Genomic DNA, 144,179 nt, shown 5'->3' on the forward strand with positions numbered 1-144,179 from the left:
TCATTTTTTGTAATTTTTTAAAAGTTGAAGTATGGTTGATTTAGTGTCATGTTAGTTTCAGGTGTACAGCACAGTGATTCAGTTTTATGTATATATATTTCTTTTTCAGATTCCTTTCCCTTATAGGTTACTACAAAATATAGTTCCCTGTGCTATACAGTAGATCCTTGGTGGTTATCTATTTTATTTATAGTATTGCGTATATGTTAATCTCAAACCTCCCAATTTATCTCTCCTCCCCTTTCCCCTTTGGTAACCATAAGTTTGTTTCCTGTGTCTATGGGTCTATCTTTGTTTTGTAAATAAGTTCATTTGTATCTTTTTTTTTAAGATTCCACATATAAGCAATATCATATGATATTAGTCTTTCTCTGGCTTACTTCACGTAGTATGATAATCCATGTTGCTGCAAATGGCATTATTTCATTCTTTTTTATGGCTGACGCCACTAAGTTTTGGGATAGTTTCACAGCAATACATACATAACAGGAAAAACAGCATATGGGGAAAATACCAGCTTTGGAGTCAGTTATAGATAAGTTCAAATGCCAACTCCTACTCAGCTGGCTCTGTGACCTTGGATAGGGTCTGATACAGCCTTAAAGTGGGGAGAATATCACCTATATTTCAGGCTGATGTGAATGAGGATTAAAGGAGGTAATACATATACAAGGGTTATCATGTGTTTTTGAAAAAAAAAATCTTAGTTTCCCTCTTCTTCCCTTCCCTTCCCTTCCCCCCGGGGAAGAAGAAGACAATGTAACCTACGTGAGTTTATCCAAGGCATACTCTGACCCCAGGGTGGGTTACTCTGCATCAGAGCTGTCAGCTCACTTGTCCCACCGCCCCGCCTGCCTCCCCCAGCTCCTTTAGGCAGGGCCTGCTTCTATAAACTTGAGCTCAACCCAGGGCCTGGCTTAAGATACTCGCTCCATAAATGTTGTCAGATAAGTGTGTTGAAGAAATGTTTGCAGGCAGAAAACAGAACCTGTTTATATGGCTTCATGGTGGGATAGGAGTGTATGAGGAATTAAATCTCTAAGAATTAAAACTGACTTTTAAAAGTCAGACTCTAGCACTTGACTGCCAGGGATCAAATCCTGGCTCTGTTCTTTATTGGCTGTGTGACCTTGGCCAAGTTGCAAAACCTCCCTGTGCGTACATCTCTCCATCTACAAAATGGTACCTACCCAAGAGGTTTGTTTTGATGAGTACACACTATGCAGTAAAGCATCTGTAACAGGGCCTGGCTCATGGTAACAACGTAACTTTTCTCCTGGAAGTGTGGTTCATGGACCAGGCGAATTCACAACATCTATGAATTTGTTAGAAATGCAGGAATCTCAGACCTCAAATCAGGATCTGCATTTTCACAAGATCTCCAGGTGATTCATGTACCCATTAAAACTTGACAAAGACTGCTTTGGTAAGCCTTAGCTCTTACGGTGTGGAGAAAAATTGTCATGCGTGGGGAAAACATCTTCCTTTTTGTACTGCCCCAACATGCAGGGTCTTACAGAATGAGGGGGCCTTGGGGGTTAGGCCAAATGAAGGACAGTGCCCAGGGCCGCCACACACTTGTCCAGCACAATCCCCCCAACCCCACCCCCCATACTTCATCCTTCAGCCTTGCCTCTCTTCTCAATTTTAGGCTAATGCATGCCTTGCCAGGTGGCTCCTGGTTTATTTCTGGGCCTGATTCCTCTCTGCAGTTCAAGTGCAGCTTGTTGTCCAGTGCTTGTTTCAGATAAAGGGAAGTGGTATCATCTGCCGTATCCCACGCCAATGAAATTTACTTTACGTTGTCAGAGGCATCCTCCTTTGTTGCCACTGTAAGTGCACCTGTAATTTTATCTCAAACCAGCAGCCCATTTAAAAGTGTATTCCTTTGTGTAAAGCCTTAGACAGCCTCACAGTTAACGCTTCACCACTCTTGTGCAAAAATATGATCGTGGCTTATTTGTGGACTGGTTCTTTTTTCTTTTAATTTTTATTAGAGTATAGTTGATTTACAATATTGTGTTAGTTTTTAGGTGTACAGCAGAGTGAATCAGTTATACATATGCCTATATCCACTCTTTTTTAGGTTCTTTTCCCATATAGGTCATTACAGAGTATTGAGCAGAGTTCTCTCTGGTATACAGTAGTGGACTGGCTCTTTCAGTAAGATGTACCTTCCTAACTCCCTGCATCGCTGTGGAGACAGTTATTCACAGGGTTTTTTGGAATGAAGATAATCATTGCTTGTAAAATTACTGTAAGCTGACTTCTCATTAAAACTTCATTAATGCCTTTCTTGAGTGTGTTAAATCGGATACTTTTGAAAGGCTATCACTCTGTTATATTTCCAATAATATTGTCCACTATTTTAGTAGCCCTGGAATGTTTCTTTTTAATAAATTTATTTATTGATTTCCTTATTTATTGGCTGCGTTGGGTCTTTGTTGCTGACACAGGCTTTCTCTAGTTGTGGCGAGCAGGGGCTACTCTTCCTTGTGGTGCGTGGGCTCCTTATTGCAGTGGCTTCTCTTGTTGTGGAGCACGGGCCCTAGGCATGTGCGCTTCAGTAGTTGCGGCACACAGGCTCAATAGTTGTGGCTCACAGGCTCTAAAGCGCAGGATCAGTACTTGTGGAGCATGGGCTTCGTTGCTCTGCGGCATGTGGGATCTTCCTGGAGCAGGGATCAAACCCGTGTCCCCTGCATTGGCAGGCGGATTCTTAACCACTGCGCCACCAGGGAAGTCCCAGCCCTGGAATGTTTTAATACCTTTGCACAGTGACTGTAAGAAGCAGCAGTGTAGAACGGCTGAAGAAGAGTAAACATCCTTGTATTGCGCAGTATTTTGCACCGCCCTGTCCCTCTCCCATGCTTCACTAACTCTATGGAACTGGGCAATCAAAGCAGGATAGCCTTAGAGACAATGCTGGGAAAATAGGAAATCAGTGGATTCTGTATTAGGGGTCCTTGGGCCCTTGTCCTTGTCATTTGACTGACAAGGGCCACCCAGGGCTGGGAATGCAGGTTTTTCGGTGGCCTGGTGGTGGCGGAGCCTTCCCCAGAAGCAGCAGGCAGGCTATAGCCACCGCACAGCTCTCTGGACTCGTGACCAGGTTGGGAGCCGGGGGCATTGTTCAGTCCCCTGTGGAGGTACTCCAACCTCCCCCTGCCCTGGACTCCCCCTCGGCTCCTCTGCTCACAGCCATAGCCTCTTAAGACGCTGCAGACGCCAGATGTGAAGTGGTTTGGAACAAAAAGGGAGGAAGGAGTGACAGCCTCATCTAGGCCCCTGTACTCTACCACCTCCTCCTCCTGCTGTGGTTTAATGATTCAGTTGTAGGCAAAGAAAGCTGCATGTCTTTATGTCCCCAAAGGGAGTCGTTCAAATTTGCAAAGCCTCCATCCCAGCCCGCAGGAGTCCGAAGGTTTTCTGGACCAAATGATCTCCCCCAGTACAGATGTTATTGTTTTAATATAATGAAAAATGCAGTGACATCAAGGGCTCACAATAGCCCCCATCATTCATCCTTTCAAGCCCTGCAAGTGTATATAGTAAAGGAATAGAGTAACCAGGGAGCACAAGGCAGGCTGCTCCATTATTCAGGTTATTATGGAATCGGCAATGTTTACTTTCTTATTATAGTTTTCCAATTAGTGGGAAAGCAATGGCAATAGCCCAGCTTGGGGTCTCCAGGGAGATGCCTGAAATTTTACATGTGACTTGAAGGGATAATAGGAAGTATCAGGGCTGTGGACTTGTGCTAATCTTCCCTTTTCACCAAGGGATTAGGTGGAGAGTTGTGGATTTGCAGTTTTAATCAGTGGAGCTGCTGGAACGTTCATCACGGCCTCTGAATTATGCCCGAGGCTCCTTCCCTCTTTGATGGAACAGGTCACTGGATCCTTTGCGCGCAGTATCTAGGATTCTCAGGGCTTTCTGGAATTGGCAGTCTTGTGGGCACTTGTTTCCCGCTCTGCGTCTGACAAACCTTTCCTTCACTCCAGGCTCTGTGCCCCTGTGTCCCTCCGTGAGTGTGGCCGAGGACACCATACTTAGCCAGGCACCTCCCCTGCTCCAGCCAGCCTGGCCACCTCCACAGCCTATGTCCATCGCGTTCCCTGGAATGATGTGTCTCCTTCCTCTCAGGCCTCTACTAATCTGTAAATAGATCCTTGCTTCTTAGAAAAATAGGGTACGCTGAAATCTTGATTATAAGAGCAATTCATTTTAGAAAATGTTGAGAATACAGAATACAGAATACACACCATACATCCCACTTCCCCCAACGGTAATCGTTTTTAGCTCTTTAATGATGGTTTTTATACAGAGATATTCAGTTACTTTCCTCACTTGACAGTGTGCCGTGAGCTTTTCCACATGTCATTCACAATTTTTCTACAGGATTGTTTTAAATGGCAGAGTAGTATTTTATTATATAGATATCTTGTTATTGTTTTAAAATCAATTCCATATTTTGGGCCATTTGAGAGGCTTCTAAGAGTTCTCTCATATAAACTATGCTGTGATGAATGTCTTTGCACATATCTGTTATTATTTCCTTAAGATAACTTCTTAGAAACAGAATTGCTGAGTTAAAGTGCATGTGTATTTTGAAGGGTTTTGAGTAATATTGACATTTTATCCTCCAAAAATGTTGCTCCAACTTCCTTTGGCCCAGCAAGCAGTTGTATTGTTATGACTGCTCCCAAGTTTCACCAGGATAAACCTGTAAGTTCCTGAAGGGTGGGAACCACACCTCCTCCTTTTGTCCCTACACCAAATGTGGGGGACTAGGTCTCTTGTCCATGCCCAGCTAATCAAGGCTGGACCGGGTGAGGGACTCACTCTCAGGGTTATGTAAAGTGCAGGGTCACATCTTGTCTTTATTTATACTACTGATGTTTTTTTCAGCATGGAATTTTGGGGCATCAATTTTGATTTTTAAAAAATATTGCATTAAAATATTATTGATCTCAATGACAAGTTGGCACTCTCTTAAATTTTGCTCCCGAAGTGAATACCTCACTCTCCTCACCCTATTCCTGCTCTGTGCCAGCTTTTGAGGTCTTCTCTCATCCGCTGCCACCTGCAATACAGGGCCCGGACCGTGCCGTCCCGGCTGAGCTGACCAGCGGCTGAGCAGTCAGCCGTGACTCTTTGGTCCTCTTTCTGCAACTGTAAATGTGTCCTATCCCTTGTAAATGCAGATAATGAAAATGATGGCTCTAAGGTTGAGATCATCTTTGCCCCATATGTCACTTCCCTCCTGGGTGTCTGATGCTTCACGAGGAGGAATGACTGATTCAGGGCAAGAGAATGAGAGCCACGCTTTTTGGTTCCGGGCTTTCCATGATCAGAGGTTTAATTCTGACCAGGAGGTTCAGGAGACTCTCAGTGATTCTCCCTTCCTCCCCCTGCTTTCTAAATCCACAGGTATTCTGCCCCAGGGTCTCAATAATTTAATAATAATAATATTAATTTGTCAAGCACTTACTGGATGCTCAGGAGCACAGAGCCAGTAGGAGATGGAGTCCTCGTTTAAATTCAAGTCACCTGGCCACGGCAAAGTGATTACAGACTATAGTGGTTACTGCTCTGGGCTCAGCCCTGCAGTATGCAAAATCTAATTTGGCCATTTTCAAGCTGGGTGACTTTGGTTAAATAACTTAAGCCTCCCTAAGTAAGCCTCAGGTTCCTCAGCTATAAAATGGGAATAACAAGAGAGTCTATCTTTTTTTTTTTAATTGAAATATAATTGATTTTCAATGTTGTGTTAATTTCTGGTGTACAGCAAAGTGATTCAGTTTGATATATTTTTCAGCTTCTTTTCCATTATAGTTTAATTACAAGATATTGAGTATAGTTCCCTATGCTATACAGTAGGGTCTGGTTATCAATTTTATATATAGCAGTTTGTATCTGCTAATCCCAAACTCCTAATTTATCTCCCCTGTACTTCCCCCTTTAGTAACCATAAGTTTGTTTTCTATGTCTGTGAGTCTGTTTCTGTTATGTAAATAAGTTCATTTGTATCAAATTTTAGATTCCACATATAAATGATATCATATAATATTTGTCTATTTCTGTCTGACATTTCAATTAGTATGATAATCTCTAAGTCCATCCATGTTGCTACAAATGGCATTATTTCATTCTTTTTTATGGCTCAGTAGTATTCCATTGATGTGTACCACATCTTCTTTATCCATCCATCTGTTGATAGGCATTTATCTTGGTTATTGTAAATAGTGCTTCTGTGAATATTGGGGTGCATGTACCTTTTCAAATTAGAGTTTTCTCTGGATATATACCCAGGAGTAGGATTGCTGGATCATATGGTAATTATATTTTAACGTTTTAAAGGAACCTCCTTACTATTTTCCATAGTGGCCATACCAATTTATATTCTCACCAACAGTGTAGGAGGGTTTCCTTTCTTCCACACCCTTCCCAGCATTTATTATTAGTAGACTATTTAATGATGGCCATTCTGACTGATGTGAGGTGATACCACATTGTAGTTTTGATTTGCATTTCTCTAATAATTAGTGATTTTGAGCACCTTTTCTTGTGCCTGTTGGCCATCTGCATGTCTTCTTTGAAATGTCTGTTTAGATCTTCTCCCCTTTTTTGATTGGGTTTTTTGTTTTTGTTTTTATTTTTTATTTTTTTGATATTGAGTTGTATGAGCTGTTTGTGTTGATATATTTTGGAAATTAAGCCCTTGTCTGTTGCATCGTTTGCATCTTGTCCCAGTTTGTAGGTTGTCTTTTCATTCTGTTGGTGGTTTCCCTTGCTGTGCAAAGGAAAGTTTGATTAGGTCCCATTTGTTTATTTTTGTTTTTATTTCTATTGCTTTGGGAGACTGATCTAAGAAATATTGCTACGATTTATGTCAGAGAACGTTTTGCCTGTGTTTTCTTCTAGGATTTTTATGGTATCACGTCTTGTATTTAAGTCTTTAAGCCATTTTGAGTTTATTTTTGTGTATGGTGTGAGGGAGTGTTCTAACTTCATTGATTTACATGCAGCTGTCCAGCTTTCCCAACACCACTTGCTGAAGAGACTGTCTTTTCTCCATTGTGTGTTCTTGCCTCCTTTGTTGAAGATTAATTGACCATAGGTGTGTGGGTTTATTTTTGGGCTCCAAGAGTGTCTGTCTTATAGGTCATGCTTTGCCAATAAAGTACCACGCCCAATGCTCAGCACACAATAAGTGGTGATTCAATGTCAGTATGGCAGAAGCAGTAGTGATCCTCCGAAATCTGTTCTCTCCTTGCATAGTACTAGAATCTCCCGTTTTTACTAGGCATATGGTCACACTGAATGGAGATGCCTCTTCCCAGCCCCCACCAGTGAGTGTGGTCACCCTAATTCCAACCCTTCAGAGAGTTATAGGCTCAATCCCAGCACAGAAGGGGCCTGAAGAAGTCATCTCAGTCTTTATTACACAGTGTGTGTGGTCTGAGGCCCAGGAGTGTAGCCATCACCCATGGGCTTGTCAGAAAAGCAGAATCTGAGATGCTACACAGCCCTGTGGAATGAGAACCTGCATTTTTACAAGACCCCCAAGTGATTCCTGGGTACCCTAAAGCTTGAGAAGCACTAATCTAGTCTAATCCTTGGCTCTGCTTCGCCCTCCCCCATTCACCACCCCTCCCGTCTCTCCATTGCGCCCCTACCTGCTTTGAGTGTTAACAGTGGGTACTCTTTCCCCCTCTCTTTCCCCTCTGATGGCCCTTCTCCCACATGGGGCAGAGAAACAGGACAATTTGATGCCATGATCTTGAGAAGTTTCTTGCCCACTAATCTAGGCTCTCAAGATGCTTCCACCTTGTCGCACATTCTGGATGTCCCCAGACTGCCAGGCCTGGCTCTGACTTATAGAGGAATGGTGGTTGCTTGTGTGGAAGCAGAGTCACCAGCTTCTGTAGGGACCGTAGCATCCCCAAACCTGCATGAGTAGAGAACATGTCCCTGGTGGGCCCCAGAGGACATATTGTCAACATAGGCGGTGGCCCTGGGGATAGGCATGGAGACGGAGGGGCAGTGAACCAAAGCTCTGGAATAGCTGAGCGACAACAGAACTGATGTCACAGCAGCTAATCCTCGAATCTGCAGACAGGGACCCTGTAGATACTTTCAGAAAGACCAAGAGGTGTGGAATTATTTTTTCAGAGTTTGCAAAAGTCAACTTGCTCTGTACTTCACCTCTTGCACACTAGCCTTCAAATTCAGCTTTTTCAAAGATAGCAGATGTTAACTGAGCTCTCACTATATGCTGGGCTGTGTGCAGGGTTGAGGAAGTGATGGTCCCTGCCCTCCTGTTCACAAATGGAGACAGAGACATTTGTGAGTAACTGGAATCAAAGAGGTGGAGCTGTGATACAGACACAGAGAGGACAGGAGAGATGAGGCCGGCGTGGTGGAAGGCGGCCCACACCCTGGCTGTCAACCCTTAGGCCATCGGGCTTGCTTCTTCCCCACTAACGTCACCCTAATGTTGTGCAGGTATTGGGTGATCATGGCCTTCAAGGGAGTTGGAACTTATGTAGCTTTGACAACCTGAACAAGTTAATAGAGAAAGGGAGGATTTTAACTTTTTTGTGCACATCACTGTTGGAAGTAATCATATTCCTTTTTCATCTCTTTATGTCTTTTTTAAAATCTGTCTCCTCCCATTGCAGTGTGAGACCCTTGCCAACAGAGATGCTGCCTGCCTTGCTCAGGGCTGTTCTGCGACAATTTGGGAACAATGTTTGGCACGTGATAGATGTTCCCACGAAATCTGCAGACCCACGCAGTCAGGCAGCTCATTTCAGTTCAGCAAATAGTTATTGATGGGCTACTGTGTGCCAGACCCTGTGTTGGGCCCTGGGAATACTCTGGTGAACAGACGCACAAGAAGACAGACACCAAACAAAGCACTACAAGTGCAGTGAGTGTTGCAGAGCAACAGAACTGCAGGCGCTCTAGCTGAGGATTTTAATGTAGCGTGAGCCTTTCATTAAATCAGAGGTGCCAGGAAAGGCCTCCCTGAGGCTCGAGGAGGAGTGAGAATTATCCAGATAACTGGAGATGAGTGGGCAGGAAAGAGAGCATTCCAGGCAGAGGCACCAGCATGAAGACTCAGAAGATAGGGGGCACCGTGCAGGATGGTCAGAGTTGCAGGAGGACGGAGTGAGGGGAAGATGGGTGGCATGAGGAGAAGGCAGAGGGGGCCAGGTGGACAGAGCTGACAGAGACAGAAGGGAGAGCAGACGGGAGAAGGATCCAGACAAGGGTTGGGTGACCATGGAGGCCCGTGCCGGGGTACATGGCAGAGATACGTGCGGGACACTGCAGATGTGTGTACCGCAGCATTGTTTAGGCTTGACCGCACGGAGTGTTTCCTGCCTCAGCCCAAAGTTCATCGCTGAGTGAGGAGCCTAGATCCCACACTTGGCCAGAAGAGCAATGAGGGGAGGGTCACCCCGACTCCAACCAGGAGGGCTTCCGGGGCAGAGATGGTGATGCTGGTGGGTTGCTATGAAGCAGAGCTCTGGAGGTCGAGCTGGACTGGCAGTATGGCCTTTTAAGAAAATGCTGTATTAAAAAAATTTTTTTTATTTATTTTATTTATTATTTATTTTGGCTGCACTGGATCTTAGTTGCAGCAGGCAGGATCTTCATTGAGGTATGTGGGATCTTTAGTTGTGGCATGAGGGCTTCTTAGTTGTGGCATGCGAACTCTTAGTTGTGGCATGCACGTGGTACCTAGTTCCCAGACCAGGAATTGAACCCTGGCCCCATGCATTAGGAGTGCAGAGTCCTACCCAGTGGACCACCAGGAGGTTCCAAGAAAATACTGCACTTATTCCTTATTATTTTATTGACATGTGTCTTTAATTTCAGTTAAAATATCAGGATGGAAATGTCTGAGGCTTTTCCTGGGGGGGCTTTAAGCCCTGCATTTAGCCTTGTTAATAGGGCTGTGGACAACTTTCCTCCCCTGGGTCTCACCTAATTGATGATCTTTGTCCAGAAATGCTTTGAGCTCTGGCAGGACTTGCTATTTCAACTGAACTCAAGAAGTATTTCTCTAGCACATACTATGTCAAAGGGGCTACAGAGGTAAATGAGACGGTCCTGGCTCAGGGGACTACACCTCAGGGGAGAGGTACGTAATCACCTGAACCATGGTGCAGGGCTGAACTGGGTGCTCTGATGGGTTTAAGCAAAGTGCTTAGGGGAGTGCGGGACCTGAAGGCAGGGAAGGTTTCACTGAGGGGTGACTCTTGTACTGATGCTTGCAGGAGGGTTAGGCAGTTCAAGCGGAGGGAACAGCATATGCAAAGGACCAGAGGAGTAAACACACCCCAGTGTCTGAAGCACACAATGTGTGGAGAGACTCAGGCTGAGAGGTGGCAGTGTCCCCCTTGTGATAGCTTTACACACCGTGCTCAAGAGTTAGAATTGTCTCTGAAGACAGTGGGGAGGCATGGAAAGAGGGTAATGACATAGTCTGATGTGTACTATATAACAGTCACTTTTCTGATCAGAGTGAGGATTGGAGAGGCAAGAAGCTGGAGGTACAATAGGATAGGAGACGGATGAAAACTTTAGTATCTAGCTAAGCAATTGGAAGCAGCAGTGGGCCTGGAAAGGAAAGATTAAATACTAGCTCTACAAGAGAGCAGTGTTTATCAACCTCACCTGAAATGAAGCTTATAAATAATCTAACCAACCTACTCTCAAAATTTCGGAAATTGTAATACACTAAGTGCAGTATAAAGGAGAAACACCAAGAAAGCCATTTATAATCAAATAACATGCATTTCTATATAAAGTCGTTGGATATTCTCACCCACACTAAAATCACTGTGGAGATGACAACCGCAGATACAACATGATGTAAAGTGGAGCTCTTCACGTGTGATTTGACTACCTTGAGGGGTTTTCTGAGGTGCAGGACAATTCTTGGAGAGCCAATGATGTGGGGAAGAATCAAGTGGATACCAAGGTGGAATGGAAAAGCCAGGGGAGGGAAAGGGAATGTGTTACGATGCCTCTGGGTTTCTAGTCCAGGTGACCTAGAGGAGAGCGCTTCCTTGCCAGAGGCTGGGAACGCAAGGATGGAAGGTTCGATGGGGATACTCCTGTGCAGGTCGAGGAAGCAGGTCGAGGAAGCAGGTCAGCGGTGACTTTGGGAAAAAGCTGGGTGTGGGGTGTGCAGTAGACCTCTCTGGGTAGGGCTCAGGAATTTCCTGGAAATCCATGAGCACCCAGGACACCAACTGTGGCAGAGAGTTTGAGTAAAACAAGAGGCCACTGAATTTGGCAATGAAGCTGTAGTTTGTGATGTGAGAGAGACGAGGTAGTACAGTAGTGAGGATGAAGGATGACAGTGGCAGTTAAGGAAGTAAAAGCAGCATGTTTTAAGAATTGTTGCAAGGTGTAGGTAATGGGAAACTAGTTTGGATGCAGAATGTGTGTGTGTGTGTGTGTGTTGTTTAGGGGTGGATGGGGAAAAAGAGGTAGCGAGAGATAAAGTGACTTGCTATTGACATGTGTTCTGTTTAACATTTGGAGAATTATACCCTAACCAACATTTTATAAAATGTGTTGAATTAATAAAAAACTATATCAAGGCTTTTCTTCCCCCTTAAGAAATTTCAAAGGCATCTGGCCCGGTGTTCCCGGTACACATCCTTACCACTGTGTCATTGTCAGTTGAATCTAGGCAGTGACTGGCCTTCCAGTAAAACGGAGGTAACCTAGTTGAAGGATGTGTTGGCAATTTAATTATTGTTTTCTAATGACCAGGCCAAAGGATCTCCTGGGATTGGTAGGAGATTCTATTGGGCTAAGGCTCCTTGAGGAGGCAGTGGGCAGATCACAGGTATTTTTCTATTTGGACATGGACAGAAAATGTGATTTTTTTTTAGAAGGTCACCTGCCTGGTACCAGGAGAGAAGCCCACGCAGGTCTTAGTCATGAGATTAGAATACCTAGAGGCTGATTTCTGAGCTCCTTCAGAGGCAACACAGCCCCCCAGCCCCTCCCTCTGAGCCCTCGGTAGAAAAATTCTTCTAATCCCACGTTACTTCTCTGACCTGCTGGGCTTTTAGCTTGCTTTTCTTCTATTCACCCAATTGTTTACTCCAGCTGAATCAAGCTGACGTTTCGATAATAAACTCCAGGACGAGGCGAGTTTTCAAATTTAGTGTCCTTTCCCCTAATGTGGTTTCCATTGATTCCGAGAGTTGTTGGAACAGCGGTGGCTGCCTTACAATTCCCAGGCAGGGACTGAGACGGTCTTCGGAGCCGGTGCGCGAGAGCACTGTCTCCCTTTGTACAAAGATGGCTTAGATTTCTTCACAGCTTCCCCTCCTGCAACAGCTCAGGAAGCATAAAAGGGTTGGGGGATGGGGCATGTGTCGAATGGAAAGGTTTTGTAATTTCAGAGCAACCAAACAAAATAGATCCTTCAGAATGATTTCACTTTCTGCAATGACCTAGTCCTGGGCACAAAAATCTCCTCCTCTTCCTTAACCTGCATCTGTAGCCTTTTGCCTTAACCTCGTCACTAGCAGAAAATAGGATTTCTCACCTACAGATGGTGAAGAGAGAAGAGCCTGGCCAAGACATTAGGTAGAAATTACTTGTCAAGTTTGATCAGTTCAGAGAAAATCCAAATCCCCTTTGAAAAGGCACAGTTGATATTCGAAGATTAGTGGGGATGTCCTTATAGATCCATTGTTTGGCTAAATTGTCTGCATATGCAGCGTGTCTGCTAAAAGAATGATATATTTGCATCTAAATGGTCCATAAATAATTTGATTCTGCTCCAGACGGGGTAATGAACAAGCCCCCTCCTCACTGTTGGACTTTGTGAGCTGGCTGTGAGCCTGGACGCCTCTCTTATTGCCTGGACTGTGCTCTTATTTGACAAGGCACTGGGGAAGGAGTACATGAATCTATTAAGGAGAACCAGTCTCCATTATGCACTGAGATTTGAGGGAGCTGGCAGAAAAATCTTTCATAATGTACAGCTTTTAGCCTCCGGCTCTCTGGGCAAAAATTTAAAAAAAAGAAATCAGAAATCAGAGTGGCTGCTACTGTAGCAAATCTGCTTTGCGCGTTGGGGACAGTGTGAGGCGTTAATTACCACCTGCGTGCTGCTTTTTATGAGAACATTAAGTACCTCCCATCCAGCACCTGAGTGAGTATTTATAACACACATGTGAACGTGGGACCCAGGCTCTGCGACTGAGTTGATACTCTGAGGACTTTAGCTACTAAGTGGACCCAGCCAGGTATTAGAATCACACAGCTCTTTCCCTCCGTGTCCAAGCTGATGAGTTCCAGCTCTTAATTTGGAAAGCAGGGGGCTTAACCGCGGCACTGCCAGTTGCCAGTTTCCATTTTGCAGTTATGTCATGCCTGTTATGTCAAAACTGTGATGCTTTATGGCCTCCTTTCATGAAATTTGTGACGTTCCGTTCTTTTAAGGGCTCCAAGGGGATAGTATAGCTTGATTTAAGAAAGCTCAATACATTAAATCTAGCTTCACGTGAGAGAAATATAGAAGGATGGTTATTCACTTTGCAGAAGGATTCACAATGGGATTCTTTTAAGTAGTAAATATTATATGTGGCACTTAGCATGTGATTTAGTTCCTTGTTTCAGGAATAGGTCTATTGGCAAAACGCGGTCTACGTCAAGGATGTTGGTGCTTATTGCTTTAGGTTATCCATCTCCTGTTTCCCAGCCCACACCAGCATCGGGACCAGCCAGAACTCAGGTGATCATCCCAGTGGTAGCTGCTTCGAATCCTCTGTTTTGTTCCTGGAACTCTAGGCCTCTCATTCTTTACTGTGACGGGTAGTATAAGTTGGCTCGTGTAGCACAGATTTTCATCCCTTTCAGTTTGCTTTCCGGAGACAGAGAGCCTGAAAGCTCAGACCTGTTCTGCCCAGTTTCCCTGGCATTTAGGACTCCTCATATGATTTAGGGATTTGATCTCCTGGTACGCAGAGTGGCAGGGATATCTGGCCCTTGTAGGGGAGGAAATACTTTCCCTCTACCCTTCTGACTTCTTAGCTGAGACCCCTGTAAAGAAAATCCACAGATGGACAAGAGAAAAACAAACAGCAGTTTATTAACACGTATGCCTCATGTATACGTGGCAGACACCCAGGAAAAATGAGTAACTCAAAGAGGTGGCTTAGAATTCAGGCTTAAATACCATCTTTTTTTTTTTTTTTTTTAAATAACTTCATTTATTTATTTATTTATTGGCTGCATTGGGTCTTTGTTGCTGCACACGGGTTTTCTCTAGTTGCGATGAGTGGGGGCTACCCTTCGCTGTGGTGCGCGGGCTTCTCATTGCAGTGGCTTCTCTTGTTGCAGAGCATGAGCTCTAGGCACGCGGGCTTCAGTAGTTGTGGCACATGGGCTCAATACTTGTGGCTCTTGGGCTCTAGAGCACAGGCTCAGTAGTTGTGGCGCACGGGCTTAGTTGCTCTGCGGCATGTGGGATTTTCCTAGCCCAGGGATCGAACCCGTGTCCCCTGCATTGGCAGGCAGATTCTTAACCACTGCGCCACCAGGGAAGCCCTTAAATACCATCTTAATAGGGACAGGGAGAGGGGAGTGTAGGTCTCAGGGTTGGGGGAGGGGGGAGAAATTGACTTTCAGGAAAGATGAATGGACCCTTAGAAGAACAGATGGGAGGTATGATAGTTTGTGATGAAGTTTGTCTGAGTGTGGTGCCGACTTCTAATCCTCTCTCCAGTGATGAGTCCATCTTCCCTGGTTGATGAAACTCCCAGGAAGGGGATTTATGACAATTGAGTTCCTTCTGGAGGATCTGTTTTTAGGCAGATAAGGGGAGTTCAGAGAAAGCCTCTCCTTGTACAATATTTGCTATTTTCCAAGTGCCTGGGCTCAAAATAATCGATATACCAAAGTGGCATATTTGGGGTGGTGTGTCCTGAACTCCTATAGGCACATTTTGGGGTGCCCTATTCTGCTTTGGGATGTCTTCACTCTTCTGAAGCAACTGTGGCAGGATTTCTGACCCTAGCATTTGGTCTTGTAGCATCAAAGTATCAAGAAGCAGAAGTCAACACAGTGTTATTTCTGCTGGAATAATTCTGTGCTGTAGCTGGGTGTTTTCTCTGGCTATTCTGTCCCTGACTATGTGACTCTCTGGCCCTCCTGTGAACTACCTCATATTATTTCCTGCTTAAACTAGCTGCAGTAGATTTTATTGTCCACAACTAAAAATTGTGACTGATATACTCCCCCATTCCCGTGTGTCCTGGGTGGTTCACACTCAGGGCTATGGTGTACAGCTGTGCAGGTGGTGCACTGCACAACTCCAAAGGGCACATTCACATAGGCCGAACACCTTTTCCTTATGAACTGCTGTTCCCTTGCAAGGCTGTTGTCAGTCTCTGAGTTCTGCTGCTCCCACTGCCTTAGTTTGGGCCTTGCTCCACAGCTTGTACTGTAACCACTGGAGTGTGAAGGGAGAATTTTCTACAAAGATGACAACTCTTTCAGCTCACATGACATTCTCCAAGGGATTAAAACTCTTTTAGGCTATAGTTTCTTCTGTCCAGACACTTAGGACAGAATTTTCCAGGGGTTGGGTATATTAACCTTGTGTTTTATTTTCTATTTTTTTATGATATTTTGATGTCTTGGCACCTTGAGGACCCAGTAGAGGGACAGTCCCTCCAAAGGTTAGATGGATAATCCCTAGAGAGAGCAAACAACTTGCTTGAGAACAGGTCTTTGATATACAAACCCACCAATCCTGATTGGTTCATGGAGGAAGAAGAACTTGACATTGTCTTTGAAGAACTTGTAAATAATGTCCAGGACTCCAGCCCATTCTATCTGCTAAAACAGGGGCTGGCCACATAATAAATATTTTAGGTTTTGCAGACTACATGCCCTCTATGGCAACTACTTAATTCTGCCATTGTGGTGTGAAAGCAGCCTTAGACAACATGGGAGTGAATGAGCATGGCTGTGCCCAACCCTCTTCCTTTTACCAGACCCCTGCCCTAAATCACCCCAGGGGCCAAGTGTCCAACAAATAAGAGGCCATCCTTGCAGCTCAGAGACCACTGAGATTCAAATACCCAATCCTAAACCTGCTCAGGGCTTCCTCTGCCTCACCCACTGCTTCTCAGGAGAAGCACAAACGATGGCTTTTGCCCATGGGGCTTTCCCCTCACCCCTGCCTCCTGATCAAACCTGGTGCTTCCTTGTGTGGCCCTGTGTGCTATGGTAGATCCCCCTCCTCTTGGGAGTTATAAGTAATAAACGTTACTTTCAAAGGTGGTTGTCTCGTGTCTATCATCCTATCTGATTAGAACAAATCCTGGGTGTCTTAAAACACTGGGAAGGAAAGTATTTGAGCGGCACTGCATAGTGTTTTATTCCAAAGTCTTTATGTCTATGACGAACTGGATTTCCCAAGACAGAAGCCTTGTATTTTGATTGTCTTCTGCCTCAGGGAAGTTACTTGAAGATCTCCCCATCAGTGCATTCCCCTTCCTTGCTATAATAAAGCTGTAATTCTGGTGTTTTAGACAGGTCACTGACCATCAGACTCAAAGTCCCATTTATCATTTATTCCAGAGAACCTGGGAGCTATCGTGAGTAAGACTTTCAGTGGCCTTCTAGAATCTCTAGCTCTTCTAGAATTTTGGAGGTGAATATGTAGATTAAGATTCTAATAGGAATCTTCATTCTTGTCTGGAAGAAAACTCAAATCACCTGTAGAGTTTATAATTACTCTACCAAGTCCCTAAACAATTATGGAATTTCAGAATGATAAAGGACCCTAGGAATTACCTAATCTAGATATTTCCTGTATTACTCTTCTCATTATTCAGTGCCTCTGCATCCAGCTCTCTTCCCGTTGAATGAATCCCTTCTGCCTTTTCCAACATTTGATCATCCTGTTGCATCTGTGTTAAAGTTCCTTGGTGTTCATTCTAGTGCAGGAGTTGACAAGCTATGGCCCGTAGGACAAACCAATCTACTTCCTGCTTTTGTAAATAACGTTTTATTGGAGCACAGCCATGCTCATTCATTCATGTGTTGTCTAAGGCTGCTTTCACACCACAATGGCAGAATTAAATAGTTGCCATAGAGGGCATGTAATCTGCAAAAGCTATAATTATTTATTATGTGGCCAGCCCTGTCTTAGCAGATAGAATGGGCTGGAGTCCTGGGTATTATTTACAAGTTTCTTATTATTCTTCAGGGACAACGTCAAGTTCTTCTTCCTCCATGAAGCATTTTTTATGGAGGAAACCATGCCAGTTAAAGTCTTAATCATTTCGTTAACTCTTTACTATCTAAAGCTGTGTGTTGCTGTCGGGAGACCATTGTCTGTGAATCACTCATGTTTCTATTCATCTAGGCGTGAAGAGCCAGTTTGCTCTTGAACTATCATTTTAGGAATATCAATGTAAGCATGGAGACAGTGACTCCTTCTAGAACAAATTTATTTACATTCCTGAATGGTAAAAATAGAGGTATTCCCTCTCCAGAGAGATTTGCTTATATTCCAGGATAATAAAAATAATCTCTCGACTTCCCTGGCGGTCCAGTGGTTAAGACTCTGCGCTTCCACTGCAGGGGGCATGGGGTTCGATCCCTGGTCAGGGAATTTCTGCATGCTGAGTGATGTGACAAAAAAATAATAATAATGATAGTAATAATCTTAATAATAATCTCTCTCCCCAGCAAGGAGGATGTGCAGGTTTGCTAGCAACCCCGCGTAAGATCAGTCTCATCTCAGGGTTCTTCTTCCTAATGCACCCCCACTCTGTGCACAGGCAACACCTGTTCATCGTCCTGTTGGAATTGGGGCTCAGGGAACCTGGACTACAATGTTCTTCTTGCTGTAAATGATAAATTGTCTAAATCCATTTGGGTTCATTGTCTCCTTCTGGCCAAATCTATGAATGTGTGTAACCCAACCCAACCACAGCGGCTGGGCTGCTGCTTAGGAACTGCTGGACCATTTGGCAGTGGCTTGGTGCACCCTTGAATGCATTTGTTTTGCCTCCTTGAGTCCACTATGAAGTGCCTGAGGGCGAGGACCAGACCTTCTCTTCCCTATGTATCCTCCAGCAAGCCCAGCATATGTAGGCACGCGGTAATATTTTGTCGCTCAGGCTGAAGGCACTCATACATCCTGTCCTGAAATACTCTTCTAATGGCACATGAAGACTTGGGACTATTTCCAAATTTCCACGGCTTCCCTGTGCCCAAGTGCCCTGAGACTCTGGGATCTCAAGCCATCCTGGGCTTATTAAGAAGGGGAGGCAAGTTCCAGCCCTCCAGTGCCCACCCAGAGAACAGCCCATGGTGGATGTGGCAGCAGAGCCTAAGGAAAACAGCCCCACCAGCCCTGTGGCCAGAGGGAACAGGCCGTACACTTGGCTCCCCAGATGAGAGGCAGAATTATGAAGATGGGAACACTGCCCCTGAGGGCCTGTGGCGGGTAGTAACCTGCACCCACAGTTTAAAAAAAAAAAAAGCACTTTATGGACTCTTTCCTCCTAGGTTTGCCAGATTTAGCAACTAAAAGTACTTTTCATTTTACTAAGCAGGGCTGTTCTCCGCCCTCTCCCTTCTAGAGCCCATTCCCCAACTGAGACCCACCCTCAGGATGTGGCCACATCACCAAACCAGGCCCAGTGACAATGGTTTTCCTGATTCTTTTTTTACAGAGCACCTTTCCTGGGTGGTGAAGATGCAGATCTGAATGTTTAGGGGATGGACCCAGACTTTCAGGAGACCTTCCTTGAGTTTTGCTGACTGGCCTCGACCTTCTGTCATCGTTTGCAGGAAGCAGGACCACAAGGTAGGTGGTGGGCTCACCTTTTGAATGATCTGGAAGCATTTCTGTTGCAGGAAGGGGGAACCTCTTCCAGGGCCTGAGAGTGGGCTCTTGTCAAACACTTGGAAATGAATTGTCCAAGGGGACACACGTGCTGAGAAAGCAAAAGACTTTATTAGGAAGGGGCGCGCGGGCAGAGAGCTGCCGGGTAAGGGAACCCAGGAGAACTGCTCTGCCGCGTGGCTCGCAGGCTCAGGTTTTGTGGCAGTGGAGTTAGTTTCCGGGTTGCCTCTGGCCAGTCATCTTGCCTGTTGCCCTTGTGTGCTCTGACTCGGGTCCTTCCTGGTGGCGCGCGCATCTCCCCGCCAAGATGGATTCCAGCGTGAGGGTTTCTGGGAGGTTGGCAGGACACGTCGTCTTCTCCCTCCTCCTTTTGGCTCCTCCCAAATTCTTTCAGGTTAGTTTTTGGTGGCAGCACGGCGTCCTTCATCGGGACCTCCTGTTATGAGACAACTCAGGCAAGTGGTTATCATCACGCCTGGCCAAGGCGGTTTCCGTCAGCGGTTCCCTAACATTTTGATGTATCGGGGCACTTGATTTCCTGTTTGACTGTGTGTTGTTTTTTAAATCTGTCATTGCCAGAATTATGTATCAAGTGGGATGTAAAACTCAAGAAATGTCTATCTCCGTGTATTAACGACAGTGGATTTGGAACCTAGGAAGGGGCAGAGAGAAGGCGAGATTGAATTACCTCCTGGGTGGGTGGTGATCCATGCCCCCAACTTTGATCCTTAATAGATGCTTTTCCCATCGGCCCCCTTACAGAGGGTGTACAGAGTCTGCCTTGTCTACGTCTAGGCTAGTAAGAAACTAGTTCAGTGATTTCCTTTCTCTCGCCCCACAGGCAAGGCTTACATGGGGCTTAGCTCTGAGCCGCTGCTGAAAGTGGCCTGATAATTCGCATCCCCCACGGAGGGCCCTGAAACGGTGACCCCTGCTCAGGCATCCTGGGGAGATTTGCAAGATAAATAAATGCCTCCCTGGGGATTTGCGAGGTAACTCCCTGTCAGGGCTGGGAGCAGAGATTTAAATATGAATTACCGTCCCAGCCTGGCAGGGATTTACAGGATGAGCCCCTTCTGCGCGTGGGGAAGATTTACACAGTCTCTTTGTCAGCACCAGCCTGCCGGGATTGTGACACTCAACACTGGGGACCCTTCCACACTGGCTTCCGTCCGCCAGCCCTTGGTCCACGGTATCGTGGCTGGTGACCTCGGGCATCCTGCCTGCCCAGCCTTCTTCTCTCACTCCTCTGTGCCTGTCACCCACCACCTCTGCCCCCGAATGACTGGAGAATGGAGTTCCCTCTGTCACTTGGTTATAGGGAACCCCTACCTAATTTCCCTCTGCTCTCCTTTCGGGACTCCATTTAAGTGTTTCCTGCTTCTCCATCCAAATGTAACTGTGATCACTTCCCATCGATTCCTTTCCTGCCTTCGTTCCTCCCGCAGAAGGACCGGCTCTCTTCTTCAGGTGGCTTTACCTGCTCCTTTGTTTTCTGTGGCCCCTGTTAGCACCACTGTGCTCAGCTCTGGATGGGAGAATCTCATCATCAGCCACATTCCCCCAGCAGAATCCCATGGGGGAGAGTGTTAAAAATCAGACTCCTGGGTTCCACTCTGGACCTCCTGCATGAGAATCTCTAGTTTCTGGGGCCCAGAAATCAGGTTCTGTTGATCATTCTTAAGCACACTGAAGTTTGGAAACTAAAACCCTTCATCCCAGAGAGGGTTCCAGGCTGGGCCTCCCTCCCCGGCTAAGTTTCCGATGGGTGAGTTTCCCCCTGCTTTCAGTGGAGTCTGTGTCTGGCACTCAGCAACCTTACTGTGCATCTCTGAGGGTATTTTTAGGGTGAGGGAAAGCATTTGGACACCGTGGGGTGCAGAACTGCCCCAAGAGAGGCCATGGCCTGAAAAGTAACCCGGCTCATGAATGTTCATGCTGGCCCTGTGGTCAGTTTTGATCACTCAGATAGATTCAAGGCGCTCTCTATAAGCCTTTGTGAGAGCAGGAAACAGGTTCTGGGAATGAGGATGCAGGGAAGAAGATAGAGGTTAAGATGAATTGGCAGGCAATAGGATTAAAACTCTTGCTCAATCCTGATCTTGTGAGTAACTAACGCTGGCCTGAAATGAAAGAATTAAACCATGGAGGCTCTCTTGACAGCTGATCTGATTGGCCCAGAAGTAAATTTCAGGGACACCGTTGTCAGGTGGAGGCAGGGGAGGGCTGAGATAAGGGGCGCTGGGAGGAAGGGGGTGGGCGGTGAAGGCCGACGAGGGAGGCTTTGGTCCCTCTTCTCAGGGCAGGACCAGATGCTGAAACAGTACTGAGGGCAAATTAGTGGCCAGGGCTCTTATTCACCTGCAGCAGTACTTTCTCCCTTACATCCAATTATGACTTTAAAACAGAGGCAAAAATGAAAAGCGGAGGAAGATAATGAAACATAAGTCAAATGTGGCAGCCGGTGAATTTCTGATAATTGCACTTTCCTGTATAGCGTTTTGTTTCTATTCCCTCACGTTGCACAGTAGCCTGTGGGGAGAAGAAATTCCCAACAACAACAACAAACAACTCCAAAGGGTTCAAGGAAACAATATCAAATGCAATTTAATGACATTTTTCATGGGAGACAGGGTAGAGGTAAAGTAGCATTCTGAGTCTGCTTCTTCTTGAAGAAAGCCTAGAAAATTATATATACAGCAATTCAGGTCAAGTAAAGTGATTCTCTGTTTCCTGTCTCTCTCTCAACACCCTTAAAAAAGTTAAAAAGGGGAGGGAAGTGTTTATAGGAGAGTACTCAAGGTAAAATATTTTCATACAATATTGGAAAACACAAACCCTAATCCATGTAGACAACCCATTTGATAATCTGATTTGGGGGCGGGGAATCAATGCTTACCTAAGACAAATTTCTTGGATCTCTTTTCAGTGAAGTTTTTCTTGGCTGGCCATCCTTCAGGTTAACACAATAGAGAGCTCACCAATTCTTAGGAAATCTTCAGAACAAATAATCTGAAGGTCTAACAATCTGCTAGGAGACTACTCTTGATGCTATTTGTAGCTGAACTTAAAGCGTAATTCTTTGCTGTCCAGTCCACAACCCCTTCCCCTTCCACCAGAAATTGCATCCAAGTGGAAGTCTCAACAAGCCTTACTTCTTTCCCTTATGTTGAAGCCACTAGGATCAGAGTAACTGATTCAGTATTGACCTTGGAGATCCTGCCTGCCTCCAGGCTCTCAGCCTGGAGTTTCTTGTGACTTTTATCCTAGCAGGAACCGTGCCCTTAATTTGGAAAGAGCGTTGGTCTGGGTAGGCTGTGGATTGTGAACAGGGTCCTTATTGGTCCTTGTTGTGAAGTAGCCAGATTAGTGCTGGACTCTGTTCTTCATGTAACATTCCCCGATCTATTTCATTTTCTGTCCTCCGGCTTTGTGGATGTGAGGGTCCTGTTTTTGTGGTCATATATTTTATGTGATCTTTGTAATTACTGCCCACTGTGTCATTCTCAGATGTGGGATGTTTCCAGTCTCTAATTGCAAGGTAAAATATTTCTTTAGGTTTTGGTCCACATGTAGAGGTGAGAAAGATGACATATAAGAACAAGCAATGGGAGATTCTAATTTTGTAGAGTTTGGTGTTACTTTGGGGATGGGGATTGCAACAGGCTGGTTTTGTGGAGCCATAATGTTTCCATGAAAGTCATCAGAACTTCCCACACTAACAGCACTAGGGAAGGATCTGGAATAGGGCAGGGAATGCCCTTGAAGTTGCTTAGAAGCCTCAGATCCCCTTCTCTGGAACAGTTTGCATTTCCCTGATAGTTTGCTATTTGGCTAGCTTGACTGTCATCTCTGTCCCTGTCAGTGTGGCCACCAGGATCTTGTTTCTCTTTCCAAAGTCCCCTCTCCCCACCCTGCCCTGTGCATCAGAACTGTGCAGGCAGTGGTGTGTTGGTAAATGTTTAATGACTAGTTCTCCAAGTGGGAAACACCCTGGCTTATAACATTGACAGTTTCCATGGTGTAAACACTGCCACCACGGCCAGTTTTAAGCTGTTACCATGATGTCACCAAACATGGGGTTGGTAGCGCGTTATTATATAGTATGTTCACCATGGACATATGACCAAGGTAAATAATCTCAAGAGCACAGAAAGTAAAAGAGTAGTGAAATAATTAGGAAGTGATGAGTTTTGAGTACTTATTACCTTTGTTTTTGTTAGAACTTATTTAATTGTAAATTCATTTTTTAATTTAATTTTTAAGAGTGGCTGTGCCTAACAGTTTGTAATATTCCTAAAAAATTTAACAACTGTTACACAAGCCAGCTCTAGCACACCACTCTGTCTTGGTCTGGGAAAAGAGGGAGTAAAGGGAGAAATGAAGGGGCACATTTAATACTAAAGTACTAAAAGGCCTCTATGCCATGCAGACTTTATGACTGGTCCTTCTGAGCCTTGGGTCCATGAATTACTAGAAACGACATAGTTGGTTTTGGTCTGAGGCCTGGACTTTGGAGCAAGACACACTGAATTCCAGACCAAGCTGTACCATTTGTTAGCTGTGCGACCTTAAACAGTGTCTAACCCCTCTTAGCTTAGATTTCTCATGGATGAAATAATAGTACCTGCTTCATGAGGTTGTTTTAGGGATTAAATGAGATAATACGCTCAAAGTACTTAGCTCAGAAGGTCACATAGTCAATCCTCAATAAGTGGCAGCCATGTGTACTGTTATTATTATTAACCTGATGCATTTCTAAAAGGTCCACAATAGCCACAGGTAGTGATGGGATCTATCCCAGATGCAAGTTCATGCAGAGAAGGATAATTAAAGGCAATCGTCTTTGCATGGCCTGACCTCCACTCTGCACTGACCACTTATGCAGACTCAGCCTTGAGGGCAGGCATGTCCTTCTCGCCACACTTCCTGCCTGAAGTTCAAATGCTGGTAAACTCATTTCTTGCTATTAAGGGCTGCTGTCTCCCTAGGCCTACCTACTTTTTTTTTTTTTTTTAATAATTTTTATTGGAGTATAGTTGATTTACAATGTTGTGTAAGTTTCGGGTGTACAGCAAAGTGAGTCTGTTATACATATACATATATCCACTCTTTTTTTTAGATTCTTTTCCCATATATCCCTAGATCTGCTTTTTAAATGCAAATACAATTGGCCCTCCCACATCCGTGGGTTCTGACTGTACAACGGCATTTTATATAAGGAACTTGAGCATCCGTGGATTTTGGAATGGGGCAGGGGGTGGGCAGGGCATATCCTGGACCCAATCCTGTGCAGATATAGAGAGCTGACTGTACTTCTTAGAGGGTGAGTATTAAGTTAGCACCCAGGTGTGCAGGAGGCAGTCAGATCCCTCTGCATTGAGTGGACTCCTGGGAATCTAAAAACGAGGAACCTGCAGTGCACGATGGGATACAGAAAGGGACCTGAGGCCCCTGAAGACCCCACTCCTTGGTTCCCCCTCCCCTACATCCCTTCCCCTGCTTCCAGGTTGACTAGTTCTTCCAGCTGAGATGCCTTTAAAAACAAAACCACTTCAGACTCTCTCTCCCTGCTCCCCCAGGTGTCCCCGAACCAAGACCCAGTGGACCCTCGGGCCCTCAGTCCCCTGATGAGGTGGGAACATGCTGACTATTTTGGATTTGTCTCCCTATTGCAAGAACACGAAGTTTGCAGTCCGTGGGTCAGGTTCAAGTCATGGTCCCAACCACTTGGTGTGTGACTTTGGGAAGGTCATTTCATGTCTCTGAACTTCTGTTTTTTTAGTAAATTGAGGACTCTGCTGAGACTCAAATGAGGGAGCCCTTTGTGGCTGTAAAGCTCAACACAGCACACTTTGTTGGTACCACTTTCTAATTCCTGTTCATTGTTTTTAGTTTGCTCCTTTTTCTTCAATTCTTCACATGTGGCTATAGAGAGGAAAGCCTTCTTGGGAGCACCATAGGTGGATGAAAATAACACATCTCTACCCTTTAATCTAAAGGTTCTTAGGAATCAAACATATCAGTTCCTACCTGGGATCACTTATTCATAATACAGTCTTATGTGCGTTAATAATAACCTGAAGTTATTCTCAGTTTGGCTCGTGTAACTTGGCACCACAGGAAGGCAGAGGTGATGTTTGCATGAGCCCTAAGGCCCTGTGGATGGTAATTATACCCTTAATGAGGTTTGGTTTGTTTACCTGGGAGCACCTGTGATGCTAAACAAATATTTTCAAAGTGGTGGAGTATCAGGAAGCAGGGAAGGAATGAGGCTTCCAGAGATATCAGACTCAGCCAAGGGGGTCTTAGGTTCTGGGGAAGCGCATGGGGTAAAGTAGGAAGCCAGTGAGCTAGTCTCTTCTCACGTGGACCAACCAGCCTCAGCTTGTTCCCAGGCTGGCGGTGCTGAGCTAGGCAGGGGAGGCTGGTGCCCTGTGCGGTGTTCTGACAGTGCTAAGAGACAGAAGCTTACAGTTTTCTCCTTGGGACTGCGGACCTGGCGTTTGCCTCAATCAGCGACATGATGTTTATTGGTCTCCTTAGGGTTCTTAGAGAACGAATGCTCAGTTCCCAGGCCCCAGAGCTTACTGTGTAACTAGTAGGGGCACCGCCCTTCCAGAGCGGGAGCTGGTGGTTGACAGCACAGGTGGCTGCGGGATTACCCAGTTGTTGGAGGAAGGGTGTTGTGTTTCAGGATCAGTTATTTTTGGCAGAGGAAAGGTTGCCGATGGCCAACCAGGGCAGGCTGCCTGAAACTAAGTCCTCACTGGGAGGCCTGCCAGGACCCAGCCGAGATGGCCCAGGTGAGGGAACAGGGCTGAAAACAACATCTGATCGGCGAAAGGCCCACTGGTGAGCGTCGTGTGGGGTTTGGGGGCCCCATGCCGGTGCTGCGACTGGGAAGTAGCCAAGGGGAGAACAAAAATGACAAAAAGAAGGGGGAAGAGGGCCTGCTGGGAAGGCTTACAGGTATTCAGTTTCCATCAGAAGAGACAAAGTCGACTAAACGTGCTTCCTTTCTTCAAAAACACGAGAGACTTCCACAAGGAGAGGTTGGCAGACTGTTCTGACAGCCGAATAAGAGAAGGCTGTCTACCTGGAGGCAGTATGGATTTTCGTGGCCTCTTTGTTCACACTGCAACAGGGTGCTGGACACATCCTGACCAGTGATAGCGTCTGTGTGCCGCATGCAGCCCTCAGAGCGTTTTAGAAGTAAGAGAAGGAAAGAGGACCCTCCTAGGCATCTAAGTGATGGGGCCAGGCCTCCAGGTCATCGGTGCACCCACCAAGTTCCTGGAGTTTGATACTGCGTCGTGGTTCCGGTTCTGAATAGTCAAGAGCCCAGAGAGCTCTTTTCCTGATACAAAAGTGCTCCACCCCAGGGAAAAGATTGATGGATTTTATAACTTGATAATAAAGCTCTCTCAGAATGCCCTCCCAGAGGTGGGAGATTAATTTTATCCTTTGCTTTTTTAGCTGCTTCTCTCCCCCTAAATCTGGCCCATCCTTTTCTATGACTTGCTCAACAGAGGGCAAAGAGGTTTTCAAGAAAGCACCAAACCCTTGAGACCTTTGATTTCAGAGCAGGAAGAGATGGCCTGGGCTGAGAGCAAGCTCATAGCAACCTGCCGAAAGAGGGTTCAGCCTCTGCCCGCTCCCCCCGAGCCCTGGGATCAACCCAGAGGACACACGGCGTGATGGTGCCTCCAGCCCGGTTCCCTGGCCTTCAGAGGAGATGCCATCTCCTCGTGTCCAGGCAGCGTGGCCCCTGAGGTTCCTGGGAAGGTGGCAGAGTTGTGTCTAGTTGGTCTGAAATACACATCTCTGAGCTGGCCAGGTCCCCTTCCCTAACCTGCTGTCTGCACACATTTCAGAGTTAGCTCACTCTGAAATAGATTGAAAAGAGAAGGAAGAAATTATTTGGACAATACGTCTCCTTTCAACCCCAAGAGTCTGCTTCGTGACCTTGGTGACTTTTGCTCATTTTAGAAGCAGCAGAGAAGGGAACGGGTGTGTGGCGAGAAATCACCATTCTGATTGAGTCCGATTAAAAGTGTCCTATAAAACTATACCGACAAATCAGGACAAACATCACACCAAGGTCTTGAATCACAGGATGTTTACATAATATAATGCCCATGGCAGACAAATACCAAAAACCACAAAGTACCTGAGACAAAAAAAAGAAAGGAAGGAAGGAGGGGAGGAGGGAGAAGAATAGAAAGGAGCCTGGAGTCCTGGCGTTCGGAGATCCGAGGGCCCAGGCCGCGTGTTCGGTGGAGGGGTGGCCACGCATGAGCATCCGGAGGCCTCTGCCTCACGTCTCAGCTTCCGAGGAGCGGACCTCCGTCGCCGCGGCGATGGCGATGCCGATGGCTAGGCTGCCATTGTCGGAGAAGAGCTGGGCCAGTGAGGTGCTGAGGACGAGGCAGTCCCCGTCCGTGATCACCGAGTCCACGCACTCCAGGACAGACCGGGGAGTGGCCTCCCACTTGAGACGCCGGTGGTTTCTGTTGAGCTCCAGGCGATAGGTGAAGCCGTCGGCCTGGGTGGGGGTCCCGACCAGCATCATGGTGGCGAAGAACTGGGGGTGCCCTGCGTGCCTCTCCTGTTTCCTCAGCACCAGCAGAAAGTGGTGGCCGAGGCAGGCGTGCATGATGATCCAGTCGGCCGGTGCCGGGAGGTGCGTGTCCGTGGCCAGGAAGACGATCTCGGCTCCCTGGAGGATGTCCACCCTGTGCATCTGCCGCAGGTGGGGCACCACCACCTCCAGGTGGCCTTCCCACTGGCAGGAGAACAAGGGGCACATGCAGGGCGTCACCTGGGTGGCGTGCAGCCCTGCCTCCTGGGGGTGGAGGGGATGGGGGCGGGCGTGGTGGCGGACGTGGTGGTGGGGGCGGTGATGGCGGTGATGGTGGGGGAGGTGGTGAGGGGGGAAGCTGCCGGGCTCCGGGGCGCTCTGGGTGACGGCCCGTCGGCTGGACACATACTGTAGGAGAAAGAGAAGAGCGTCAGTGGCTGTGAGGTCAGTCTCTCGGCCTGGCGGAGACGCCCCTGGTGTTCAGAGTGTGGAGAGCAGACTCTCCAGTAAAGGTAGAGAAAGCGTTATTTCCTAACAAAATGAGACCTGCCGGACTGGTTTCCAAAATAGCAGCACCATTTTACATTCCCATCAGCCATGTAAGAGGGTCCTGATTTCTCCATGTCCTTGCCAACACTTGTTATTATCTGTTTTGACAGATATTTTTATGAGACAAAATTCATTATTTTGAATGTTTTGCCAGGTTTAGGTTCTAAAACATTGTAAGTCTTCTCCATGTCATTTCATTTCAGTGTAGAATATAAATTTACCCAATGGAAAATAGAAGCTCCTTCAAAGATGCCTCCTGCAAGAAGAGATTTTCCAAATGTATTAGTATATTAAAAAAAAAAAAAACCCCACGACTTTGAAACAATAAGGGACATGGTGGATGCCTTGGGTGGTTGAGATTCTGAAAACTGTCCAAGAAAATGCAATATTTATGCCTTTCTGTTTCTTTAATAAGATACTCAAACTAATAGGCAATTTTCCCTTTCGAATAACATGCATTATGGTGGTCATTAGTCATAAAGAACAAAGAAATCAATTGTTTGTGCTTTTTTTTGATACTGTTGATATTTTTGTGCAGGACCTGGAGGTCAATGGATTTTTCCCTCTGTTCTATCATTACTAGTATTTTTAGAACAAAATTTCGGTAAATAACCCATTTGTCCTTCCAGTGCTGCCGGGGTCGCACTTCTGGGTCCTAAGGCAACCATGGGACATAGAGCTGATCGTGTGCAGCTGGACCGTACGTAGTCCCCTGGGAGGGAGTCTCAGCTGTGACTCCTGGGACTTTGCCCCACCAGGCACACTTCTGTCCTGCTTTAGACTCACTGTTCCAGAACAACTTGCCAGGGGCTCACCGCCAGGCAGCTTCCACCCTGAGACCCCCTTGACCTTTTGTTCTTCACAACAGTGTGCCCACAAATGCCCTCAACACACCAGGAGCTGTGACCACACTTTCTGATCAGGTATCGATAAGCACTTACTGAGCACCTGCCATGACCAGACCTTAGAGATACAGCTGGGAGCAAAACAAGCCCTGCGTTTCTCAGTGTGGTACAGACATTACTACGTGTCTCATCGATTATGGTTTTGACAAGGCTCCTCCCTGTGCCACGAGGACCATGGTTCCTATTTTTCAGTTGAAGAAACAGGCTTCAGTAGTAACATGCCCAAGGTTACAAAGCTGGGAAGTGAAAGACTGGGATTCACTTTCACGCCTCGTGACTCTGCACGCAGCAGCCCCCTCCCGCCAGCCCTCTACCCAGCAAGGATCCTTCCTCCAGCGCCCTCCTCCATTCCTTGAGTTCTTTATCTTTAATGAGCCTGTGGGATCTGGGCTGTGCAGGGCGCTCCAGGCATGAGGTGCTCACGTGGCAGCCTTCTCCGGGCTGCCCTCAGGTTCGCTCTCCAAGCCCCTTCTGGACTGTGGGTGCCTTTGTGCATGTGCTCCTCACTTGGTTCCTTCCCAGTGTGCGAAGGACCAGGGTGATGGGTGATGGTCTGTCTTTCACACTCACCACTGTTGCGGCCAGAGTCTTTCTCTCTCCCCGGGGGCTCGGAATGTGGCTAAGAGTGGCGGCCTGGTGAGCTTCCCTTTCTTTAGGGCACCCAGGGACACATACACACACACTGGGGGCACGTGGGGGCCCGACTAGGTCTCTTCTGGAGGTGTTCTCCGCCTGTCTGCCCCCGGGAACCCAGCCGATCTGGAGGGTGAGCTACAGGGCTCTCCTAGTAGCTCCTGTGCTGCTCCTGCGTGGCGGCTACTGGGCAGCCTGTCGTCACCCATCCTGCACGTCCACCAAGCCACCTGTCCCAAGGGGGACAGTGTCTTCCCTTTGAAGGAACAGGCTATGTTCCAGAATCCTGCTAGTGGTGAGTCTCAGCCTGTCGTGTTACATACAGGGAGGGGAGTTAACTAGTATGGAGCAGCTACTAAGTGTTAGGCACTGTGGAAAGCAGGTATTTTTTGCATCATTATTTAACTTTTCACAGAAAAGATCAACTTTCTTATTTAAGAAAAAAGTTAAACCTGGCTTAGTTCCTGGGTGCTTACTGGTGGCTGATATCATTTAGTCAATGGGTGAAGGAGGGGGCCTAGTCCTCCCATCCCTTGGGATTGTACAAGAAGCCCAGGCTCACACACTTCATCAGCCAGGTGCAAGGGCCCCTCGCAGGTCCTCCCAACAATCTCAGGCCCCGGCCGAAGGTCAGCCTCTTCTGTTTTGCTCAAGAGAACCTGGTGTTGGCTTCTCATGGAAAGCCCCAAGCGTTGTCCCCTCTCCCAGCCTCTGAGAAGCACCTCCCCCCCCCGCCCCCCCATTTAGGTCACAACAGTCATGAGAGAAACTTGTCATGTGTGTCTTATAGGTGAAGAAACTGACACAGAGAGGTTGAGTCAGTTGCCCAGGGTCACACAGCTCATAAGGGGTGCAGCTGGGAATGGAGCCCAGACCAGTTAAAGGTTATATAGCTCATAGCCTGGGAAGATCACAGGCTGGATGTCGGCCAACTTTGCTCTGTTCCACTGTTTACTTGTCCAGCAGCCTTGATTCAGTCAGTTTCCCCGTCAGCAAAATATTTATTTCAAAGGATTGTTAGGGGATCAAATGGAACAGTGCCGGTCAAACAGCTTTAATAACCACTTCAAGATTACATCAATATGGCATTTCCATTTAGATATGATTTGGGGTGAAGCGTTTCTGCCTGTCTCTGTCCTGGCCAGCTGACCTTCCCACCTGGACAGAACTCTGGACTAAGCACAGGCCACCATAAGGGTCTGGACCCCGGCATAGCACTTGGCTAGGGGCCTCCTGTCCAGTGAAGATGCACGATGATGGAATATCCTGAAATTCCCATCTCAGAAATGGCCCCTGGGCTAGTGATTCCCCACCTGCCCTTCTCCAGATCCGCTTTCCATCGTCTCCACCCCGTTCTGTGCAGCTAGTATCAGAAACATGAAATCAAAGTAAGGAGGGAGTGAGGAAGAAACACCTTTATCTCCCTTTCTTTGCTCCCTCCAATCTTCTGCCAGTGCCTCCCATTGGCTAAAAGCAATCAGAGACATACCGTAAGGAAGCCCAGGAGGTGCACTCGTGAGGGTCAGCTCCCTTTGGAAATGGTGTTTCACCAGGGAGGTTGCGCATGTGAAGAGGGAATGTCCACCTGTATGCAAATGTCTCAGTTCCCTCCTTTGTGATGTTCACTGATCCGACCAGCCTGGGCCTCCTAGGCTGAGCTTTGATGAGGCTGATGGGAGGGAGGTGGGGAGGGCTAATATATGCCCACAGTCATTAAGCCATTCAACGAAAACGTATACAGCGGCTGACATGTGCACTGCCTCAGCGCATGCTGAGAATACTGAACAGACGACAATCCCTGTTCCTCGCAGTAGCTCACTGTGATTAGTATAATACAACACAGTGCAAAAATGCAAGATGCTGGAGGGGCTCTGAGCATGCAGAGTGGGGGCGGTAGCTCTTCTAGTCAGTGCAAAGTGCTGTTTACCTTGGGCGAAGCAGGAAGGGTGATGCTCTAACAAAATAGGCAAAAGGTTTGCTGATGGGGTGAATAACAGGTTCCGAGGAGCCAGATCTGAAAGACCATGGGATGTTTAAGAAATGAGAAGTTCTAAGTGGCTGTCGCTAGAGGATCTGGCAACAAGGAGGACTGGCGAGCAGTCGGACCTTATTGCCAAAGTCTTGGCACGAAGGTGACACCCAGCACTCAGGGACCACCCGTCGGAGGGCCCAAGGAATGCAGCTTCATGCTTTAGGGAGCCCCTGCTGGCAGCACAATGCCCCCGGCATAGCTGGTTCCAGCTGTCACTCAGGATGGGGCTACAGTGAGTCCCGGCACTTGTCCAACCCCTGGACCCTGGTCATTCCAGCCAGACTCTCCCCTTGCTTCCTTCTGGCCTCATCTTCCACTGGCCTTTCCACTGTTAAATTGCAGTGGGGTAATAAAGCAGCCAGCAGTGTAATCCAAAGTGACTGAAGTAAATGACTATGCAAATAAAGCAAGACATTATAAACTCACGGAGACCCCTGCTCTTGCTGTGCCCTGAGAAGGCGCTAAGAAGCACAGCCTTAATTCTTCCTTCCTTTCTGCTCCATCTTCTGATGCAAAATGTGTTTCATTTAAATGATCTTCAGGTGAGCGAGGTCACAGGGCTGCTGGCAGGGAGAAGGGGTTCTTTTAATTAGCAAAATGCTAATTGTTTTGGAAAATGAATCCTAATCTTCCCATCTGATACAGTGAATGTGTGAGTAATTACTTTCCTTCACTAAACTGTTAATGCAACATTAGTGATTACACTAATTAAAACTAATGAACTCTTGCAGGCTGATAAACCCCTCCGTCAGTCAGAGGATGCCTTCCTTCCATTGGCTGTATTAAACTTCCCATCTGGAAGAGAGATCTTGAATTAACCTTTAGAATAATTCGCAAAATTGGGTTTAGAAATGTAAGGCTTTATGGACTGGGTATAATTCTCTCCCCAAGCATTAGTGAGACTATTTCCACGGAGGGTGAGTTTAAAAACCCGCCTTCCTTAACTTCATCAGCCACACTCCCATGGTTGGTAACAGCTATCCCTCCAAATCCTGGCATCCAGAGAGGAAACCTGCCCCTGGAAAATCACGTGACCCTTTCTGCAGCATCTGCTCCCTCTGGTTAGCGAGCTCACTTGGAGGACTTCTCTGTCCTCCCACGTGAGCCCATGCAGGGTGCCATGCTAATGAATGCATTTCCGCTGAAGGCAGGTTCTGCCCCCAATTTCAAATGACAGGCATGTGCTTTGAGTTTGCTCATGACCCTTATCTGTGAGAGTTAATGAAGTGAAGCTGTCAGTGCGGGGTGAAGGTGGAAAGGCAGTGATGCTATCGATGTATCTCACACACAGGAGAGAAGAGGGGGGAGGAGTCACATTCCAGGGCAGGTATCAGAACGTTGGGATAAAGTCAAGGCCAGAACCTAGTTGGGCATCAGGTCTGCCAAGAAGGGGGAGTATTTGTACCTGCTCCAGGTCCCACTCCGTAGTCTTTAAAAATTCCCTCTGTTTCTGGGAAGGACGGTCAAGGCTGAAGGTTTTGTGTTGCCCATTCTGTTTTCTAGGGGTGCCCTGGCTCTTGACCCCTCTCGTGCAAAACCTAACATGACTGTGTATGTGCACACGAAACCCAGGAGAGCTCCGGAAAGCTCCCACCAACCAGTTAAGAAATAAGTCACACTGAGATAGAAGACAAGACAGAGCTTTTATCGCCTGGGATAGAACATCTTCGTTAGGAAATGTCGTTCACGCTCCTTTCCCCCAAGGCTGTCATACTTAGAACACAGAATGAATGAGATCTTCATGTGGGCAGCTTGATAATAAGGTCTGTAATTTTCTTTAAAATGCTTTCATAGAGAGAATGTGATTTAAAAATGTGTACATTTTTAACCTACACTCCAGGGGCTGTCAATTCCCTAATCAGGAATTCGCACTTCGAGGAGATCACCTAACATTTCATCCGACAGGCCACACTCCAGTGATAACGGCTACCATTGCCTCAATTAGTATCCATGTTTAGGATCCACACCAGATGCTGCTAATTAACATTTCCACAGAGGTTTCCATTGGTGAAATGAGTAGTTGTTGATCAGCATAATAGATGCTAGAAATGGACTCTCCTTGATGAAATTCGTGGTTTTCAAGGTACGAAGAGTTTTTGAAACATTTTAGAGGAATTTTGCGCTTTACGGACGAGCCCGGGAGCTTGTTCCCTAACTATTCCTGACTCTGGCCACTGAGTCAGAGACTTCCTGTGGTCTGATGCCATCTCTACGAGTATCAGAATCTTGCTCCTGTTGGATCACTGCATACAAACTTTCCTCACTGGCAATCAAAATTATGTAAATCGAGCAAGGAGACATGGATTAGCAGACACACAGAAGCCTTGAGTCCTGAGCTATATATGCCATAACTAATTAGAAAAGAGGGATGTGTTATTACTGTGAAAAGAGGAAGGTACAAATCTGGGTGGATCACATTTTTAGAAACCAAGGTCCATGGGTGAAAATAACGAAAGGGGTTCATACAGACGTCTACACAGACACGGGTCCTATGGTCTCAAAAGTCTCGTGACCGAGCTTATAAATTCAGAGCCTGGCGGTGTGAGAGGCTGGGAAGAAATATGTGGACAATGTTGTGAAAACAAAAAATATGACTCAGTCCCCAGGCCCTTCTTTAGTTCCTAGATCCTGGTCCATGGTCGCCCAGTGTGTGTCAATCATGGTCCCAACTGGTGTTGTCTCTTTGAGACCATCAGCCCCTGTAAAACAGGGATGCTGCCTCCCTCCCTGACCTGTGACGTTAAGCGGTGGTTAAGATCTGTCCATACGATTCATACAAGTTGAATTATTTATTTCAACTCATTTTGAAAACCACTAGTGCATGGCTTTCTCTCCTTAGCTAGGTTGGATGTCAAAGAGGGCAGGAACGGGGTAGAGTTTGCCCAGTGCCTAGTTCCGCGATGGACAAAGCCAGCACTGCGCAGTGTCTGGCATCTAGTAGACTCTCAATATTTATTGTTTGAATGAATGAATGAACGATTCATAAATGGAACCGTGTCGTGGACCATATCCATGGAAAGGCTGCTTGTCTTCAGTCATAGGCTCTGTCCTCCGCCCTTCCTTCCTGTAGAAGTATGTGTGGTGTGGTGTGGGTGTGTGCACGTGAGTCCATAGCTGTGGGCTCATCAAGGAGGTCTCCTGGTGGCTCCTTACCCAGAACTCAACAGTGATGGGACACGGGGACCTGACCAGGAGCAGGATACTGCTATGTGCACGGCTGCCATCATGGGAGGTAAAATAACAGCTTTGAAGAAGGAACTTCTCATGCCAGTGAAGTACTTTCTTTGCTTTTACTGTTTTATAGAGATTACTCGGAGTCTCAGGCATTCTCTTTATCAATAGCAGATTGTTTCTTAAAATTTGTTTGGGAAGGACAGTCTGCTAGCTCAACCCCGGATCAATAGGTCCACCTCTTAGAATGATCTAGACCCACCTTCCCCTCTGGCACTTCAGCAGGACCAGTGACCTAACTACAGTTTGGATGGCCGCATACTTCCAGTTTCCGCTAACCATCACCAGGAGGTAACTTCAATCCAAGCAAAGATTATAGGCCCTCCCCCAGCTTTCACCGTCCCCATAAGATGAGGGGGCTAATGGGTTGTGCCCACCCAGTGCCCTGAACTGGCCTTTCCAGACCACACTCCCGATGACTGGGATCCTAGAATTCCCTACCCAATGGCTCTGAGTCAGCTTCCAGGAGCCTGTGCTATTTCTGAGATCCATTATCCAGAAGGCGGACCATTAGACATGAGATGTGGCCAGTGGGGGACTATTTGGAGCCTGGATGTGTGGGCTGGGGGGTTCACTTGCCTTTGCCCAGGACTCATTACAGCGCAGGATGAAGCCTCATTAGGAAGCAAGTGAGACAGGTTGCTGGCTGGGGGCTGCGGCCATCGAGATCGTTATGAAGGGATACTTATTAAGCTAGGAGGGTATGCCGTAAAGAGTCTCTTACCTTGATCTTTACTTTTAAGTATTTAGACATGCTGTGTGTGGGCTCCGCCTGCACTTTTGCCTTGAGCCCCACAAATATTAGGGATGGGCCTGCAGTCAAACCACACAGCAGAGGAATCCTACTCCACCTCCACTTATTCTGAGTCTGCATTTTATCTGCGAGGTTTTGAGCACGCTGATGAGTTTTATGAATCTTGCAGATGAAAGGCCTTTTCTTAAAAGCAACGTTTTGAGTGGTTAGACTTTTATATCTGCAACTGGCAAGTGAAACGCAGGGCCTGGGTGAGCAGTTTAAAGGTTAAGATTTAATTACTTGAAGACCCATTAACTGCAAGCATCTCTGTAGGATGACTTCAGGACCCCAGGGGTGACTCAAGGGTGGTGTGCTGATTTAGCATGAGGGGAGCGCAGGCTCAGCCAATCTGGACCGCCTCAAGTTTGGGGCAACAGTGTTGCTCATGTACTTGGTGTTGCTATGGTAGGATCCAGGGCTGTGATTTTAGGGAGGGGATGGGTTGCTAAAAATGCTTACACATGCAAAGGCAAACTTCAGAAGCAGATGTGTTGTCCTGCTACAAGTGGGCAGTGGTGTGTCCTGGGTGGTCTGAGATATTCTGATGGCCAGGCTGCCCCAAGGCCACACACCACCCTTGTGGGTCTGGTTCTTCAAAGACGTCGTGACCAGGAACTCCACAAATTCAGCTCTCTCCACCAGGGCTTTGCACCCTCCCCATCCCCCACTCCCAGGGCAACCTTTGGCCTGGCTAGGTTGTGTTCCTCCTTCCGGTATTCCGTGCTGACTAGAGCAGGTCTGTGTGCTGCTTGTTCCTTTATGACACATAACACACTTACTCAACGTCCAGTTTTGCTGCTGGACTGTGGTGTAAGTTCAGGTGGTGCATGTTGCATCTGTTTCTTCCCTGGTGTATCCCCAGGGCCATCAGTGCTTGGAACATGGTAGGAACCCCAGAAATATTTGTGGAGATGATAACTGAGTGACTCCTCTCCACTGAGCTGTCACCCTAATACAATCCAACCACTTCTCACCATCTGGCCGCCACCACTCTAAGGCAAGTCACCCTCACTGCTTTTCTGGGCTACTGTGATAGCCTCCTAATTAGTTGTAGTGGGTTGAAAGATGACCCCTGAAAGATATGTGCACCGCCTAACCCCTGGAACTGTGAATGTGACTGTATTTGAGAAAAGGGTCTCTGTAGATCTAAATAAATCAAGGATTTCAAGATGAGATCACCCTGGGTTATCCAGGCAGGCCCCAAATCCAATGACAAGTGTTCTTAGAAGAGACAGAAGAGGAGAAGACACAGACACAGAAGAGAAGGCCGTGTGAAGATGGAAGTGAGGGTTGGAATAATGCTTCCACAAGCCAAGGAATGCCTGGAGCCAGAAGAAGGAGAAACAAGGAAGGATTCTCTCCTCGAGCTTTCAGAGGGAGCATGACCCTGCCAACAACTTGATTTTAGCATTTTGGCTTCTAGAGCTGTGTGAAAGTGAATTTCTGTTATTTTGAGCCACCAAGTTTGTGGAAATATGTATGGCAGTCCTAGGAAATGAATGTACAAGTCTTCCTGCATCCATTCTTGGCCTCATACTGACTGTAACTTTTTTCATGAAATACTTTAATGGTTTTCCATCAGTATTAGAATGAAACACAAACTCCCTATCCATGCCATCAAGAACTAACATACTCTAGAAGACATACAGATGGCCAACAGACACGTGAAAAGATGCTCAACATAACTAATTATTAGAGAAATGCAAATCAAAGCTACAGTGAAGTGTGACCTCACATCCATCAGAATGGCCATCATCAAAAAGTCAACAAATAATAAGTGCTGGAGAGGGTGTGGAGAAAAGGGAACCCTCCTACACTGTTGGTAGGAATGTAAGTTGGTGCAGCTGTTATGGAAAACAGTATGGAGTTTCCTTAAAAAACTAAAAATAGAGCTACCATATGATCCAGCAATCCCACTCCTGGGCACATATCCAGAAAAGAAAAAAACTCTAATTCAAAAAGATACATGCACCGCAATGTTTACTGTCTACAATAGTCAAGACATAGAAGCAACCTAAATGTCTATCAACAGATGAATGAATAGAGAAGATTTGGTATATATATACAATGGAATACTACTCAGTCATAAAAAAGAATGAAATAATGCCATTTGCAGCAACATAGATGGACCTAGAGATTATCCTACAAAGTGAAGTAAGTCAGACAGAGAAAGATAAGTATCATATGATATCACATACACGTGGAATCCAAAAAAGTGATACAAAGGAACTTATTTTCAGAACAGAAATAGACTCATAGACATAGAAAACAAATTTATGGTTACCGAAGGGGAAAGAGTGGAGAAGGGATAAATTAAGAGTTTGGGATTAACAGATTCACACTACTATATATAAAATAGATAAACAGCAAGGACCCGCTGCATAGCACAGGGAACTATAGTCAATACTTGTAATAACTATAACAGAAAAGAATCTGAAAAAGAATATATATATATATATATATAGTTATATGTATAACTGAATCGTTTTACTGTATATGTGAAACTAACATAACATTGCAAATCAACTATACTTCAATGATTAAAAAAAAAAAAGAACCAATATCCTCTGACCCCCAGCTTACTCTCTGACTCATCTTTTTTTCCTCTGTATCACCTTTGCTACTCTGCTCTGAGCACACTGGCCTCTTGCTGTTCTCTGAACATGCTGTCTACACACTTGCCACAGGGCCTTTGCATTGCCCGTTCCCTTTACTTGGAACAATACCAGATCCCCACATGGCTCACTCTCACACTTCATTCACATCTCTGCTCCACAACTAACCTCCACTCTGAGGCTTTCCTTCACTTATCTATTAAAGAAACCCTCTCAATCCCCTTACTCTGCTTTATTTCACTTCCTAGTATTTATCAGTTCCATACAATTATAACATATAGTATATATAGTGTAGGTCATATATTTATTTGTGTACTGTCTGTCTTCCCTACCACAGTGTAGACTTCTTGGGACTAGGAATTTGGTTGTGTTCACTGTCATATCTCTAGAACATTATGTGGTACCTAAAAGAGCTCAGTAGGTTTTTTTGTTTGTTTTTTGTTTTTGAATGAATAGATAAATTCCTTTGGGTCTTAAATGTTTTCATCTTAGAGAATCTGGGTAAAGTGCACATGTCACTGGGATATTGATATGACAGTGACTCTCCCCATTCCCTCCTTCCTGCCCCCAGGTCTCCCCATCAGAGTTTTGCCCAACTCTGGCCTGGCCAATTTCTCATGGCCTGTGGCTACTAAGACCACAAACTGCTGGTGTCTGTAGGGAACTAGGGCAGCACTGGAAAGCAGTGTTCACCCATGTGTGTCCCTGATCCTGGCTGTAACTTTGACCTGCTTATTTGCAGCTTCAAAGTAAAATGCAGCAAAAACAATCCTGAGCTCACTCTAACCAGACTTTGACCCTGGACCAGTGCTTGCGATCAGGCCTAGCTTCTGTGTAAATATTAGGCCTGGCCTCTAGGACTTTCAAGCTGTCCCATCCTGGCTCCCAGTCCGTCTCTAAATCTCCCAGCACTGACAAATTCATACCTACACACCTGTATTCCTCTAAATCTTCTAGGCCCAAGACGGCAAGGCCGTGAAAGAAGCAGGGGGTCCCTCTCTGTCTGCCTAGGACCTCTGCTGAGAATTCTGGTTTCCTCCCTGAGGACCTGCCTGAGGATGACTGGGACCAGGAATGGCCTCACTGTCAGGAAACACCGTGTCTACACCCAGGCCTGGATGTAGCCCAGTCTTTCCCTGGATGATTGTCAACTCAGTATCTATGTGCTGATACCAGAGCAGCACAAATCTAGAGCAGAGAACCAGGTCATTTCACACACAAAAGATCCGTCTTCCCATGGCAGGCTTAATTCCCAATAATCATCTTTAGCAAATCAAACCTTCCTAAAAGCCTGTCCCTAAAATAAGAAGTGTGTCATTTGACCAAGGGTAGATGGAAAGACAGTGCTGTGGAGTAGAAAGAAAACATTTTTGAAGTCAGACCCACTGGGATATGAATCCTGGCTTTGCTACTAAAAGCTGTGAGACTGTGGACTCACTAATTAACCTCTCCAGACTTGTTTCTTCCCCTGTGAAATGGGAATCGTCATATCTCATAGGGTTGAAGGAAATACAAAGGACATTGTACGGTGCCTAGCCCAGAGTAAGAAGATATTATTGTTATTTTCATTAGTGCCGTCATCACTATTGTTATTATTGTGATTGAAGAGCTAGCTGATCGAGATGTAAGCTAAGGAAATTCACCCTACATAATTTCTAGACTCATAAGTGAATTGGATGGAATCATACAAACACCAAAGCCCTTCCAAATCTCCCTTAAACCTCCCCGACAGCTCTCATCCAAGACCAGTGTTTTCACTAGCAACAAGTCTTTTCGTAAATATTTTCATCTCATCACTGGCCAATGGACACTGGCTGCAATATACAGAGTAATTAAATACACGCCAAGAGCCTAGCTTAGGAGGTGCTCAATAACTGAACACTGTCCTCTTCATCTCCTTCATCACCATCATCATCTACTAGCATTTTGCTCAGTGCCGTGCTGCTAGAAAGTTCAGGCGATCCTATGAGCAGATCTGGTCACTAGCCCTTCCTACCATCACTCCCCTTTGTCCTCCATTGAGCGAGCATTTCTCCTTGGGCCTCTCATCCACATTGGCCGGACCTGAATGGCATTCTACAGTCAGTGCCTTCCCCTGAGACAGGCTCTCCCTGCATAGGAACCACATCCTACTTTCTACGTCTTTAAAATGTGATTCCTGAGAGAAGTTTGCCCTGTGTGTCTGCTTCCCAGAGCCTCACGTCTGCCCTGCCCACCGCTCCCCTGGCATATGGCAATTAATATATAGTTGACAAATGAAAATTTGGTAAAGACCATAATATTCCTGTTGATCTGAACCATCAGGATAAATGACATCTAAACATCTGCCATGTGGAAGAGTTCCTGAAAAAACAAAGGCATGGCCGCACCAGGATGGCTTAAATGAAATAGATGTGGAGCAGCTGAAACCGCAGACACTGCTAATGGGAGTATAAACTGGTACAGTCACTTTGGGACCCTTTTTGGCAGTATCTGCTAAAGCTAAATATAGACCAGCCCCTTTGACTCAGCAGTTCTACTCCTGGGCATTCACCTGTTGGGAAACAATTCTCTGTTGGGCTCTTGCATTTCTGTGCACCTTGTAAGCAAGGCATTGAATGTCCTTTGTTCCAGACTGTGTTTTCAAGGATGTTTGTATACTAAACAGCCTTGAGATATAGAGATAGTGTCTCCCTAAGCAAAAGGCAGATTTGCTTACAGTCTTGGGACACAGATATTGTATCTCCTTCCAGAACGAAGGGCAGGCATGGTTACTGTTCACTATAAAGAAATTGGGGTTCCCCAAGCGTTTGTAACACACCCACTGTGTTCGGGCATCGTTTGGCCCTCTCTGTATTAGTTACCCTTTAGGGATTGGGTCTCGAAGAACTGGTGCAAAAATGCAAATACTCTGGCTGCTGCTGTTGCTGTGGGTGAGAAAGGCCCCTCATCTCAGACCCAGGAGGGTCATGTCTGCCGCCAGCTTCCATGAAACGGGCAGGCTATTTTGTGAGCCTGTAAATTGAGTCAAATCTCAGACCCGCTTTGGTTACACTCAACCCCTGGCAGAAGTGAGCACTGTGTGATCAAAAAACATACACATGGATACTTATAGAAGGATTCATTCATAATAGCCAGAAATCTAAAAACCACCTAAATGTCCTTTCCGTGGATACTCTGTGGTGTATCCCCACAGTGGAATGCTACCCAGCTATCACAAGACAATGAAAGACTGCTACACACATGGATACCTTTCAAAAACATGTTAAGAGAAGCTAGACACAGAAGAGCACATACTGGATGATTCTACGTGTATGAAGTTCTAAAGCATGCAGAGCTGACAGCTGGAACAGTGTCGGGGCCGTATTGCCTAGAAAGGGACATGAGGGAACCTCTGGGGGCAGGAGCTGGAAATATTTTAACTCTTGATCCAGGTGGTGGTGAGTTGGATGCATATATACGTAAAAATCTGTCAGGATGTATGCTAGAGATCTGGGTACTTCACTGCACACTGTACATGACAAAACAAAAACCAAATGACAAACGAAAAAGAAAGACGGTGGGGGAGTGGGTGTGGATGGCCTTCATCTCCAAGTCCCTGCTAAGTGGGTGTATTGTACAGGGCTTAAGGCAGAACCCAGCAAACCTTTTCCTTCATGTTCCCATATGTTCATTTGGTCCTCTAGTGATCTAGTGGCCTGGGAGGCTAATAACCCGGGCGACTGGAGGATGAGGATGGGAGTCACAGCAGGGGCAGGCTCTTCGTATCCAGGGAGAGTGAGGGTCCCTTGGGCTTCGAAGGTGGGGTCTGGCTGACACGTCCAGGGAGACTGCAAACGGGAAGAAAGGATTGAAGGTATTCACAGCCGTGCCTGGACTGGGGCAAGGCTTAGCCCTTTGGTCCTCAGGGGCAGAAGGCTCTTCCCTGAGACTAGATGAGGGGCTGAGGACTGACACCGGTACCACAGCAGAATCAAGGATTAGAGGAGACGAACCCCTGGCTGCGGGCCGAGGCCTGGCTGAATAAATGTCTCCTCCTGTCTCTGCAGCGAGGCTTTCCCCACCCTGCTGACGGCTCCAAGTCAATCCCCTTAAGCGAGGTGGGGGCAGGTGTTTTATTGACTCTAAAGCTCTCCCAGTAGCTGGGTACATATTTAATACAAATCTTAGGCTTAAGGGGGAAGACACGGGGAGGCAGAAAGGAGAATTGCTGCCCCTGGGCTTGGGAGGTTAGCTGTCTGGCCAGTCCCTAATAACTCGCTCATCCAATATTCATCTGCCAGTTATTACGGTCACCACACGTCTCTAAGGAACACGTGTGTTAGTGTCCGCTGAGATAATTAGTCCAACGTACTTGAAGGCAATTGAAATTGTCCCCATAAGTGTATTTCTTTCTAGAATTCACCATGGCTGCATTTCAACATTGGTCTTGTCTTGGTCCCATTCCCTCCATTGGAGGATGCTCACTTTCTACAAGGGTCCCAAACGCTCCAGCTGGCCCAAAGGGAAGGAGATTAGGGCCCCAGGCTCTAGCTCAGCCCTCTGCAGTATAGGATGGTGGCAGCCTGCACAGTGTCTGCAGCTGCAGTGTGGGTCCCCGCTAGGGTCCACTCTAGGGTCACCCCGGGTGGCTGGGCTGGCTTCCTATCTCTCCGCCATTCCTCGTGCAATCTGGGGATGTTGTAAAAGGGAAGTCACGTGTCCTACAGTTGTATGAATCTCCCATCGCATCCCTGGCAGTTTCAGCAAAACTCTCCTTTCACTACTCCACTGAGAGTGGGATAGACTCGTCTAGCCTAGACACCACAGCATGCCTACAAATCACCTGGGCACCTTGTGAAAATACAGTCTCGGATTCAGCAGGTGTGCACCAGGGCTGAGATTCTGTGTTCCTTACCAGCTCCCAGATGCAAAAGCTGCTAGGTCATGGACCACACTTTGAGGAGAAAGGGGCTAGACCCACTCTTCCCCACCTGCTTAGATCCTACTGGCCACCTCTTTTGGAATCAAGTAGATGATTCTTAAGGACCTCAGACAGTCCTCTTTACTCTCTGATTCTTTAACAAACTTCGACGGTGCCTTTGTAACAGAGGTAATTGGGCTTCTCTATTCTGCAGGATAACGGCTTGATTAGTCAGTCATACGGGTAGTGGGGGTTCCCCAGTACCCAGACAGAGCCTGGTAACACGGACCCACTTCACAGGAGGGGCAGGGGGGAGGCATAGCTCTGAGGGAATTTTTAAGCACAGAATGGGAAGTTGGTTTATCTTCTTGCTTTTCACAGTACTTAAATTCATTTTTTAGGAGCAAGTTTAGCTTTAATTAATAAATTCTTCATTTTTTTATGGCTGCCTGTAATTTCCTGCTATTTAGTTTAATTGGGTTTTCACGTTCAGAATTTAGAAGCTGCTTCCTCCTCTGGAAGTAACACATAAACAAACAAATGTCACCCTTTTCAGCAATGTCCATTGATGTCCATGCCGTTCTGCTGTCACATAGTGAATTCATCCATTCACTCACTCATTCATTCATTCAACAAATCTATATTGAGCGGTTATCATGTGCCATGGGAGGTGCGTAAGGCAATGTGGTCCCTATCGTCACAGAGCCGACTTTCCTAGCAGGGAGAGCACGTGCTTGCAGGGGTCAGGCAGGGATTTGTAGAAGAATGATCAGGGCGGTACCCTGTGCAGTGTCTTGCAGAGAGAAGCTGAGTGCAAACTGCCCTGTCTTTTCTGCTTTTTCCTCTCTTATTGTCCTAATGGGAGGGGAGGGAAGGTAGGAGTGAAAAGAAGGTGTCTTAGGTGGGAGGTGAGGAAGAAGCTAGAATCCACTCTAGAATCTAAGGGTCTGATCTCTGTATAAATTACTTGCAAAGGAAGGGGATTTGGAAGGACTTTATCCTCCTCCCCATGCCTCCCCCTATTCCACCGCAGCCAAAAAATTCTTGCATGAATCTAACATTGGAGAATATTTCAGAAGGGAGATAAGTCGATAATGGCACGAAGGGCTTCCTCTGTAAAACACAGAAATGACAAGTCCCCAATTCTCGCCCTGCTAACGTGCCAGCCTTATGACAAAGAGTCAGAGTGAACGGAAGTCTCTTCAGTTTCTCCGCGTTACTGGATTTCAACAGCATTTGATCTTGGCCAAGCACTTAACAGTAATTTCCGGGCTAATTTTCACAAATCTTAGTGGGCAAGCCCCAGGATGAAACTGAAATTTCCTTGTGTTGGCTAAGAAAGGAACTGAGATGTAGAGTCGACCCCCCCCCCCACCATGTGTGATGGGGAGGGGCAGGGGCACCTGGCCATGAAGGCGCCTGAAGAAATGAGATGTGGTCCCAATTCGTCCACTCCCTTCCAAAACCCAAAGCAACTCTTTTCATTTTTCCAGGCCTTCATTTCCATGACTGTACACTGAGAATGCTGGCAGCTGCCCCCCAATTAGAGGATGTGAAAGAGATGTTCAAATGTATTTTAAACGGTGAAATCCATTAGGAAGAAAGTATTATAGGGATGCAAATCACGGGAGGGTGTGCCCCCAGCGTAATTGTCCTGGCTGACACCTGCTGAGGGCCTGTGCTAAGCGTATTACACGCATCATCTCATTTAATCCTCCTCTGGGCTGCAGGAGGTGGGGACCATTATCACTAGCAAATTTACATCCCAGGGAAACTGGAGCCCAGAAAGGATAAGGGTCTCTCCCAAGACTTTGGGGTGAGTAGTAGCAAAGCTGGGTTTTGATCCTTGGGAAACTGGCTTCTGAGCAGGGGAACCGAGCCCCCCAGGGCTTCCTGCCCCCTCTCTGTGTGCGGCTGAAACTCATCTGCCCGTGGATTATCTGCAGCTCATATTTCATTTTATTCCAGGCTGACTTTTTCTTGCCATCCAGTTCAGCTCATTAGTTGGCAAGGGAGCTCAGGGACTTAGAACTAATCCTAATATTAAGTAAAGAGCAAAGCATAATTAGGAAGATAAATCTTCTGGGGAAAAAAATGTAACATATTCCAGTCAAGCATGGGTGATTTTTCCTATCTTCTAGATGATCTACACCACTGTTCTCTTTTTCTAGCCCAGATAACTGTGGGTTGATGGTCGATTTCTTTTTAAACTTTTTTTTTTTTTTTCTGATTAGAGGGGAATGTATTCTGGTCAAAGAAATTTCAGAAAACTCTGCATAGTATAAAGAAGAAAATAGAAAAGTCAGAAGGCCACTATCCTGTTGGTACCACTCTTAATGTTTTGGTGGGTACTTTTTTCAATGCCTTTTAAACATAAACACCTAAATATTATATGTATGGTCTTGTACGCTGTTTTTTTCCATTTGAGAGCTTATGGAACAAGACAGTGTGTGTCAAAAAACAGTGAGTAACACCATCATTTTTATTGACTCCATTGGCCTCGGAGAACTCATGGAGAACTCATACGGAGGTGGCATAATTGGTTTCGTGCAAATCACCTAAGAAAGACACAGTTGCGTGCATCCAATCATTTATTAGTTCATTCATTCAGCAGACCTGCCAGATCTGGGGCATAAAAAGAAAACTAAGATTCAGTTCAGATCTTCAAAGAGTTCACTGTCTTGTCTCAGAGTGTCTGCATCAATTTCTTTTGTGGTCCAATCTCACTGTCCTCCGTTTTCCCCTCTGTCCTTGTCCACAGGGTCCAAGAAGTAGCTTTGTCCCTGGAAGCAGCCAGGCCTTAGTCACTGACCCTCCCCTCACCTTCCAATCCCTTCCTTTATTTGCCTCTGGGTTTAACAGTAGCATAAAACTAATTTATAGCTCTTGCCAGGAAGAGGACAAATTTTCATCTCAGCCCGTCATGCGAAAAGCTCTAGTACAAATGAATAATTGTTGACCCATGCTACCTATTAGAGATTGTGCTGGGGTCACCTCGTGTGTTGTTTTAACACAAGAAATTAAGGGCCCTGGCAGGGGTTTCCACGGGGACTGAATTGGTAATGAGGTAGAACATTGTCTTTGTGGGTGACCCCTCCCGATGCCATGTTCACAGCAGGGAGGGCGTGATGTGGCCTTGCTTCTTTGACTATCCCACGAGAAGGGCCAATTCTGCCTGTGTTCACTTTTGATTTTAGGCTCAGGGCCATTTTCCCCCAGGGTCCTTATCAACCAGCCATGTGCCTGTGGAGCAACTAGAGTATGCTGAACACCATGTGATGTGTTGAAGGGGACATGGACAGAAGTGTCACTCTTTTGGCCATAGGGGGCTCACCGGCACAGGCCATATGTGAAGCCATATGTTTCTATGATGTAATTGAGCCTGGAGTGATGCAGGCTGTGTTCTCTTCAGTATCAAATGGCTTGAGTGATAGGAAAAGGCTTGTGCAGGGGGTGGCCCTTGAAATGGACCAGAAACAATGGATGAGAGCTGGATGGTGGAGGGATGGGAAAAGAGCACTTCCAGAGGCCAGGGAACAGCTTGAGCTTGGCGAGGAGCTGGTCTTTTCATGGACTGGTGAGGCCTTAGCAGAATAATGAGAAGTAAGGCCGGATTGGAAAGATGTGACCGCATTACCAAGAGCTTTGAAAGCAAGATGGGGGGTGGGGGTGGGAGGGGTGGCATGGGGGTTCCCTTTGAACTGGTTCCATATCCTGGATACATGATCGTGATACACAGGGTGTGTTGAATAGCCATGCTTTCTAATATTAGGGACTGAAAATTATAATGGAAATAGTGTGTGTAGAGCTTTTCACACAGCAGGGGCTCAACAGATATTTAATAACACATTACATTATTCATTGTTTTGCCATCTCTTCTGCGAAGAACTATTGCCTTAAACCATCACTTTAGCATTTCAAAAGTGTTTTCATACCTAGTGTCTCACTTAATACTGGATATAGGGAAGGTCAAGTGCATCTGTCGCCCAGTTGATGACATTTGCTGATATTCCCTACGTTCCAGGCATTGGTCTAGGCCAGCAGCAAAAGACACTGGCCTAGTGGCAGAGTGGTGGAGAGGCTGAGTTTTAGTGGAGAGTCTGCCCGTCCATGCTGGTGCTGGAAGACGCAGGTAGCAGAAGGGGAAAATGGTCTTCATGGAGATTGGGACATTATGTAAAAGATCAACCAGAAAATTAGTTTTTAAAAAAAAAGAGTTTAGAGTTCAATAAAGTGGCAGAATGACTGGAGTCTAGTTCTTTCCCAGCCACTGGGCCCTGACCTGACGTGCGGTTACAGACCATAGTGGGGTGAGCCAGGGAAGGAACTATTGAGTTAATTTTTCTTTTGCATCTTGGGGTATGGTCCCTGAGCTGAAGGGATAGTGGGAAAAGCTTCTGGATGATTAGGATAACTCTCAGCCAAGGTGTTTGTACACTAGACGGGGGGGGGGGGGGTCACATTGGCTGCCACTAGGAGCCACGGTTCGTGTTTTGGGACAGGGGGTGGGGATGCTCTGCGATGATGCGTTGTTTTATTTATTTATTTATTTATTTATTTTTAAGAACTTTTATTGAGATACAGTTAACATACAATAAACTGCATATATTTAGAGTGTACAATTTGGTATCCCAATTTCCCAGTTCATTCCCCCCCCAACCCTCCCCGCTTTCCCCACTTGGTGTCCGTATGTTTGTTCTCTACATCTGTGTCTCTGTTTCTGCCTTGCAAATGGGTTGATTTGTACCAATGATGCGTTATTTTAAGACAGAGGGCAGAGGTTTTGGTGAGCCTCATGAAAGTGCCCCGCTAGCTCCAGTTCTGCGTTCAGTACATTGCTGTTCCCAATTAATATGTACTGAGCAAGTGAAAGAAGGCAGAACCAGGAGTTCTGGGATGAAGCAGCCTTGGACTGTAAAGCCTCTTCAGTAGAGTGTGGGCAGGAGTAAGTTACTCTTCTAAGTAGTTTGAAAGTAGGGGCTGCACTTTACACAACTCTGACTTGCTCAGGTCACTGGTGGGTGTGCAGAGGTGATCAAGGAGTGTCTGTAGATTTGCCTAGAGCTGGAGTGTATGAATTTCATTTTATTCTTTCATTCATTCATTCATTCATTCATTACTCATCACACTTTATCAACCATCTTCCATGTGCCAAGAACTGTGATACATCCTGACGATAAAATGATATATAAGAGCTGGTGTCTACACCCTAAACAGAGCACAGTCTGATGGAGGGACAGGCTGGAAAACAGACAAGTATAATACGTGTGATCAGTGCTATGGTAGAAATAAGACCAGGGAGCTGTGGGAGCAGAGGAGAGACATGTCCAGCCAGGGAAGGTCTCGTGGAGGATGTGATAGCTGAGCCCAGCCTTGAAGGACAAATGGGAACTGTCTCGGCAGAGGGCAGGTTGTGGAGAGAAGGAAAGGACATTCAGGTAGACAGAAAGCAAGGACATGTCAACAGTTGAAGGGTACAAATAGTTCAGCCAGCCTGGGAGGCCAGGGTGGTCAAAGTCAAGGTGGGTGGAAATGATGAGAAATGACACAGAAGAGGCCATGGAGCTGTGGAGGCCCTGCTAGGAGTTTGGGTCTCATCATAAAGGCTTTGGTGGAGCCACTAAAGGATTTTAAGGGGGAAAGGGAAAGAGGCTGACATAAAAAAATTTCTTACTAAAAACTTGACAGGTAGGTGAGGTGGGGTGTAAAGAGGGATATAAGGTTCATGGCAGTTAAAATGTCTATTTTTACCCGATTACATATACCCCTTTTTAGAGATGCACATAGTTGTACACTGAAAACAGATTGATTTCTAAAAAGTAAATTGTGGTTGGAACTTTTACAAATAGAATGGTTTTATGTATTACATTTTAAAAAATAAGATCACTTTATGTATTATTTAGGTGAGATCATTATTACCATTCCTACTATTAATATATTAATACTGCTCTAAATACATAGGAATTAAAACAAATACATATCTAAGAAGTAAAGACTTTTTTTTTACATTGTATATACTCTATCTTAGGCTGTAAAGTCATACATTCAAGTTTTGTGTATAATATCAGGTATTTTCTTAAATTATATTTTTATTTTGAACTCATTTTAGACTTAGAAGAAAGTTGCAAAAAGATTTCAGAGATTTCCCACGTACCATGAATCCAGCTTTACCTAATGCCAACAGCTCGTATAACCATCTTGCAGTTATCAAAATCAGGAAAATAAAATCGGTGCAATGCTCTTAACTAATTACAGGCCTTATTCAAATTTAGGAATAAGCCACTTCCCAAGTCTTGATTACCATATGTTTGTTCCAGGATTCACTCAAAGGGAATGAGGGGAAAATGAGAAGAACACTTACATGGGTGAGAGGAAAATGGCTCTTGACTTGGTGGAACACAGACCAAGTGTCCTGCACGGAGAGTCTGGGTTGAGTGAGCAGGATCTAACTCCTTGTCTCACATTTAAATTGATCCACGAGGGCTACTGTGCAAAGGTGGGACACACAGAGGGGTCTCCTTTCTCCAAAAGAACAACTTGAGTCATTATTAAAGGACAGTGGGACTTCCCTGGTGGCGCAGTGGTTAAGAATCCTCCTGCCAATGCAGGGGACACGGGTTCGAGCCCTGGTCTGGGAGGATCCCACATGCCGTGGAGCAACTAAGCCTGTGAGCCACAACTACTGAGTCTGCGTGCTGCAACTACTGAAGCCTGTGTGCCTAGAGCCGGTGTTCCACAACAAGAGAAGCCACGGCAACGAGAAGCCCATGCACTGCAACCAAGGGTAGCCCTCACTCGCTGCAACTAGGGAAAGCCCGCACGCGGCAACGAAGACCCAGTGCAGCCAAAAATAAAATTAAAAATTAAAAAAAGGACAGTGTACAAATATGAGATGAGAATAAGCTCAGACAGAGGAAATTTGTAGACACTATAAAACACTGCTTTACTTCAGCCTGTGCAAATATATGTATACTTTCCCTAGAAGAGATGTGTTTACAAGAGTCATCTCACGGAGGAGAAAAGATGGCGGCGAAGTAGAGAGACGTGGAGTGCATCCCTCTCCACAGATGCGTTGGGAATGCACGGAAGGACGCAGTCATTCCCACAGAGAACCAGCTGAACACCAGCAGACGGCCTCGGACACCAGAAAGGACCGCGGGGAGCCCGACATAGCTGGTAGGGAGGCATCTACGAGGGCTCAAAGAGGGTGAAGCGGCGGAGCTGTGGCAGACGGGAGGGAGTGAGAAACATATGGAGGGTCCGCAGTGCAGCTCAGCGTTCCCGGACCGAGACATCGATCCGCGGCTGAATGGAGGGTCCAGGAGCGGGAGTGTGGGAACCGGAGAGCTGGTTCAGGGGGAGAAACATTGTTGCCGGTAGGGTGACGGTTGGAGAGGACAGGAGGGAGGAGGTCCGCGGAGAGGAGTGCCCGTCCCTGAGAGCTGCCCGGCCATGATGGCAGCTGGAGGCTGCAGGCTCACGGGCGGGGCGGGGGGGGGGGAGGAGCCGCGCGCATAGCCTCTCTCTCCCTTTTGGCGCCTCTGCAACAGGCAGTGGAGAGATGCCCGGGGGCCACCTAAGGCGCTCAGGGATAACAAGCACTCTCAGGTGCTCGGGCGGGGCTCGATTAAAACCCCTTGCAACGCCAGCAGCAGGGAGGCTGCCAAGAGGAAAACAACAACAACAACAACAGCATCAAAAAGAAAAAAACCCCAAGAGAGGCCCAACTCTAAGACTTTCTGTTTACGCCTGAGCCACCAGCGCCCTCTGTAACAGGCACCTCCAAGCCCGACTGAAACAACAGTGCGCCACTGCTCACTTACTCCCAGGAGAAGGAGCCACTATTGTATCCTCTCCCTCCCCACACACCGACGCTTACAGACGAACAATAAAGGAACCTCTGCTGGTCACAGAATAATGCAAAAAAACCCAAGGCAAGGAGAAGGACACAGCTGAGACGCTAAGGAAACAGAAATAGTATTATCAATACCTATTGAACTGGTCCATTCTGGGATCAGTTCTGGATTTTTTTTTTTTCTTTCTCTCTCTCTCTCTCTTTTTTTTTTCCTTTATTAAATACAATCTTAGCCCTAAGGGATCTACAAGTTTTATAACATAATTTTTTAATGATATTTTTTATTCTTTTTTTTTTTTTTTGCCTTTTTATATACTTCTATATCTAGCTAAGTTTTTGGTAGTACGGACAATATATCTCTCATACTTTCCTTTCATCCCTATCTTTTATACATTTCTATTCCTTTCTTTTTATTTGCATATTTCCAACCACATTACGCTCTTCTGTTCCCCTTTCTTCCAGCCATTTTAAGTTTATTTTATCTTAACATACTTATAAGCAACACTATCGGTCTGCTCAGACTCCTTGCTCTATTCTCCAGATGACGCACTGCCTTGGTATTTAATATTAGGCTTTTGTCTTTATCTTAGTTCTTAGTACAGTTGTCTAATTACATTCCGAGAATCTCCATTCTCTCTGGTGGTACTCCGGCTCTTTTCTATATTGATCCTAGCTTACAAAATCTCCCTGGATTGATGTTTGTATGTGTAGGGTGTTATTTGTTTGTTTGTTTGCTTTTGCTTTTGTCTCTGATTTGTTCTGTTTCAGTTGTCCATTTCTGTTGGGTTTCTCTTTGAATATCTGATAGCACACTGGGGTTCTGTCAGGTCTTTCTAGAGCCTTATGTCCTAACGGATTCAGTAATTGTGTGTCTTATACATGTATGTGTTTCCTAGACTTAATATTCGTTTAATCCAATACTTGGACATTAGTCTGAGGCTTGGACAGTCTTCTATAAACACCTCTATTGCCAGGACAAGCAACCCCAAAAGTTTGGACAACCATGAGGAAACAAAGAAACACCATGCAGGCAAAGGAGCAGGAAAAAAACCCACAAGACCAGATAAATGAGGAGGAAATAGGAAAAATGCCTGAAAAAGAATTTAGAGTAATGATAGTAAAAATGATACAAAATCTCGATAACAAAATAGAGAAAGTACAAGAAACAGTTCATAAGAACTCAGAAAAACAAACAGCAATGGATAACAAAATAACTGAAATTAAAAATACTCTAGATGCTATAACGGGCAGAATGACTGAGGCAGAAGAACGAATAAGTGAGTTGGAAGATAGAATGGCGGAAATAAACGCCACAGAGCAGGAAAAAGAAAAAAGAATAAAAAGATTAGAAGACAGTCTCAGAGACCTCAGTGATAACACTAAGCATACCAACATTCGAATTATAGGCATCCCAGAAGAAGAAGAAAACAAGAAAGGGTCTGAGAAAATATTTGAAGAGGTTATAGTGGAAAACTTCCCCAACATGGGAAAGGAAATAATTAACCAAGTCCAAGAAGCACAGAGAGTCCCATACAGAATAAACCCAAGGAGAAATACACCAAGACACATATTAATCAAACTAACGACAATTAAACACAAAGAAAAAATATTAAAAGCAGCAAGAGAAAAGCAACAAACGACATATAAGGGAAAACCCATCAGGATAACAGCTGACCTTTCTACAGAAACTCTGCAGGCCAGAAGGGAATGGCAGGATATACTGAAAGTCCTGAAAGAGAGAAACCTACAGCCAAGAATACTCTACCCAGCAAGAATCTCATTCAGATTTGAGGGAGAAATCAAAAGCTTTCCAGACAAGCAAAAGGTAAGAGAATTCAGCACCACCAAACCAGCCTTACAACAAGTGCTGAAGGAACTTCTCTAAGTAGGAAACACAACAAAAGGAAAACACCTACAAATACAAACCCAAAACAATTAAGAAAATGGTAATTGGAACACACATGTCAATAATCACTTTAAATGTAAATGGATTAAATGCTCCAACCAAAAGACACAGACTGGCTGAATGAATACAAAAACAAGACCCTTCTATATGCTGCCTACAAGAAACCCACTTCAGACCAAGGGATACATATAGACTGAAAGTAAAGGGGTGGAAAAAGATATTCCATGCAAATGGAAGTCAAAAGAAAGCTGGAGTAGCAATACTCATATCAGACAAATTAGACTTGAAAGTAAAGACTATTAAAAGAGACAAGGAAGGACACTACATAATGATCAAGGGATCCATCCAAGAAGAACATATCACAATGGTAAATATCTATGCCCCCAATACAGGAGCACCTCAATACATAAGGCAAATGCTAACAGCTATAAAAGGGGACATCGACAGGAACACAATAATAGTGGGAGACTTGAACACCCCACTTACATCCATGGACAGATCATCCAAACAGAAAATAAATAAAGACACACAAGCTTTAAATGACACATTAGACCATCTCGACTTAATTGATAGTTATAGGACATTCCATCCAAAAACGACAGACTACACTTTCTTCTCAAGTGCACACGGAACATTTTCCAGGATAGATCACATCTTGGGTCACAAAGCAAACCTCGGCAAATTCAAGAAAATTGAAATCATATCAAGCATCTTCTCAGACCACAACGCCATGAGACTAGATATCAATTACAGGAAAAAAACTGCAAAAAATACAAATACATGGAGGCTAAACAATTCACTCTTAAACAACCAAGGAATCACTAAAGAAATCAAAGAGGAAATCAAAAAATATCTAGAAACAAATGACAACGAAAACACAACAACCCAAAACCTATGGGATGCAGCAAAAGCAGTTCTAAGAGGGAAGTTTATAGCAATACAGTCCTACCTTAAGAAACAAGAAAATGATCGAATAAACAACCTAACCTTACACCTCAAACAACTAGAGAAAGAAGAACAAAGAAACCCCAAAGTGAGCAGAAGGAAAGATCATAAAGATCAGAGCAGAAATAAATGAAAAAGAAAGGAAAGAAACCATAAGAAAAATAAATAAAACTAAAAGCTGGTTCTTTGAGAAGATTAACAAAATTGATAAACCATTAGCCAGACTCATCAAGAAAAAAAGGGAGAAGATGCAAATCAACAGAATTAGAAATGAAAAAGGAGAAGTAACAGCGGACACCTCAGAAATACAAAACATCATGAGAGACTACTACAAGCAACTAGATGCCAATCAATTGGATAACTTGGAAGAAATGGATACATTCTTAGAAAAATACAATCTTCCAAGACTGAACCAGGAAGAAATAGAAACCATGAACAGAGCAATCACAAGTACGGAAATTGAGGCAGTGATTAAAAATCTCCCAACACACAAAAGCCCGGGACCAGATGGGTTCACGGGCGAATTCTATCAAACATTTCAAGAAGAGCTAACACCTATCCTTCTCAAACTCTTCCAAAATATTGCAGAAGGTGGAGCACTCCCAAACTCATTCTACGAGGCTACCATCACCCTGATACCAAAACCAGGCAAAGATGTCACAAAAAAAGAAAACTACAGACCAATATCACTGATGAATATAGATGCAAAAATCCTCAACAAAATACTAGCTAACAGACTCCAACAGCACATTAAAAAAATCATACACCATGATCAAGTGGGGTTTATCCCTGGGATGCAAGGATTCTACAATATACGCAAATCAATCAACGTGATACATCATATCAACAAATTGAAGGATAAAAACCATATGATCATCTCAATAGATGCAGAAAAAGCTTTTGACAAAGTTCAACATCCATTTATGATAAAAGCTCTCCAGAAAATGGGCATAGAAGGAAATTACCTCAACATAATAAAAGCCATATATGACAAACCAAAAGCCAACATCGTTCTCAATGGGGAAAAACTGGAAGAATTCCCTCTAAGGACAGGAACAAGACAAGGGTGTCCACTCTCACCACTATTATTCAACATAGTTTTGGAAGTTTTAGCCACAGCAATCAGAGAAGAAAAAGAAATCAAAGGAATCCAAATTGGAAAAGAAGAAGTAAAATTGTCACTCTTTGCAGATGACATGATATTATATATAGAAAACCCTAAAGACTCTACCAGAAAACTGCTAGCACTCATTGATGAGTTTAGTAAAGTAGCAGGATACAAAATTAATGCACAGAAATCTCTTGCATTCCTATACACTAACAACGGAAGAGCAGAAAGAGAAATTAAGGAAACTCTCCCATTCACCATTGCAACCAAAAGAATCAAATACCTAGGAATAAACCTGCCTAAGGAGGCAAAAGATCTGTATGCAGAAAACTTTAAGACATTGATGAAAGAAATGAAAGACGACACAAACAGATGGAGAGACATACCATGTTCCTGGATTGGAAGAATCAACATCGTGAAAATGTCTGTACTACCCAAAGCAATTTACAGATTCAATGCAATCCCGATCAAATTACCAATGGCATTTTTCACAGAACTAGAGCAAGAAATCTTACGGAAAGCAAGAAATCTTGTATGGAAACGCAAAAGACCCCGAATAGCCAAAGCAATCTTGAGAAGGAAAAATGGAGTAGGTGGAATCAGGCTTCCTGACTTCAAACTATACTACAAGGCCATAGTGATCAAGACAGTATGGTACTGGCACAAAAATAGAAAGGAAGATCAATGGAATAGAATAGAGAACTCAGAAGTAAGCCCAAACACATATGGACACCTTATCTTTAACAAAGGAGGCACGAGTATGCAATGGAAAAAAGACAGCCTCTTCAATAAGTGGTGCTGGGAAAACTGGACAGCAACATGTAAAAGAATGAAATTAGAACACTTCCTAACACCATACACAAAAATAAACTCCAAATGGATCAAAGACCTACATGGAAGGCCAGACACTATCAAACTCCTAGAGGAAAACATAGGCAGAACACTCTATGACATACATCAAAGCAAGATCCTTTTTGACCCACCTCCTAGAATCATGGAAATAAAATCAAGAATAAACAAATGGGACCTCATGAAACTTAAAAGCTTTTGCACAGCAAAAGAAACCATAAACAAGACTAAAAGGCAACCCTCAGAATGGGAAAAAATAATTGCCTATGAAACAACGGACAAAGGATTAACCTCCAAAATATACAAGCAGCTTATGAAGCTTAATACCAAAAAAGCAAATAACCCAATCCACAAATGGGCAGAAGACCTAAATAGACATTTCTCCAAAGAAGACATACAGATGGCCAACAAACACATGAAAAGATGCTCAACATCACTCATCATCAGAGAAATGCAAGTCAAAGCCACAATGAGGTATCACCTCACACCAATCAGAATGGCCATCATCACAAAGTCTGGAAACCACAAATGTTGGAGAGGGTGTGGAGAAAAGGGAACTCTCCTGCACTGTTGGTGGGAATGTAAGTTGGTACAGCCACTATGGAAAACCATTTGGAGGTTCCTTAAAAAACTACAAATAGAACTACCATATGATCCAGTAATCCCACTCCTGGGCATATACCCAAAGAAAACCATTATCCCAAAAGAAACTTGTACCATAATGTTTATTGCAGTACTATTTACAATAGCCAGGACATGGAAGCAACCTAAATGCCCATCAACAAATGAATGGATACAGAAGATGTGGCATATATATATACAATGGAATATTACTCAGCTATAAAAAGGGATGAGGTGGAGCTATATGTAATGAGGTGGATAGAACTACAATCTGTCATACATAGTGAAGTAAGTCAGAAAGAGAAAGACAAATATTGTATGCTAACTCACATATACGGAATCTAAAAATGGTACTGATGAACTCAGTGACAAGAACAAGGAAGCAGATACAGAGAATGGACTGGAGAACTCGAGGTATGGGAGGGGGTGGGGGGTGAAGGGGAAACAGACGAAGCGAGAGAGTAGCACAGACATATATATACTACCAATTGTAAAATAGTCAGTGGGAAGTTGTTGTATAACAAAGGGAGTCCAACTCGAGGATGGAAGATGCCTTAGAGGACTGGGGTGGGGAGTGTGGGGGGGACTCGATGGGGGGGGAGTCAAGGAAGGGAGGGAATATGGGGATATGTGTATAAAAACAGATGATTGAACCTGGTGTACCCCCCAAAAAATAAAAAAATTAAAAAAAAAAAAAAGAGTCGTCTCAGAAGAGATGGGAAATCTGAGAAGCAATAGAGAAAGCTGTGGCTCCTGTCGCACCCTCCCAAGATGCAGCCACCAGGCCCAGATGGTTCCACAGAAGAATTCCACCAAATCCTTACCAAACAGATGATCCTTATCTTATTTAAATTGTTAAGCAGACTAAAAAGAAATCTGATTTTCAGAAAACCATCAAAAGATTAAGAATAAAATTTAATGAAGATAACACCAAAAGAGAGCTTAGACTAATCTCACTTATGAATATTGATGTAAATTTCTAAATAAAATGGTACAAATAGAGTGTGGCAGCAGCATGTTGAAAGAATAACATCCCTTGGTTAAGAAGAGTTCATATCAGGAATGCAAAGATGATTCAATGTTAGAGAGCTGTAATGTGATTTACCAAATAAATAGATAAAAAAAGTTACATAATTATCTTTCTTGATGTTGAAATGATATTTGATAAAGTGAAAAATGAGAGGAATGATTTCTGCAAATCATATATCCAATAAGGGGCTTGTATCCAGCATATATAAAGAGCTGTTACAACTCAACAACAAAAAGACAAATAACCCAATTAAGAAATGGGTTAAAGATTTGAATATGCATTTCTCAAAAGAAGCTATATGGCTGATCAGCACATAAAAAGATGTTCAATGTCATCAGCTTTCCCAGAAATTCAACTCAAAACCGCAATGAGATACCAATTCACATCCACTGGGATGCCTAAAATAAAAAAGACAGATAAGTGTTGGTGAGGATGTAGAGAAACTGGAACTCTCATTTCTCTCAGAATAGGTAAATTCCTAGAGACTGAAAGTAGATTAGTGGTTGCTAGGGGCTGGCAGGAAGAAAGAATGGGAGTACTTGCTAAAGAATATGGGTTTCTTTTTGGAGATGAAAATGTTCTAAAATTAGATGGTGGTGATAGTTGTACAACTTTGGAAGATATGAGCACCCAACAGAATTATACACTTTAAAATGTATGTGAATTATATCTCAATAAAACTGTTATAAAAATAGGACTAGGTAGAAACTTTCTGAACAAGTAGGCTGGCGTTACTTATAATGGACAAACTCTGGAAGGATTAGTAAAGTCTGGAACAAATCAAGAATATTTGCTGTACTATTATTCTTTAACATTCCATAGGAAGTAAACCAATGCGATTTGATAGGAGAAAGCAATTAGAGGTATAAAAATTTGGAAAGGAGAGCATCAACTGGAAAATTACTCTAAAAATTAAACAACTTAAGCACAAATTTAACAAATATAATAATTTTCATATCTACAAACTAGTTACATGCATTAAAAACAATACCTAGGAACAATACCTATGAATTCTATAGGACACATTCACAAACTATGAGAAAAAAAGTTTAAAATGCTACTAAAGAACACAAAGAATTGAATAAAAATAAATAAATGAAAAATAATCTATTCATGAATAGTGGCTCGCTATTATAAATATGTTGACATTCCAGAAATTTAAGGTGATCATAATAAATATGCCAATAAGTTAAAAAATACAGTTAAACAAGTTAACTTGAAAAGTTTATATGAAAAAATAAACATACAAGTATAGTCAGGATATTACTGAAAAATGAATAGTGGTGAAAGAGATTAGCTAACCAAATTGTGTAATACAGAATAAAGTTAGAGGATTTAAATGTGTGATTCTGTGCATTAAAACAAGTAGATCAGTGAAACAGCACAGAAGCCAAACATAGACCCAAATATATATGGGTTGATTTAGTAGATTTAGTAGAGCATAAAGTTAGCATCCTGTATCATTAGAGATAAGAATCTCCCAACTCTTCTAATGAGTTTTAGAATCTGCATCCCAAGTCATCCAGAGAGGCACTGGAGTGAGCTGAGAGCTTATGGACCTGGGGAAGACAGTGTGTGTAGAAAAATCAGGACACGGCAGCGAACTGCTTGGACCCAAGACCAGAGACCAGACGGCAGCAAGAACTTTTTTAGTGGGTGTCAGAATGGATGGATGACAATGGCTAGAAAGAATGCCCACCACATCCAGCCATTGACAGCCCATAGACCAGTGTCTATCAGCTCACAAGAGCTAATTGTTAAAGTTTCAGGAATTTTGTAAGCTGATTGTTAAGCTCAGCCATTACAGAAATTCAATTATGCAAACCGACAGGTAAATTATATAGAAACAAAGGTTATAAATACTCAAAATTCATCACTTCCTAACCATTTTACTATTATATGTGTTCTTGAGGTTATTTATTGTACATATCTATAAACCTTTGTATCTTTATCTGTATGATGGAAATACTAAATAACGGTAAACATCTCTTCCCAACCTCATGTATGAGGGTGCGTCAAAAATTATCTACACTGTGGCTGTAGAATTTATAGAAGTTTTAATATAATCGGAGTGCAGCTAATTTTTGACTCACCCTCATACAATGTCACGTCAGTAGCTTGAAGTTAGCCATGATGGGAATATTTAGGAAATTGGCAAATGCTGGAAATCAGGGCTTGATTTCCTGTTTTTCTGAGGGTCTAGAGTAGACTGAAGAAAGTAATAGAGAAAATGTTAATAAGGCAAATTTTGTGTCATGTGTATAGCTGTTTGTGTTAAATAGTGCAAAAAATTAAGGAAATATTCTTTTAGTATCCTAAAATTGTTACCTGATTCAGCCAAGAGGTCATTCACATCATTGAGAAGTGAGTGATATACTGACATTTACTTTTGCTGGTTCCCTTTTATCTTGTTAACGTAAAAGAAACTATCAACCAACATTCAGAGGGAAATCATACACATTCATCAATGCTGTGGTCACTTCTCATGGTAATCTGATCTTGTCAAGTGATGGCTGAATTGCAGCTGTAGGTTGACTGTGGGTACAAGAGTTCAGCAAAACCAAAGAAGGCATTCTGTGTGGCTATATGGAACTTAAGAGTACTGTATATTTTATTATTTTTTAGAATTGTCTCATGTGCTTTATACCAGTAAAGTTTATAATAAACTTACGTACTTTATATACATACTTTTCCCCTCAGAGAGCTGATTGTTAAACATTGAACAGAACATCACTTTGGGGACTTTTCTGGTGGTCCAGTGGTTAAGACGCTGTGCTTCCACTGTGGGCGGCACGGGTTTGATCCCTGGTTGGGGAGCTGAGGTCCCACAAGCCATGCAGTGGGGCCAAAAAAGAACATCACTTCCTAGGCCCCTCAAAACATGGACACAACTCTGAGCCACAGTGGGGAATCTTCAACTCGGCTAAGATTTTTCCACTCTTGATGGAATGAGAACCCAAGATATGTGTCAAATTCAGTTATAGAGAAAAGAATCTTGCATTTATTGCACTTCTCGAATTATGAATATGTTTAAGATTTGTACCTATTTCTCATTTGAAAGAGCTTAGTTGAGTAAGAAGCTTCCGAGACCAGAGTGCCCTCTGTTTGCGTGTTCAGCGCCACGTCCCACATGGGGAATGAGCGGGCTTCCAAGCCTGTTGTGACAATATTGATGGTCCCTTCTCAGTCCTGACACACAAGAGAAGTCGATGAGGGTCAATGAGTCCTGAAGCGGACATAAATCCTGAGGCTGCCCTGCATAACCTTTGACCTTTCAGCGGCTGCTGCCTAAAGGTAATTGGCTGAGTTGTTGGGAGTTAGGGTGGAGGGAATTGGGGATGTTGGAAGCTCTATAGAACTGAGACCTTTAAATGGACTCCATAATTTCCATTCCACACTTAAGGCTACCCTGAAAATTTATAGACTATGGTTTGGAAATCATTACAAGTACTAGACATGTTTTTCATGCCTGCAGATCTGTGGAATGAGAATCTCTGGACGTTGTAACAAATGCCCTAGATAAATCAGATGTGCCCACTAGAGATGGAGAGCTGTGTCTCACGGGGATTTTGCCAGGCATGACTCCTGATCTTGGGCTGATCAGCTGCTTCAAAGACTGCAAGGAAAGTTTCAGCCCAGAGCATCAGTAATTTGGACCATCTTCCTCTAGCCTGGCTGAGACTCAAGTCAGGAAAACTGGGCTGAAAAGTGCCCAAGGTGCTTAATCAAAAAGGTCCTACCTTCATACTGACCTTGTAAAATGTTTAAAATTTTTAAAAAAGCAAGATAAGACTGTATATGCATAATGCTATTTAATGCTCTTCTTATAAAAATACAATCAAACATATTGCATTAAAAATTTACTGGAAGCACTAACACCTGATTTGTGGTTCTCTCTGGGTGGGATTGATTATACGCAATTTTTTCTTAATGGTTTTCTATATTTTATAAGCATCCTTACAGAGCATGTGCTGATTTTGTCATTAAAAAAGTAAATGTTATTTAAAAAATAATGTATGTAGCAGGGAGAGAGGGAGAAAGAGAGAGAAAGAGTGGGAGAGTAATGAAACAAAGCAAAAACAGAAGAAAAATACCACTTCCATTTAGAACTCCTCCTATCAGCAGCCCAGCCCAGGACTGTAACCCTATTTGAGCCAGTCCCAACACACAGTACCCAAAGTTCCTAAACCAGAGCAAAGCCCTGGGGCAACAAGCTGAAGGCACAATTCAGCAAAGGTTGCTGAGAAGCTGTCAGCTTAGATCATAGTGGCCCACAGCCAATGTCTGGACCCTCCCAAGAAACTGAGCTCTGCATCCTCTCCCAGGAGATGCCATGCTCCTCCGGTTGCTCAACCCAAACTCCACCTTTCAATGAAGGTGAGAGACAAGCAGGTCCAGCCCTGTCCTGCGTGCATCCGATATGCTCTGCAATGGCTAGCTGACTGAATGGATGGATGCACTTCTGTTTCACACGGGAGTCAGCTTCCACGCAGGGCCTGGGTGAGGGATGGTTTGCACCAGGAGCACAGATTTATCTCGGCTCTTGCACGTGTTGTCGGGCTGATGTAGTGCTGCTGCAAACCACCCTGGATACTTAAAATCCAGGAGGCATTTTTCAAACTCTGCTACCAGTGACTGATTTGGTGGCTTAGATGTGGGGTATTGATGTGTCCTGGAATTGGAGCAAATCATCCCCAGGAAATAGAAAAATGCTGCATCAGGGACTGATGTAGGGCTGGAATTTTAGCCCAGTGTTTGCGTGGAGCTAGTTAATTTCTCCACTTCTAGGCTTGGAGTCAGAGGCAAACCCTGAGAGAAACAATGATTACTCTGAACAGATTCTGCTGCTAAAATTTGCCTGTGAATTGTCACCTCGGATTCAGTTACAGGCCGCTCTGGAGATACGAAGCAACAAACTTCACAAACTTCCCCTGGGCCCCTCTGGTTCATTTTCTTTAGGTAGAATGAGGGTCTGCATGTACAGTACCTGAAAGGTCAGACTTTCCAGAAACCAGGCCTAGAGTCAGAAAGAAAGAAAATGCACAGCTTGCATGCCCATATCTTTCTGGTTGGTTTCCACAGGACTATGATTGAGGAACTGTTCTGTTATACCCCAGAGCGGTAAAATAGAGAAGTTAAGAGCATGAATTCTGGAGATCTGGGTTTGAGTCTTGGTTCAGCTGTTCATTTGCTGTGCAACCTGGGGAAAGTTACTTAACCTCTCTGAGCTTCCTATGTAAAATTAGGACAATGAGAGAAGTTCTGTCATAGGGTGATTTTAAGAATTAAAAGAGAGAGTCATGTATCTCAGCATCTTGTCTGGGACAGAGGAGCTGCTAACCAGTGTTGGCAGTGATGATGACAGTGGGGGTGGGGGTGGTGATCGTTTCTGGAACTTAGCGAGGCAGGACTAGTTGGAGAGGGTGAAGGGTGGTGGTAGTTGGTACTCTGGCCATGAGGGAGGCAATGAACATTTCCTAAGAGAAATGAATGTTTTCGGGAATTCCCTGGCGGTCCAGTGGTCAGGACTCTGTGCTTTCACAGCCAAGGGCACGGGTTCAGGGAACTAGGATCCTGCCAGCTGTGCAATGCGGCAAAAAAAAAAAAAAAAAAAAAAGAGTGTTTTCAGCTTAACTAGATTTTGAAAACTCTGTAATTAGGCTTTGTTGATAGGACAAATAGATGTTCTGGAAAAGCATTTTTAGTGTCCTCTAACTGACACCTCTTATGGGTGACTTTTTTTTTTTTTTTTTTTTTAATTTCAGGAAACCGCTTCAGGGTCTTAGGGCTATGAAACTGTGATCCTGGTATACTTCCTGTCCTGAAGTTTCTTGTAGACAGGAAATAACTACTTCCGTTGTCACCTGCTCCGATTTCTCCTTCCAGGGGTTCCCAGGGCTGTCCTGTCCTGGAGTTTGCCGCTCTTGGTTTTAACTTCTGCTCCTTGTGTACATCTACCTCTACTGACCTAGGGCTCAGAGGTCCTTTTGGGGAAAGAGTCTTCCAAAGGGAAGATGATTCTGTCTCTGGGGAACCAGAGAACTTTTAACCTGGTCCTGTTGTGAGAAGGGCTCAGGGCCTGAGCTCTGCACTGAAACCCTGTGGGACGCCTCCCTCTGAACTTTCAGAGATTCCTCAGCTGTCAGCTGGGGAGGGATAGGTCACCTGAGGACATATGCAGAGAACAGGAGCCCGACTCTCCCCACGTGCTGCTTTTAGCCCAGAGCCACTCATGCAAAGGACACCTCCCAGCGTGGGTGGAGATGGGGAAGGAATAAGTGGGTCACGTTCAGGCAGACACAGTGGCTTCTGAGGAGGAGCTGCCCGGGGACTCCCGAGCTGTCTGATGCAGAAACAGGACCTGAGGTTGATAATGCAGGCTCAAGCTTGGGAATGTGTCCCAAGCTTGCTAGTTTTCACAGGGCGTCCACTTACAGGATCTCCTTTTGTCCTCACCCAAATCCCAGGAGAGAAGACAGACAAGCCCTGTGAGCCCACTTTACGGATGAGGAAATAGAGTCAGAGAGGTGACACAACTGGCCTAAGGCCTTGGAGCTAGGACCTGGCAGGGCGATGGCCAGGATGTGATCTTCCTAGTTTACAGCCCCCGCCCACCCCCCCTTCTTTTTGCACCTGAAAGAGGTTAAAAACAGTGCCTGCTAAAGAGCTTTCCCCAAGGACTTTGTTAACAGCATCCCATTAATCCCCACAGTCATTCTGGAGCAGCGGGTGGCTAATATTATAATGATTATAATTTTTGTTATCATGACATAGAATCGCTGGGCGCCTGGGGCACAGCTTCCTTACTGCCATGCTGTTCAGTGACACATGGGCGTGCGTGTGGATGAATAGATAGATAGATAGATAGATAGATAGATAGATAGATAGATAGATAGATAGATAGATAAATGGATAGATAGGTGAGTGGATGGATGGGTAGACAGATAGACAGACAGACAGACAGACAGACCAATTGACCGACCTCCTCCCCCACCCCCAGGGCATCTAGGTGAGGCAGCTTGCCCAGAGTGCTGAGAATGAGGCCTGAGGTCCCAGCACCTGTAAGCAGGAATTCGCTACGTTTTTCTGAAGATCTAGGGGGCACAAAAGCCTCTGAGGATGACACGCACAGGGAGTTACCACAATTAGAGAAAGTTTGGGGCATTTTCACAGGCTCAAGTACAGGTCGCAAATAAAGGTGCTGAGCCCCTCTTGGCTGCAAATGTGAAGCCACAGCCTATTCTCAGGAGCAGAAGAAAGCCTGCCCAGGCCTTTGTGGGCTCCCAGGGTGTCCCCCTGGGAGATGAGAGGGTACCCGGCCTTTGCTGTTGACCCAGTCCACACTCAGAAGCAGGTTGGCTGGACCAGCGGGAGGTGGTGAGTCTGCCCCAGGACTGGATCCTGGTTCACTGCTGCCCTCAGCTCTTTACTCAGTGATGCTCTCATGCAGTTACAAAGGGGAGAAGGCGAGGTGGGAAGGAGGCTGTTTGGCTTCCACGGCATAAGGGGCAAGAGGAAACTCCCCACACTTGGTGCTGGGGAACCTGGATGCTATGGTCTGAATCTTTGTGTCTCCCCCAAATTCATATGTCGAAATCCTAATGCCCTATGTAATGGTGTTAGTAGGTGGGGCTTTTGGGAGGTGCTTACGTCATGAGGTTGGAACCAACACGAATGGGATTAGTGCTCTCATAAAAGAGGCTCCAGAGAGCTCCCTTGCCCCTTCTGCCGTGTGAGGACACATGATTCCGACGATGCCCCCACCTGATCATGCTGGTACCCTGATTTCAGGTGTCCAGCCTCTGCAACTGTGACCAGTACCTCTCTGTTGTTATAAGATGCCCAGTCTGTGGTACTTTGTTTTAGCAGCCTAAGTGGACTACGATGCTGGAGCTTGTTCCTGGCATCCTGTCTAACGTCCCTTTGGCCAGCTTTATGCCAACAAGGCCTTCTGCCTAGCCTTACAGAGTCTTTCTTTCTTTCTTTTTATTTTTGCCACACCACATGCAGGATCTCAGTTCCCCAAACAGGGATTGAACCCAGGCCACAGCAGTGAAAGCCCGGAATCCTAACCACTAGGCCACCAGGGAACTCCCCAGAGTCATTGATTCTTTCATTCACTCATCTGTCTTAGTTCAGATCGCTGTAGACTGGGTGGCTTAAAAAACAATTTATTTCTCACAGTTCTGGAGGCTGGGAAGTCCGAGATCGAGTGTGGGTAGCTCCCGTGTCTGGTGAGAGCCCTTTTCCTAATTTGCAGTTGGCCATCTTCTTGCTGTGTCCTCACATGGCGGAGGGAGCTCTCATCTCTTCTTAGGAGGAGGACACTAATCCCATCATGGGAACTCCAGCCTCATAACCTCATCTAAATCTCATTACCCCTCAAAGGCTCCACCTCCTAATATCATCCCCTTGGAGGCTAAGGTTCAATGTATGAATTTTGGGGCGACACAAACATGAAGTCCCTAACACTCATCCATTCAGTCAAGAAGTGTTTTTGGAGCGTAGTCCCCAAAGCACTGACAGTTCAGTGGGAGAAACTGACAAGTAACCAGCAATATTACATGGGAGATGTGCCCTGGCATGGTGTGGTCCCTGGGTGCTGGGGATATTTAAGAGGAAAACCAGCATCGTTTCAGAGTATCAGGGCAGGCTTCCCAGAAGAAGTGACCTCTCAGGAAATGAACAGAACTGGGCAAGCAAAGAAACAAGGGAGCGGGCTTGCTGGCACAGGTAGCAGCACCTGCCAAGGTAATGGCACAGTCTGTAGGCTTCGTTCTCATCTCAGCCCCTCCCCACAACCCCATGCTGCTCAGCTCTTTCTGGACTACTGGGGGGAGTCATGAGTTTATTTCCCTGCAGAGATCTAGCAGAAATAAAAAAATCACTGTGGGTGCTTGCTGGATAGGAGTGTACTGCTGCATTTCATTTTTCCGGATGTGATGGTTAATTTTTGTGTCAGTTTGGCTAGGCCATGGTACCCAGATATGTGGTTGAAGACCAATTCAGGTGTTGCTGTGAAGTTTTTTGGGGGACGAGATTAACATTTAGATTCCGTATGTAAGGGATATCGTACGATATTGCTCTTTCTCTGTCTGACTTACGTCACTTAGCGTGACAATCTCTAGGTCCATTCATGTTGCTTGCAAGTGGCATTATTTCATTCTTTTTAATGACTGAGTAATATTCCATTGTACATTGGAAATGTCCTCTGTTGATGGACATTTAGGTTGCTTCCATGTCTTAGCTATCGTAAACAGTGCTGCAGTGAACACTGGGGTGCATGTATCCTTTTGGGCCATGTTTTCCTCTGGGTATATGCCCAGGAGTGGGATTGCAAGGTCATATGGTAGCTCTATTTTTAGTTTTTTAAGGAACCTCCATACTGTTCTCCACAGTGGCTGTACCAATTTACATTCCCACCAACAGTGTAGGGGAGTTCCTTTCTCTCCACACTCTCTCCATCATTTATTGTTTGTAGATTTTTGGATGATGGCCATTTTGACTGGTGTGAGGTAATATCTCATTGTACTTTTGATTTGCATTTCTCTAATAATTAGCGATGTGGAACATCTTTTCATGTGCCTCTTGGCTATCTGTATGTCTTCTTTGGAGAAATGTCTATTTAGATCTTCTGCCCATTTTTTGATTGGGTTGTTTGTTTTGATGATATTAAGCTTCACGAGCTGTTTGTAAATTTTGGAGACCAGTCAGTCTCTTGTCGGTCACATCATTCGCAAATATTTTCTCCCAACTGTGGGTTGTCTTTTCATTCTGTTTATGGTTTCCTTTGCTGGGCAAAAGCTTTTGAGTTTAATTAGGTCCCATTTGTTTATTTTTGGTTTTGTTTCTATTATTATAGGAGACGGATCGAAAAAGATATTGCTGCAATTTATGTCAGGGTGTTGAGATTAACATTTAAGTCAGTAGACTTTAAGTGGGGAGCAGGTTACCTTCCACGACGTGGGTGGGCCTCATCCAGTCAGTTGAAGACCTTAAAAGAAAACAGACTGACGTACCCTGAGGAGAAGGGAACTCTGCGTGCAGACTGCCTTCAGACTCTAGTTGCAACATCAACCCTTCCCTGGCTTCTAGCCTGCCACCTGCCCTGCAGATTTTTTTCCTTGCCAACCTCTGCAGTCATGTGAGTCAGTTGCTTAAAATAAATCTCTCTCTTTCAATAGAGATAGAGATAGAGAGAGAGAGATGATAGATAGATCAATCCTATTGGTTCTGTTCTCTGGAGAACCTTGACTGTTATACTGGATAAGCCCTGGCACCTTTAGGTTGCCTGATTCATTTGAAAATGTTACATTTTATCCACCAGGAAAGACCATGCTTTCTGGCTTTTTCCACTGGTCACAGGTGTTCACACCATGATCACAGAGGACTTGGTAGAAATAAAACAGCCCCAAATTCCACGCCTGCCCCAGCCCGCTGAATCTTTAGAGTCTAGACAAGGCAATTAACTTCCTGGGAGTCGTTTCTTCATCTGTCACACAGCTGACAGTGGCAGTTAAGGTGACATGGCAGCATGGGGAGCCTCATAATAAAAATGACAACAGGTGCTACTTATGTCACATTTGCCAGGAGCCAGGCCTCACGGGAAGCCCATTACACGCATCATCTCATTTCATCCTCATAGCAAAGCCACGCGTTAGGAATCATTATCAACTCTGTGCTAGAGATGAGGAAACTGAGGCACAGAGAAACTTAGCTGCATCGCCCAGGTTCACATGACGTTGGAGGCAGGAGTGAAGCCCAGGCAGCTGCCGTGCTTGGCCTGCATTAAGACAGAGGAGTGAGGTTGAAGTCCCCTCTAGTTTGTGTCTGTTCTGTGCGGCCCCATCACTCTGCTCCCGGGGAACGGCCACCGGCATGGGGCCCTGCGGTCTGGCAACCTGCTGGCCCTGGTTCTGCCAGCCTCTTCCCCTTAGGATCCTGGTGACCAGATTGGAATAAAGACAGTGAAGTGAGGCTTATCGGGTGTTCATATCCCAGCAAAAGAAAAAGAGGTGTTTACAACCACTTATTTCCACTAACATGTGGAGTGGAAAATTATGTGTATGCATCTGTTTTGTAGAGTATTGTCATAAATTAGAACAGTTGCGTTATAAAACCCTTCAGGGATGGCATTCATCTGGATGGAAATGTCAACAGAACCCCCAGGACAGCAGCCCTCTGGGGGCGCACCCTCTAATTACGCTTGTTCAGAGGGCTAATGGAGCACACTGCTCTCCTTGGCCTGCCTCGCCTCATCGAGATACTGAAGGCTCGTGGGGCTGATCTTTTCAGAGGGTAGACGTATGGGATGGGGGCTTCCACTTGCCCCAGGCCTCACAGGCATTAGGGGCAGGTCTGCTCAAGGCGATGGTGCCTGGTGAGTCCAGAGTCCTTCTGGGCAGCCGCTGCCCCTCTTACCACCACCTCCCCTTCCTTCTCCACATCCTGAATAACCTGAGGAGAACAGACTCTCCACCAGGGCCACGTCTGTGAGTCCCTGGGTCCCCTGGGGCTCCTCTTGCCCTTCCTCCCCCAGATTCTGGGGTCCTTGGAGCGGCTCACAGGGGAACAGGTAGCTGTGGGCGCCTCCCGGACATGCTGCTGCCGGTCCTGTTCTCTGGGAGCCTCATCCCTGCCCCCTGGGCCTTTGCACATAATATTCTGTCTTCCTGGAAGGTCCTCTCCTCCCCAGGCTCTCCCTTCAGGCTCTGTTGCTGCTCCTTTGCATTCCCCTCTGTGCTTTGTACATAGATGTGGGTACCATTGTAGGTGAATCATGTCCCCGAAAAAGATGTTGAGGTCCTAACCCCCGGTACCCGTGAACGTGACCTGATTTGGAAATAGGGTCTTTGCAGATGATCAGGTTAAAATGAGGTTGTTATGGTGGGCCCTGATCCAGTATGACAGGTGTCATCAAAAGATAATGTTGGAAACAGAGACAGACATTGAGGAAAGAGGATGTGGAGACACAAGGAGAGCACCACCTACAAGCCAAGGAACTCCTGAGGCCACTGGAATGGGGGGCAGGACAGAGTCTTGCTTCCAGCCCCAGCCCTGCCTGTGCCTTGATTTTGGATTTTCAGCTTCCAGAACCATGAGACAATTAATTTCTTAGGCTTAAGTTCCCTAAGTTGTGGCACTTTGCTATAGCAGCCTTAGGAAACTAACACAGATACTAATAGCCCAATCACAGCCTGTTACATTTATTTGATTTCTTGTCTCCAGAACTAAACCATCAGCTCCTTGAAGGGCCCGGACCATACTGCCCCAGGATGTAGTACAGTGCCTGACACAAAGTAGGCCATCGAAAAATGTCAGTGCCATAGAATAATTAGACTTCAAAGTGGAAAACTGCTAGAATTTTAACTGTGGCCCTAATTGACTATACAAAGATGCAAATTACAAGCACGTGTTACTTAAGTGGCTCTGTAGCTCTCTTCATTATATCATCACCTAGACGGGGCCCCCAGGAAATACATGTTCTTGATTATTGGGTTGATAATCCATGAAGTGGGGGCAGAAAGGCAGTGAAGGGAGGCATCTGCCGCTCAGCACGCTGCGTAGGAAGAGACAACAGAACAAATGTGCCCTGTGAGATACCTGGAGGAGCTTCTGCACGTGCCAAATTGATTTCTGGTTCTTATCTTTCAGCACCACCCTCCAGGAAGCGGGGCGGAGGGCGTGGGGAAGAGGCAGGAATGATTTATGAGGGCCGTCAGCGGCGGTTACAGGGAATGCATCTTGCCTGTGTGTTCCTAGCTGGGACTACATGCTTTTGCTCCAGGGGCATGTGTGCCCCGTTGCAAGGGACACGTGGGACCCAGGGCATCTCAGAGGAGTCTGGCTCCTGGAGCTACCCGTCCGGGCTCCCCAGAGTTAGTCCTGAGACCTGCTCAGCTACGCACAGGGCCCTTCCTGAAGACACGGAGATCCCGGCTCAGACCGTCTAACATCCTGTTCCCGTGATTGGGGAACGGTGAGTAGAAAAATTGCAGTCTTCTTGGAATGTGATTTGGGAACTTGTTCTTCAACTCTAATGTAAACTTCTTAGAGGTGAATATATTTCCCCAGTAATCACTCATTACTTTTTACAGAGATATTGCAGGTTCGGTTCCAGACCACCACAATAAAGAGAATATTGTGGGGCTTCCTAGGTGGCGCAGTGGTTGAGAGTCCGCCTGCCAATGCAGGGGACACGGGTTCAAGCCCTGCTCCAGGAAGATCCCATTAAAAAAATTAAAAAAAAAAAAAAAAAAAGAGAATATTGTGATAAAGCAAGTCACACATATTTTAAAATTTCCCAGTGCATATAAAAGTTACGTTTATACTATACTGTAGTCTATTAAGTGTGCAATAGCATTATGTCTAAAAAAAGAATGTACATACCTTAATTTAAAAATAATTTATTGCTAAAGAAAATGCTAACCATCATCTGACAATGCAGGGTGGCCACAAACCTTCAGACCTTCCATTTGTAAACAGCACAGTATCTGTGCAGCACAATAAAACAAGATATGCCTGTATGGTGGGCAGCATATTGGATCCTGTGAAAACACACTGAGCTAAAGTGTTTATCTTATAACGAAACAGCATTTGAATTTGAATCTTTTCCCATCTAAGCTTCAGCTCTGAATTATTACTTAAGAACAATTAATGCTATGGAAAAGTGAGCTAAAGTTTTCATTACCAAGTGTGTATATGTAGAGAGAGAAAGAGAGAGAGAGAATGGGGAAAAATGCAAAAATATCAATTAATATTAATAATGATTGCTTCTGGGAGATTATGGGCAATTTAAATGTTTAATATTTTTATTGCCAAATTTTGAAAACGAACGTGTAGTTTTGCATACAATCAGAAAAATGTTATTTTTAGAAGAGTCAATATCCTCAGTATGATTGACGAATATTTATTGTGGGAGAGCTGGGTGTATGCAGACCTGGGAGGTAGAAACTCATCCTCATTCTGAAATGGGAGGAGCTGGTCCGAAAGCTGCTGTGCTCGCCAACTCCATCTCCTGCCTCCATGGGCTCCAGCCCAGCCTTAAATATTACCTCCGTGCGGTTCTATTTATTTCCATTATTAAAGAGCAGAGGAAGGCTGGAGGTCATGTGGTCCTCGTGGACGGCTATGCTCAGGTCGCCCTACAGAGAGGCAACCACGAGGGATTCTTTTACTCCTGCCTCAGGATGGACAGCTCCTCCTTGGGTTTAACGGGTCCCTTCTGGTGCAGATTAACAGTTAGCTCTCACTGGACCCTCAGTAGAAGGTGGGCGCCGTATTGCATAATAGCCTTGGGTATACACGCATAATAACATCATCGCACCTCATATTTGCATGATGCTTCAGAGTGGCAGTGTCTCAGGTCTAAATGCACAATCGATTCGCCTGGGGAGCTTTTACTGCCCGGCCCACCCCCAGCCTGCTGACTTAATCATTCTAGGGTGGGCTCCTTGCTTGTGGAGTCTTCGGAAAGCTCCCCAGGTGATCCTGATAGGCAGCCGGAGCTGAGGAGCGCTGCTTCGGAGCTTTTGAAGCACAGGCCCGCTCTTTCAGCTGACCCTCAGAACTGCTTGCTACAGGCAAGGCAAGTCTGCCCCAGTTTCCGAGGCAAGTCTTTTTATAGCCACTATTTTGGAAACCTGAAGTCTCATTCTACCTCTGGAGCTTTTCCAATTTCCTTTTCTTTTGTGAAACCTACAGTTGATATGCCTTCCAGCTTTAAAATTTTCCAATTATGTGAATGTAAACTCTCGGCCCTAGAGAGCTTGGTCTAGTCCATGATCTCCCAAGCGCTGGCAACATTTTGGGCTCAGGCTTTCACTATCCAAAGACACCAGGAAGCTTTTCCTACTCCTCTCTGCCCACATTATCCTACCCTCCCTTTAAGACAGAGGTCCAAAGATGCAAATGCCTTCAGGGCAACCAGGTACCATGAAAATGTCCATGGGGTGGTTGGATCCTGTAGGCGCACAGTAGAGGGGGTGAAACTGATTTGTACCCGGAATGTGCCCATCCTGCCTGTGACCTTGGGCAAACTGCCTCCTACTCCGAGCCTCAGTTTTTTCCTCTGTAGTATCATCTGGATGTTGTCCCGATGGCCTACACAGTAGACCCTACAAAGTTCAAAGACACGTTTTCTTCCGTTTGATCTCCACACACGATAACTTAGGGCAACTTTTACATCCCATTTTACAAACCAGGCAAATTTGACTTAAAGAGGTTTAGGTGACTTGTGCGAAATCACACAGCTAGAAACCGGCAGAACTTGGTTTTGAAGTCAATTCCTATTAGTTCCACGCCCTTAATTCGTCTCACTGTGCGGTGTTCAGTTCCCTAAAAAGTGTCAATTATGTTCTTGGCCGTGGAGGGTTGTTAGTAGGATTGAGTGTGATAAGCACCAGAAGCAGGCAGGGCACCTGCCCAGTCTTGCAGTCACTAAAGCATTGCTATTAATAAAAACAGTAACGCAGTAGCCACAGCCCCCTTACCACTCAGTGTCTTTCCCACCTTCTTCCTTCTCTCCCATCTCTGTAAGCTCACAGGGTCTGGGCCTGACCTCCTCTAATTAAAGCAGAACCTCTGGGGGTGGGGCCCAGGTTTTGACATTTTTTTCCTTCTTTTGAAGCTTCCTAGCCGAGTCTAACATGCAGGCAGGGTTGGAAACCACTTGCTAAAATCTCTCTGGACCCCCAGACCGCATCACACAGAGCCTGGTGCGTAAGGAAAGTGGTGTCATGGATGTATAAAAACAGTGCACGGGGATTGGAAAATTGAGCTTTAAATCTTGCTCTACCACTTATTAGAGAAAGGAACTTATTCTCTCTGAGCCTCAGATTCCTCATTTGAAAAAAGCAAAAATGGACAACAGGCCGTCCTCTCCTGTCTACAGGGCTGGGCTGAGAAGTTGATGTGGGACCTAGTGTGCACTGACGTGCTCACATCCGTGAGTGCCGGCATGCGGTACCCAGGTAAAATGCTGGGAGCGCATCACTAAATATATGGTGATTTTCATGAGATCTTACCTACCCATCTCTTCTTCACCCTTAAATATGAAGCCAGGGGAAATAAATAAGAAACATAATTGCACCTCACATTTCAGGACTCCCCAGGCAGCTCGCATTAATAGGTCTCTTCAGCTGTCCTCTAAGTGCTAATAATTCCTGGGCGTTTTGATAGTAGCACTTTCTCCCAGAGATGAATTGACCCCCGCTAAGAGCCCAGCTCCTTCCCAAATCTCATTACAATCCGCCTTGATGGCAGACAGGCTTCAGAATGTAACAAAATTAGAGCTTTCAAATCATTATCTCGACTCTGGGAGCATCACATTAATAAAGGGGAAGGAAGAGGGTAGAGAAAAGGCAGGGAAGGGATTGCAGCCTCCACTCCAGAGCTTCCCGCCACACTGCTCACCAGTAAAACAGGGGAAGGAAAACCGATTTCACCAAGGCCAGGAGCCCCACTCCCAGCTAAGTCGGGGTGATGTGCTCAGCGTTAAATCTGAGTTGACCTTTTCACACCTTTGAAAATTAGTGCTCCAAGTGAGCCACTTCTCCCAGCTCACTTTCCTGCCGAAGGTAACAGTAGGGGAAAGGAAAAGAGTCAGTGTCTTCTATGAAACATCGTGGTGAACAGAAAGTGACTTAGGAGGCAACCCTTTCTGTTGCTGCAACTAATTTCCCTCTCGCTGCTTTCTGGAGCTACTGAGCCTCTCATCATCTGTTCATTCATTCCACTGTCAGTGCACACCTGTAACAGGTAAAGTAGCAGGTAGGCCCTGCAGAGCATCCGAAGATGAAAGCCCAGTCATATTCCTACTTCCTACTTATCTCCCAGATCGACTGTGTTTCCCACCACCCAGCCCCTTCTGAGGTGTGTGTCCTCGTCTTCTCTTTTCTGGATATTTCAACGCCTCTAGAGGGTCTCCTGCCAGCATTCTTTTCCCTGAGTTTGACATCTCTCTCCACTCCCCCCTACCCTGAGGCAGTTCCCACGGGTCTAGGACAGGGACCTTCAATGACCCCTTGTGTCCCCTTCCCCCACATCCCGCTTGACCCAGGCACACACGGCCTCTGGGCTTTGTCATCATCCTGCTTTGTCCATAGGATGCCCTTTCCCCTCCTCCCTCCTCACTACCTGGACTCATCCTTTAAGACCCAGCTTTCCTCTGGAGGCTCCCCACACATGCAGACAAAGCCCAGGACCCTCAGCACTTAGAGGTCCCTGCCCTCTTTCCTCTGGCCCTCAATACCCCAGCCCTGAAGCTTTGTTTCTTGGTTTCTCCTTAGCCTCTGCTCAAAAGGTATTTTCCTCCAAGCCTTGAAGTGCTGGTTCTGGAAATGTTCTCTTCATTCAGATTTGGACTCACCTGCCATTTGTTTAGAGAAGGCTTTCCTGGATGACCCGATTCATAGAAGCTTGTAATTCTCCGTAAAGCATTTAATGTTACCTTATATATTTGTTTATTTACTTGAGTTTTATTTTTCTCCCTCCCTGGACTAGATTGAGATCGGCCCCATGAGATTAGGGACCTGTTTATCTTATTCACTAATATATCCCCAGGGCCTAGGACAGTGCTTGGCACTTAATTTGTGTTAAATAAACATTTTAAATGGATGGATGGATGGATGGTTGGTTGGATGGATGCGTGGATGGGTGGATGGATGGATGGATGGATGGATGGGTGGGTGGATGGATGGATGGATGGATGGGTGGGTGGGTGGGTGGATGGATGGGTGGGTGGGTGGGTGGGTGGATAGATGGATGGATGGATGGATGCGTGGATGGGTGGATGGATGGGTGGGTGGATGGGAGGATGGATGGATGGGTGGGTGGGTGGATGGGTGGGTGGGTGGATGGATAGATGGGTGGATGGATAGATGGGTGGATCAACATCCTTCTCTGCAAGCCCTCCTTGGCTCTCCAAGTTATGTTATGACAGGAACTCTGTGCTTTCTCCTATCACTCTCCACACGTCTGTGTTGCAGCCTTTATCTCACATTAATGAATTGTAGCAAAAATCACAGTTCCTAACAATTGACATCCTTAAGTACATTTCTCTAAATTGAAAATGGATTTTCCCTCTAGGAGTTTATAGTCCCATAGGAGAGAAAGGGCATCCTCAGAAAGACCTAAATCCTCTGTGTGAGTTGTAAATGCCTTAAAGGGAAGAGGTGAGGTGACATGGGGCCACAGGCCATGGGCTTCAAAGGCTGCCTAGCCATCCACAATCCTGGGATAATAGGCACCCCCAGACTGATACTCAGGTACACCATAATCCGAAGATTCCCTAGGACTGTTTCTGGGAGACATACATGTGGACTGGGATGAACACAGGGCACTAGATTTGTCCATAGAGTAACCAACAGTCTTAAGACCTACTCAACGCCAGCTCTCTTTTCTCCATGGCTAATAGTATCTCATTGCAGCTTAGGGGCCGTTTCCAGCTCCGAGCCAATCACTGTTCTTTGTTTCCCTGCCCCTCTTGGCAGTTCTGGGTGTGACCCAGCTCTAGTCCATGAAATTCAAGGGCCACCATTTAGAGGTGGGGATCCTGAGAAAGCTTTTGCTTTCCCTATCGGGTGTAGTGTCACCCTTTCCTCTTCTATTTCTCTTGAATGCAGTCAGGATGGCTGGCGCTACAGAAAGCATATTGCAGCCATGAGGTGATACCCTGACAGAAAGGGCAAGAGAATCACAGGGAGGCCAACACTGACATTTTGAGAACCTGAACTAATGCTAGAAACTGTCTACTCTTCGACTTTGTTTTGGGAGAAAAATAGGCCCGTATTTGTTCAAGCCGCTGATACTTATTCTGTTATTTTTGACCTATTCTTAACTGATAGGGAACTATGCAGACATGTCCAGTCCCGGCCTGGGGTTGGCCCAGAGGGTCACAGAGTTCTCAGAGGGATTGGGAAAGTTGCAGACAGCAAAGAATTAAACACAAGCACTGGCAGTTTGCTCCCGGGACAGACTGCTGAGTCTCATAGGCTTCAGCAGATACCTAAGCTCCTGGCTACACCTTGCTCTGGTTAAAGAGCACCACCAGGGTGGTCTTGAGTCTGACTATATGAAACCAAAGTGATATTCCACTTCCAGCTCATTGCCACCTCCATCAATAAAACTTTTCATTTTGACAATCTTTCCAGCCAAGATTAATCCCTCTTTCCTGCCACAATTCTTTGTAGCTCCTCCATTCAAGCCTGGCTTCATGGGCATCAAAACTGTGCAGGTGCACAGGGTCCCGCACTTAGAATGGTCCCATGCTTGATGTAATGCAGTACTGTCACTGCTGTGAAATTCTTAACTTTTTAACATAGGGTCCTAGATTTTCACTTCATGCTGTGCCTTGCAAATGATGTAGCCAGTCCTGCCTCCATTACAGACTTTGACTTTGGGCCATGTCTTAGCTTCTCTGAACCTCAGTTTCCTCATCTGTGAAATGAGAATAATCCTAAATGCTTTGCCTGTTTGTTGGGGTGGACTAAATGAGACAGAAGCAAAGCAGCACCACTGTGACTGGCCTATGCGAGTGCCCTGTTCTGGGTCTTCTCTGCCCTTCTCCTGCATACTTGTCCTGGTCTGACTCATGTTACAGTTAGTTGCACTGACATCCATCTCCATGGCTGAAGTTCACATTCGTGATATTTCATTTAGGGAGTTGATTGCCAGTTAAGCTCTTTGAGGGCCGAGATCCTCTTTATTTCCTCCCATGGTAACTGGCTGGGATGGTCCTTTGTCCCTGGCGGGCACCAGGTAAATGTTTGATGATGTACGGATGCTGCTCTTGAAGCTTCTAGGACTCTAGAAGAAGCCCACTTCTCCTTTAGAAGTTGAATTTAGAGAACAGCGTGATTTAACAGCAGTATAACAAAGAAGGCATGGTCAGTATTTTGTGAGACTCAAAAATTGCTATCCCAGCTTGGCTAACCTAATATAAAACAGTCAAAAAGAATCTCTCCACATCCTCTGAGCTTCCATGTGGAATTAGATTAGAACTGAGACATTACCATAAGGAATCAATGCAGCCAGGACCAGGCCTCTTTCGGGGGCCTGAGGTGAAGTCCACCAAACAGCAATAAAGGTCTTTTTCAAGAAGCCAGCTTCCACAGTGGGCTCCAGTTTCCCTTAGGATTGAATTCCAGTCGCATCGCAACGCCTGGCGGCTGAGGGGAAACCTGCTTACCACGCAGAAGAGTCGATACCTAGACCCAAGTGTGGTTCCTAAGAAATCAGTCAGTGAAAGTGAGTGGTATTGACAGAAGAATTAGACAGAGGAGAGTTTTGGACAGATCTTGTTGCACTTAGAAAAACTGTACCTTAAAGAAAATCTGTACCTTTCAAAGTTTCAAGCCTTTTAATAAACACCAGCTTACATCCCTAACGCACAAGTAGTTAATGTAGCTGATATAATAGAGTAGCCACCAGCGAGGAAGCACTTGCTCCTCCTCCCTTTGGCTCAGCCCTGTGGGGTAGGGAGTTGATCTTACCCATTGTATGGTGAGTAATTTGAGGTTTAAGTGGATATGTAGCTTTCCCGAGGCATGGAGCTGGCCAGCCCCAGCTGACTAACTCCCAAAACTGCTCGTGTGTAAAGTACATTAATCTCAAGTGTGCAGCTTGGTGCATTTTAACACGTGCATGACCCAGTCACCGTCACTCTGATCAAGATGTGGAACACTTCCAGCATTCTGGAAGCTTCTCTCAGTCTCCCCCGCCCCCCTCCTCTTCTGACATAAGTTAGTTTGAGACAGAACAATCTTGCTTGTTTCCCTTCCTGCATTTTTTTCCCCAGAGAAGACCAAGTGGTGCTCCTGTCTCTCGGCCCTGCTAATAAATCCTGTACGTATTGTATGTGTTCAATTATATGTAAAATCTCTATTTAGAGTAAAAAAAAAAAATACCTTGTATTTCTAGAGGCTTCTGTGTTCAAGACACCAGCCCCACACCCCATGATGCCCCTGTGCTGTGGTGAGGACTTCCCTCCTGTCTGGCTGAGGTGCAGGCCTGCCCTTAGCATTAGGGAGACCCCAGGCAAGGGTCAGATAGAGGCCCACAGACCATTTGTCTAGTTGTTTCAAAGTTACAGCTAAGCCAATAGGTTGATAAAGTACTTTTCCCCCCATCTTGATAAGTAGACATCTTCATAACACGTTAGAAGACCAGGCTTGAATTTAGAGCGCCCAGACTCCTCGGAATTCTGAAACATGGTGGTAGAGAGTCAGCTGTGGCTCTAGGCTGGGCCACCTGCCCTGCTTCTCTTCCTGTTTCTGGTTCCATCCCGCACCTGATGTATGTGTGTGGCCACCTGAGCCGGTACCTCTAAGTTCTATCCACAGTCTCCACAAAAAGGAAGTCTTGACCAGCTGCCCGGTCATGCCTGTTGGTGGCACGGGACAGCTTTGGAAGCACAGATCTGCAAAAGACAAGTTCTGGATACGCAGAGAGAGGCCTGGAAGGGAAGGTGCGAGCTCCAGGTGGGAACATTCACTCGGGGCTGCAGATTCCTCACCCCACAGATTTGGGGCACAGCCTGAGGAGGGCCAGGTGGGACCTGCAGGGCTTGGGCTTAACATGCTCTTTCGTGTCGTCCAGGGGGTTCTACAGAATTGAGATCATTGGTCTCAATCAAGAGACAATTCTTGTCATTCTCAAATTCACTCTGAAGAGCCGGGTTTGGTGAAGCCCCTCTTCACTGAGGGTTTGCCATATGCTGGGCAGTGAGCCCCGTCCCGACATGAACAGGACTTGCTCCCAGCTCTCCCGGGCCCCACGTCTAGCGGGAGAGCCCAGTGGTTCACGGTTCTGTATCATGATGGAGGTTGGGGAAGGGCTCCTGCAAGGAGATGGCATCTCAGCAGTCCTGATGGGTGAGAAAGTACTAACCAGACCAAGAAGCAGGGAAGGGTATTCTGGGGAGAGAGAACAGCATGAGTTAAGAATGGTCTGTGTCGTGAGCTTACAGCCTGGGAGAGTTCGGGCGGCGACGTGGGGAGTGCCAGGAGAGGCCAGTGCGTGCTCTGCCAAGAACAGGGACCACACCTCCGGGCCCCGGGGGAGCGCCGAAGGCTTAAAGCAGAAGTGGGGCTCAGGCAGGTCAACATCTGTAGACATATGACTCTGGCACTGATGTGGAGACCATGAAATCGAGCAGAAGATAATCCAGGCGGGAGCTCGTGAAGGTCCACTTATTCAGTGATTGAATGGATATCTACTGAGCCCTGTAATATGGCAGGCACTGGTCTATACTGGGGGTAGCGCAGTGGCCGAAGGAGAAAAGATCCCTGCTCTCAGGGGATTCACATCCTAATGAGAAGGCAGGGGCGCCACAGAGACATAAAGAAAGAAAGACTTTATTTCAGACAGACCTAAGTCCTATGGATAATGAATCATGGGATAGAGATGATGGAGGAGGTGGGAAGAAGAAGATGGATGAGCTCAGTCGTGCAGGTGTTTCTTCATCCAGCATATATCTATTTACTGAGGGCCAGCTACGGGCAACGGCACTAAAGTGGAGAGATTTAAACAGACGCTGTCCCTGGGGGAGCCAGGAGGAGTCAGGCATCATTGGAATATCCCGTCACTGGAGGTTGAAGAGAAGGAGCACGGGCTTTGAGAGCATATAACCAAGGAACCTGACCTAGCCTGGGTGGTCTGAAAAGGCTTGCTTTGGTCGGGTGGAGAAGCATCTAAGGGCCCAGTGATGGCAGGGAGCAAGGTGAACAGGAAGGCTGAGCCAGTCCCAAGAGGCTGGAGAGTGTGGCGGGGCAAGGTGCGGAGTGAAGCCATCCAAGGTCAGCCGGGGCCCTGCTGTGACCAGCAAATTCAGGGACTTGGCTTTTTTTTTTTTTGAACAAAATGTACTTTTTGATGTGGTAAAACATGTATTACACAAAATTTGCCATGTTCAGTATTTTCAAGTGTGCAGTTCAGTGACATTAGTTACATTCACAATGTTGTGCAACCACCACCACTATCTCTTTCCAGAACTTTAAAAAATCACCCCAAACAGAAACAGTGACAATTAAGCAATAACTCCCCGTTTCCCCTTCCTCTCAGCCCCTGGTAACCTTGAATCTACTTTTTGTCTCTATAAGCTTGCCCATTTGAGATATTTCATATAAGTGCAGTCATACAGTATTTGTCTTTCTGTGACCGGCTTACTGCACTCAGCATCGTCTCATCAAGGTTCATTCGTGTTGTAGCATGTGTCAGAATTTCATTTCTTTTTATGGCTGAATAGCCATACCATATAGATTCTGCTTGTCCATTCATCTGTTGATGGACACTGGGGTTGTTTCCACCCCTTGGCTCTTGTGAGTAACGCTTCTGTGAACACGGGTGTGCACATGCCTGTTCGAGCCCATTTCCAGCTCCTATGGTCTATACCCAGGAGTGGAATTGCCAGGTTAGATGATAATTCTTTGCTAAGTTTTTTGAGGAACTGCACACTGTTTCTTACAGCAGTTGCACTGTTTCATAGGCACACCAATAGGGCCCAAGGTTTCCAATTTCTCCACATCCTCTAACAGCACTTGTGATTTTCCATTGACTTTGTCTTTATCCTAAGAGAACCAGGTCTGCATCCTCTTTTGGTACCTACTCGGACCGCTCGAGTCTGGCAGGCACTCCTGGGAGTCCTCATTTGTGATGGACCTTTGATGAGCGTGCCTTCTAGTTAGTTGAAAGAACTCAGGGATATCCTGCTTAGCAACTCTATTACCAGTGTCAGCTAGGAAGCGGGGATGGAGATGGGAGGGAAATGGATAAGAACTGGTGAACTGGTGAAGAATTGGGGACCTCTCCCGTGGGTATTTGTTAAGTAGGTATCTTTTGAGGGTCCTTTTACTCCATGATAGAACCACTCCTCATAGCAGCTCCTCAATAAACATATGCTCATAGCAGGATCTCACTAAATAGACACATGAACAAATGGGCTACCCCATTTTCCCCTTCACGTTCAATACTCTGAAGACCTGCCAAGGGTTCCGCTCCCACTGGGACCATCAGACTCCTGTCCAGTGAACCCAGCAAACCATCCTGGGTCTTTTTCGGTACTAAACACTGCTCTACATCACAGTTATTCTACAGAGGGCTTATTTCTCTGCAAGAAATGAGGAAAAAACAGGCAGCTTGCCTTGGGTCCTTTTTAGAACAACAAGGGCTAAGCAAACAAATAAAAGGGTGTGGAAGCGGGTAGTTTATCCAAATAATACTTTTCACCCACATTGTGATTTAAAGATCACAAAGCACTTTGCCAGATATTTTCTTGTTTGATCCTCCCAATAAGTCATTGAGGTTGGCAGGGTAAGTGCTGCAGTGCATTCCAGATTTGCAGGAACGGGCAGATTGAGAAGGGAGAGGTGACCTGCTGAAGGTCAAGCCGAAGCGTTAGGGATGGGTCTGCCTCTGTGCCCAGCGCCTGTTCCTTCCCCTCCAGCACGGTGATGACTCACCTCTGCCTCGCGGCCCCCAAACCCGCTCAGGGCTTCTAGGAAGAGCTCAGCCGGGCTTTCACGAAACGATCGCAGAGTTTTCCTGAGACGTCCGCACAGACTTTTGGCTAGTCTTTTCAGAAGCTGTTCTTGCAAAATGCTTTCTGATTTTTCTCCCAATCAGTAGTGAGGTTAAACACACGAAAACAAAAGCCCTTCCATTCTCTTTTTTCTGTACCAGCCAGCCTGGCGCGGTCTATCTCATTTCTGAGCTTCAAATTGGAAACGGCCTTCTGTTCCCATCAGTGGGGGTTGTAGCGGTCATCCCATTCTAAACAATTAGTCCCCAAATGCCAATTTCTTCCTAAAATCATCCCGGACTCAACAACTAGTTTTCTTAGCAGCAAGGCTGAAGCAATTATTCCTGGCTTCTGTAACTAAACGTGCTGTGCTTGGCACTTTACCATGTTTGCGTCATCATGGAGTTATCCACATGTATCTCTATCAGGGGAAAGGAAAGGCTGTCCAACTGTGAAGGCCCAGCAATCACCTAGACCCGTTTACCAGCATCCGTGGGGCTCCCTGGGGCTCCACCCCCCACCGCTCGCTGAGAATAGGGAGGAAGTCCTCCAGGCCCCTAGCCCTGTGTCTGAGTCAGGGGCCATCTGAGAGGTTATAGAAAACCAAGGGAAAGAGGCGATCTGCCTCTAAGGTCTCAGGTTACAGGGCTGTGCTCCCTGGGAGCTCAGGGTTCCATGGCTGGTAGACAGTGTCCTTGACCTCGTGGGGACTGTCTGCTTGGGTTCTCAGTTCCTTTTCTGGGGGCCACGAAACTTCCCTTCCAAAGCTGGGCCACTTGGAGTCAGCCCAGGGTGTCTGATGGGATCTGCGGGAGTCTCCTTTCCTTCTAGCAGGAAAGACAGAGCTACCATCAGGCAGCTCACCCTGCCTTGGACTGGGAGAGGCCCGCTTATCTTCCTGTGCGTTTACCCAGACTCAGCTCTTCTGGAGAGTGGCATGTAAGAGGAGACACCGGAGCAGCTCTGGGGCCAGGCTCCTGAGTTCATGCTCCCGGCTCCTCCCCTCACTGCTGTGTGGCAGTGGGCAGATTGCTTCCCCTCTCTCTGCCTCATTCCTTATCTGTAAACTAGTGATCGTTATCTCCCTATCTCATAGGGTTATTTTAAGGATTAAGTGAGTTAATGTTTGTAATTAGAACAGTGTTCACGGCTCATAGTAAATGGTTTTTAAGTATGCATTTGAAAAAAAAAAAGCTTTCCTTTAACATCTAAAACTTTTTAATGTTCTTTTGTCCTCTTTAGATAGAGTGTAAAGACAGAAAGCCTAAACCACAAAGCCCACTGGTTCATTTGCAACACCTGCAAACCAACCCCAAACGCATGTTCTTTTAAAAGTACCATGGCAGGGACTTCCCTGGTAGTGCAGTGGTTAAGAATCCGCCTGCCAATGCAGGGGACATGGATGTGAGCCCTGGTCTGGGAAGATCCCACATGCTGTGGAGCAACTAAGTCCATGCACCACAACGACTGAGCCTGCGCTCTAGAGCCTGTGAGCCACAACTACTGAGCCCATGCTCCGCAACTACTGAAATCCGCGCACCTAGAGCCTGTGTTCTGCATCAAGAGAAGCTGCCGCAATGAGAAGCCTGCGCACCACAACAAAGCGTAGCCCCTGCTCACCACAACTACAGAAAGCCCACACGCAACAATGAAGACCCAAAACAGCCAATAAATAAAAATAAATAAATTCATTTTTTAAAAAAAGTACCATGACACCATCATGGTAGTGACTTCCAGGCTCTCCCAAAGTGGACATTTCTCAACAGTATGTAGAGAGAGAACTGACCTGCAGATGATCAACTACCCAGTGTAAGTTAGAGCAGCCATGATAGAGTGGATGGAAGCCAGAGCCCACTAGATTCTTCTTTCCACTTACACTGCATCACCGGCAGGACCTGTGGACTAAGTGTGCCCTCCTTGCATCTGGTAACAACAACAGCAGCAGCAGTAATAATAACTAACATCTGTGTGGCATTTACTCGGTGACAAGCACTTTGCTGTATTAACTCATTTAGTCCTTACAATAACCCTAGGATGCAAGTACTGCTGTTATTATTCCCATTTTACGGATGGGAAAACCGAGGCATAAAAAAGCTAGGTTGCAAGTCCCAAGTTGCGTGGCTTATAGCCGTGGGGGCAGTGGTTGAACCCAGGCAGCGTGGCTCCAGAGTCCCTCACTCAGCATCACACCACACTTGTTTGTATCACTGATCCCAACTGCGAGCCCAGACCCAGTCCAGGCTCAGAAACCCAACAGTGTCCTCAGGCAGGAGGCACCTGGGGGGCTTGGGCCAAGTCTCACTGCTTGTCCAGCTCTGGCCTTGTAACCTGACTGTCTCCCTCATATGGAGTTTCTGGCTTAGCCCGGGCTCCGGGAGACAGGCTCTGTCTCTTTCCCAGCTCTTGCGCCTCTCTCTTGCTAACCTGCTCAGTTCTCCCGCTTCCTTGCCATGTTCTTACAGTCCCGAGCCTTCCATTTATTAACTAGACTCACATTCACTAAGTCCCTACTAGGTGCTGGTCATTTATGCTCGGCCTGGGGATACAGAGCCCTCGGGGGTCTCACCGTGTGACAGAGACACAGATGTGCAAATGGTCGCACAGAGCGGAAGAGCCTGAAGGCTGTGATGCACATCAGTGCAGGGATCAGTGAGGTGGACCAGGCAGGTTTGATTCTCCCTGGGGTGACGGGTTATCAGGAAAGGCTTCACAGAGGAGGCGTCATGGGCTGCTTCCTGCTGCCCCGCGTCCCTAATACCAGCCAGTTGCCTGGAATTTGGCTGGTTGTCTCTTTGCCTGCCTGGACACACCCACATGACCTCAGAGAGCAAGTGGGAATTGCATTTGTCATCTTTCCTTTCTCATTGGTTAGTAGAAAATATGCAGAGATCTGCTCTCCCAGCGCCTGCTCCAGGACCAGGGGAACGGCAGGTTCCAGCGCCCCCGGGCCCGCCCAGGCATCCTGATGTTGTGAAGCTTCACGTCTGTCTGCAATGCCCCCCTCGCCCTCCCAACAGCGGCCCTGCCCCTGGTCTTCCAGCTTCACATGGAAAAAACATCCTCTCAGCATTCCCCGTGCTACTCCTGGATACCCTTGGGAGATCTCAGGTGTAAAGAAAACCCATCGTGTTAATTCCACACCTAGATAACAAAAACAAGATGTAGAGGATGTAAAAGACTCATCTGATGACTCTGGATAAGTTAACTGAGTCATTCCCCATCTTGAAATTTTCCCCCTCCCTGTATGACAAGGCTCTCTTCCTTTCGTAATTTCAAACTCTTTCTTATTCTTAGAGAGTTTCCTCTAACCCACTATTCAAGTAATGTCAGAAGTGTTTCCTGGAGACTTCCTTATTTACCTCGGAAAAAAATGAAAAGAGGAAGAAGGCAGGCAGGCATGCAAGAAGAAATCAACATCCACGAGGGCACCACTGCTTACTGGGCACTGATCCAGGTGCTTTTGCATGTATTTGTCATATTTAATCCTCCATCAGCTTCACATTGTTTGTCTTATTATAGACAAGAAAAATGAAGCTCAGAGGGGTTAAGGCACTTGTCAAGGGTCACACAGCTATGAATATTGGAACTAAATTTGAAGCCACATCTGAGTCCAAAGGCCATGATCTTTCCAGTACACTGAGAGGTGTTTAAAATATATCTGTAGAATTTCACTTTTCTACTAAATTTCTATCACTCGCGATAAATGAGTTCAGCTTGTGCAATTAACTACTCGCGTCCTCCATTTTACTTCCACTGTATTCACCTGGTCACGCCACCATTCGGCGTAAGTTGTCTCGAACCCCTTTGAAAAGAGGCTGTGTGTAGATGAGGTCAGCGGTGAAGAGCCGTCTCTTCACACCAAGGTCACCCAGGAGGGAGGCACAGAGCAAGTGTCGCCTCTCACCTGACAGATGGAGAAGCCAGGGTTAAATGACTTGCTCAAGACCCCACAGGAACGGAGCCAGACTGCAGGTAAAGGCTCAGCCTCTCGGTTCTGAGCAAACCTCCTCGGCTGAGTATTTTCTTGGGGCCGTGGTGAGTGCCCGGGAGCTCGCCTTTCTGCTCTCATTTCTCTTGGATTCTTGGAGAGCCTCGGGTGTCTGGCACTGGCAGCAGCAAGCATACTGTGAAGGGTCCAACTGGCATTTATTTAATTACCATAAACAGATGTATCACTTGGGCTCTATGAGTTAACTTCTTTTTTTTTCTGTCTTTTATTATTTATTTGTTTTAATTGAACTGTAGTTGATTTGCAATATTTTTAGCTTCAGGTATACAGCAAAGTGATTCAGTTATACACACACACACACACATATATATTTTCAGATTCTCTTCCATTATAGCTTATTATGAGATATGGAATATAGCTCCCTGTGCAATACAGTAGGACCTTGTTGTTTATTTTATACATAATAGTGTGTATCTGTTAATCCCATGCTCCTAATTTATCCCTCCCTTGCCTCTTTGGTAACCATAAGATTGTTTTCCATGTCTGTGAGTCTGTTTCTGTTTTGTAAATAAGTTCATTTGTTTTATTTTTTTAGGTTCCACAAATAAGTAATATCATATAATATTTGTCTTTCTCTGACTTCATTCAGTATGATAATCTCTATGTCTGTCCATGTTGCTGTAAATGGCAATATTTCATTCTTTTTTATGGCTGAGTAATATTCCGTTGTATATATGTACAACATCTTCTTTATTCACCTGTTGATGGACACTTAGGTTGCTTCCATGTCTTGACTATTGTGAATAGTGCTGCTATGAACATTGGGGTGCATGCATATTTTCGAATTAGAGTTTTTGTCTTTTCTGGATATATACCCAGGGATTGCTGGATCATATGGTAGTTCTATTTTTAGTTTTCTAAGGAACCTCCATACTGTTCTCCATAGTGGCTGCAGCAATTTACATTTACACCAGTAGTGTAGGAGGGTTCCCTTTTCTCCACTCCCTCTCCAGCATTTATTGTTTCTAGACTTTTTCATGATGGCCATTCTGACTGGTGTGAAATGATACCTCTTTGTAGTGTTGATTTGCATTTTTCTAATAACTAGCGATGTGGACCATCTTTTCACGTGTTTGTTGGCCATCTGTGTGTCTTCTTTGGAGAAATGTCTGTTTAGGTCTTCTGCCTATTTTTTGATTGGGTTGTTTGTTTTTTTGATATTGAGTTGTATGAGCTGTTTGTATATTTTGGAAATTAAGCCCTCGTCAGTTGCGTTGTTTGCAAATATTTTGTCCCAGTCCGTAGGTTGTGTTTTCATTTTGTTGATGGTTTCCTTTGCTGTGCAAAAGCTTATAAGTTTGATTAGGTCCCGTGTGTTTATTTTTGCTTTTATTTCTTTTGCCTTGGGGGACTGATCTCAGAAAATATTGCTATAATGTATGTCAGAGAAAGTTTTGCCTAAGTTCTCTTTTAGAAGTTCCTGGTGTCATGGTGTCATGTCTTATATTTAAGCCATTTTGAGTTTGTGTGTGTGGTGTGAGGAAGTGTTCTAACTTCATTGATATACATGAGGCTGTCTAGCTTTCCCAGTACCACTTGCTGAAGAGACTGTCTTTTCAGTGAGGCAGCTTCTTCACGTGCTCATCAGCCCTCCTGCTTATGGGGGTGGCGGACGGGCAGGGCTGGGGGGGGGCGGGGCAGACATGCCTGCAGCGCCAGCCCCAGCCCCCGGTGCTCCTCCAGGCCATCACCCCCAGGGGCTCCGGGCCGAGCAGGCGTCATGGGGGCTGGGAATGCTGGTGATGGCACTTCATTCAAACCTGAGGCACTTTCCTCCTTTAGTTCCTTCACGTCACTGCCCCTGTGAGCCCTCTGCAGCCTCGGTGACTTTCCCCAGATGTCAGGGCTGCTGGTTGAGGTGACTCTGGGGATGACCTCGCTGGCTTCCCCTCCACAGTGCCTGGCTGAGCGTTTTCCTCACGCCCTCTAAAGTCAGTATAGACACTGCCCCGTGCAGCTCCAGCTTGTGCACTGGGAACAAAGCTCTCAAACATCATCCCGCTTTCTTCCCATAAGCTCACCTCTCACCCGGACGCCTCCCTCATCTCAGTTCTTCCCACGGCAGTTTTGGAAAAAGGGCATGTTTGAAGAGTAGTAGGGGAAGGGTTGACCAGAAATCAAGGTGGAGGCCGAGTTAAATTAGATAGAAAATGGTCATTAAAATTTTGCTCCTCTTTGATTTTAGTTTAAAAAAATAGGTTTCATAATAAAGTATGGCCGCTAATGGGAAAGGAAATTTCAAAGGCCTGTGGATCTCTCCGAGAACGGGTGTGACAGGGTAAGAGCCACATCCTCTCGAAGGACAGTTTTGCTTTTGTATAAAAAGATTTTTTTCTTTTCTTTTTTTCTCAGAGAAAAAGTGGCATTTAATGCTATCCCAGGGCTTAGAGAGCATTTGCATTTCTGACATGGTCAACTAGTTCCCACTGTCATTGAGATGCAAGTGGGATATTGACAAGATGATCGATCACACATCCCAGATTTGGGGATCAGTGCTGGTTTCAGATGCTCTGTCCTCCTGTCCAGCCATGTAACCCATTTTAAAAAATGATCATGGTGCACCAACTTCCTTTTCTGCAGGATAATTTTGAGTCGGGCACTTAGGAAAACTGTTGCCAAGATTTCCTTCAAGTATTTTATGCAAATCATAATTTTTATTGAGCCTGAATTAGAAGGCCAGGTTCTTTGTAGAAGCTTCTAGGTAAGCAGTTCTGTGACGGAGAGGGAGAGACAGCTTAACAAAGAGGTTAAAAGCATCAGCTAAACTCTACCACTGATTGGATGCGTCCTTGGATGAGTTACTCAATCTCTCTGTGCCTCAGCTTCCTCCTGTGTAATTTGGGGAGACACTGTTGGCATTGTTCTGAGGATTTTTAAAAAAGCAATTCAGGTAAATTACTCAGCATCTCACTTAGCACTTAGTAAGTGCCCAATAAACGTGAGCTAATTCAAAAACATATAAACATATGTCTTTTTTTTAATAGTAATAATCATTTATTAGGTGACTGTTAGATACTGTTTCAAGTAGAGACATATGTAGTTTTAACCTGGGTTCCCCCAAAGTAGAGCCTGAGATAAGGACTTGGATGCAGTGGTCTCTTTGGGAAGGGATTTCAGGAAGCAGGAGGGAGGGACAAAGTCACTGCCATCAGCCATAGGGCTCCATCCCACCGGGCAGCCCAGGGAAGCCTAGACCATGCCTCCCAGGGTGTCCACCAAGAGCTAGGGCATCTCTGTGTGTTTGATGTATGTACACACAGGGTAAATGAGACAGGATCCCAGATCAATATTTTTAAATGAAATATAATATGCTCAATATTCGTCCTATGGTCAGGTGTTTGTTGTGAAAAGAGAACACTGAGGGGTGACAAAAAAATGCACAGAATTTTAATTTTAAATGGCTCTGCCACAAACAGTTGTGTAACATTGAGCAAGCTCTTTCCCTCTCCTCTGCTTTAATAGAATGATAATAATACACTACTTCCTAGGGAGGATTAAACGCACAGCATTTAACGCAGTTCCTGGACATAGCGCACCTTCAATAAATGGTAGCTCTTTTGTGGTTGTTCTGACCATCATGATTACTCTTGTGTGTATAACTGTGACAGCAGAAAACTACAGTCTGTGGGTTTCAGGATATGTAGCTAGCTTAGCCTAAGTCACGATATACCTCTAATTTATAGAAAGAGAACCCGAGGTTCTGAGTGGCTACTTGCCTTGGACTTCTCAGCACATCCTTGGCAAAGTCTTAGGAATTAGATCTCAGGGACCATGGCGTCTGGCTACAAAGCCGAACAGATGGCTAGACGGGCTGGCCAGTCTTCTGTAAAATCTGGTATTGATCTGGATTTGGTTCCGTCCCTGTGGAGCCTTCCTAATGCCATGCTAACCCTGTCTTCCCTCTCCAAATGTGGTCTGCAATGGCCTTTCCCCTCCATAGAGGACACTCTCCAGTTTTGTCCTGGGAGGCCCTGCCCCTTCCACAGGCCAGTCTCTCCAGCTGGAGTTCCCGGTGCCGCCTGGAGACAGCCCTGTGGCTCACAGCTCCCTCCTAATCAGCGGTTCATGATTAAAAATACATTAAAGGACCAAGAAATTATTAAGAGATACAGCATCTTGCAAGTTAAAACTGACATTTCTAGTTAGATCACAATTCTAAATTATCCACAAGGACCCTGTTCTTCTGCTAAAAACATTAGGCTGATTTCAGATCCGTTTCTGATGGTGCTTTCATCCTGGGCTCAAGGTCAAGATGAAAATGTAGCCTTTTGTAGCAGAACTTGATCCACTGTACTATTTGAAAGTCTGGGGTTATGGCTTTGTGGCTTGGGTGATTTCACTTACAGCCTCACTCTTACCCAGCTGGTTTATATCTTGGCAAGGTCCTGAGGACAAGGATCCCCTGGGAAGATGCCCAGCATGTGTGGGTCATAGTAGAAAAGCAGCATCCTTAACAACTCCCCCAGCCCCCAGCAGTGTAGTGGCACAGATAGAGCAGTAGGCCCTGCCCCTCATCAGCTGTGACCTTGGGCGTCGCCCCTTTGGGCCTCATCTGTTAGACCAGGACCCGGAACTGGAGCATGGCTCTGCTTCTGAGCTTGAACCTGCCATGCTCAAAATCTTGGTCACTCAACAAATAGGTCCTTTTACTGCTGACCCATCCCTCTCTTCCCTCCAATATCCAGTCTGAGGAGAAGTTTGATCACGCATGCAAGTTGGGCAAAAGCATCTTGGTCACATCTTGTGCATCAGGTAACATCTCTAAGGAACTCCACTTACTAGCACTGATGGCTGCCGTTTGTGGAGTATGTATTAGGTGCTGTGCTAAGCACTTTATGTACATCATGATATTTCACCTTCACAACAATCATTTTGTAGTTGAGGAAATGCAGGCTCCAGGAGGTCAAAGACATTAGTTAAGGGAAGTGACAGCACTGGATTCAAACCCAGATCCGTCTGGGTCCAAAGCCCGTATTCCAGGGCCTCAATTAGAATGTTACTCTTTTCTCTCCCATCAGTTTTCTCCCTTTACCTCTTTCCTGAGGCTGGAGTGGTCAGTTACAGGTTGGGTGGGGGAGAAGGATCTTGTTCGTTTCCATCCTTTCCTCCACAGTGCTGGGGACCAGGTTTCCCCATCCACTGGGCTTTGCACCCTGTGATCTTGCACTGCTATTCAGAGACCACTCAGGGTCCAAACAGCAGGTTGGCATCTCAGAATCTCCAATGACTCTGTGTGTGTGTGTGTGTGTGTGTGTGTATAGAAACTCAGGTTAGACTAAGGGAACTCAGCCCTGTGGCCTGCCTCTGTGCTTTTTCAAAAGCATCTGATGACAGTGGGATCTAGGAATTCTTTCTTGGCTCAGAAAGGTCAGAGCATCTCTCGCCTGCCCTTGATTCCAGGGGCTACAGCCTCCGTTAAGCATCAACCCCCTTCATCCCACCCCGCTCAGAGGGAAGCGACTTCCTCAAGGCAGAGTGAACTGAAGGGCAGAGAGAAAATGTCCAGTCTCCCAGGGAGTGTGCAGTTTTTGCCCACCTACAACTCCCCGCCCCACTGCATCTCTCGGTGGTGTCACTCAGCCTCAGACCCATGCCCTCGGGATCAGGCGCCCCTCGTAGAGCCAGTGGCCCATGTGCTTACTCAGCAGCTGCTAATGAAAAGAAGGCATGCACATGTCATGAGGGCCCATCTTGGGGTGGGAGGAGAAGGGGCCTGGTCTGCGGCTCCTGGCTCTCCGGGCGCCAGCCCCTCAGCCCCTGTCCCACCCTGGGCGCACGTGTCCTCCCCAGACCCAGCCCCTCTCCCATTGCACTTCCAGGCCCAGAACCCCAGCAGGGCTCAGGGCTTTCTTTGAAATTAGGCAGTAAGGACAAATCTGACTTTTACATAAGGCAACAAATTGTTCTGTTCAAAATTCGGTTCGAGGCCAAGGGCAATGGAGGAATACCAAGGAACAGCAAGCACGGAGGCCTGCAGGGAGGGAGGGGAGGCAGAGAGAGCCAGAAGGTGGGGTTGTGGGGAGCTGACTTCAGCTTCTGAGGGGCTGCTTTTATCTTTTATTGTAATGACCTGTGTTGACAATAACGGCTGCTATTTGCCGACTCTCTCCTCTACGGCGGGCGTTTTCCTTCTGTGAGCTCATTTCCGCCTCGCAGCCGCCGTAGAAGGTGGGCGTTCTTTTCTCCTTTTTATAGAGGAGGAAATGGAGCCTCTGAGAGGCGAAGTCGTTTGTTCAAAGTCACACGTCGGCCAGTGGCACAGTCGGGATTTGAATTCAGGCCTGTCTGTCCCGCAGCCCAAGTTTTTTCCTTTCACCCACTGCTTCTCCCTGTACTGATCTGGTGGGTTTATAAAATATGTACCAAGGGCAAGATATAATGCTCTATGCTTTTGACGGTGTATCTCTTTATCGTTTGATTTTTTAAAATATGATGTGCGTGCACCCATGTTAATCACATCATTTTTAAAAGAATTCGAAAAAGGAAAGGAAAGGAGATTTATGGCGGGGGTGGGGAAATAAGGGAGAAGGATGATGAAGAGACTGATTTGCTAAGGAAATGTGGGCCTGATAAAGGGGAGATGGTAGGTGTGTGGTGCAGCCCATGGGGTCACACTGCTGGCCCAGGGCTGATGGGGTGCAGGGGAGGTCCCCACAATTTTCTGCTCCCACAGCTTGCCCCCAAGCAAAGGATATTTAGTTTGGGCTGATTGAAAGGCAGCCTGGGGCAGTGCAAGGGATCTAGGTCTGACATTAGGAGACCTAACTTCTGGTTCCAGTTCTGTCACTAAATAGATCAACTCTGCAGAAGTCAAGTACCAGTGGGTTGAAAAGCTATATTCACATCCTAGTGCCTGGCACCTGTGACTATTACCTTAAATAGCAAAAGAGTGAAGATTATATGACCAAAGGTGTGATTAAATTAAGGATCTTGCAATGAGAAGCTTATCTTGGATTATCCAGGTAGGACCTAAATGCAACCCCCTGTATCCTTATCAGATGGACACACAGAGGAGAGAAGGAGGCCATGTGACCCTAGAGGCAGAGATTGGAGGGATGTGGCCACAAGCCTAGGAACACATGGAGCCCTCCGAAGCCAGACGAGGCAAGGAACAGATTCGTCCCTGGAGCCTTGGAGGGAGCCTGGCCTTGCTGACTCCTTGATTTTGGACTTCCAGCCCCCTGATTTCTCTGAGAAATAGATTTCTCTGATTTTACGCCACCCCGTTTGTGGTAATCTGCTATAGCAGCCGTGTTAAATGAACACAAGTCACTCCCCTCCCTGGCCTCAGCTTCCTCGACTGTAAACTAGGAGGGCTCAGGCTCCCAGTTCTGACATTCTCCCCATCACTCTCTGAGCCACAGACCCCCACGGGAGGAAGGGGCTCCATCCTCCAGGTGACCTGTTCCACGTGGCACTGTGCATCTAAACAGACCAAACTTTCCCCTTTGGGGAACAGAGCTGATTGAGTCAAGATGACTTTGCCAAGAGTAAAATACTACCCGCGACAGTTAATTTTTTTTTTCTTATTGTTAATTGCTAGAGAAACGTCCTACCTTATCCCAGGGAAGCCATCCGAATAATTCTGACCTCTCTGTGGACTTCAAGGAAAGCGTTCAGTCCCTGTCTTCTCATTTCTTCCGAACAGTCCCTACAGTTTGAGGGACCATGGTAAAGGGGGTGCCACAAAATCTGCTCTGGGGCTGCCGGATAAATGCAGCGCAGCGGTAATGGGCTCACCTCACCTCCACGCCAGCTTCAGCCTCCTCTGCGTCCCCATCACCAGCACACCGCTAACCAAACGGCTGCTCAGGGCCCGTGCCTTCATTTATGGGACTCGGGAGCCTCATTTGCAATCACCATCAACCAGAAAAGCCGCTCGACTGCTCTGTGCCTGCAGAGTCGAGTGTCATATAATATTCACAGACACCAAAGGGCTGGCGGAGGCGGCAAAGGAAAACCTTTAGAATAAAGCTTGGAGTGTGAGTACAACGAGCTCTGGCCACTCTTTCATCCTTTTCCCGGCCCCGTCTAGGGTGCTAATTGAGCTGTGAAGAGCCTTCAGCCTGGGCAGCAAAGGAAGATGGTGAAATGTCCAGAAGACTGGGGATGGGACCCTCAAACGTGGCTGTGTCAGGAAGAGCTGAGTAACCACACTGGCTATTAAACACTCTTGTCGGAAGCCTTTAACTGCCTTTAACTAGGTATTCAGGCCGAACGTACCAAGGCCACCTCTAAATCTCTAAAAACAATGTTCAGGTCTTTAGCGTTCCTTCAGCTGCCTGCCGTGCTGTGTCAAGCAGAGTTAGTGAAAGCCCAGGGGCGGGGCGGGCACGGGATCTCGGAAGATTAGCCCCTGAATGGTAGAGGCGAGGTTTGCCTTTGCCACCAGGCTGCCTTGGTTCCCTCCTTTGACAATCCCCTCCCCTCCATACGGCCCCACCCCGCATCCCACCATCACTCAGCACGCATTCATCCACACAGGTTGGTGTTAGAATGAAAGGCATGTGGATGCGTCAGGGCATGGTACTAAAATGCCCTGATTTAGATTTAGCATCTCCCTGGCACTTAAATTAAAGCCATCGTTGTCACTTATGCCCCTCCCACTGTGTATGTGTGCATGACTCTGAGTCTGTGTGTGTGTGTCTGTAACTCAAGGTTAATGGGTTACAGTAGAAAAGAGCTCCAGGGACTGGACCGGCTGGATAGAGGCATGAATAGCCTCCCAGGAGAGGTGGGGAGGTTCTGCCCTCGGGCCTGGGTGCCGGGGAGGACACTGGGGGTCTCTGCAATGACATTGGCGCTGGTAAGGGCCTTTTGGAAGTTTGCCAGAAAGCGTTTTGCTAGACTTCTTTCAGAACCTGGTTTCTCAAGTGCTGTGGTTACGGGGAGGAAGTTGCCCAGCCAGCTTCAGCTCAGGGCCTGTCCACTTGGGAAGTGCTGGGACTGACCCCAGAGGGGCTCTGGCTGTCACTGCAGACCCTTTCCTGGAGAGGCCTGGGTGCAGAGACTGGCCAGTCCACCCCTTAAAGGGCACTTCTGGAGACGGGGCAGAAGCAGGGAGGGCTGCCCGGGGCAGGGCATTGTACAAGCCACAAGTGTCGATGGGAGTGGGGCCAGGAGAGAAAGGCTTTCTTGGTTTGGAAACAAGCAAAGGACACAAGGGAGAAGGCAGTTCTGAATCAGGAGCAGGAGGCCGTGCCACCCCCCAGCGCTGTCTGCGGGCCACATTTCAGTGACCTCCATGAATAAGGAAGCGGACGGCGGCCAACCAAGATCACCGGCTCCTCGGTGGTCACTTTGTAATGAGGTGGGAAGGTGAAGTAGGGGGCCCCGATCCCTTCAGGGAGCCATCCCTACAGGCAGAGACAGACAGACAGACACAGGGCAACACAGAGCACCATTAGCAGTCCACAGAGCTGGCTCCGCTGTGGATTCTTCTTGAAGCAAAAGACCCTCCTATTCCAGGCCAGCGACTCTAAACACCCCTTTTAAGTAGGGTGGGCTTAAGGACTGTAATGGCTTTCAAGGTTGTCTGCATTCCGCGGGAAGGTTTATGCCTTCCACTTAGAAAGAAAGGCATCAGCTTGCTTGAAGAAATCCCAGGTTACCAAGTAATTGCCATAATAAGATTGAGAAGGCAGGTGACCTACAGAAGCATGGTAAATACACGATTTTCTCTGCTCCGTAAGTGAATTGTGATTATAACTCAGCACTTGCCTCAGGTCCTAAAGTACTGCTAGCGTTCTCAGGAAAGCCCAGGAAAGGACAAAGTGCAAAACTGCTTCTGCAAAGGAAAACACAGGCTTCCCAGCCCTCTTTGTAGCAATATGCAACCTAGAAAATTGAAAGCAAGGTTGCAGTCTCTCTGTCCTTGGTCACCATTTCATGTACTAGCCTGTCATACAAAGTGTGGGGAAGCACCACAGATCAATAGCTACTCTGGGTTCACATTGCCACAACTTTTTTTTTTTTCCTCTTTAAAAAAAGAATTTTTCTTCCTATGTGGCTCACAGCTTATTACATCCAAGGCATATTTCCATGATCTGTCTATGGAAAGGAATGCGTAGAAAGAGCACTTTCTTTCGAGGTTTTATACAATTTTAAATATCAGTGATGGGGCAGCAGTTCTCCTAGAGAATTGTTCCTTTAAAAGCTCCAAAGGATTGTTAGCCCTCAGGTTTGAGAAGCAGGTAAAGCTTCCCTGATGGGCCACCTGGAGCCTGGATGAGACCTCCACAGAGGCAACCTGGACTGCAGAGGTCTGTCTCTGCCTGGTGCAGCCTCTGTAAATCCTGTGTGTCCTACTGCAACCCCTGGTAACATTAGCAGCCCTCGATTTGATGTGTTTATCTGCGGTGACACTCATCTGAGCAAAATCTCTAAGCGGCTTTTTATAGGAAATGAAAAGCCAAATGAGAACGTACATGAAAAAGTGAGCCATGGAAAATAGCCTCTCAAAGCATATGTCATCTCTTTTTATGTTACTACTTACATGGTTTCTAAGTGGGCTGAAGGTTTTAACTGATGACTTTTGAAGTTCCTAATGGAACCCTACAAATTATGTACAATAATATAATTTTTTTTGGAGGAGAGTGTTATAAAGCACATCTATCTCAAGTATCTCTTTGGAGACTCACAGAGTCATGGAGGAGGCAAGCTAAAGAGTCATTGGTTCATTTTGAAGCAGAGGAAGGGAAGGCTCAGAGACTTGAGTCATTCAAGGTCACACAGCTGATCAGCACTGACCCGAGGACTCCAACCCTGACTCTGGACTCCAGGGTCCGGGCAGCAGGACCACCTGTCAATATCCAGGCTGACATCACTGAAACATATACACAGATGTTTTCACTCCACCCAACACCGAGATCTTAGTACCCATCTCCCCCTCCATCATCAGCCGCAAGCAGCAAACCATATAAATTCAAACTTTGAAAGTGCGAAGTCTCATGAACAATTTGTAAAGGTTTTATAATGCAAAACAGAAATAAAAAAAATTTCTTGCCGCAGGGAGCTACGTAATGTAAAGTGACAAAGTAATGGGAGTTTGAATGCCGTCTCAAAAGTGGCCATAGAATGGAATTCAGAATCACATTTAGTATGTACATCATACACTCACTTTGTCAAGGATGACTGGGGGTGAATTCTCTTTTATAAAAGTAAGCCATGAAGGGAAAAAGGAATAGGGCAGTGAGGGAGGGGAAGAGCGCGGAGGAGAGGAGGAAAGGGAGAGGGAGAGACAGTGAGTGACTGAGAGAGGGGGAGGCAGAGCAGAGTTGAGTGAGATGGTGTTCGTCACTGCTTGGGTACGACTGAAAGCCAGTTCCTAGGTCACAAGCACCACAGCAGTCCCAGAGTAGTCCATGACCCCTCCATTCAGGGCTGGCCTTGGCATATGGCCCCAGGGACTCCAGGCAGCTGTCCCTCCTAGGGACTTCCAGGAATTGTGTGTGTGTATTGCGGGGGGAGGGGGTTGTGGGGAGGCACCCTTCAGCACTGGCCTGCAGGGCTCCAGCTGAAGAGGGTCTGACGGCAGGAGTTTATAAAGTGATGGGTGGCAAGCCCAACAGCAGTGGTCAGAATGACAGATCTATTCTCACAGAAGCTGTTCGGTTGCTCAGCTGCAGAGGTGCCCTTCCCCCGCCACACAGCCTTGGGTGTGATGAGGACAGGAAAGCAGCTCCCAAACGAGTCCAGCGTTTATTTTGAGACGGAGCCCGGTTGGCTCAGACTTTCACGTTGGGGGAAGTTCAGCTGCGCCCTCCCACCGCCCCCTCCCGCCCTACCTTTCCTTCTTCCCTGCCTCCCCTAGCCAGTGGCTCTTCATTCATTTCCCCCAGTCCTGGCGGTGATGTGAAGCGGTCCCTCGAGCCCACATTCTGGCTGTTCTCTTAAAGGGCATGGACCTAACGGCGCACATGCAGGGGCCGTGGCGTCAGAAGCGCAGCCCGGCGGCGGCACAGCAACGAGGCACCCGCGGCGCCTGCCGTGATTCAGGCAGTGGCAGCTCCGAGCCGGTTTCATTACGATACTATTGAGGCACATCTGCCTCCGCCTGTGCTCAGCGCACCGGGGGCACCTAGCTCGCAGGAAGGAAAGAAGACAAACTCCTGCCGACATCGCCGCCCCGCCCTCGCCCCCCCCCCATCCCTCCACTCAGGCCGAGTCCGAGCACAAGGAAAAAACACTTTGCCGAAGGAGCCCCCTCCCCAACTCCCAGATGCGTGTCTCGGGGTTCCTGTCCCCCCCTCCCCGACCCCTGCTACTTCAGCGGCAACCAGAGGGGCTCCCTAAATCCGTGCGCTCGCCTGCCTTTCCAACACATGGGACAGACTGCAATTTGGGTAACTTTTCAAACCCTGTCTCCTAAACACTTGCCCACAAATATTTGGGAGAGACAGGGGGACGTCCCCCGCTCCCTCCACCACCCTTGGCTCTGACCTCCCCCTCCCCCCCCCCCCCCCCCCCCCCAGGCTGACAGCGTGGGGAAAAGAAATAGACTCTCACTCCAGTTGCTCTTTCTTGCCAGTCAAGGAAAACAACGCACTGTCGCCGCCGAGAGCATCCAGCCACCAAGAGGGGGAGAAAGAGCCGAGGCACTGGCTCCGGGTACCCAAAACCATCCTGGCACCAGAGGACCGGCCTTCGCCCCTTTGCTGAGAGCTCCCCGTGCCCGCGCGCGTGCGTGCTCGCGGGAGGGTCACTGACACCCTCCCCCCCCCCCCCCCCCGGGAGGAAGGACTTGAACCGGAGCCGCGGGAACATCAAATGATAGAGAACGACTCACCTTCAGGTTGTGCGTGGGATTTACAACGCAGACAAGTTGCCCAGCGGCGGAGAACACCCGTTTCGCCTTGTAGTGCTGAAAGCGGAGGTGAATGAGATCTAACACAGCCCCAAAGCACTGGGTGAAGAAAAGCATCACAACTTTTTGGAGGGGGGTGGGGTTGTGGGCACAGGAAGGCAGCGGAGGAAGCTGTAAGTCCTTGGGCTCTGGAAGGAGCGCAGCCTCTGAGACACTACGCTCCAGCCCGGCTTAGCGCGCCTTCAGCGTTCATCATCAAAATAAGACGGTTAGAATCTTGCAGCAGTGAGGCGGCCAATCAAAAGGACAGAAATGTTATCCTTGAGGTGCAGAGACAGCCAATAACAAATGCCTCCCCTACCGAAACTCCCTGATGAATTGAGCCTGGCGGAGAATGTATTATTGAACATAACCATAGATCAGCACATTGCATTTATCTTGTGATTACAGCCAACCATACATAATGCTGGGGAGATAGGCTGACAAAATTGATTGCTTAATGTGTCTCCATTTATTAATTGACTTAATTTAACATGAGAGCCTTTCTTAACGCGCTGGCGAAAACGTAAAGCATTTAAACCGCCAAATAGTAAAACACCCTGCTCCAAAAGTAGGCAGATGGATAACGCAGATCGTGGCTCGATTCACCAGAGCTGCTTTGGGAGAAAATCAAATATTACAAGACTCCTCCGATTCCAGATAAGGATTTGTCAGCAGCAAGAAACGTGCATCTTTCAATCTTGTGCTCTCTCTCTGCAATTTGGATTTCAGCCCCTTGATAAATCTTACTCTCCACTCTTTATTAAAGAAAAAGCCTTCCTGACAAATGCATTTGGCGTTGAGGGGGAAAATATGTATATATATCCGTAATACTGTAATTACTGAAGCCTGAGAATATTAAAGCATAAAAAATGTACAAAGTATGCTTCTAAAAATAATGAAATCCCTGATGCATGAATGCACACACAGAGAAAAACCTACACAGAGAGGAGAGTGGCTTGTAAATCAGCAAAATAATTACAGATGCAGAGGGCTTTTGCTTGTCATTCACTTGCATGTTGGTGGGCAGCAAATTGCTAATTAACCACTAGATTGTTGGAGACATTAAAGTAGAGATTAAGAGTACACACACCACATCATGTGCTTGTCTCTGTGAACGCCAGCAGCACATTTCTGTGCTGGAGCAGGCAGAGGGCATTCCAGTCCTCAGACTGCACTCCCTCTCTCTCCAGAACTGGGCTGGTGGGGGCGCTAAGCCCACCCACTGGTTCTGGAGGAAAGGCTCCTGAGCAGTATACGAGGAGTCTTAGGGTTTGGGGGGAACAAGCTCTGATGGCTTAGTCAGTCTTTGGGACTAAAGCAGGAGAATTGCATGTGTTGTGTTTCTCATCCTCTTTGGTGGTTTCTCCACTGGGAAGTCAGCCCAGATGCGGTGAGCCTGGGTGAGCATCAGTCTTGGGTGTGAATTACACCCGGAGTGTGAGCCCATTGCTTCTTCCTGAATGGCTCTCACTCTACTCTGGCTACAGTGCTTGGGTTGTCATGTAGGCAAAGCGTACACACACCTGGGACACTGACGTCTGTAACCTGGTCAGGCAATTAAACCAACTACTGATTAAAGTATAGGAAAAAGAAAATGCACAGGTTTCCTGAAACCAGGACAGAGCCCAGGTGTTCATTTTCACCTGAGTTTAGAACCAAACCAATGTTTTCAGAAACAGATAAGCCAAGCACCAATTAAAAGGGAAACTTTGTACTTTCTAAAATAATTGCACTGGCACCAAATTAGAAGATGACAACATTTGAACTGATTAGAACTGCATCAAGGTGATACTTTTATGGAATATGAGTCCCTGGACCCATTCCTTATATGGTTCATAAGTAAGAGTTGCTGGCCTACAATCCCAGAATTCTCTTTCTAAAGTTTTCATTTTCCAGAACAAGCTTTAAGCAGTTCAGCAGGAAAACATTCAGTATTCTTTTATTGTCTTCCTTAAAATAAATGAATAAAAGTGACCATATACTCCCATAGATTCCTTAAAGACACAGTTCATAATTCAGAAGGTGTAAACTTCCTCTTTCTACATCCTTTGTTAGAATGGAACTATCATGCTGTTTGTTTTTACTCTTGGGTAACCTCAGATAGGTTTCTTAAAACCTCACTAAGGCTCAGTTCCCACACCTGTAACATGGGGACAATGGCAAATTATTTCTCTCTCAAGGTTATTGTGAAGACCAAGGTGATATATCTGGAAGAACCCAGCACAGTGCCTGAGTCAAAGCAGCCTTTCAATGCTTGCGTCTTCGAGTGTCTTTGGTAGAAGAGTGAATGTTTTTCCTTCCTGCTCTGTGAAATATTTTTCCCCATGGGTATTCATCCTGCCATCCCAGCGCCATGAAAGCAGAGGACATGGTAAGAGTGGACTTGGCTCGTGCTATGGTCTTAAGGGTGGATGTTCCTGGTATTACCTGGACACTGGGCCTGGGAGTGAGGGCTGACGGGCTAAGAGTGCATATCGACATCAGCGGTGAGAACAGTGCCACAGACCTGCTATTACAGATGCTTTTCCTTAATCCCAGACCTGACCTCTTGCTCTCACTCTCTACCCCAAAACTGGTTTGCATCACTCTATTTTGAAATATTAAGCATACCCATCTGTTCTCAGAATCAGTCCTCAGAATAATCACCCATTGGGAACTGTCTGAAGCTAACCTTGGTAACATGCTCATAGTTAATGTCCCCACAAACTAGCCTTTGGGTAGAGGTTTAGAGCTGTGTTTGCCTCTTGCCACTAAGTCGGCCCCTCTGCGGTAGCCCACGCCAGTCCCCCCATGCTGCGCCATGATACCCAAGGCTTCCCCTTCACCTCCATAACAACCAGGTTTACATTTTATCTGGGACCAGAAAGTCTCTGAGATTGGCAACTGGACAAATTTGGATTCAAAGCCTACCTTGCTCCTTCCTTCCTGTTACTTTGGGCGAATTATGTAACCTTCACTGTTGCTTAGTTTTGTTTGTCTGTAAACATGAAGCTAATGATTCCCTTGAAAATTAGTTTAAAGATGAAGTGAGATAATATAAGCAAAATAACCAGCCCAATGGCTGGTTTTCATAATACCTTTAATGAGAAGCTATTGTTATCATCAGTATCACCTTCTCATCAAAAAAATGTCCAAATCAACCCAGAGTTCTGGTGAGCATGTGGAACAAGCAGAATTCTCATGCACTGCTGGGAACCACTTGGGAAAACTACTTGGAAGCATCTAGTAGAGCCAAATATATGGCTACGCTATGACCCAGAAAGCCCACTCCATATACCCAACAGAGGTGTGAGCGTGTGCTCAGCAAAAGACTGGCACTAGGATTTTCATTGCAACATATTCATAATATAGTTTTATAGCAACCATAGTCACAATAGGTAAAAAACTGGAAACAACCTAAGTATCTATCAACAATAAAATGGATAAATTACATTATTTTTTTCCTTCTTTTGTTAAATACTGCATAAAAGTGAAAAAGAAAACTATTGCTACATGCAACAATGCAATAACATGGATGGATCTCACAGATACAGTTTTGAGGTAGAGAAACCAGATGCAATAGAATACATGTTGTGTGATTCCATATATATGAAGTTCAAGAACATAGAACAGATGATCTGCGGTGTGGGAGATTGGGAGCGTGGTAACCTTGGCAAGGGGTTACGGCTGAAGGGGACATGAGGTAGGTTTTAGAAAGCTGGATAGATTCTGTTTCTCGATCTGTCTTCTAGTTTCATGAATATTGTGGATTGAATTGTTTCCCTAAAAATGGATATGCTGAAGCCCTAATGCCCAGTGCCTCAGAATGTGACCTTATTTGGAAATAGGGTCATTACAGAGGTCATCAAGTTAACATGAGGTCATTCATGTGAGCTCCAATCCAGTATGACTGGTGTCATATAAAAGGGGGAATTTTTTTTTTTTTTCATTTAGCCTAGTACCTCTAACTGGTAGTACCATTTTTTTAAAGCTCTTTATTGGAATATAATTGCTTTACACCCTTGTACCAGTTTTTGAGGTACACCAAAGTGAATCAGCTGTGTTTATACATATATCCCCATATCCCTTCCCTCCTGTGACTCCCTCCTACCCTCCCTGTCCTGGCCCTCTAAAGCATCACCATTCATCGAGTTGACCTCAAAAGGGGGAATTTTGATATAGAGACGTACACACAGGGAGGATGCCGTGTGAACGTGAAGGCAGAGATTGGGGCAGTACATCTATAAGCTCAGGAACACCAAAGATGACTAGCAAACCACCAGAGATGACCAAAGAACACCAGAAACCGAGGGAGAGGTATAGAACAGATTCTCCCTCACAGCCTCCAGGAGGAACCAACTCTGCTGACACTTTTACATCAGACTTCTCAAACATCTCCAGCACTGTCAGACAATAGACTTCTGATGTAAGCCACCCAGTTAGTGGTACTTTGTTATGGCAGCCCTAAAAACAATGCAATGGACATATCCATTTGGTGGAAATTCTTTAGGCTGTGAACTTATGGTCAGTGTACTTTTCTGTATGTAAGATATATGCCCCAAATATACTGAAATAACATGTGCATGAGCATATAACTGCATTTTGAAAGAGTGAAGTATTCATAAAAAATTTTAAAGTTTATTGAAGTAAACACAAAGGAAAATACTTGATTACTTAAAATGTTAAACTCTATGTCAAAATAGTGTCTGGCAACTGACCATTGAAAAAACCCAAAATATTGAGGGATATATTTGCAGCAGTTATGACAACAAAAGATTTGTATTCCTAATAAAGAACTCTTGTATATCATTTTAAAGAACTAAAATTATATTAAACAAGATAGGCAAATATATATATAATTTTACATAAAATTATATAAAACAAGATAGAACTAGAAATCAAAGAAATGCATTAAAAGAAGATAACATCTTTTATGTGTCAAACTGGCACTTTCTATTTTTGAACAGTAATATCCAGGGCTGATAAATCTTCATTGAGACTGACTTTCTCCTCTGCTGGTGATAAGAATAATAATAACAAACATTTAAATGCTTGGTGGATATCAGGCACTCTGCTAAATAGTTGGCCTGTATAGTCAAGTACATCTACAGTCAAATATCCTAGTGTCCTCTTCACAACAACCCCATCAGGTATCTTTCTCATTTCCAGACAAGGAAGCTGAGGCTTAGGAAAATTTACTTGTCCAGGGTTATTCAGCTAGTAAATGGTAAAGGTAGGATTTGACCCCAGATTTCTGCAGGGCCACATACTGAGATTTGCTGCCTCTGAGAGTATATACTTGTTGTACCCTTTTTTTTCTTTTAAATTAATTAATTTATTTATTGGCTGCATTGGGTCTTCATTGCTGTGCACGGGCTTCTTATTGCAGTGGCTTCTCTTGTTGTGGACCATGGACTCTAGGCACGTGGGCTTCAGTAGTTGTGGCACATGGGCTCAATAGTTGTGGCTCATGGGCTCTAGAGCGCAGGCTCAGTAGTTGTGGCGCATGGGCTTAGTTGCTCCGCAGCATGTGAGATCCTTCAGGACCAGGGATCGAACCCGTGTCCCCTGCATTGGCAGGCAGACTCCCAACCACTGCACCACTGGGGAAGTCCCAAGTTGTCCCCTTTCCTTGAAAACAGTTTGACAATATGCATTAACTGCCTAAAAAGATTCATAAACTTTGACCTACTAACTAAATATCTGGAAATCTGTTCTTATTATATAAACGGAAATGTCAACAAAGACTTAAGTATGAGGATGTTCATTGTTGTATCACTTATACTACCGGAAATAATAGAAACAACCTATGTGTCCAAAATTATTTAAGTAGACAAGTAATTTAAGGTACACCTAGCCACAACATGGAATAAATTATAGCCATAAAAGTAGGTTTCTGGGAAGAGTATAGAAAGACGTATGCATTAAGCTATTCATTGTGGCACTTTTTGTAGTAGTACAAGACTAGTAAACCTCCACATCATTCCTCCATTGGGGACTGGTTGAATAAACTATATACAATATACATTTATATAATGGTGACAATTGGCCATAAAAAGAAATGACAGGTATCTCCAAATACTGCTAAGCAATGAACTCAGGTTATCTTAGTAGGTTAAAAAAAGTGATGTGAAGACTCTTGTGCGTAACATGAAAATATTTCTCTTAGAGTGAGGGATATGTATTTGTTTGTTATTTACGTTTTAAAGATGGAAGAATGAATTACAAACTAACAACAAATTTACTTATAGGGGAGAGAAGGGAAGAGCGTGGAGGGAGCAGAAATGAAACCAGACTTCTCTGAATGCATCTTGTTCTGTAGTTGGACTTCAAAACCTTGAAATTATTTTATAAAATTATAAAACAAAAATTAAAAAGAAATCCTCAGAAGTCAAAACAAAATAAAACAAACTATTTTACAAGTTACTGGCATATGCACACAGAAAGGACAATTTTGAGTTACTTTGGAATGTAGTAAAATTACTATATATCCTTAGTAAAATGAACTCTAAAGACTGAAAGAAGTTCAAAAAATTCACTTTTAGCAAATATATTGCTGGTGGTAGTGTTTGTAGTGGTTTAAAAATATATCACCATCTTTCAAAAGTGGAGCCTAATCTCTTTCCCCTTGAATGTGAAGCAGATTTGATGACCTGCTTCTGATGAAGTGTAGAAATGATGATGTGTGATTTCTGAAGCCAGATCATTGAAGGAATTGCAGTTTCCTCATTGTTCTCTTGAATAGCTTTCTCTGGGGCCAGGCTTCATGCTATGAGGACTTTCCACTAGTCCTCTGGAGAGGCCCACATGGAAGGAAACTAATGTCTCCTGCTAACAGCCAGTACCAGCTTGCCAACCATGCAGATGAGACACCTTGGAAGCAGATCCCTCAGCCTTGGTCAAGCCTTCTAATAACTGCAGCTCTGGTCAAATTCTTTACTGCAACTCTATAAGAAACTCCCCATCAGAACTACCTACCTGAGCTGCTCTCAGGTTCCTAACTCACAGAAATTGTGACATGATAGAGTTCAGTGTTGCTTTAAGCCACTAAGTTTCAGGATAATTTGTCATGCAGAAATAGACAACTAATACAGAGTTTGTACCAGGACTGGGTGTTGCCATAGCTAGACCCTGAAATTTGTGAGTGGCTTTGGAATTGGGCAGTGGACCGAAGCTGAGAGTATTCACGGAAGCCTACAGGGCCTTGAAAAAACTGTGCGTAGAAGCCTGAGGTCAAGGATGGCTTATTTTGGAGGAGTTTGTGAATGTGGTTTTGTCTAAGTGGGGCTATAATGAGAGTCATAGGAGATCCATAAAGTTTTTAAGAGAAGTAAATTGGCAGAAGTACCACATGGATTGGATTGAAGGGGCCAGAATCAGCATAAAGTGCTAAGAGCGGGGGGACTTCCCTGGTGGCGCAGTGGTTAAGAATCCGCCTGCCAATGCAGGGGACACGGGTTCCATCCCTGGTCCGGGAAGATCCTACATGCTGCGCAGCAACTAAGCCCACGCACCACAACTACTGAGCCTGTGCTCTAGAGCCTGCAAACCACAGCTGTGGAGCCCATGCGCCACAATTACTGAAGCCCGTGCACCCTAGAGCTCTTGTGCCACAACTACTGAGCCCACACACTGCAGCTACAGAAGCCCGAGTGCCTAGAGCCTGTGCTCGGCAACAAGAGAAGCCATCCTACTGAGAAGCCTGCACACTGCAACAGAGTAGCCCCCACTCACCACAACTAGAGCAAGGCTGCACACAGCAACGAAGACCCAACACAGCCAAACAAACAAACAAACAAACCAAAAAACCTAAGAGGCCTTTGGACCCTGAAGCTTTTACTGGTAGGAAGCAAGCTGAGAATGCTCTTCAGCAGAAACCATGGGCCACGTTTTATGAAAAAGAAAGGATGACATGTAGGGTGGAAATAAGAGCTCAGAGACTGGAGCTGAAAGCTATGCAGACTCATTTTCAGACCTAGAGTCCTAGACAAGGAACTTTCAACATTTGTCCTGATGGAATTTGCTATCTTTTGCTTCTGTGTGTCTCCTATTTTCCTTTATTTTGAATGATGGTCGTGGTGGTGGGTTGATAGTCCTTAGTACCTATCTTATGCTCACCCTGCCATTGGATGGTGTGTGTGTGTGTGTGTGTGTATGTGTGTGCGCACACATGTGTGCGCATGTAAGTGGCAATTAGCTTCTCTTCTTAGATCATAGGTCTTCAGATTGTGAGGAATTGTACTCAAGGAGCTGTTCTCTAGGACACCTGAGGAGTCTCCTGCATACTTTTACCTGATTTAGTATCAAGATCTTGGACTTCAGGCTGATGCTGTACAAGAACAAGACTTTGGGGCAGTCTTTGGAAGGGGTGAGTGTATTTTACATTTATAATGTAAATAAGTTACAGCCAGAGAGTGGAAAGAAATATGCCTGCAAATTCTTCGACATTCCCCATTTCAGTGGGTAGAGACTCATTCTCCCTTTGAATATGAACCATACACAGTGATTCACTTATAACAATAGAATGTGGTAGACCTGACACTGCGTGATTTTCGAGGCTAGATTACCAAAGGTGTATGTTGCCATTTACACCTTGCATTCTTGAATAGCTCACTTTGGGGGAAGCCAGAAATCATGCTGTCTGGACCCTCCAGCAGCCCTCTGAGACCTACTGAAGCCTTCTGTCAACACCCAGCATTGACTTGGTAGCCATGTAAGGAGGCCCCCTTGGAAGCATGTCTCCCAGCCCCAGTCGTACCTTCAGATGACTGCAGCCCCGGCTAACATCTTGTCTGCAATCTCTGAGAAACTCAGACCCAGACTGTGCAGCTAAGCTGCTTCTAAGTTGTTGATCCATGGAGACCATGACATAATTAGTGTCTGTTGTTGCTTTGAACCATTAGTTTTGGGGGAATTTGATGCGTGTGTATTGTTCATGAGGCAGATGAGTAATTATGTTGGTGTCACTGATGGAAGAGAAAGAAGCCACAGGTATCAGACTGACAAGGTTAAAAAAAATACTGAAATCTTGAATTCAAATGGCAGTCATTGCAATGGTGTGTTTCATGTTAAGGAGCAGACAGAGGAGAAGGCAGAGAGGAGGAGGACAGGGAGGGGTGGGGTGAGCAAAGAAGTTTCTTAATTCTGTCCACAGAAAAGACCTCGAAAATGAACACCTTAAAACCCAGATCCTGTATAAAATGTCTCACTTAAAAGCAAACAAACTCGGTTTCCTTAAAGAAATGGCTAGTTCCAGATTTGGAGCAGAAAGTGTTTAAGATGAGCCTGGAACGTCTCGTAACAACAGAACGTAAGGTTGCAGTTTTTTTTAAAGGACTAGAAAAAATGCTAGAATCTTTTTAAGGATTCAGAAAGCAACGTGAAGGGGCTCCCACTGGCTGAAGATGGGGCCGTTGGAGCATGGGTAAGAGTAATAACTGCATTGCATTGAAACACACCAAATATGTTTAAATCCACACGTTCATAACGATACTAGAAAAACTAATTAGTTCCCTTTGCATGGTGCTTGGCACTTAATTCATTACTTTGATAACTGGCAAATAAAGGGAATAAATTAGGCATTCATGCTTCCTTTCTTCTATGGACTGCATCTCAGCATAATTAAATAGTCAATGAGGAGAGGTTTCTCTTTATAACTCCAGTTAACGAATGAAGAAATAATGGTAAAATGAGAATATTCACCGTTTTGAAGTTCCTCGTGAACTAATGAGACTGGGCAATGATCATCATTGACTGCTGACATCACAGAACGACAACCAGGTATCAGGTACCTCCTGGGAAGTCACTACAAAGCGTTCTTACCAAAGTCACAACATGCATCTGATCAAACTTTGAAATGTTGCTACCGATTTTTAGGAAATGTAGAGGACAGAGGAACATGATAAATGACAGCACAGAGATCCAATTAGCAAAATCCAGGTTGTAGGAAACTGTACAGGAAAAATGACCAGGTTCTTTACTAAATAAATAAAACAGTGCTTGGGGCCGGGGGGGGGGGGGGGGGGTGGGGAGGGCGGGGGGAGGGATGGGGGAAATGGAGGAGAGAGAAAGACAGAGATGTCATGTTTCAAATGATTTTTTTAAAATTTATTTTATTTTTATTGTTACTTTTATTTTTTTGGCTGCACCCTGAAACTTGTGGGATCTTAATTCCCCAACCAGAAATCAAACCTGTGCCCCCTGAAGTGGAAGCTCGGAGTCCTAACCACTGGACCACCAGCTAATTCCCTCAAATAGTTTTTATAATGTGCAAAAATGTCCAACGTATATTAAATTAGGAAAATCAGAATATAAAGTTGTATTTATAAAACAAATCCATCTTATTTTTTAAAGAAACATACAGCACAAGAGAAAAAATAAAAAATTGTAACAATGTGTGTGGGTAGCAGGATTGGTAATTTTGGAATATTGTATTTTTCAAATCTGTTTTAAGATACAAATATTATTTTTATAGTCACTGTCCCTCTTGGAATAAGGACAAATAGATAAATTAGTAAAAATATGTCTATAGTGAGGGGGGAAAAGCACATTATTTAACACTTGTTTCTCATGTGCTGGCCCTGTGCTGTCCATTGAGGTTCTTTTTTCGTCAAGAACACTGACTAATCCCATTGGATTATAGTGTGTTGATGAGTCCCATTTCCCCAGTAACTGGCATATATTTTATTAAGGGTCCTTTGGGAAAGATCTGAATTCAAAGGAGTGAACCAGCCCTTCTAATTCTGAAATGGGTGTGAGAAGTTAGCCCTCATATAACTTGCTCAGGAAGGTCAGCAAGTGAATTATGAAGTCTGGCATTTGGTAGATGATGAACAGGAAAAGGAAATAAACCGCCTCGACATAGCCCAGGTTGGGTACAGATGGTCCAGAAGCAACAAGTTGATTCTGTAATGTTGCCAAGGCAACAGCAGCTGCTTCTGGCATCACCGAGGGTGGGGGAGGGAGCAAATAGGAGAAATAAAGAGGCAGAATGATTCTGTACATCTTTCCTAGGAAAATAAGAAAGAATACTGTAAAATATTGACTGTTTTCTGGATGAACATGCTTCTATAATGCTTAACGTGTCATCGGTGAAAGGCAAATGGTGTTTTTCATATATAATCTGCCCCAAACCAAATAGAAGCGCCATCCCTCTTGTCATATTGTCATTTTCCCATCTATGACTCCAGATAGTGGTGGGCAGGGCTTTCTTACAGCTCTGCCCCCTTGAGAGTTAAAACACTCTGATGTTTTCTTGTAACAGTTACTGCAGCATCTATTCACATGGCTGAAAGATGCTTATTATGTTTTGGCTGTGTCTGGATTTGTGAGGGAAGAAGAAAGGAAAGGAATAGCCTTGGTCCTCCTCCTCCTCTTCTCCTCCCCTGAGCTCTTGCCTCCAGATCTTTTTACCTACAAAGGAAGGGGATGAAGCAAGGAGAATGTGGCAGTGAGGATGGGAAGGGAGCAGCCAGTCTGCGGAGTGTGCTAGAGATGTTTTCAGCCAAGGGCAAAACAGGCTACCCAGCCACAAGGCAGCCCCGCATGGGGACACTGGGAGCCTGGGAAGAGCTGAGTCAGAGGTGAGTTAAATGGGGCTGGAGCCCAACTCTGCATATAATGGCCTTAGAGAGAGATCAGAGCTGGAGATGAAAACAGAGCTTCGGAGACAACCAGTGGGAGATGTTAACCATCAAAATTGTTCTTGAACTGGAGAAACTCACAGCTCTGACTCTCTTTCCTGCCTGAACCTCATTTCGTGTGCTCAGAACTGGAAACCATCTATGGGTACAGTTTTCACCTGCTCAGAAATAAAGAGAATTTAGAGCCCTGCTTGTGCCCAGTTGGTACTGAATATGTTTTCAAATGCCAGCCGCTTCTACAACATGGCAGAATGGCCTGGAGGTCAAAGGCCTGATCTTGGGCCTCAGACAAATCAGGGGAACCTGGACCTGACCCCCAGGCCTGCTGCTTCTGCTGCTTATTCATGACTCATTACGTGTTACTTCATTGGAGTCACATTTACAAGGATGGGATGGGTAGCCCCGCCTCCCAGGCCTTAGCTTCCTCTCTCTCGGTGGGGGCACCAGGGCCGACCTCCTAGTGTTGGGCTGTAATTTGGCACAGCACCTGGGATATTACCCTTATCATCCTTCTCATTTGTCTTTGAACATGAACATGTCTTTGGAAAGTCGGAAGGAATGGGGTTCACCTGTGCCTGCTTCTTGGATTTTAAAATGACACTAGATGAGGTAGAAACCCTGACCAGAAAGTTCTGTCACAAGTTGGCAATGGACCTGTATTAGGGTTCTCTAGAGAAACAGAACCAGCAAGAGATTTTATATATATATTATGTAATATTGTATATATAATGTATTATCTCATATATAGCTATAGTTATATATATATCTATAATCTCTATGTATTAGAGAGAGAGAGCAGGAGGTTGGGGGGTTGGAATTTATTTTAAGGAATTGCCTCACACATCATGGATGCTGGAAAGTTCAAAATCTGAAGGGCAGGCCAGCAGCCTAGAGGCCCAGGGAAGAGCCAGTGCTGCAGTTCAAGCCCACGGGCAGTCTAGAGGCAGAATTTCCTCTTCTTAAGGGGAGATCAGCTTTTTCTATTAAGGCCTTGGACTAATTGGATGAAGCCTGCCCACATTCTGGAGGGCAATTTGCTTTACTCAAAGTCTGCTGATTTAAATGTTAAATTCATCAAAAAATACTTTCACAGAATTATCTAGAGTTATGTTTGACCAAATAGCTGAGTACCATGACCTAGCCAAGTTGACAGATAAAATTGACCATGACAGGGCCGCTTAGAGCACTGTCCAAACATCAGGACCTCCTCACAGGTCAGTAACCATGACCCCAAAGAGTCGCTCACACAATAAATAAGTTCCATTAATGCAACTAATTTCATGGCATCTGCAGAATAGCTGGGACCAGATTTCAGTGTTTCTTTATTTGTGCTGCATCCTTCTTTAGGAGGAAATCAAAGCACGGCAGATGTTGATAACAGGAATTATGTCAAAAAGGCAATTTCTGCCACAGGTCCTGGGGTTCATATGTATTTATTCCAATCTCTTAAACATTAGGCAAAAGAGGGAAATATTTAAAGGGAGCTCTAGACTGGGTACCAGAGGTGCAACACCCTACCTGCCATTTAGGCAAGTGTCCTGATCCGTAGGGAGGCAGATAATCGCACCTGCAGCCAATCAGGTAGTGGGGGGGGGTGGGGAACTTGGCACAACCATCTATGTAAAAGTGCACAGATATCAATTATACTTGAATCTGGAAAGAGGTTGAAAGCTGAAAGCTTGCTGTATAAACAGAAAGTATTGCTGCTTTTAACACGGGAAGGAAGGGAAGTGCGAACCAAACCACATATCTCTGAGGCTGACACCTCACTCTTTTCTTTCTTTCTCTTGAGCAAAATTTCACTGTGCCCTGACAGCTCCTCTCAGCTGTTCCTCCAGCTGATGGCTGCCTGCCCATCTTTCTTTGTTTGGTGCACAGGCATGGTACAGAGCTCTTTCTGTAAGCTGCTGTCCGGAAAGGAGCGTGTCCTGGTTGGGAGTTTAGGGGCAAAGAGGATACACAGGATTTTAAAAGGTGCCTCTCATGCATCTAGGGAAAAAGACTCTCTTAGACACTGTTGCTAAAAGTGTAAATTGGTACAAATCCTGGCGTATAGTTGGGGAATATTTAGCAAATGCTTAAAAAAGGGGAATGTACTTAGTAATTCCATTCTAAGGACTTTATCCTTAAGAAAGTAACAGACAAATATGCAAATATATGTACAGGAATACTCAGTAGAGTCTTCTTTTAAAAGTGAAAAACTGCAAGCAACCTAAATGTCCAGTGATGTCCAGGATTGAATAGATGAATTATAGTCCATCTTGAGAGTAGAACATTATTTAATCATTAAAAATAATAAGGTGTGTATAAAGATATTCATGATACATTAAGGGGGAAAGTAGGTCACAAAATATTAAATATAGATTTAATTCCATTAAAAAGAAACACACACAGATATGTGAAAAAGTTTTGATGATGTCTTCGTTCATTTGGGCTGCTGTAATGCAATACCATAGACAAGGTGGCTTATAAACAACAGAATTTTTTTCCCTCATAGTTCTGGAGGCTGGGAGGTTCAAGATCAAGGCATGGGCACATTCTGTGTCTGCTAAGGACCTGCTTCCTGATTTGTAGATGGCAGTCTTTTACATACTGTCTCCTTACATGACAGAAGCGAGGAGGGAGCTCTCTGAGGTCTCTTTTATAAATGCACTAATCCCAGAGCCCTCATGACCTAATCACTTTCCAAAGGCCCTGCCTCCTGATACCATGACATTGGAGGTTAGGATTTCAACATGTGAATTTGGGGGGAGACATAAACATTCAATCCATAGCAATGGGTATACACCAAAATATTTACAATGTTTTTCTCTGGATAATAGAATGTTGGTTGGTTAACTCTTTTTTTTTTTAAAGATTTATTTATTATTTATTTATATTATGTGTTTTTTTTAATTTTTGGCTGTGTTGGGTCTTCATTGCTATGCATGGACTTTCTCTAGTTGTGGCGAGCGGGGGCTACTTTTCACTGGGGTGTGCAGGCTTCTCATTGCAGTGGCTTCTTGTTGCAGAACATGGGCTCTAGGCGCATGGGCTTCAGTAGTTGCAGCACGTGGGCTCAGTAGTTGTGGTGCACAGGCTCTAGAGCGCAGGTTCAGAAGTCATCGCGCACAGGCTTACTTGTTTCTCGGCATGTGGGATCTTCCCGGCCCAGGCATAGAACCCATGTCCCCTGCATTGGCAGGCGGATTCTTAACCACTGTGTCCCCAGGGAAGTCCCTGATTAACTCTTTTTAATATCTATATTTTCTGTTTTTCTGCATTGAGTGTATGATTGCTTGCATAACTAAAAAAATAAAGGGAAAATGCCTTTCCTAGGTATTATTTACTGCCCTGCGATCTGCTCATCCTTGATTAGAGTGGTGACTGCTGTGTATTCTTGAGGCCCGTCACGACATCTGGGGAGGAAAATTGTTCTCAGCATTATTTGTTATTTTTCACCCTCCACTGGCATTTTAACATCAATGTTGATAGTAACCTCTCAGATTGATTTTTCTCTCTCCTGTAAAAAAGAAAAACAGACACCAACACCAGATAGCTGATTCTAACAAGTCTAGATCATGAACTATTGCAAGGTAAAGCAGCCATTTAATTCCATAAGAGGCCCTAGCACCCCTGTTGTCATAAAGACTGCAGTTCTTTGAGGTTTGTTAACAAAGATTCTTCAAGGAGATTCTAGGTTAATGGCAAAAACCAGAAGTCAGGAATGTAAACAAAGGTGACACTGAGAAACCTTGATAGTTGTGTGTGTGTGTGTTTCTGTAAGCAGAGTTGATAAGTTTTCTTCGTCTTGGCCAGCCACAAGACCTGATATTTTTAGTGTATGTAATGGCAGGGCTTGAAATGATGCTATTTCTTGATAACACTGGGACATTTCACCCTGAGTGCTCATGGTGTAGATAACCTAGAAAACAGCCAGCACTTTTCAGATTGGACACTGCAGAAATGCCAGCATGTAATTATGTTACCCTGTTCTCCTTTTGCACCACTGACCTGTAATCAGAGATTGTCTCCTGACTGCGCACATGCTAAGACCACTTAAAGTAGTTTCAGCCTTCTAGATCCTGAGACACCAAGCGGAAGGCCAAAATCACTCTGTTTCCTAAAGAGGCAGCAATGAATGAGTCAAGATGGAGGGCGAAGGGGGTTGCGGGTAGGAAGGCCGACACGCACCCCTGTATGTGCAGTCTCAGATCAGCTTCAGGAGGCCGGGCAGTCAGCGTTCTGATGGGCTTCATGCCTCCCCGTTCTCCTGCAGCCATGGTGACGATAGATGCTTCTCTTGCCACACCTCTACCTACCACCTCGCAACTCCTACTAGCCTTTATCTGCATTTCTCTCAGGGCGTTTACCTTATCCTGCTTTGTGTAGTAGTGAAATATGAAGACTTCTTAGACGCTTACTAGACTGCAAGCTCCCTGAAGGCATTGACAGTTTCTACATTGGCTTGGCGTTGATGATGTAGATATTCAGTAAAAAAAAAAAAAAAAAAAAAAAAAAGAATGAATGAATGAATGAATAATAGATAATAGCCCTCAAAATTGACTCACTTCCACTTACAGAGAGAACAAGAAGTTGAAGCTCTGCAGGAAAAGCAAAAGCTGATTTTTCAGTCTCCTAATGGTTCAGTGGTTGTGTGTGATTCTTCCTTCTCAAGAGAGGAGTTGGCTCTGACATCCCTGACATCACCACTTTGACACTTCCTTACGCTTCCCCTCCCTGCAGAAAAGGTGAATTCAGTAATGCAGTCCAAGGGCTCATTATTCAAGGGTCTGTTCTCTATCTGGGACCCGGCCTGGTTTCTGTTTGCACGCCACTGTTGACAAGCTGTCTGATGGTGGAACAGGCTTAGTCTTTCCACTTACAGCCTATGAAATGGATTCATAAAATCAGTCCATAGGTATTTATCATTCAACTGTCATGTGCACAATCCTGAAAGGTACGTTTATAGAATTTTTAGACTGAATAGGAAAGTAAAGTGGTTTTTCATAGGTTACAAGGAGTAGTCTAGATCTCTTAATCCACCCCCATTACAGAAAAGATTGCACCAAACAATTCCAAGGCACCCTCCTCATCAACACCTCCCCTTCCCCCGCCAATCATCAGCCATAACCTTTACCAAAGAGCCTGTGTGGAGACTACTATGCTAAATGCATAAAATAAATAGAGAGCACCATTGGATCAATGTATACGTGTTCATAGAACTGTTTTTCATGGTGTAGTTTTACATTGTGGGCTGAAGCAGACACTGTGTCTTCCATTTCTAATGGTATCCTTGCACTTTATTACTTCTTTGAAGGACGTACTAATAACATTAATAGGATGTACAGCGATTTGCTGGCCCTGTGCCCCTCCCCTCCTCCCAGGGTCCAAAGGAGCGTGGCCAGAGGCAAGCTCTGGGTGTTTCTGTTAAAGGTGGCCATGGCCTCCCTGACGAGAGCACTTGGGAGGAGGCTGCCCCTGTAATCAGGGAGTGGCCCCAACTTGAGCTCCCCTAAAAGTGTGAGCTATGAATTTTATTACACGCACCAGCCCTTCCTTCTTTACTCCTGTGGTACCCGTAGGTCTTTCTTCAGTGACGGAGCTCCACTCTCCCCTTACCTCCGATTTAAATGGAGCCTCGGGCTTCCCTGGTGGCGCAGTGGTTAAGAATCCACCTGCCAGTACAGGGGACACGGGTTCAAGCCCTAGTCTGGGAAGATCCCACATGCCGCAGAGCAACTGAGCCCGAGAGCCACAACTCCTGAGCCCATGCACTGCAACTACTGAAGCCTGTGCACCTAGAGCCCCAGCCCTGCAAGAAGAGAAGCTACCACACTGAGAAGCCCACACACCACAACGAAGAGTAGCCCCCGCTCGCCACAACGAGAGAAAGCCCGTGTGCAGCAACGAAGATCCAACACAGTCATAAATAGATAGATGATAGATAGTTAGATAGATAGATAGGGCCTCACAAGTGCCCCTGAATCATTGGGACAAATCCATCCGGAATCATAAAGAAAAAAAAATGTCTCCAGGAGTGAGTTATATACGGCAATGAATTCATACACTTTTTGTAGCTCCTCATTTCCTTCCATTATGTTAATTCTTCCAACTCAATAATCTAATTCCCTGCCCCCCACCACACACATCTTTTTTCCCTTGGGGAAGAAGCTGATTGATGCTGAAGTCAGAACCCATCCAATTTTGTGATGGTCTAAGTATTCCAGGCAATTGCCCTGCAGCTCCCAGTGGCTATCTTCAGCCCACACCAGAACAACCAGGTTCAGCAGGCTCATTTAGAGCTGCAAGGAGGTTGGAGGTGTGTGCTAGGTGTGCATTTAGGAGTTTGTTTGTGCCACGTGTCTTGGACAAATGCCAAGGTCAGGAAATCTATAGAGGGTTGTCCTAAATACTTTCTCTTTGATCTGTCTCAACCTGCCTTTGTGCCACTCGGGGAGGTGCCACTCCAGCCTGTTGGCATCACTTCCTCATACCGTCTGTCTTGACTCAATGCTTATTTATTATTCAATTATTAGAGTTATTGGATGGGCTCATGGCTTATTACCCTCTGGGCGCATTTACAAGTAGGACAGGAAAAACCCAGTGCAGCTTAATTTCTGTTGTTACCAAGAAGCGTGTACTTACTGTGAAATGTCGTCTTTATTTCATGAAGCTTTTATGGCATATTTAGCTTCTCAAACCGTGGTTTCCCTTTTAGGGGCTACCTAAGGTGTATACGTGCATCCTCTATACAAAGCAGGGGTTAGAAGCAGGCATCACTGATCAACAGGCTGGGCCAAGAGCCAAGAGCCCCAGCTACTGGGGAGAGGACCCTGTGAGCTAAAACCTGCTGCCTGAAGGTGATATGTGGTTCTTCATCAGTTCAACATTTGCTTCACAAACTGTGCTTCCATCCCTTTCTGATCTTTCTCATAAGCTTGTTCTCTCCCTCCTCTGTGTTGTGTGGACACACACATGTGCATGCAAACACACACACACACACACACACACACACACACACACACCTGCAATATTGCAGCCTCCTATCCGCAACACAAAGAAATATTAATAGTTTTCTGGGGACAAAGGAGACCCGTTTCATGTCATCATAGCAGACCTCCCTCGTGGATTCTTTCAGAGGAGACAAGGTTCCTAATCTTCTGCCTTGCTGTAAACCCTGATACAGAAAGAAGGCCGAGAAAATATGGACTGACTGTACCTGGGGATGGTCTGCTTCTCTGCATGTAAGATAATAAAGGATTTGTAAAGAGCCAAGAATACAGACCACTTCTCCCTCCTACTGCGGAAGAGGAATGCTGGAATGAAAGGGACCTGAGAACTCAAATTTTATGATTCTGGCTATAAATTTTCAGTGATTGTCAAGAACTCAGGGGGACGTGAGAGTTCCATCATTTCTTCTTTGTCATTTTCTCTCATTCTTGCCGTTGTCTTAGTGCAACCCATCCCAATGATTAGGCGGGACACCCTATGACTCGGTGCCCTGGCATCACTGCAGGACCATCTGGAGCTCAAATGATGTCCTTGTCTCCCGGCAGCTCATGTCACAGGTCCTGACCCTATCTACCTGCTGGGTATTTATCAGAATCTGTGCTCCCCCTCCTTGTGGTTCCCTGTGGGAACAGGGTAGCATATAGCTCTGACCTCTCCTGGCAGTAACACCTGGATGCTTTATCCACTTACTTTTTCAAGGCTTGAAGGGAGTGTGTCCCAAAGTACTTTAGAAGCAGCCAGAGTCTAACGTCCTCTGGTCACTTTCCAGAGAAGCACCTGGGACCAGCCCAAGGCAGAGGCCATCTGAAATCGTCCATATGGGGTTTTGGGAGATGGGTTGGGGTCCCTGGAGACAGCATTCCGTAGGCTCCCACTGTGGCATGTGAGGGAGTCACCATTTCTGAACTTGGGAGGTACAGGAAAGTCAGAGGGCAACAAGGACTTCACTCCAGAGATCCTGAAAAGGCGTGAGACCAGAGGCGTCCTGTCCCCTTAGAGCACGTGTGCAATTCACGTGAATCTGAGTCGGGGGATTTGGCTTGTTCTGCCCCGGATCCTGCTCAACCAGTAAAAGCAACGCTGACGCCAAAGCACTGGAGAGGACCATTTGGAGTAATTTAGGCACTAAAGGAGTGTTTGCTGGTTGTCCATCGATTTCCTACTGCTGCTCTGTTATCTGGCAGGCCAGCAGTGCTTTCACCCCCAAGCTGCTCCCTCCATGTAATTTGCCAACCACAACAGGACAGCACCTGAACAAAACGCTCTTCCGTCGGAGGCTGTGTTACAGCACCATTTTCAACTCAGCATCCCTCTTCAATTTAGAGATGCCTAGAGCAATTCTCACTCCCTGCTGCACCTGTAAATAGTTTCCACTGCCCATTTCCTGATAATACACTTTGGTTTGTCTCTTGGAAGCATTGTTATTCCACCCAGAAACACAGGCCCCAGACTGTTGCATCCAGCCTCTTTTTTTTCCCCCCTCAGCTGTTTGAATCAGAGGATGAGGGTGCCTGATGCTGCAATACAACAACCAGCAATCACTTATTGGACTGGCTCCCCAGAGGAAAAGCTTTGCCGTTGAATTGCAAATGGCTGATGAAAAGCAGTAAATCTCTTCCAAGAACAAGGTCTGGCTTTGCCACACTGGGCTTTGCCAAATATTTCAAATAGCCTTTCTGGTCTAAGCAAGGTGGGATGTTGGTGTTTATCATTAGTCTAAAGCAGTGTTCTTAAGCTATAGGTCATGATCCACTAGGGGGGCTCTGAAATCAGTTGAGTCACTTACAACTAGCATTAAAAACTAAAATTGAACCAAATAGAATAAAATAAACATATGAATACACTTCATGTAATAAAAGTGGATTTCTTTGGGAAATTTTTGTTCTAGTATATATACATACACACATAGGTCTATAAATGTGTGTACTGGGGTAGAACCTAAAATGTATTTCTGGGTTTTTAAATCTTTATCGTGAAATATATTAAACTCCCAGCAGCATATATATAATTTATGTATTTTAAAAACTAATAAAGCAAAATTCTGAATTCCCACCACTACAATTAAGAAGTAGGACAGAACGGTATCTTCTAGATACCATCTGAATGCCCTTCCTCACCTCATTCCCTCCCTCCCCCTAGAGGCAGCCCCTGTCCTCTCCTGACTTTTATGATAGTCACTCCCTTGCTTTCTTTTTTTCTTTTTAAAATGTATTTTATTGAGGTATAGTTGATTTACAATGTCGTGTTATTTTCTGATGTACAGCAAAGTGTCTTCAGTTATGCATCCATTTGTATTCCTTTGCATACTCTTTTCCATTGTGGTATATCACAGGCTATTGAACACAGTTTTCTGTGCTATACAGTAGGACCTTGTTTATCCATTCTATATATGTAGTTTGCATCTGCTAATCTCAAACTCCCAGTTCATCCCTCTCCCACCCTCCCTCCCCCTTGGCAGCCACAGTTCTGTTCTCTATGTCTGTGAGTCTGTTTCTGTTTGATAGATAAATTCATTGGTGTCATATTTTAGGTGCTGCATATAAGTGATATCATATGGTATTTGTCTTTCTCTTTCTGACTTATTTCATTTAGTATGATAATCTCTAGGTCCATCCATGTTGCTGCCCAGCTATAAATTTCTATTCTTGTTATTAAAATTCGAAATGGCAAGAAGTTGGCATGTTGTACATAAAATGATGGTTTTGCTCCAGCCATTAATAATATATAATTTTGTATAGCCAGCTGGTCTTCTTCTTTTATTTTTTTTTCATTTTTTTCCTTCAGATCTTTACTGAGTATAATTGTTTTACAATGTTGTGCAGTTCCTGCTGTACAACAAAGTGCCTTGCTTTTTTTTTTTTTTTTTAATCACCATGTATACATCAGGAAAAATAGGGCTTAGTTGGCCTGTCTTTGAGTTCTTCATAACAGTTCTTCTGGAATCTGTTTCTTCCACTCAATATTTGTGAGATTTATTCCCACTGGTGAAGTTCATTGATTTTCAGTGCTATGTGCTTTTCCTCCTATAAGTGCATCATGGTTCTGCCCCAGGCTGATGGACATGGGGATGGTTCCAGACTGGGTGTTTGCAAACAGTGCTGCTACAAAGCTTCTCCTTCATTTCCTTGGTGCACCTGCAAAGGAGTTTTTCTGGGCACACAGGAGAGTGGTGTTGGGTTTGTGACTCCTGCACATTCTACCTGGTGAGGTGCAGTTCAGTGCTTGTACTCATTTTCCCCTACTAGCCCACACGTGGTTTTACTCAGATGTTTTTTCAGACTGGGGGTCGTGATCAAAAAGTTGGAAAACACCAGTCTAAAGACTCCTAAGTTAAGAATGGTGTTTTTATGAAACTTAGAATTTTCTCATTGCCCTGTGGTGGTGGTGGTGGTGGTGGTGGTGTGTGTGTGTGTGTTGAGATGGGCTCGGAGGAAGTTGTAGCAGCAGAAAGGATAAAAGGATGCTCACATCCATTGAGCACTTGTTCCCTGCCATTCATGGAGCTCAATGCTTTTCCACTTTCCAAGTATCATCTCAATCTTCACATCAGCCTTAGGAGATGTGGTTAATCCCACTGGATGGAAGAACTGAGGTTCAGAGAAAATAAAGAACATGCCCAAGATCACATGCAAGGGACGTGCCAGAGCTGGAACTTGAACCCAAGCCTGTCTGTCCCCAGAGGTGCTCTTCTTGGTGCCCCAGCACCTCCAGGCTGCGCTCCTCTGCCCTCATTGGCACGTGACCTTGACCCACAGCTGCCCTGATGTCACTGTGAAGCAGGCGTAATTCATTCCAGCGAATTCCTCCCAATGTGAGGATGACCCAGAAAAGAGCTCATAGGGGTAAGTAGCACGAACAAGACAGAAACTTGTTTTTTAAGCTGCCGAGTTTGGGGAGCTGTTTTATTGCAGCATGACCTGGCCAGTCCTCATGGATACAAATACGCAAGCGCATTCATACGGTCTGTTTTTGAGTGCTTGTTTTGAGTGCTTTCTGAGTGACTTACGCAGGTGGAGGCTTTCTTTTGATGTGAGACATTCTCTGGACCACGAAGAGGTGAACCATGGATGGGAGGGGGCAGGGGATGTTCCATTATCAAGGTATTCTTAGAATGTTCTTAGGATGTTCTCAAAACTCTAACAGTTCATGCAGTAATTAATATGTTCAGGCAGATTAGTCACTTACCAGCAAAACCCTCCATTTCTATAGCACTGCTGGAGGCAGAAAACTCACAGTATTTAACTGACTTAATAGTAGCTCAGGGTCACAACTGAGATCGTTTATAAGGAAAATGGACAAGATGAGGTGGCAGGAAGGACTGATCACTAAAGACTGAGAAAACATGTTATCTAGGGAAATGAAATGAAAGAGTTTCCACTTCATCAAATGGGGCTCACTTTCTGTGGGAAGACATTCGGGAACCTTTTTGATGTGGGCCGAGCGATGGGATTCTTGAGCAGTGGAGGAGCTGAGGGTGCGGGGCGTGGAGACTAATATCACCCTGTTTGGCCCTGAAGGATGGCTGGTTAGCCAAAGACGGGTAAGATTCCTCAGAGGAGGAACAACCTAAGACAGGCACAGCCACAGAGGGGCCAACAGGGGTGGTGCATCCTTATATCACCGTGTTTGGCCCTGGAGGATGACTGGTTAGCCAGAGACGGGTAAGATTCCTCAAGGGAGGAACAACCTAAGACAGGCACAGTCGCAGAGGGGCCAACACGGGTGGGGCACAGACCCCTAATATCTGAGAGAGGTCTCCTGCCCCCAGGGCTGTTTTGCTCTCCACCCCCAGCTCAAATCCACACCTGCTCAACTCGGACCCAGGAAGTAAACAAAGATAATTGCCTCAATCATGTGAGGCCTTTGATTGTTTATGAGTGTAACCTGAGAATGTTAGCCCACGGAACTCAATAAAAGCAACCTGGGATGAGTCAGTAGGGCTCTTGATCCGAGAGGTCTTGAGCCCCCCGGTCCCACTTTTCTCTTCAGTCTGTGTCTGTGTCTTCTTCAAGCTTGCGGCACCCGTCACTCACCTCGAGTCGCCGAGCTGGTCTCGGCAACTTTCAAAGGGCCAGTCCCTATGGAATAAGGACTTATATTCAGCAAGCTACTCTGGAGAATCTACACAGCCTCCACCTTCTCTTCAATCCTACTCCACTCCAGGAGTGCGCCCTGAGGCCTCAGGTCCTGAACCTTCAGCTGCTGGACAGCATGGCCCCGGACAGTCCTGATGGAGAGACCATAAGTCAGGCGTGCATGGCACTGATGCTTTATATACCACATCTGATATAAGTATCCTATTATAGATCATATTTTTTTATTGAAGTATAGTTGATGTACAGTGTTGTGTTAGCTTCAGATGTACAGTAAAGTGATTCATATATATATATATTCTTTTTCATATTCTTTTCCATTATAGGTTATTACAAGATATTGAATATAGTTCCCTGTGCTATACAGTAGGACCTTGTTGTTTATCTGCTTTATACATAGTAGGTTGTATCTGCTAATTCCAAACTCTTCATTTGTCCCTCCCTACCTTTCCCCTTCAGTAACCATAAATTTGTTTTCTATGTCTGTGAATGTTTCTGTTTTGTAAATAAGTCCATTTGTATCATATTTTAGATTCCACATTCCAGGGGTGTCATATGATATTTATCTTTCTCTGATTTACTTCACTTAGTATGATAATCCCTAGGTCCATCCATGTTGCTACAAATGGCATTATTTCATTCTTTTTTATGGCTGAGTAGTATTCCATTGTGTGTGTGTGTGTGTGTGTGTGTGTGTGTGTGTGTGTGTGTATACATACATATCACATCTTCTTTATACATTCTAGATCATATATACCACATATATATATTGTGTATAAAGAGATTTGATATAAGGAATTGGTTTACATGATTGTGGGGGCTGGCAAGTCCAAAACCTGTAGGGCAGGACAGAAGGCTGGGAACTCAGGCAGGATTTCTAAGTTACAATCTGGAGGCAAAATTTCTTCTTCTCCAGGAAATCTCAGTTTTTGCTCTTAAGGCTTTCAGCTCATTGGATGAGACTGTTGTGGACTGAATTATGTCCTCCCAGAATGCATATGTTAAAATCCTAACCTTCAATGTGATTATATTTGGATGTAGGGTCTCTAAAGAGATACTTAAGGTTAAATGAAGTCACAGAGTGGGGCCCTAATCCAACATGACTGGTCCTTATAAGAAGAGGAAGTGACACCAGGGAGGGGCACACAGAGAAAAAGCCATGTGAGGACACAGAGAGAAGGTCTCCAAGCCAAGGAGACCGCCCTCAGAAAGAAACCAAACCTGATAGCACCTTGATCTTGGACTTCCAGCCTCCAGAACTGTGAGAAATAAATGTCTGTTGTTTAAGCTCCCCTAGTCTATGGTATTTTGTTATGGCAGCCTGGGCAAACTAATACGGAGGCCTGCCTACGTTTGAGGCTAATCTTTATTTAAAGTCAGTCGATAGCTGGTGTTAATTGCATCTTAAAAACACCTTCACAGCAACTGCTAGGCTAGTGTGTGATCAAACAAGTAGGCACCACAGCCTAAGCCTGCATCATCAAACACACAGACACTGCAGTAGTACAATATGTGCATCCCACACTAAGTGAGATACAGTCTGACGCTAGGTTCCCTTGACTTCAGGGCTTTGCCACCAAATGAGTTTTTAGAGGTTGGCAATGGTGGGTAGAGATGAAAGGAGACCAAAGACTAATCTCTCTTTCTTCACAGTTTTGATTCTGGTCAGACCCACTCACACTGAAGAAGCAGGGCACTTTGATGCATTCCTAACAGGGGTGATAATGACTGTTCACAGATGTAACACTCTGCCAAGTGATGAATGAGCTTTTTCTCCTGTGTCTTTCACAGTAACCCTCTGAGGTGCATACTATTATGCTCATTTTATAGAAGAGGAAATTCAGCTCAGAGAGGGCAAGTAATTTGCCCCAGACACACAGCTACAAAGAGGCAGAGCTTCGCAGAGCTCCTGACCAGCTCGCCCTGCTACCTCCTCCCATGAGGAGATGTGTACAGAAAGGGTAAAGTGTACCTGCTCAGAAAACAGGGACAGTCTAACCCTGAGGCCTGCAGCACCATCAAATACATTAAGTCCCCTACATACAAACCTCCAAGTTGCAAACTTTCGAAGATGCGAACATGTGTTCACAGGTCCAATCATGTAAGTTAGTTCGTTTCTGGTGTACATGTTCACATGAGTGCATCCTCTACAAGTGGTTGTGCTTTTGTGTACTTTACTGTACAGTACTGTGTAGAGTACCGTAGCACAGTATCTTTATTTCAAGCCCAGGATGTCCAGAAGCAAGCTTAAAACCAGCGGTGATGTAGCTGGTGCTACTGTACTTTTCAAGGCACTGTACTGTAAGATTAAAAAGATTTTCTTTATTTTTTGTTTTCTTTAATGTATTATTTGTGTGAAAAGTATTATAAACCTATTACAGTACAGTGCTATATAGCCGATTGGGTTAGTTGGGTACCTAGACTAACTTTGTTGGACTTATGAACAAATTGGACTTATGAACGTGCTCTCAGAACAGAACTCGTTCGTATGTAGGAGACTTCCTGTACTCCCTTGAAGTCCTTCCATTTGGGTGTGTCCCCTAGATCAAGGCTGGAGGAGCCTTCCTAAAGATCTGGTATTGGTACTCCCTTCCTTACAGTCCTCAGTGGCTCCCCATTAATGACTCAGCATGGGCAGTGAGCCTCCCCCCAGCACCCAAAGGCCCCCAGGACTTGGCCATGACTGGGTTTTTGCTGCTATTTTTTGTTTTTGTTTTCTTAGCAGCACTGCATTTCATTGCTTCTTTCCAGCCCCCCTTTGCTCCACCCAAATTTCAAACCTTGTCTCTCCCCAGCTGCTGTGGTCCCTCCTCTGAGGGTGCTGAATGGAGCTTGTGGTTTGATGGAAGTGGGGGGTGCTCTGGAGTCCCACTTACACAAGTTTACCATCAGGGTTAACTTGTGTAAGTTATTTACTCAATTGGAGCCATTTTCCACTTGTGTGAGATGCACAGCGTTGTACCTACTACGCAGGGTCCGTGTGGGGACTCAGAAAGATAAGGTATATAAAGCACTTGCCATTTATAAGGACTTTGAGAAATATTGTTTCCTTCCCCCATCAAGGGAGCCCATGAGTGTGGAGAGAAGGGAACCCTCCTACACTGTTGGTGGAAATGTAAATTGGTACAGCCACTGTGGAGAACAGTATGGAGGTTCCTTAAAAATCTAAAAGTAGAGCTACCATATGACCCTACAATCTCACTCCTGGGTGTATATCCAGAGAGAAACATGGTCCGAAAGGATACATGCACCCCAATGTTCATTGCAGCACTGTTTACAATAGCCAAGACATGGAAGCAACCTAAATGTCCATCAACAGATGAATGGATAAAGAAGATGTGGCACATATATACAGTGGAATATTACTCAGCCATTAAAAGGAATGAAATACTGCCATTTGCAGCAACATGGATGGACCTAGACATTGTCATACTGAGTGAAATAAGTCAGACAGAGAAAGACAAATATCATATGATATTGTTTATATGTAGAATCTAAAAAAAATGAAATGAACTTATTTACAAAACAGAAACAGGCTCACAGACCTAGAGAACCAACTCATGGTTACTGGGGGGGAAGGGTTCAGGGGGAGGGATAGTTAGGAAGTTTGGGATTGACATGTACACACTGCTATATTTAAAATGGATAACTGGGCTTCCTAGGTGGTGCAGTGGTTAAGAATCCAGCTGCCAACGCAGTGGACACGGGTTCGATCCCTGGTCTGGGAAGATCCCACATGCCGCGGAGCAACTAAGCCCATGCGCCACAACTATTGAGCCTACGCTTTAGAGCCTGTGAGCCACAGCTATTGAGCCCATGTGCTGCAACTGCTGAAGCCCATGCGCCTAGAGCCCGTGCTCCGCAACAAGAGAGGCCACGGCAATGAGGAGCCCGCACACCACAATGAAGAGTAGCCCCCACTCACCGCAACCAAAGAAAGCCCGCGCACAGCAAAAAAAGACCCAATGCAGCCACTTAAATAAATAAATAAATAAATAAATAATAAAATAAAATGGGTAACCAACAAGGACCTACTATATAGCACAAGGGACTCTGCTCAATATTATGTAACAAGCTAAATGGGAAAAGGATTTGAAAAAGAATATATATGTGTATATGTATCATAACTGAATCTCTTTGCTGTACACCTGAAACTAACACAACATTGTTAATCAACTATACTTCCAAAATAAAATAAAAAGTTAAAGAAAAAGGGGAGCCCATGAGCCAGAGGGCAGAGCAGGCTCAACCTTGCCCCCACAAGGTCAGTGTTTACTGTTCCTTCCTGCAGCCAATGAGTGGCCTCACACCTCTGGTCCCATTCACTCCCAGAATAGCAGAAGCCCCTTCCTGACTGCAGACACCTATCCCCATCAGAGCTTGCCTGGAAAGCACTTCTTCCTTTCAGCTCCGTGATTGATATGCTTTCTTTCAGGGGTTAGAGCTGGAAATGAAACTCCACAGGCTTGAAAAACTGTCAAGCAGAGTCTCACTGAAATTGCTTTTTTTTTTAATTTGAAGAAAACAAAAGCCCAAAACCTGACAGTGGAAGATTAAATAATTGACTGCACTTGCCATTCTAAGTGGTAATTTAATACAGCCCTTCAAGCCACCTTTACAACAGAACTTTCCCTAGCCCGTCACTGGAGCCCACCCAGTAGGTGTGAGGCAGCCCTCTTGGGGTAGGAGGCTGTGTTCCCTGAACTGGAGGCCTGGGGAGCAGAAGAAGCCCTCAAAGGTTTTCCAGCCCCAACGGAAACCAACTACAACACAGACACAGTTGTTTAACAACTTTGCAATTCCATGCAGATCAATTTACCTTCAGGGGTAGAATATGGAGATGTTTAGTGAGAAAACCAAATGTGTTTAAAGGCAGTCTAAAGACTTCCCAGTGTTGTGTGTGCCTCAGGTCCTAATTCAAGGGGATCTGAAAGGTGGTTTGCAATCTTTGGCATTTAACAACTCTTCATTCTCTCACTGGCCTTTCAAAATGTAGAGTGCCTTTTCTCTTTGCAGAGTTCACCCTCGTTAAGGATGCCTAGGTTGTTATTTTTTTTTTTTAAGCTCTTTATTGGAAGATAATTGCTTTACACTCTTGTACCAGCTTTTGAGGTACACCAAAGTGAATCAGCTGTATTTATACATGTATCCCCATATCCCCTCCCTCCCTCGACTCCCACCCGCTCTCCCTGTCCTGGCCCTCTAAGGCATCACCCATCATCGAGTTGATCTCCCTTTGTTATACAGCAACTTCCCACTAGCTGTTTTACAGTTGGTAGCGTATATATGTGTATGCTACTCTCGCACTTCGTCCCAGTTTCCCCTTCGCCCCCCGCCCCCCGCCTTGGTTGTTATTAATGAATATATCCTAAATGGATTAATTTCTTAGTTTAATGCATTAATTGCATTATTATTTTTTCCAATCTGGAATAAAATCCTCAGGAAATCACTACTGACGCTTTTTTTAAAAAAATTGTGATAAAATACACATAACATGAAATTTACCATCGTAACTATTTACAGTTCAGTAGCATTAAGTACATTCATAGTGTGCTGCTGGGGACACTTCTGCACTTCCTTCTACCCCCACCCCCAGCAGTGGCTTCACTAGAAGTGGCATAGCAAGATTTTGTTGATTTCTGCTGGTCCCATTCCAGTTCTCTTGGGATATTGTGCCTTTATCCTGTGAGGGTCTCTTCTCCACTTGAACAGTAACTACCATCAAATGCTTTCACTTTAGCCAGACACCCACAGAACTGAGGGATGGCATCTCCATCTCTCATTTATGATCACACAAAGACTACAAAGAAAAAGACATTATAAGAGGGGAAGGAACCAACGTTTATTGGGTAGGTCTGTGCTGCTTTTGTGCTAACCCAAGGACAGATGCCATCCCATTCCCTGTTTACAAGTATCCTCCACTGTACTAGCTCCGTTTAGTAGGTGAGGAAACTGTGGCCCAGAGAGGTTAAGGAAAAATGTCATACAGCTGGGATCGAACTCCAGCTTCAAATGAATTCAAAATCCAATATGGTATATGGCCTGAGAGAAATGATACCTGGAGAGGCAGGAACACTCTAGGAGGGAGATGGAGAGAGTGAATGAGTAAGAGAGTAAAAGAAAAGAGAACCCACCTCCCTTTCCAGGAGAAATCAACACCATTGACTTCTGCCCTTAACACTCACAGGGTATCTCGCTAGCTGGGCCACTTTCTTATGGAGAGACCTCCCCAAGAGGGCTTCTGGGCCCTGCTCTCCCCAGCTGGAAGTCTGATTACAGACATTTCAGCTAACTTTGATCACTTGCATTCTCCTACTCTAAGGGTCACTCAGAGCTGTAGGCAGAGGTTCTGACTCTGCCTCAAATTAAAACGCCAAGTATTTGTCAAGATAGATTTTCTTAACCAACTGTCTTTGCAGGTTAGGATGTCTCTGTCTGGCTGAAAATGCCCCTGGAGAATTACCATGGCAACGCTTGTCTGCAGAATGGTGGGAGGGAATCCTTAAAAGAGATTCCAAATTGCTATGGCCACTTCCAGCCACAGGCCCGCACTGGGTTTTGCTTGGGGTACCTACCTGATGACTCTGGCCTAGGGGATGAAAGACCAGGAGGAAGACTCTAAGGTTCCAAAGACATGCATGAAGCACCTCCCCAGCCTTGCAGCGTCTTTATCAGGCTGTGCTGATTTTCCTCTGTCCTTCCTCCGTCTTCAGGGCTCAAAGTCAAACACCTAAGAGCAGATTTCTTTCTTATAGAAAAGGACTGAATGCAAGTTAAGGAAGAGGCCGCTGGCTCAATAAAGGTGGGTAAAAGAAGATGGAAACAGTTGTAGGTTTGAAAACTGGAGCTGGGTTTTCATAAAGGATTAAGATAATTTCCAAAAGAGGTCAATGATTTTTTTTCTTTTTTCTTTCTTTTTTTTTTCTTTCGTTCTTTCTTCTTTACTCCCTCCCTCCCTTTCTTCCTTCTTTCTTCTTTTGGAAATGGAATAGAAATATAAACAGTCAAGAGATTTGGGGTGTATAGTTTGACATAAGCAAGTTTTACAGTTATATGAACTTCTCTGCCAGTATTTAATTAGTGCCATGATCCATCTAAAGATGGCAAACAGTATACTTTAGCATTTAACAGCTGTACAAGCTCAGTTACATGTGAGTGTAGGGTTTTGTGGGTGTGTATAGAAAAGATCTGTAAATGTTACAGAAGCATCAGTCATTTCCAACCCCTCCTGTTTGTTAAATCTGGTCACACTGTTCTTTTCATTGGCTGGACCACCCAGGGGGACTCCAGCAGAGTCCACTTGCCTCTTCCTTCCATCATTTCTGCCTGGTTCCTCCTGTCATCACAGTCTGACCCCAGAGCAGGGACAAGGTGGACCCCTGCAGTAAGGGTCTCAGAAGCACATGGTCAAAAAACCCCAGACTCTTGGAAAATTCAAAAGAATGAAACATTCACTTTTGTCATAGGTTGGTTTCTTTGTTTCCTAGGGAAGCCATAACAAAAGACCACCAACTGGGTGGCTTACCCAGGAAGAGGAGTTTATTCACTCACAGTTCTTGAGGCCAGAAGTCCAAAATCCCACAGCAGGACTGGTTCCTTCTGGAGGTCCCGAGAGAGAGAGACTGCTTTCCAAGACTCTCCCCTGGCTTCTGGTAGTTGCTGGCGATCCCTGGTTACTTGGCTTGCAGAGGCATCCCTCCAATCCCTGCCCGCATCGTCACATGGCCTTCTCCCTGCGTGTGTCAATGCCTCTTCTCCTCTTCTTATAGGGACACCAGTCATAATGGATCAGGGCCCACTCTAATCCAGGAGGACCTCCTCCTAACTTGATTTCATTTACAAAGATCCTATTTCCAAACGAGGTCACGTGCACAGATGAGGTAGAGAAGATTAAAGCTTCCACATGTCTTTTTGGGAAACACAGTTCACTCTGCAACGGTTGGGTTCCTCCTGAAACAGACCCTGAGACAAAGTTTTGAATGTAAATAGTGTATTTGGGAGGTGATCCCTGGAAGCGCTGTAAGTAGGTGGTGAAATGAGGAAGGGAAGGGAAGGAAGGCAGCACGGAGGGTGTGGATGAGCAGGCCACTCTGGTGGGCAGTTGGGACTCGGTCCTGCTGGAGGGCCTCCCAAGACCATGTAGAATATCCTCCGACCCTCCTCTATCATTGGCCTCGGGCTGCTGGGGCATTGCCTGCCAGCACTCCCATTTCCTGGGAGAGCCCTCGGGCAGGGCTGGAGCCGTGGCAGGTGGAGGTGCCTGCCTATGGGGACACCGCCAACAGCATCTGCTACAGCCTCAGATGGTGGGGCTTTCCCTCACATTGAGAACCAGGAATTCTTATTGCAAATCACTTCAGTTCCTTTTTGAACGTTGGCAGGTAACCACTGTCTAATAAATTATGAGTAAAAAAGATATTTTACTCCAAAATGACTTTCTTCAGATATTGCCAGATGATAGATCATCCCAAAGATGTTCAAATTGATAACTGCATTATCTGAAGCTGAAAAAACCTTGTCCCTGGGACATATTTTTTCATCTTCCTCAAAGCTTGATTTTCAGGCTTGTGCCTTCCCCTCCCCAGCCCATGCCCATCCTAGTAGATTCTCATTCAAACTTTAAGACCAACTCACTTCTCTGCATTGACAGTAAGCTCCTGTTAGTCACCCCGGAGTGCCGAGCACAGTGCCCTGCACTTGGACATTATGGCATCAGTGTTTGCTGAATGCATGAGTGAGTCCATGTGGTGTCATTGGTTATTTCAAGCTCTTCACCACACACCTGAGAAGTGGCACCCTAACAGCAAAACCGTTCCATCCATTATTCTTCCAAATGTGCCGTAATCCGGGACATACTTTATATCCACACAAACACCTTGAACATAGTTACTGACAGTTTGTTCGGGTGTCACTGACAAGGCCGGCGGAGGACCATTTTTCTTCCCACGTGTGATTACTCTTTGATGTACAGACACAGCGCCCTTCTCCCCGGGCCTGGCACCGCTTTTTCTCTTGGGCTCCGGGTCAGCTTGCTGTCCTCCCTCAAAGGAGCCAGTCCCAGCCCACCGTCCCACAGCAGGCCTGTCCCTTTGTCACTCTGGCGTCCCAGCGTGTCACAGCTCCGCTCGCGGGACGGTGCTTCTGCGGCTCCTTGGTGCAGGTGTGGGGCAAAGGCAGAGTTCTTGCCCAATCTCAGAACTTTTGATTTCTTTCTCTGGATTTCTGCAGGAGCTGAGGAACACCTAAAACACTGGCCACCTATCTTTCAGTTTTCCAGCGTGGCCATCATGAATTCATTTATGATTCCGTGAAACCTGGTGCTACTACCAGGACCAGGTCTCGAACGACCATCATTCGCAGCGTCCTCTTCATTGTAACTGCCTGTCTTGCCATTGCTGTCAGTACCCACTGCATTTGTCAAGAACAGAACAGTGTGAACTGTTTTCCTTGGAGCTGGAGATGAGGTAACAGGACCCTTTAAGCTTCCACCTTAAACTCTATTACATTGGCCTACTTTTTTCCACAACCATTTTTGAATACGCATCCCACTCTTTAATAAATGTTTATTGCAGGGCCACTGCACTGAGAATACAATGGTTTAAAAGACCCAGTTCCCCACAGATATTCATAGCTGTGTTGGTCATCATAGCCGAAAGGTGAAACAACGAAAATATCCTTCAAGGAATGAATAGATAAACACAAGGTAGTGTATACAATAGAGTATTACTCAGCTATATGAAGGAGTAAAGTGCCAATACCTACTACAATATAGATGGGCCTTGAAAACACTATGCTAAATGAAAGAAACCGGATACAAAAGGCCACAGAGAATATGATTGCATTTAAATGAAATATCCAGAACAGATAAATCTACTGGAGAGACAGAATGCAGATTGGTTGTTGCCGGGGGCTGTGGGGAGGGGGTACAGGGAGTGGCTGCTACTGCTTGATGGGCACAGGATTTCCTTTTGGATGATGAAAAATATTTTGGAACTAGCTTTAGGTGGTGGTTACACCACAATGTGAATGTACTAAATGCTGCTGAATTGTACACTTTAAAATAGCTAATTTTATGTTATGTGAATTTTGCCTCAAAAAAAAATTTTTTTAAGGACCTAGTTCCTATTCCTCACAGTCCATTATTTCCAGAGTTTCACGTTCAAAGTTGAAGAAGCCCCCAAAGAATGTATAAGGTAAAGGGGCAGACGGACAACAGTCTTACGGTGGAGGCAATAATTGATATCATTGAGAGCTTTGACGTGGAAAAGGACGGGAACACTGTCCGCGAATAAAAGCTGGCATGGGTTTAGCAGGGAATTTAAGCCCTGTGGCCCTGTGCTGTTCCTGGCTCAGTCCTTAATTAGCAGAGTTGTTTGGTTTTGGTTTTGGGGTTTTTTTTTTTAGCACTAGTTGGCAGCCCCTGGGCAAGCTGGCTGAGGAAGAGGCGATGCAAGGATGAAGGAGATGAAGATGCTGCCCGCCATGCAACCTACCGTCCACCGGCTTGCATTCTAATGGGGGGAGAGACCTGCCCTGCAGACAGTGAAAACAGGGTAGGATAATAAATGCCATGGGAGAGGGTCACATCAAGCTCTCTGATCACGCCCAGGAGGAGGCAGCAAAACAGTTTCCATGCAAGAGAAGGAATCGCTTTATACCCCTGCAGGGCCCAAGGGTCAACGCCAAGGGCTTAAGAAGACTCTGTGGCCCAGACTTTGCCCTGCAAGCTTATTTGATCCCATCAGTAAAGGAAGCCAGTTAAGTGTGTGGCAAATTGTTTCCCAGTCAGATCAGCAACCCGCTGAGAATGAAGGAAGTGCCCCAGATGCTGGCTGATTCTGGTCTTATTTTTCTCTCCCCAAGAGATGCCCACTTGGCTTTCCATTTCCCCTGAGTTCTCCGTTGGGAGCAGGAGGCGTCGAGGGACAGGGAACCCTCTATCTGGGGTTTCGCTCTGCCAGAGAGGGTGCTCCGTGCTTTACCTGTAGTCAGTCTCACAGTCGCCCTTTAAAATGGGGATTATGAACATTCCTTTTCTGCAGATGAAGTCCAGAAAGATGAAATGATTTGCCAACATGACATAGCCAATAAAAGATGGAATCAGGGTTTAAACCAAGATTGGTATGACGTCATGGGCTCTGCTCTGTGTACCCCCAACCCAGTCTGGCTAAGTATCAGTGCTATAGGGTATAAACCTTAATTAGGACAAGTTCTCCCATTGGAAACATGAAAGGAAAAATTAGTACAAGGCTGAAAATGTTGACAAGCTATTGCCAGACCTTTATTCCTGACCACTCCTGTGCTCCAGCCTGGCAAGCTCCATCACTCACAGGACCTCCCTGGCTCCCCTGGGCACCTGTGACCTTGACCATTGCCCAAAGTCACGTCCTCAGTCCAGAGCTGAGACCTGCAAGGTTTCTGATGAAGAAAGAACAAAGTGTATACAGACTTGAGTTACACTCTGTCACGGTGAAAAGGCCAGAATTGGCATTTTAAAAATGCATCGTCTTCTAATAATAAAACTGTATTTACAGAGAGCTGTACTTCCAAGAGCATCAGGCCTGTGCAAACATCACTTCTGGAATGTTCACAGCAGAGGCTCAGGGAAGTGAGAAGGTGACTTGGACTGGGGTCTCTGCAGTTAAAAGAAACAGACACAAAGGAAAAGCAGCCTGCTCCAGGCGGGGCAGAGAGCGGCCAGAGAGATGTGATGTGGGTTCAAAGAACAAATATTTACAGAGCACCCACGTGTACCAGACGCCACTGCAGGCACCCGAGCAAGCCTGCCTTTGCTCAGTGGAGCATCTGCCTCCTGGGTCCTCTGCTCAATTCCTTATTCATTGAGTGCAAAAGACATGGAGGCAGAGGAAGCTGGTTCTCAGAGAGCCAGGAGGAGGAAATCCACCTCGCTCGCTTCTCCCATGTCTGCCCTCATCTTGCGCTCAGCCGCTTTACATCAGGCTCTGAGCCTTGGTGCCTCTGAGACCTCTGCAACCTGCCCAGCTGGCAAGGGCCTCGCTCATCCTTCTGGTCTTAGGCCAGAGACCCTCTGCTCTGTAAAATGATGATCAATCATATCGTTGTATACTTCTTTTCCTTTTCCTCTCCATGAGAGGAGGGAGCGTGTTTGTGAGGGGGACGTCTCTAGTTCCCGGTACAGGGGCTTCAACCGGAACAACGTTCCTGGCCCTCCTCCTGTCCTCACTTTGCAGAGGAGTAACTGGTGTATGGAACCTGTGAGCTTGGAGAAGGGCCTGGTCCTGGTACTGTCCTTTCTCTTTCAGATCTGGCCCCCTTGGAGGTTTGCCTTCTGCTCTCAGCCTGGGGGGAGCTTCCTGGGCACACACGCTTTGCCCTTTGCAGGAGGCAGCGGGAGGCCGGCTCTCCAGGGATGGGTTGGGCAGGAGTGAGAAATAGTAAGAGGCTGCACAGCTAAGCCACATCCTCCAATCCAGCTTTTACCAGTAATAAAGTTGCTATTTGAATCTCCTCCTGTCAGATTCTTGAATGTATCTCTCCATTGGATCTGAGCTCAGAGGATGGAAACAGGAGCATGATTTCTTTCCTTCCTAGAACCATCGTAGGGTCTGTTTTCTACCCTAGCACACTCACTGCCTGACGCAGAGTAGGTGCTCATTATTTGTTGACTAATGAAGTGGTCAAAGATTCTGGGATGGGAGGTCGGTGCTTTTCCTCCTTTATTGGAGAAAAAATGCAAAGAACACCCTTGTCATGGACCAATTAGTAAATGTGCTTTGGGGGGAGAGGGGGTCAGGTGAAGCCCCCAAGTTTGATTGGCTGAGGGTCTCCTATTTTTTAATTAATTAATTACTTAATTTAGTATTGGTTGTGTTGGGTCTTTGTTGCTGCACACGGGCTTTCTCTCGTTGCAGAGAGCGGGGGCTACTCTTCATTGTGGTGCACGGGCTCATTGTGGTGGCTTTTGTTGCAGAGCACGGGTTTTAGGTGCATGGGCTTCAGTAGTTGCAGCACATGGGCTCAATAGTTGTGTCTCACGGGCTGTAGAGCACAGGCTCAATAGTTTTGAGGAGATTATGTCTGAATTGGAACTAGCTTCCCCCTGAAATGCCCGGGGCGAAACCCCTAAGGATCTTTCTATTGGGAGAATAAAAACAATGGAAATTTGATGAAGTTTAATTCTTTTGCAGGGATGGAAATAACTGTCCAGGTTTTTGTTTAAAAAGCACTCAGCTGTCTAAAAACTCATCTCAGCCAAGTTGCACTCTGCACACAGACTGTGGCCTCACTTCAGAGGCTCAGGCTCTCCCCTTTTGTCTTCCTATCAGCAGAGCTGGGAGAAGAGTTTCCAGCCCTGGCTAGAAGGAGATGAGAAACCCCAGTCAGAGGTCAGGTGAGGGTTGGAACTCAACATTTTAATGTTGCTGCGGTGATAATTGAGGCTATAGGACTTAATGTCAGCCCCAGGGAGTCACAAGGTTAAAAAAAAAAAAAAGGTTTTTAAGAAAAGCATAAAAGTGAAAATAAAAGGGACGACATGAGAGAGATCTCAAGACATTCATCTACGGGGTGGAGGGGGAGAATGTAGAATTTTCCCCGAGAAAGTAAGTAAAAAGTAACTTGAAATTAAAAATCAATTGACAAAGTCAGTACCCCATAATCATTCCATATTTCTGTTGTCTTGGTGCTGAAGCAGGACGAACTCCTAAATTTAAGTCTTCCAGGGCACACAAAGGATGTCTGTCTCTCCCCTGTCTTTTTCTGTGTGTGGTGTGGGGGTGATGATGGAGGATGAGAAATGGAGCCCCAGCTACACAGGAGACGTGCCCGAGGGCAGGGAGAGCTGGGCTTCCCTCTGCTGCAGATGTGCCGGAGTTGGGAGCAGGAGGTGGCAGGTCTGCCTGATTAAAAAAAGACAACAGCAAGCGCAGGGGGCCCGCTGATGAAACGCAGGTCCCGTTAGGATGGCTTCCCATCACTCCCTCTTCTTTTCATTGCACCTCAGCATGGTGAGATGGGGGCGCTACTAGTGCAGTGCCCAGGCTGGAATGATGGCTTTTCCACTCGCCCAACTTCGATGCTGGGCAAACTGATTCATTTTACTGTGCCTCACTTGTAAAATGAGGATAAAATCATCTCTTATCTTGGAAGTTGTGCAAATTAAATAAACTAGTATTTTGTGCCATGACCTATTTTATCACCTTGTGATAGATCGAGAAATTCCATCCTTTGGAAACTTGCCTCTAGTGCATCTCTCTCTTTTTTTTAATAATTTTAAAAATTAATTAATTTATTGGCTACATTGGGTCTTCATTGCTGCACATGGGCTTTCTCTAGTTGCGGTGAGTGGGGGCTACTCTTTGTTGCAGTGTGCAGGCTTCTCATTACAGTGGCTTCTCTTGCTGTGGAGCACGGGCTCTAGGTGCATGAGCTTCAGTAGTTGTGGCACATGGGCTCAATAGTTGTGGCTCATGGGCCCTAGAGCACAGGCTCAGTAATTGTGGCGCACGGGCTTAGTTGCTCCGCGGCATGTGGTATCTCCCTGGGGCAGGGATCAAACCCATGTCCCCTGCATTGGCAGGTGGATTCTTATCCACTGCGTCACCTAGGAATTCCTCTAGTGCATCTCTTTGGAAATTAACCATTCCAATTCTTCCTAGAACTCTGGGAAGCCAGGCCTTTCTGGGAGGGGCCACAGATGACACTGGGGTAGAACATGATAACTTGATAGGATACTTGCAACAGCTACCCATAACAGAGCTGTCTGTCTCTTCCAGGCATGAGTTAATCCTCCCAACCTCCTTGTGAGGTAGGTCTGTGCTGTTATTCTTTTGCACGTGAGAAAAGTGAGGCACAGAGAGGTTGAGTCACTTGCTTTACGTCACAACCTAGTAAGTTTTATCAAGTTGGCTTTGCACAGCGTGTGCCCCACCTTTCTCTTTCGTGTGCCCTCCTCCCCCCTCCCCCCTACTGTATCCCCAGCCCAGATTGGAAGGAGAGCATTGAAAATATTTCTGTAAATTAGAGATACAGATGGTACCCGCCCCATGGGGCTGTCGTGAGGATTCAGTGAGGTAATTATGGAACGCGCTTACAAGGGTGCCTGGTATGGATTAAGCATTCAATAGAGGTTGGCTCTTAGGACCAGTATTGGATTCATCCTCTCAGCCAGAGGATTCCTGAAAGAAGAAACAAAAGGAAGCATGGGAGGGCGGAGGGGGAAGGCAATAGGGCACCCATGATCATTAGTGCCCTGCAATCTTAGACTCTTAGAGATACATCAGGGCGATTGCCTGAATCTGCTGAAAGAAATAACTAGTGCTTGTGGTCACCAGATCGCACAGCTGATCATGGCTCTCCATCTGTGATTATAAAGTACCAGAGACGTGAGAACGGAGAGCTTGTTAGGTAAAAATTGAACAAGCATCAGCCACTTCTAGAAGCACAGCTCGTGATGAACATCAGAAACGTCTGTGTCTTAGGCGTTAATCAGGCAATGGCTTATGTTTTGTTTTGTTTTTTTTAAATATCCAACGGCAAACCTCAAATGTCTTAAAAATGAGGACCCGGAATAGAATATAAGTCTAAAATACAGGAGGACTAAATGAGCTGTATTTAAGGTACTAAATAAGGCATTGAGTTTATCACTCAGTACAGAAGACGGTCTTTGGGCTTCAGCTTCTAATTATGGTGTTGACTTCATTTTCTTCTGTTTCTCCCTTGTGTATGTTTTTCGTTTTTATTTCCTAATAAGTCTGGGATCACTTGTGGTGATTTCATTCCCCGCACACCACAGCCCCCAATTCTCACTGCAGCGCTTCGAAGCCTGGACATCTGGGTAAATTAGCTGTCACATCTCCCGATCACTGTGTTTCTCTTGCTGCTCGGACAGGAAGCAGAGGCCTTCCTTCCTTATGCTCCCTGAGGCGCAAGGTCACGGTGGAGGGCGGGCGTCGATCCTCTACAGGTGTGTGGCGGTGCCTGCCTGACCAACAGCTTCCACTGCGCACACCCACAGATGCACGCGAGTCCCTGTGCCCCGGCCTCTGCGGACTGGACCCCACGGAAGGCACCTGACCTAAGGGCCGTAGTCGTCTGGCTTACAGAGATGCGCTAGACCAATCAAATTCCTTTACTCAGAAATTCAAACTGAAAAAGATAGAGACAAGGCACTCACTGGCTGCTGGCAAGAGCTCCAGCTCTAAGGCCGTGGCGTCGGGCGTGGGGAGACGTCGCCTAGATGGAGGGCCTGCTGGGGACCCTGCAGATGGCATCCGAGGTGAGGTGTGTGGCCGTGCCTGACCGAGGTGGGACACCAGAATGACAGTCCCCCCATCCAGACTCCAGGTGTGTCCACGAGGGGCTTGGCCTGATTACAGCTCCATCTGGATCCTCAAGATGAGCCCGATTTTAATACCTAAGGAGCCTCCCTACTGCAACCAGGTGAACCGTTCCTGGTCCTCAGTAACTCAGTCCTCTTCTACAAGATGACATCCAAGTGCCGATCTCTGACATCAGAGCAAATCAGCCTGGCCTTGGCTCAGGTCTGGGGTGGGGCTGAACCAGTGGTACCATGAGGCTGATCTGTGTGACTGCCAGGACTGCTCTTTTTTAAAAATATTTATTTGGCCACGTTGGGTCTTAGTTGCAGCACTTGGAATCTTTGTTGCGGCATGTGGGATCTGGGACTCTCATTGCAGCACATGGGCTCTTTGTTGTGTGTGGGCTTCTACTCTAGTTGTGGCATGGGGGCTCCAGAGTGCATGGGCTCTGTAGTTGCAGCATTCGGGCCCTCTAGTTGTGGCTCATGGGCTCAGTTGCCCCACAGTGTGTGGGATCTTAGTTCCTGGATCAGGAATTGAACCCGCGTTCTCTGCATTGGAAGGCGGATTCTTAACCACTGGACTACTGGGGAAGTCCTGCCAGGGCTGCTCTTAGGTGGGTGTGTGAGCAGCTGTGATTCTGGGAGCAACCTCTAAATTACGCACTTAAGGCCCATTTACAAGTAAGTGGAAAATACTTCTTAATTCTGAAATTGCTTACTGGGGCCAGCATATATGTAGCCACTCAACAAGTATTTATTGGGTCCCTCTGATGTTCAAGTTAGGGCACTAGGTGCCGAACGTAATTCAAAGATAAAACATTTGGGCAACTGTTGCTCTGGACTTACAATTTTTTTTTTTAAAAGATGCATGCACAAGTCAAGATAAAAAATGGTAATTGTCATAAAGACGTACAAATAAAATGTCATGGGTATTCAGAACAGGCACCAATTACTTCCTTCTGGAAGGATTCTGTGAAATGTTGAGGCTGAGATGATGTGGTGTCTGGGCCTTGACCACCGGGTAGGATTTGAAGGCTGGTGAGTGGGAGGCACCCGTCGGAGGCAGTGCATGTTTAGCTGGAGCGTGGGAAGTAATAAAAGGAAAGAACATAAGTCATGTTGTAGAGGCGGATTGAGGGCCGATCACAGAGGATGAGAACATCGTACTGTGGCATCTGGGCTTTATTTTGAAGGCAATGTGATGTCATGGGAGGGTTTTGAACAGAGCAGTGGTGGGCAGGGAGAGTCTTTGGAAAAATGACCACCGATTGCAGGAGAGAGGGAAGCCTAGTGATGCTTAAGGAACGGTCCATATCGCGTCAAGTTGGGGGGAGGGCGTGCTTTCCACCTGAGGCATCTCTACTTCTGCTTCCTCCACGGGTATCTGAGCAGCCTGGCCACTAGAGCTTTCCCCTCATGACAAATTCCTTTTTTCTTCCCTGCAGACCTCCGCCTCCCTCCACTGTAAAACGTTGCCAAATGGATTTAATTCAAATTCTATGTAATAAAAACATAAAGTGAGGCAAAATAAATGGGAATGCTTTAAGTAACGAGCTCTGGCATCTCATAAAAGCCTCTTAAATTGATTACATAAGAGCTCATGGTGTCGATGCCAGAAAAAGGAGGGTTTTATGGGAACTCTGGCAGAGCCCCAAAGGGGAGTCGTGCAGTGGTTGCTGTAATCCTAACTCTTCCCCAGATCACATGTGTGCTTGAAATGCTGCCCCCTGCACCATGCGTTCTCCTTCCCTCACCAGGGCATATATTTAAAGACAAAAAACCCGTAGTCATGAGCAGTTCGTCAGCGCTGACCGTTCGGTTGCTAAAGTCCTGAGGTTTGTTTTGTACCTGCCTGGCAGCCCTCGGGGGGCTGATTTTGCATGATGCTTAGCTCCAGTCCTGGTATGCGGTGCGGACAAAAATAACGCACTAATTCTGCTGCTGGAAAACCCCTCGGGAGTCGGGGAAGGTTTGTTTCCAGTCCCACCCTGGAGTCTTCTCTCGTCTGTCCAGTCCTCTTGCACGAGATGCCTGCTGAGTGCGGATCTCAGCCGCCGCTGGAGCAAAGCAGCCTGACCCTGGCTCTGGGTGGGGGTGGGGCTGGGGCTGACCAGTGGAACCAGGAGGCTGATCCTGCCTTCTGCAGAATGGTATGAGGACCACCGGATTGTCAAAAAACTGGTTTGAGAATGGAAACACTTGGCTGGTCTTGAGAATAATTTGTGACTCACAGCCCTGAAAGATTTTTTTAAGCCAGATGTCAGGCTACCCGAGGAGTGATGTACAGCAGGCAAAATTCAAGAGGCTGATTGGTGTGTTTTCTATGGATGGTTCAGATTGGTGCTTATAAGGTGCTTATAATAACTCCCATGGTTTGGCTGTGCGCACAGTTCACCTTTCTGAGTGTATATCTTCTGGCTTATATCGTCTCGAAAGATAGATCTGGTCCTTATGGTTAAACCAGGTTTCTTTTCATAAAAACAATCTGTATTAATTTGCAGTTTTTTCCCCCAGAGGGTAAGATGCTTCCAACAAGCCTAGAACTCCCTTGCCTTTTCTTTTCTCGCTTTCCCTCTCTCCCTCCTTCCCCTCTCTCCCTCCTTCCCCTCTCCCTTCCCTATTTCTTTCTCTCCTGTCCTTTTCTTTTTCTTTCCTTTCTCTCTCCCCACTTTCCTTCTATTTTCCCTCTCTCCCTTCCTTTCTTTCTCCCTTCCTTCCTTCTTCCTTTTCTTTTCCTTCCTTCCTCTCTTCCTCCCTCTTTCCCTCCTTCTCCTTCTCCCTCCCCACCCCTCTTCAGTATCAACTGAGAGTCTCCTAAGTGCCCTTCTGCTATAAGCTATAGGCTGGCGGGGTGGGGGCTGGGGAGCAGGGGAAGGAGCAGTGAAAAATGAGCAAAGTCCAGTCCCGGCCTGCCCAGAGCTCACAGTTCAGTATGATAATTCCCATCAGTTTCAACAATGAGTCTCACTGTGCACATCAGAATCACCTGGAGCACTTGGGACTTCCCTGGTGGTGCAGTGGTTAAGAATCCACCTTCCAATGCAGGGGACATGGGTTCGATCCCTGGTTGGGGAACTAAGATCCCACATGCCCCAGGGCAACTAAGCCCTTGCATGCTCTAGAGCCCATGCACCACAACTAGAGAGGAGCCTGCATGCCACAACAAAAGATCCTGTGTGCTGCAACTAAGACCCAACGCAGTCAAATAAATAAATATATTTTTAAAAAGTGTTTAATTGGCACAGTGGTTAAGAATCTGTCTGCCAATACAGGGGACACGGGTTCGATCCCTGGTCTGGGAAGATCCCACATGCCGAGGAGCTACTAAGCCCGTGCGCCACAACTACTGAGCCTGTGCTCTAGAGCCTGAGAGCCACAACTACTGAGCCGACGTGCCACAACTACTGAAGGCTGTGCTCCACAACAAGAGAAGCCACTGCAATGAGCAGCCTGCTCACCGCAATGAAGAGCAGCCCTCACTCTCTGCAGCTGGAGAAAGCCCGTGCTTAACAACAAAGACCCAATGCAGCCAAAAATAAAAAAATTAATTTAAAAGTGTTTAAGAAAAAAAGAATCACCTGGAGCACTTAAAAAATTCCTGAGCCCCACCCCAGGAATCTTCGAAGCTGCACCCTAAAATACCTTTTTCATAGGTATTTTGAAAAGAAAAAACTTCTGCGGTGACTTTGTTATGTAATCAAGGAGACAACCGCTGGCCCATTGGAGAAAAAATAGTTACAGCACTATATGATGCATGAACAGAGCTGTGTCAGCAAGGAGGGAACTACTAATTCTGTTGTTGGAAGGGGGGTGGTGCTCAGGGAGAAAACCTCTTAGAGATAATCCTTGAACTGTGTCTTGAAGGATAAATAGGAGTTGGCTAGGGGGTTACCAGGGCAAGTAAAAGCAGAGTGGGGTGGGAGAGTCCCTTTAGATAGATATGTACACGTGAAAGGAAGATGGCTCATTGCAGGGGCTCCATGCAGCTCTGCAGGGCTGGAATGGACTAGACTAATAGGAAGTGCTTTGAGGCAAGGCCAGAGGGATGGCTGGGGCCAAAGGATGCTCGCTTTCGAGGTCTTGCCAACTCATTTGTATGTTTTCACTGCAAGCCATAGGAAAACTTTGAAGAGTTTCAAAGAGAACGTGATAGAATCACATTTACACTTGAGAACGATAAACTGGGGGCCGCCTTGTGATGCTGGAACAGGCAAGATCAGTTAGGAAGTTCTTACATTAATTCAAAAGACAGACCCAGCATCTCTTATGGCCCAGTATTGTGAGGGCAAGAGGGCTTTGTCAGATACCCAGGCAGGACGCGTCAGATCCTTTACAGGTGTGTCCAAGTTCTTCCGTTTCCATTTGTTCCCATGGAAACTTAGTGCTTTTTCTATCGCCCCCGTTGCGCCATCAACCACACACACCTGGAGTGAGAAAGGGATTTATAAGCCTCAACCAATACCCTCCCTGCTTCCCAAAGCCCCAGGCTCAAGATGGCAGCTTGGATGGAGGCGCGAACGCGGAGCCAGTCTGGTCGGCATTTACCACAGATTTGTTGATCAACTCTGGCAGGTAACAATGATGGAATCAATGCCCTCATTTCATGTGAGGGAGGTTTTCAAGGCAGCACAAACTTTGATGTTATGGTTAAATCAAAAAACATCTTGTTAAATTTACTGTCTTGTGACTACATCCTCTACTTCATGTTCTTTACTGCAGACATACAGAACTGATACAATACTAGTGAGTGAAACACTCAGAAGAATTCCCATAGAGTAGCATACAATGCTCAGAAGTCACTACTATAATGGCTCAAGGATAACTTTTAAATCAAATGCTTGCTTAGATCCAAGAAATTTGTGTCTGTTCCAAAAAGCTTTGTGACAAAAAAATAAGCAAATATAGAAAGAACAGGTTCAAAACTTCAAATGCATGAGGTTAAACAGTCTCTAAGAAAGATTCTAAATGGAAAAGCAGGTGTAAGAGCCAAATACTGAGTGAAACAACTAAAAATTACGGGTCAGACCTTGTGACTGCATGTTACCAATGAATGCTTTATAGAGTGTAACAATAGGTACAGTGGTGTTTGTAATATATGCTGGGTTTACACATTGTATCTCTGTGACTTTGTACTGTTTTGTGTTGCTTATTAAAAAAAAACTTGGTGTGAGAAAGGAATTTAGATGCCTCAACCAATACACTCACTGCTTTTCAAATTCCTGGTCCTCTATCTTAATTATCAAAAAGCAAAAACGGAGTGAAAAATGCCTGGGAGACTTACGTTAGGTGCATGAGCCTGAGTTGTGATTTTTAGATGCATAAACGATGGTGAC

General features: G+C 45.6%; 1 protein-coding gene across 1 annotated transcript; it reads right to left on the reverse strand.

Annotated features, from left to right (window-relative positions):
- Window positions 1-27,242: 27,242 nt before the first annotated feature.
- On the reverse strand, window positions 27,243-98,992 carry SIAH3 (siah E3 ubiquitin protein ligase family member 3). The gene is made up of 2 exons (XM_057707719.1): window positions 98,777-98,992; window positions 27,243-27,914 (listed from the first exon to the last, which is right to left on the reverse strand). Exons 1-2 carry the CDS (start codon window positions 98,909-98,911, stop codon window positions 27,243-27,245), a joined length of 807 nt encoding a protein of 268 aa, XP_057563702.1. The 5' UTR covers window positions 98,912-98,992.
- Between the last annotated feature and the right edge of the window lie 45,187 nt (window positions 98,993-144,179).

The sequence above is a fragment of the Hippopotamus amphibius genome, chromosome 14, assembly GCF_030028045.1.
Source record: "Hippopotamus amphibius kiboko isolate mHipAmp2 chromosome 14, mHipAmp2.hap2, whole genome shotgun sequence".
NCBI classification, from domain to species: domain Eukaryota; kingdom Metazoa; phylum Chordata; class Mammalia; order Artiodactyla; family Hippopotamidae; genus Hippopotamus; species Hippopotamus amphibius.

Excerpts from the sequence above, each read along its gene's own strand:
- SIAH3 (XM_057707719.1), bottom strand. The coding sequence starts at position 98,911 with ATGCTTTTCTTCACCCAGTGCTTTGGGGCTGTGTTAGATCTCATTCAC. Across the intron at positions 27,915-98,776 it reads ATCCCACGCACAACCTGAAG|TATGTGTCCAGCCGACGGGC; the intron begins GTGAGTCGTTCT and ends TTTCTCCTACAG.